Raw genomic sequence first — 144,179 nt, 5'->3', positions numbered from 1 at the left:
GCACATGTGCGACTGGATGTAAAATTCAATCGCACACTCTCAAATTTTGATCGAAAAATATTTTGGTCTGAAGCACTGTATTTCCATTTTTGCCGTGCTATCAACACATATAATCGCTTTTCAGCGTGTTTATCAACGCCGTTGACTTAACGTTACATTACTGTATATATAAATATATGACCTACCCCAATCCAGTCCCTAAACCTACCCATCACTGGGGTTAATAGCATTTATTAGTCTTCCCCTACCATACCATCCTAGGAAAAAGTTATCGCTCCCCAGATGTAGATCTACATTTTGCTTCGTTTCGCTCGGACATTTAATGGCGTGTACATACACGCGGAATCACTCGAACATTTAACGGCGTAGACATACACGCAAAAGATGACGGTTCGTTTCGGCGTGGACATACACGCGGATAGCTCAAAAAAATGCGTATAGATAACACGTCACTTGACTTGAAAGTGGCGTGTATGTTTACGCAAAGTCATGATGTCATGTTGCAGCACACATGAGCTCAAACAAAGTTCCCCTCACCCACAAAACTCATCATACCACATTGGTAGAATATAAAATAACCAAAATATTCAATAGTGAAATGCAATTTATGCAATATATCAAACCTTTAACCGGCGACAACAATTTAAGAGTAGCCCAATTCTGCTGGAAAATCAAGTAGGCTACTTGGCAACCACAGCTGCCTTTTTTTACTGTAAATTTAACAAAATATTGTTGACAGTGAAACAACACAAAGGTCAGTTTACTATGTATGGTGTTTTGCCCAGCAACCCTCTTCCAAAACCAACCTTGCAACAGGCAGAGATCGTAGTAGTGGGCATCTTGGTATAGAGATCAAAGTGTGCCTCATAAATATTAAAATATTTAATATTCAGCTGGAAATGTAAAATAAACGGATCCTCAGCCATGTGAGCTCAAAGTTAAAATGTGTCTGGTTTGAAAGTATGGGTGTTGCAGAGCCCGAGGGATCTTTCGCGTTTTGCATCTGCAAGTAAGTTTATTCAACACCGACTAGACTCGTTTCAATCTCTCGTCCTCCAAAAGCGCAATTCATTCTTACATGCTTTTCATCACCTACGTGCAGCCAGGGCTCTGAAGACCAGGACATTTTTTTCTAAGCCTTACAATACTTTCCTGAAGCTGTGAAACAAACAAACGTCTCAATTAAAACCTCCTGCACATTTCTGTGTTAGTCGTCCTGACACCACCTCAGCTGTGCTGACCCCTGGGACGGCATGTTCTCTCAGCGCTTCTTTGTTAAGTTATCAGCAGGAGAGATCACTCTGGGTGTTTGAGTACCGCGTGCATGGTTTAATCGCAGTCTTGAACCGAGAAAAACAAATTCACTGCAGGATCCTACCTAGTTATTCAAAGCGATTCACGTACGCTTTGCATAGCACAATTTGTTTACTGGTGAACATTATATTTTGGTGTGTACATCATGTCTTAGCATTGTGGGTTGTTGGAATGAAATATCTCCACATTTGGAATAAAATATATGGACTGAAGAGAATATGATGGATCAAATTTTGACACATATGAGAAAACTGGATAACAGATTATGTAATCCTCTCATGTCCAGCTGGACAGTCCAGACCATGTTGGAGAATAAAGCGCACGCCAATGTCTTTAGGCAAAGGGGCATGCTTCTCTCAGCTGTCTCATATGACGTCTGCGATCTTCAACAGAACTCATAGGCACATTGCCATCCTCTTACAAGTCCTACATGGACCTGATCCAACAGTAACGTAGCCTCTCTGGGGTTTTTGGTTGTTTAGGCAGTAAAAAGAAGTCAATGTCACTTCCCATGCAGCAACATCATTTGTCCACATGTACATTGCGAAATAAACTAGTGTGTCAGTGCGAAAATAAATTTCAGGCAAATAAAAAAAAAACATGGTAATGCTTTTCCATATTATTATTTTTTTACTCCTCAACACAAAATTATTGGGGTTATTGTTTGCAAACCTCAACATGTGCTCCTCTTTCCAAAACCAAACACATACAGCACAAAATGTGGTGTAAAATGCAAATAAAAGATATTTTGATTATATTTAGTAGGCTAAATATTACACTACAAAACAGTGGTTTTCTTCTCAAAGGTCATTAATAAGTCAATGAGAATTTAAGCAAATTAAAGTCACCTTTATTTTGCCAAGACATGTTCCTGGATCAAAATATTTCGCTGATCCTGCATTAAATTCCTGTCCGATTATACTAATCCTAAACCTAAATCAGAGGGAAATGATAGTGAATTTCACTGAATGTAGAAGCACCAAACCCTGGTTGTAAGCCTAAACTTGACATTAAAAATGTGTCCCTTAAATCTGATTGGTTGATTAAAACGTTGTTTCAGGATCAATAAAGATGTTGAATGTTAATCCAGGAACATTGTAAATAGCATGTATAATTATACCTGCGCATAATCTCAAAAACAACCCGTACTTATATTAACCATGGTTTTATTGTAGTAAAAGTGTTGTAACTGTGTTTTTGTGGGGGGTGCAGATGAATTACCATTTGTATAACCACAGTTTTACTATAAATACCATGGTTTAACTATGTTCAGTGTAGCAAAACCATGGTTAATTTGTGGTTACATGTTTATTTATTTATTTTTTGTAGTAAAACCAAGGTTAATTGTTTTTTTGTAAACTTACAGCGGGGAACAAAATCTTTAAAATGACTAAAAAGATGCGTAGCCTATGTTTGACTGAGCAGTGAATATCATTGGTTTGTTTTTCATCCGGGCATTCCACGTTTGAGTTTAACCTGTCTGATGTTGCTGTTAACTGTCACATATATGCCACTATTAGAGCGGTAAACTGTAATAAAGTGTCTAACATGCGTGTGACTGATTTAGCGAGCTCTCTCATCCCTGCTGACTAGATACAGCGGTAAATGCTACTTTAAAACAACTTTTAACTCAACACAGAGAGGTATTGGCTAACCTACTCACCAGAGGACCAGTTCTTGGCACTGAGAGACAGCTCTCTACGGAGGCATCGGGTTCTGCTGTATTTCCATTGACATTTCTCTTCGGATACTTTGGCAAAAGCTCCCAAATCGGTAGCTAGACTTCCAGGACTTCGTATAAAATAAAGGAAGTAAAAAAATGCGATCGATTAAGTCGCCAATATGTGGCGTAAACACAGTTGCATATGGAACATTCGTCTCTGGTGCGTCAAAGCTTGTTCTGGAAAGGGGAGGACGCTGATGATCTTACTACGAATCGAGTGGTGCTGAACTCTACTGTGTGTACACACGTCACGTGACCCTCCCCCACAGTCCTCTTCAAGAGGCCCGACTGCAAAGTTATGAAATCTACTACGGTAAACCTTAGTTGTTAATATTCATAACTCAAACGTCACTATTGGACTGGCCCTCGTAGCTCATTAATATGCATTAGGCAGGCGTTTCGCTATTGGAAGGTTTACCGAACAACGCCTGCGTAGGCTAATTAATATGTATGAACCTTGACTGCGGTATTGGAAAGTTACCAGGCAACGTTAGCGCGACCTTCTTAATATTCATGAGCGTAGCCTTAACCGTAGTAGCATTTGTAATTTCGCTTAGCTCACAGTCAATGGACGAGTGCAGTGGAGGGAGGGAGACATACAGCAACTTTCAACAGCACACTCACTCACTATCACGTTTAAAACCTGCCAGAGAAGCGGCTTTGAGTCTGCAGGTCAGAGGATTACCGATCCCGCAGCATTATTTAGAGTTAGACCATTTTACACCGGTAGTCTGGATGAGGAAACTATAACGTTATTTTTTATAGCGTCATTTTTTTATGGACTGCAAACTCAGGTCTTTTTTGTTTGATAAAAATGCCCGAAGAAAACAGAATATAGTAACAAACAAACTAGAATATGCTTTTAAATTTAGTTTAGTTAAGTTTAGGCAATAAAAGAAGGCAATGTCTCTTCCCATGCAGCAACGTCATTTGTGCAAAATAAACTAATGTGTCAAACACAACAACATGCTTTTCCATATTTTTTTTTCTTCTCCTCAACACTAAATTAATGGGATTCATATTTGAAAACCTCAACATGAGCTACTCTTTCCAAAACCAAACAAATACAACTCAAAACTTAGTGTAAAATGCAAATAAAAGACATTTTATATTATATTTAGCAAATTTTGAAATATGGTTTTAACTGTATTTAGTTTAGTTAAGTTTTATAATAACAGAATACTCTGAATAATGATTAGATGTGGATATTTCAATAACTGATTACTAAAGGTATACTCTGGTGCAAAATGTTTTGCAAACAAACAAAAATGTAGAGAAAATGAAAGCAAATTTATAAAATAGTGGTTTTATTCTACATATCCAGTGTGCGTCCGAAATTGCGTATAGACTACTGTCTGAGTATGCTACATTTGAATTTGAACTTCATATTCATTTTGCTTCATCACATTGCCAGCATCAGCTGCGTTGCTTCACTGCCATTCACAAATCCTCTCCTGTGGCCTCATGGGATAGTAAAGTGTTGCTTATCTCGCCTGAAGAAGTAGGTCATCCAGGTACTTTTCGCCTACTGTTTTTCCATACTATATAGTAGGAAAGTATTTGATTTTTTTAAAACCGCATATTTTCGGAGTATGAACGTCACGGTTGTTTAAAAAAGTATGGCTGCTTCCGAAATCACATACTTCCCAACAATATACCAGGCAAAAAACAGTATGTGACAAAAGTAGTATTTCCGAATTCCCACCACTCATAAAAGAGTAAGCAAAAAGTCCTATAATGACCTATTACTTCCGATGAGATTCTGAAGTGCGCATTCGGCGGACACTTTACTATCCCATGAGGCCATGGGAAAGGATATGAATGGTGTTGGTTGGTCACATGATAAATACAACAAAATGTATAAATGGAATCCGGTCATATTGCATTCGTCATGATTTCATTGTCATGTCACACTGCCGTTCACCAATCCTCTCCCATGGCCTCATGGGATAGTAAAGTGTCCATCGAATGCGCAATTCAGAATCTCACCGGCAGTAGTATAGGTCTTTATTGGTACTTTTTGCCTACTCTTTTGTGCTGTGAATTTGGATATACTACTATATAATACAGACGTATTTTTCACATTTTCAATTTTGATATTTTTAGGTCAAACTGTTCTTGTCTGTCAGTCATATAATGGAGGTCTATGGTCACCACCTCAAAGAGCATGCACAGAGAAGTCCAAATTAAACATGATTTAATGACTCGTAAATGTAAGTACACACATTGATGGCCTAAGACACGAAACAAGCGGTTTGTGTGAGAAAACGAACAGTATTTATATCGTTTTTACCTCTTGTAATCACAAGACCGAAGCGCCCGTGCCTTCAGATCACTTGGACGTGGCTGTGGTTACAAGATGTAAAAACGATATAAATGCTGTTCGTTTTCTCACACAAACCGCTCGTTTCGTGTCTTAGGCCATCAATGTGTACTTACATTTACGAGTCATTAAATCATGTTTAATTTGGACTTCTCTGTGCATGCTCTTTGAGGTGGTGACCATAGACCTCCATTATATGACTGATAGACGAGAACAGTTTGAGCTAAAAATATCAAAATTGGATGCCCTTGAGGTAAGATAAAACATACCAAAAATTAATTTCAAAGTGAACTATCCCTTTAAGTGCATTTTTTTATTGCTTTGGGTTGTATGGAGGAAACCTCTCGGACAGCCAATCCTTGGACTCCACAGAGCCTCTGGGAAGAGATTATCCTTCTGGCTGAGCGTTGGGGTTATGCGACCACTGTTAACTACGTCCGTGTCCACTAATGGCGACCACTTTATCCTTTTCTCGAAACCACATGGACTTCTGGGTCCTCCCCTTGTTGCTATCAGAGTAGTAGTATTTGCGGCATGAGGATTGCAGAGAAAGAATGAAGCATGGCTGTATAATCCTATTCATTTTTTAAAAAATGTGTAGAGACATGCCTACATTTTTGTTTGCAGTACTTACAGGCCTTACTTCAAACCCTTGTGCAGCAGACCTATTAGAGGTCTGTGTCCCTGTTTCCTCCGAACAATTGGCCTAATCTCTTTTAATATGACCTGAATTTGGTTCAATACATTTTGATGTGGGTTTTTATAATAGTGATTTGCAAATCACATGGGTCGTAATCCTGGCTGCCTTTGCTGAACTGTGCTGAATTCACACTTATCCAAAGTAATAGATGAAACCCGTAGTTTCATTCGAGCTGCCGGTGAGGTATTAAAGAATTAGTATTTTATGATTAATCCTCAGTGGGTGCGTACTGGCGGGACAGGGACTGCAGCACATGTGATGAGAATCAGTTGGCCATTATGCGGAGAGGAAGATGATAAACAGCACATGTCTTTAAAAATACAATGGGCGACTTTGAAATGAGCAGTGTTGGCGAAAGTTGGGCTAACACTGTAGAAATCACTTTTTAATCAGAAATATCTAAACATGCCTAAACTTCAGAACAAACATAAAATGTTATAACTTGTTTTAAAGACCCTTTGTGGTGAAAATCACGTTGTGTTATATGTACTTTAAGTTGTTTTTAATGTGCTTTAAGACAAATTCAGAAGTATTTTCTCCTTAAAAGTGCAGTGAAACAAAGAGTCTCAAAAATGCGGTTTGAAAACGCCCCTGTTTCTTACATCACAACCATGTAGCCAATCCTCTAAATGTGGGGGCGGGGCTTTTCTCCACCGACTTTCTATGATGTTTAAAGCATTTCTAAGGCCCCGTCCACACTACTGCGTTTGCGTTTAAAAACGGAGTGCTTTTGCTATGTTTGCACCTCCCGTCCAGACAAAAACGGAAAAATCGAAGACCTAAAACGGAGAAGTTTAGAAACGCTGCAGCTCCGTTTAGCGTTTTGAATCTCCCGAGGGCGTTTTAGTGAAGACGGGACAAAACGGAGGACTTTAGGAAACAGTGGCTCTATGATTGGGTGTCATCAGTCATGACATGTCCTTCCTTGATTCTTCAGCCACCCATCAGGTAGCTAACGTTACTTTCTTCTTTATCAAATTTGTGGAATAGTCAATCCGTTTCCAGTTTACACCGGCACGCGCTTGCTCAGTGTTGGTGAATGGTCACGTGATCCTCGTTTTCAGACGTTTTAAGTCATTTTAAATGGTGGAGATCAATTCTAATACGCAGATAAAACGCTGGTGTGGACGTTTTTTAAACGTTTTTATTCATTTTAATTCTCCGGTTTTTAAACGAATACGCAGTAGTGTGGACGAGGCCTAAGGATGCTGATTATTAGAAGCCAGTGACTGAGATGGCGAACGGAAAACATGTTTGTGTGAAATTAGCAACACATTATTAGCGGTTTGATAACATAGTCAAGCCAAAGGCTAATCATATTGCTGTCTGACGTTGCAGAGAGTGATTCATTAAACGTATTGCTATTCTGATATATTCTTTTGAATGAGTTTCTGGTTTAAACATAAATGGCTGATTTACTTTCCATTGTGTGGCATTCCCTGAAAACCATGAAAATTGACGTTAGAACAACATATTTCTTTTCGCAAGTATAAGCAGAAAAGAAATAGGCCTATGTTTTTCTAATGTTCATGAACTGAACCACACTTCTAATTATATTTTTATCATCAGGCATCAGTTCATTTCTGGGAAACTGACTCATATGTTTACTGGTATTCTGCATTTTGCTTTACCTTATAAGGACATGATGATTTTATCTGATCTGAGATGGTGGATGTGGATAGCTAAATGCATGGACTAAAGGCCTTATCAGTCAGTGACTCGTATATGAAAGAAGTCTCTTATGCTTATGAAGGCTGATCAGGAAGTTGGTAAAAATATGAATATTTTATAATGTAACATTTTGAAATATGACTGCGTTTTAAACAGTACAGTATTCTGTTGTAATATATTTTAAAATGTCATTTATTCCTGTGACGTCAAAGCTGAATTTTCAGTTACCTCAGTGTCACGTCACGTGATATGCTGATTTGATGCTCAATAAACATTAAAAGTATTAAAATTTGTTATTTATTTTTTGCCCATTTTTTTGTTCACTTGGTAAAAAAATCATCTGCAACACAATTTGATGTATCATTCATGTCTGTAAAACAAATAGTTGAGTTACACACAGAAGTTTAATACTTAGACGTTTGTATGAATGACCAATAATAAGCGAGAATAAAATAACTGTGTTACTGTAAGGGGTATGTTTTGCAAATAAGTGGAGTGGAAGCATATAGATACTGTATGTTAATCTTTTGATATTACTCTGGCCTGCAAATGTGCTGTCGATATATTGGATTATACTAAAGTTCAGTAACTTTACAGAATCTCCTGCTATGGACTGTATGTTTGAGAGAGTGATGTCAGTGTCAGATCACAGTCACATCTGATGTGGGATGGGGGTTAGTCGGTGCATGTGTGCTCTGCAGGATTCACGCAGGTAGGACTTTGTAAATGCAGAGACCTAAATCTTTTTTATACCACAGACACTAATGAGAGAAAAGGATATAGAGAATACTGGGACAAGACTAAATCACTTTTTATCCCCAAGCTCTCAAATCTCTCCCCTTCTTAGAAGTGGCAGGACAGTGCAGTGAAGTTTTGACCTGCCGTCACCTTCTTTTAAAGGAATTAGACTTCATCAAGACCAGATTCATTAATGAAAGTCCCTGTTATCACTGCAACAGACCTTCACTTGTTCATGTTAAAGTGATTGTGTGTGTGTGTCTGATTCTTAGAAGTGAGAAGCAATTTTATAGACAAAAAATAGAGTAAACAAAACATATACAGTATATTTTCAAGATATATTTATATGAAAAAGAGATACCAATCTTACATTGCTTGTCAAGTAAAATCCTGTTTTAAGGATGTATAGATATTTTTACTGAAAGCTCTCTATTTTACTTTTTTTTCTTCTTCTTCTTCTGCAATGTAGAAAACAAGTGTACATTAATCCAACTCATGCACAGGGAAATTTAGCCATTGTTCATTGGACACAACCTCTGTGCTAAATACATTTTGGCTAAAATAAATGGTGTAAAAATAAAGTGTTGTGAAAAAATTCCAACATTTCACATTAAACATCGCAACTGTCGTCTTTAACTAAATGTGTTTTTTTTTTTATTAAGTAGGGGAAATTATATATATATATATATATATATATATATATATATATATACACACACTGAAAAAAATAATATGCTTTATCTAATCAATAAAATTGTGGCAACATATTACAAGCAATATTATTAATTAAATTGTACAAATAAGAATTAATTAGAATATTAATTTGATTAACTATTACTCAATTCTAATTTGTTCAATTTAATAAATAATATTGCTTGTAATCTGTTACCACAATTTTATTGATTAGATAAATCATATTCATTTTTAAAGTATATATATATATATAAATATATATATAATATTTATTGTACTGTATTCTATTTTAATATATTTAAAAAATACATTTATCAAAGCTTGATCCAAAAGAAACATTGTGTAGAACAATGTGGAAAGCAGTTGTGCTGCTCGTTTAGGGTTATTTAAACAGAAAGTTCAAAATAAATACGTTTATTTGAAATATAAATCTTTTGTAACACTCTAAATTACCTTACAGTCTTTTTGATCAATTTAACTGTATTAAAGTAAAAATATAGCTGACCCCAAAATCTTTCAGTAGCGTTTATCACATATATATTTATTCACAGTAAATTTCATTGTGACGTTTCACAACATTCAAAGGGGACAAACTGAAGTGGATAGGGAACAGTGCATGGACACTGTGTAGGGTGCACTGCAATTTTCCTTGGTATTTCCTGAGGAGAGAGATCAAACGTGACTGTGCCTTTGATGCTCTCTGCTTGCCGTCCGGTTTGCACGAAGTTGCCATGGTCTTTGTACGCTATATTTGTGAGAAAGGGTGTGGATTAAAATCATCAAGCTCATCTTTTACAATGTCTTTTCTGGGATGGAAGTTAGCCCTGTTGCTCCACAAACACTTCGGTCCACACCCAGCAACAAGGCACAATCTGATCGCTCCTAACATGCCTTTAAGCTCTTAGGCTGTGTATTCCTCTGTAAACCCATTATGCTGTGGTACAGATTAGGTTCACGGACAGCTTGACTCTTCCTCACCCCGACACACGATGAACCGCCCTCCCCCTCTCTCCTGGATTTTATCAGGCTTTAGTCGGATCTACTGTACACTGTCAGTCCAAGATTTATGATTTGAGGAATCATTTATGTAGCACAAACTGCGTAGAATAGGGGTTTGTTCAGATCCCGAACACTAATTATAAGTGACAGTGAAAGTGACGCTTGCCTTAGCAAACACCTCTAATGAGAATCACACTATAAAGCACACATGTGGAGACATTGTGTGGTTATTTTAGGCTGGTGTCATGCTGAGGCCTGTCATCCTGTCAGATCATTCTGGGAACCATCAGCCTGAGGGACCCACATGAAGCAGGTCCTCTCTCCCCGTCTCGGGCTGCAGGTGTGTCCTGATCCTCTGTGTCGGCGTCTATTTCTGCCTGCGTCTGAGACAACTGATGGGGAATTGTTAATTCAAAAACTTTATTGTCTATCAACAAAAACCAGTGATAGAAATGTGTCTTGAGGAAAAAGGCTCACATCACGTAGTCTATATCAAACAAAGACACAATTGTTCTTAAGCAAACACCTTTAGAAAAAAAAAATTATACAAATAACTAAATATAATGATCAACATTAACATTAACCTTATTTAAAATGGATGTTGCAGTGGGAATTCCTGTAAGCCTTTTTAAAATGATTTATTAGCTGAATTTTCAGCATCATCACATCAGTCTTCAAGTGTCACATGCATGATCCTCCAGAAATATTTCATATATGCAGATTTGTTGTGATGTTTACATTTGATCAATATGATGTTAAAAACAGTTTAATGTTTTTGTAGAAACCATTAGGCCGTGTGTTCACCAAAGCGTTTTTCCACGCGCCTGGCATATGTTTTCAATTGTTTTCAATGGAAGGCGCAACAAGCTTCTTTTCACGCTGAAGCGCCGACCACCCAGCGTTTTTTACTGGTCGCCGAGAGTTGAAAAATTTTCAACTTTGGATAAAACCAAGTGGCAACATTATAATCAGAAAAATTAAGCCTACCCGGAAGTGCGAAAAACTGCAATACATCTAAAATCCGCTAGAGGGAGGTCCCAAAAGGGACCTGACAACTGTGAGGGGGGTGTTTTTTTTTTTACAGAAAGAATGTTGTGACAATTGGTCGATGTGGTATTAATCCCGCCCCTCCTCCATTGTGATTGGACGGGTGGGTAAAAAGTGACAGTTATGAGCGCTGCGTTTAACATTTTTCAACTCTTGTTAAAAAAAAAAAAAAACGCTCAGCGCCACGTTACGCTCATGCCGTTAAAAAAACACGGAAAACTTTTGAAAACATACGGCAGGCGCATGGAAAAAAGCTTCGGTGGACACACGGCCTAAATGTCGATCAATTTATTCAGTGCATTCCTGTTGAATAAACCTATTCATTTCTTTTTTTTTAATGAAAGTGATTTTTTGAGGTAATATTTTGTTGATCCTGTCCAACCTTCCTGCCTGAAAATTTAGTCCTATCCCTAACCCTAACCCTATCCATAACTCATAAAACATAGGGAAATTATGGTGAACAACACTGATGTATAAACACATAATCCTGGTTGTAAGCCAAACTTGACATTAACTTTAAACTTGTCCCTCAAATCTGATTGGTTGATTGGAATGTTGTGTCAGGATCAACAAAGATGTAAAATCACATTTACCATAAAACAGCTTTAAAAAAATCTGTCAAGTCACTGTTTTCAATTCAGCTACAGATTCTGGGCTATATTCAAATCGCATGGAGACACCGTGCAGTTATTCAAAACGTCTCCTTTTGAGTTCCATGGAAGGAAGGATATGTTTGGAACGATGTGTAAATGGTTGAGAACATTTTTTTGGCAGTGGAAATCCAATTTTAAGCCTGATTAGTAGTCTACATAAGGCTTTTTTCATGGTACAATTTACCCAACCATCAGGGTCTACCCCAGCCCGTTTAAGTTTCTTCAATATGAGCCAGCAAACCTTTGATTCCCTGTAAATGATGTAGTCACCGGTGGTGACTGCCGTTGGTACGTTATTTACCCTCAGATGAGGTGTGTGGCGAGCCAGAAGTCTCCTGATAAGCATCCGTGCCTCCCCGCGCCGAATGAATAATCTCCTCTCTTGGAGGGTGTATCCTCGATTCAGTCTTCTTGGCTCTGAGATCTAAACAAACTGGAAGGGACAGAACAGCCGCTGTTTGTCAGATGGTACTCAAGCACAAAGATAAAAGCTGTAATTGTCGGATTACTCGTGTGTAAAAAACAACCAGCCTAGCCAAAACGTGGATTTTGTAATTCATCAAGAGGCATTCATTCACACAGACACTCGAGTGAAAGCACGTATACAGCACTTTAACACACACACAAACACAAATGGCTCCATTCCACATGCGCGTCACACTACCGTGTCCCTCAGAGGCTTGCAATGCTCAGAGACATTCCTCACGTTAGTGAACCTGACCGACCCTGGCACGCGTATCCAGGGGTTGCGGTATCTTTTGACTCAGAAGAATTAAGCCACACACACATTTTGGCAGCTGTGTGTATCTCTGCTGTCTCTGCACAACCTCTCATAGGCCTGCCGTGTATTATGCGTAGAAGTGAAGAAGGCTGACCTGAAATCAACCCCGTAATACAGCCATTTCAATAACATCCCCTTCTGCCATCATTCTTTAACTGTGTTTTTTATGGGCCACATTATATTTTCCTATATTGCCCCATGAGGGTTTCTGGCGCACATTCCCTTCCATCATAAAATAGGTGGAGTTCCAGCGCCGTGGTCTAAGAATAACATCCTGTTTTTAAGTGCGAGGGATTCCTGTCACTCCTTTGTTGTGGCCACCATTCGGTCAGAGCGCTTCCTGTCTGATAAAAACACCAGACGGGAACACATTGTTCTCTGGTCCGCTCCCAGTCTGCTGATCTGCAAGCGGCCAGCGTGAACCTTTCCCTGCACCACCATCATCATCGTGGGTTTACGCACATAAATCATTCAAAGCTCTTTTTTTTAGCTGGTCAACGTTTGCAGTTTTTGTGAGAGCCACTAGAGCAGCGCATAGGCTTCCACTATAATCCGCTCTTACCCAATCCACTTAAATATATATTGGGTTTAAGGCTGTTTTATTGTATAAGTGAAAACCTCTTGGCATTGCTGATTCCTGCTGTTCACATACTATTATGTCACATGCTCATTTCTTGTTGCTTTAACATTATCACTTATTTTTGTTGAGAGAAGGAATTACTCTATAAATCACCATTTATTATTTACTGTATGGTAAAGGTGAAGTTTGTGTTTTTTGGATGTTTTTATTTTCTCCTATCACATGTGTAGTATAAAATTCACTGTTCATGGCTTCAATTTTATGCCTTGAATGCCTATTTTAAATTTTCCTTCAGGAAGGATTTACAGGGTCCTGATGTGCAGGTCTAATAGACTGAAAAAATCCTTTGTTCCTACTGCAATTAATGTGTTAAATAGAGATAAAATACTGTGAATTGCCAGGGTGCCTTACATGTACTAATTTCACTTACTCTCTATTTTGTTTAATGTAAGTGATATTGTATGTACTGATATTTTAGTTTCACTTGTTTCTATTCGTTTAGTATGTATGTTGTTTGTATGTAAGACAAATTTCCCAGCAATGGGACTAATAAAGTATAAAGTACAAAAGTATAAAGTATAAAGAGATGACTAATTATGCCTAAAACACTGTGCAAATATGAAACAAAATAAAATAAATGACTCCATTTCAGTTAAGCACTAAGAACTTACATGACCACACCCCACAAGAAGTTGAATTGAAATGTAAATCGAATTGTCGGAAAGAGATATTTACTAATTAATTCAAATGAATTCCACACACATTATGCATTCTAGGAAAAAAAGTCCTTCCGTAAATGCTACTTTATTAAAGGGTCACTCCACCCATTTGCATTAAGCTTTCCATTGTTAGAAACCCAGTTATACTATTGAATGTAGAAATCTGCTATTTACCTTTTTCACTTCCTCCTACAATGACGTACAACAACGTCATTTTACTTCATTGTTGGAGGAAGCGTAAGAGGGGGGATTTCTGTAAAGACTATGAGCACTAGTTCCCACCCTTTCAAACCCGCCCATAGGGGGTTGGACCTAATGCACTAACAGACCAATCACAGATCAGTGCCAGTGCGTCTGATTTCACTGGCAGAAACGTTTTGAAAATATGGACGAAGCTGAATGAGCAGACGGATGCATTATGAAGGATTGGGATTACACATAGTGTCAGCCATCTTTTTTCTGGAAGCTAAGCTAGCAGGCTCTTGTTCTGTGGAGAAAGCTGAGTAGTAACTTTAGGGGTTACCGTCCTCTTTTTCCTGGACATGTCCGGCCGTCGATGTCCGGGATTCAGCTTTTGATTTCTGCGGTCGACATTCATTGTTTACATGCACAGCTTTTGTTTCAATCTAACTGAATTCATTCCGATTGGTGAATCTGAATGTAGTGTTTACATGAACGCTAAACAATTGATTGGTTGATGTGCGTTTTAACATTGCTAATAAAATTCCCGCTCCTCCGTGAGAGATACGAGACCGGTGCATCTCACAGGTGTCACTCATCGGTAATTACGCCACCGGTCTCACGCCGTACTCCCACGGCCCTCAGTCGTCCTGCTCGCCACACTAAACATAATGAATGGTGACTGTAAAACGCAAAAGCCGAATCCCGGACATTTTGGGCAATCTCGAAACACATTTTCGGGCAGACTCATCACGGAGACTCACTAGTAGCCCAGACTTGTTGTTTAACTACTGCGCTCTGTTACCGGTAGGCGTGGCCTCCTAGGTCAGCGAAGCAAGTGCATTCTGGGAGTTGTTTTCTTTCATCCACATAAGCCAAAATAAATTTTCTTGCTTTTCTCAGTCTAGAAAGCTCCAAATTCAAAAATAATTCACATTTCTTCAACATAAATGACCCATTTTAAATACACATTCATCTTTCCGGAGGTGGAGTGTCCCATTAAATATGGTGAAATATAGAATAAATACAAATAGGTGGCACTGTATCTATTGATCCCATCCCTCCCTCTCTCCATCCATCCAATCCTCCCTTCCCTCCATCCCTCTCTCAACCCTCCATCCCTCTCTCCGTCCATCCCAAACAATCTCATCCCATAGCCATCCATACTCTCTCTCTCTCCCTCCCTCCCTCCCTCCCTGTCCATCCATCCATCCAAAACCATCCCATCCACTCCTTCCTTCCCTCCATTCCTCTCTCTATCTATTCATCCCTCATCCATCCCAAACCATTCCATCTCACCCCATCAGAACCATACATATCCATCCTTCCTTCCCTCACTCGCTTCATCCCATATTAATCCAACCATTCTATACCATCCATCCATCCCCCCTCTCTCTCCCCTCCCTCTCTCTCTCCATCCATCAATTCCATCCAATCCCAAACCATCCATTTGAATATGAAAAGGCATTCTAAATATGAGGCTTGATGGCGTACAGACCCTGCTAGCTATGCAAGCTCAAGCTTTAGGAAGTGGGAAAAAAAATAATTCATTTTGGCCCATCAAATGGAATTCCAAAAATACACTCGTCACCTTTAAGAGAAATCTCCTTCAAAACATTATATTAGAAACATTTCGTGTTCCCTCTGAGATAAAAGGTCTTCAAACTGAATTGGATATAACAGAAACACAGTTGCCAGGGAGACCATAACCACATGTCCTGATTAAAAGGTCAGTGTTTGGACTGTCAGTGTTCGACATATTAAAAGACCAGGGAGATCCAGTCGTGTTTCAACTGACAGAGCTAAAATCCTTCCCGCTGAACATTTGATTACCATACAATGACACAGCGAATGTCAGCCTTAAAACGGCTTAATGCAATAATCTAAAATCTGAGTTCACAGAACAAGAGTGCATACCTGCATCTAAAGATCACATTAGCTGCTCATTGTGCTTCCATATAAATGCATTCGTTTTGAAGGTGAGGGTGTTTCTTCAGCGTACTGTGTTTGCAGTTTGAATGCACTGTATGGTAAAAGCATCTACCTAGTGCATAAATGTCACATAAGTGCTTTGATATGCTGAATTCATGGTCATAATGCAGGTCTAAACCTCCAAGCATTGTTATAAAAGTACAGAGAAGAACAAGAATCTTTGGAGATTCTCCAAAGCAAATATAAAGCAGGAGTGGAAGAAAGTCTCTGTACGTGATGAAAATAGCTGCCATATGTTTTATGCGCATGTAAAAAGAAAAGGTGAGAGAGATCAACATCACCACATAGGTGAGAAGGAGAGATCAGTATCACAAAACCAAAGATGTGTGTTTGTCTGGCATATGCGTGTCTGGTATGTGTGTTCTGGATTCAGGTACTAAAGAATCGACTTCCTGGAATAGAATGGCGATTTTCTCTAAGTTCATGTGTCCTTGGATATTAAATGATTTGTTATTCATATCATGCTCCGCGGAGCTGCTGATTGCATGCAGCTGTCTCAAAGCAAGGTTTGCACGTTCGAATTTTAATCGTTCCCGAGCGCATAACTCCAAGAGTGCCAAAAATGAGACCATGGCCCACTCGTACACTAATAAAGCAGCATGCACTTGGGAAAGACTCTGGAGCAAGAGTAATCTCTTTAGTGTGCATGAGCTCCTGTGAGGTGTGTCGCCACTACAGTACAGGGATGGTTGGATTCATCACATGAAGCCATTGTTTAATTCCACTCACCAGGGTTGAACTGATCATCTCATCCCGCCTCCGCTCCTCCCCCCTTTCTCCCTGCAGCGAGACAGAGGCGGCCGTCAGACCCGCGTCTGGGCCCCTGACCCGTGCCTCTCGTAGCGTCAGCCAAAATTATTCTGCTGTTTGGTTCCACCAGATGTAGCAGCGCCACGGATGGGTTCCGTCTGGCCTGGGCGGCAAGTATGTAAGGGGATTAGCGGGTTGCCGTGACACGACAGTGGGATACTCTCCAGAAACAGCTGTGTGTCTCCATGTTTCATAACGTCCAGTTCTCTTCTTCTAACCCCACCCTAAACCAAGCCTTTTGAGGAAATCTGACTCTCCCTGAAGTACTCTTGGTGGTGCTCTCCCTGCAGAGAAATGGGGCTCTAATGAAACGCCTGGAAGCAGATGTTCTGGATTGCGCACCAGGCCATCCAAGACGATGGGGCATCTGTTTGTGGCATGTTTGTTAATTAATTCATGACGCAACCAACCCCAAAATCAAAGAGGTCTGAGTGGATGTGGAGAATTTAGAACGTCACTCACAATCCGAGCTCTGCGGTGATGTTACAAGTGTTCTTACAATTAGAGTGTCCAAATTAAAACTAATAACATATATCTGAGTATGATGGTTGCGGTTGTTAGCATGGCTGAACAAGCAACCCTTGTTCTGGCACCGTCAGAAGGTGAGATCTACATGCATCTTATATAATTGTTCATTATAGTGGAAATCCATCTGGTAAATCATAAACTTGATTGGCTGCTTCATTTCCCCTTTAAGGCAGCCAAGGTTGAGTAATTGTACAAGACATAGGTTTTGCATTTTATATAGTATAAGGTCTGTTCACACCAAGCTGGAAGTTCGGTGAGAAAATTTGGTGCGATGAACATTTTATTGGTCTGTTCATACCTATATGAACATTTGCATGCCGCCAAAGCGACATGATTTTTATGAAGAGGTGTCACGTAGTGTATCTTTTTTCCATCACACTGCGATTAATTCTGGCCAACAAATATGATTTGCGTCAGTCAGACGGCCAAATCCATCCATCCATCTTCTTCCGCAATCTGGGGCCGGGTCGTGGGGAAGCAGCCTAAGCAGAGATGCCCACACTTCCTCCAGCTCTTCTGGGGGGACACAGAGGTGTTCCCAGACCAGTCGGGAGACATAGTCTCTCCAGCGTGTCCTAGGTCTTCCCCGTGGTCTCCTCCCAGTGGGACGAGCCTAGAAAACTGTCGCGGGAAGGCGTCCAGGAGGCATCCATAACAGATACCCAAGCCACCTCAGCTGACCCGTCTCGATGTGAAGGAGCAGCGGCTCTACTCTGAGCTCCTCCCGAATAACCGAGCTTCTCACTCTATCTTTGACAGATCGCCCAGCCACCCTGCGGAGAAAGCTCATTTCGGCCGCCTGTATCCGGGATCTTGTTCTTTCGGTCATGACCCAAAGCTCATGACCATAGGTGAGAGTAGGAGTAGGAACGTAGATTTGACCGGTAAATCGAGAGCTTCGTCTTACGGCTCAGCTCCTTCTTCACCACAACAGACCGGTACATCGACCGCGTTACTGCAGAAGCTGCACTGATCTCGTCTGTCAAAGTTTTCCATCCTTCCCTCACTTGTGAACAGAACCCCAAGATACTTGAACTCCTCCACTTGAGGAAGGATCTCTCCACCAACCTGAAGTGAGCAAGCCACCCTTTTCCGACTGAGGACCATGGCCTCGGATTTGGAGGTGCTGATTTTCATCCTAGCCGCTTCACCCTGTCCAGACGTGGCCAAAATCGTACAGTTTGACCCGGCTTTAGTATGTTGCTCAAGAACAATTATTTTTGATAAGCGACTGAACAGCTGAACATTGCACAGCGCTTTGAGTACCAGGGCATCTATGGTATTTTTGCTTTTCTAAAAGCATCACCTATTGCCCGAGAGTGAATTCGCATTTTTATTCAACCCGTCTGCCATTTTTTACACATTGACCTAAACCAAGCAATAGCAGTCATTTCACCTTCACCTTAACAATATAGGACGGCTTTGAGCCGAAACACTTCTAGCCAAAATAACCTTGAATTTGGTTACATGTCGTTTTTGTTAAAAATGATTTACGAGATGTATGATATTCCATTATGTCGGGAAAGTCAACAGTGATTACAAGGTTTGGTTTAATTTATTTGATATGTTCTATGCTTAGCCTGTACGTCTACTCTTGAGCTATATGGTTAGACTTCTATTAAAGTTTCACTGACAGCTCAAATTTTGCCTTGTTTTAGTGTGTTTGGGCGGCTATTAGACAAATTGCTTGATGGGAACAGACAAATCAAATTTGAAAATCATACTGAATTTCCATACCCAATATTCATGTTGGTGTGAACAGCCCTTTATTTTGGTATGTCATTTCTGTTTCGTACTTGCAATTCCATTTTTTTAAAATTAGCATTAAAAAAGGAATACCAAAATCCATGTTGTTACCTTACCCAAAGTCACAATGGTATGCCTAATTGTAGACTTTTTTTTTTGTCTGCAAGTAACTTGCAATGTTATGTTTGAACCAAAGAATTATAATTCTACAGTGTACTATAGCCTATGTTCTGTCTTCTATAGTTTAAAGATTATGGAAGGTATTTTTTAATGTTAAATGGCCGCTCAGCTGTTATTGCATATAGCTAGGCCTATATTCTGGTGTGTTGTGCTCTGGTCTGGGTCTCATTAAAGATACTCAGTATTGTGCGGTAAGTCTGGCATGCGGCCCACTCCCTGTGGCTCGCTATCCACAGAAGAGTTTGCCAAAGGGTGTGTGCGCTTGTGTTTGTATCTATAATGTGCATAGAGCTGGAGAAAATAAAAGTTATAAGCTTCAAATTTCATAATCAAAGTTTAAAGTTTATAATCTGTTGTGGCTTTCAGAAATGTTTCCACTGTCTAGGCTCAGTTCAGTCAGCTGATAGGAGTGCAGGCGCGCTAAAGCCAAGCAGAGCAGTGATTTTGTAAATGCATGATCATGCCGGTAAACTCCTCACAAGACTGTCCTGTGATGGTAGGCTCACCTCAGGAAGCTGTATGTACTGAACATGTCTATTGTTTGTTTTATTGGTGGCTTGTGGGCATTGATATCACATGTCAAAATGTACTGTAAATGCGCCACCATGTCTGTGAACTGCCAATATAATCTTTAGATGAAGAGTATCTTTAGATAATCAGAAACAGAAGTTTCGAACAATGAAGGATGCTACTAAATGATGCTGCCTTTTAAAGATGCGGTCACGTAAGGAAGATTTAGGCAAAATTTCACAAGCAAAAAACGTCCATTGTCTATTGTCAGTAGTCTACTGATGTATGAAGCACAGCTCACACAGAACTAAACGGCTTTCTGTTGGTCAATGCGGCAAATTCGCATGATAAACTTGTTGTTCTCGTGTTACGCAACGCGTTTGAGCTTCTACAAGAACCAATGAGGTTCATTCTCGTGTTACGCATCACGTTTGAGCTTCTGCAAGAACCAATGAGGTTCATTCTCGTGTTACGCATCACGTTTGAGCTTCTGCAAGAACCAATGAGGTTCATTCTCGTGTTACGCAGCACATTTGAGCTTCTGCAAGAACCAATGAGGTTCATTCTCGTGTTACGCAGCACATTTGAGCTTCTGCAAGAACCAATGAGGTTCATTCTCGTGTTACGCATCACGTTTGAGCTTCTGCAAGAACCAATGAGGTTCATTCTCGTGTTACGCAGCACATTTGAGCTTCTGCAAGAACCAATGAGGTTCATTCTCGTGTTACGCAGCACGTTTGAGCTTCTGCAAGAACCAATGAGGTTCATTCTCGTGTTACGCAGCACATTTGAGCTTCAGTAGGAACCAATGAGGTTCATTCTCGTGTTACGCATCACGTTTGAACTTCTGCAAGAACCAATGAGGTTCGTAATAACGTGTCATGCCGGTTTGGTTTGAGCTTTTGTTTATGATCTCTGATCAATCTGATTTTATTTAACAGAGCTTGTGTTTATGCTTCATAAGGTGCTCAACTATTGCTTTTGACCCCATCAGTTTAAAAACTGTAGCTACTGTTGTTCAATTCTTGTTGTTGAAGTTTGCTAACTTCAAACTAATGGTCACAACATTTTTTTTTTGTCTCTGAATGGAATAGTCCATAATAAGATATATATATATTTTTTCTTGTACACATTTTGTTGTTAGGATGGTAATGTTTGAGACTGATAAATAGCTTTTTGGGAGACTGTCCAACAGAACTGTCACCACTATCTGTTGTCAAGTGTCTCAAACCAGGTATGACATAAACTAACCGCATCCTTCTTAAAGGCGTCATGAACTGGCTTTTTAAATTTTATTATATTGTTGTCTGAGGTCAACTTATGACATTCGCTTGGTTTTTGCATTCAAAAACATCCAAATGAATAAGTAATAGGCTATTTTCTACCCTAGTTTTGAGCCTAGCTGAAAAACACTCGGTTTTATGAAGACTTGGAAGTAAACGCCCACTGCTGTGAGTGGATAACAGTTTTGCATATTATATGAGTTTCAACTCACCCATCGGTGTACTTGGGGGATATTGTTTTGAAAACGTCCAATGTTGTAAAATGGCAACCAGAATGATTCGCCCATACATGTTCGACACAGAGTCCGTGTGTTGCACCATTCCTGTCAGATCCAATATAGACGGCACAGTACCGTTCTTTACTCTTAATCGGTCTGCAAATCCAGTCTTGTTCACAAAACAATCCTCAGTGAAATAAAGCAAACAGACGGACAATGTTTTACCTCATCAGCTGGAACGTCATTAAAAATAAAGTTTATCCATGCAGTCCTGTTGAAATCCAGAGGAAGCTTATGCAGCGAATGTCTTCTTCCACAATCAGGCGCTGCACAATATTCTGTATTGCTCGGTAGCTCGATCCAGTTTGTCATCACGAGGGGAGGCCTATGTTATTTAGCTCTGCGGGAATGCGCGAATCGGTGGGCGGGGCTAAACCGGCCGTGTTGATCTTCTTCTGCGAGGGTGTTGTTTTATCCTCTGTGACGTCATACAGTAGTTCCCCACTTTGAAAAACAAGTCGTTTGCCGAGGCTGTTGTCAATAAAAGCTTTTATTGGACTAACAAGGACGTTTTCAGTTCTGAAACTTACAGGATATTCTTATAATATGATGACCTCTTAGATGTCAAAAGCTCAAGGAAAATTTGATTTCTCAGCTCATCCCCCCTTTAAGAAGCCATTGCAGAATTGTTGTGTGGCGAAAAAGAAACTTTGCACATCATAGTTGGTAGCCTACCTTGAAAACAGTCTTGAAGGTCTTTTTCATCAAACAAAGACTCCTTGGAAAGGCATACGAGACACTGAAAAAGTCGATGCCTTTGGCTGCCTTTAAAAAAAGAAGAAAAAAAAAACTAGTGAAGTTAAGTGAATTCGATCCATGAGCTTTGACTAGAGGGCCATTTACTTGTGTGCTTGTGGTGATTTATCTTGGTAAATTGGAGGCTTGGTTGGTTGCTGTGAGAGAGGGGACTCTAACAGGAGTATCTCAACAGGTACTCCATATTGATTTTCTCAGCAGCCTCTGAAATCATGGTACTTTGAAATCTAAAAACATGAGCAACAAGAGGGCAAACATAATCAGGGCAGGGGGAAAAAAATAAACTCAAAGCGTAGTCCTCACAGCTTATTTTTACCTAATCATGGATTACAGGAATATATGGAGCATGATCTAATCTGCATTGTAAATGCTTTCAACTAGGGGAAGTAACAATCTGAAAAGTGTGGGACACACATTTTAAACCTTATCAGTCAAGAGCAGTGAGTGAATTAAGCATATACTGGAAGGTATATCAGGCTGCTGTCACTTCCAATGCAATATATTGTTACACACTCACTTTCTTTCTCAACTGTTTACTCTACTTAAGACATAACTGACTGTGTTTATGTTAATACTCACTTAAATGTGCATTTTGACATAAAATTGGCCATTTAAGCTGCTGAAGAGAACTAAATTTGGGATTACATGCAGCCAGGGAGGTGAATACTTCAATTATTGAATTAAATAACATTAAGCATGTCACACGCGTAACAGTCATGTGTCTAGTCTCTTATTCTTTTGGACTATTAAAATCATACAATTATCGCAAGCTATTGAAATATGTATATCGTGATAAACATTTTTTTAAACATTTTGATATATTGTTCTGCCCTACTACCGTGGTATTGCCTTGTTTTGATTTTTAAACATGCTACACTCTAAAAAATGCTGGGTTGTTTTAACCCAACTTTGGGTCAAATATGGACTAACCCAGCCGTTGGGTTAAATTTTTACATTACATTTTTAACCCAACATTTTGGGTTTGTCCATATTTGACCCAAAATTGGGTTAAAACAACCCAGCATTTTTTAGAGTGTAAATGGATAAAATATATTTTTTAATTGACTTGATTCGATATTCAATACCATTGCACATTTCACTATTGTTCCACCAGTTCCTATTTGTAAGGCATAAAAGCGCAAATCTGCATGTTTAAATGTTGATTCATTTAGCACATATGGAGGAGAGGAGTGGTGCACCAGTCATGTGCAACTGGCTTTGTCAGCTGTAATGGGAACATAAATTTACTGGTTATGGTCTCTGCTGTGCATTTGCTCATTCTCTGGAGTGTGTTCACACAGACAGATCAGTGGTATACGATGTCACGGGGTTCTTAGGGCTGAAGTGAACCAACACTGTGAAAACATTTGCATGCTCCTTTGTTCTTTTGCCTGAGAAGGTTCATTGCATAACCCCAAAAGACTTTAGGCTTTAGAGTGCTTGTGTTCTGGCTTTAGGTAGAAATGGATTTCGTTTCCAAGCCCTACCACTGTACATATCCAGTTTTAGCCGCCATTAGCTTTAAATGCATGTCTCTGTTAGGCCTGAACTCATCCACCGGTAATGGAAGAGCCACCCTGGCATGGTATAAAAGACATCGGTAACTTTGCTCTCACCCCTTTTCCCCGAACTCCCACCAGACTGAATCACTTTCCTTTGTGACACTGCCCCATTTGTGTTCACTCCTGCTGCTATCATACCTTTAGTCCGCATCCAGTATAAAGATATTATAGATTGTCATTGTTTTAGTTTGCCATTGATCTGAACCGCCATCTAAGTGCACTGGGTATCCGAGCCTCAAGCGTGTTTGTGTTGCACTGGGTGATCCGAGATGAAAGGCTCTTAAAAGCTGTTTGGAAGTGAAGCCCCCTCACTGCGGAGTGGCATTGGGCCTCCTGCGTGCAATCTTAGTGGAGCAGAAACTGAACCCCCTCCTTCCCGCCCCGGCTCCACAAGCTAAACCGGCCCTGAGCTGGCATGGGGCCCCTCGATCAGATAACACTAACACTGTTCTGCTCACTGGCCCAAACCGCATTGAAGGCAACCTTTGGCTCCAGCACGGCACACAGGCGTTTGAGCATCTGTGTGCTGTACACCGTCTCAGATTTTCAAGGCGTGACGTTTATCTTAGTAATATTCCACCCTCGGCATCTCTCAGATAAGACTGTATTACGTGTCTCTGACACACATTGTTTTTCCTGCCTTGGTTATGTTAACGCACACAAAAACGCTTCCTGGCCACACCACACGTCACTTAGATTGTTGAATTTATTTATTGTCCTCTTTACTGCCCTCAACTTTCCCTGCGTCTCACCAGATCTATAATGTATCAGTGTTTTGTTTTTTGTTTTTTTTATGTGGGACTTGCTTCTGTAATTAAAGGAGTAGTTCACTTAAAAAAAAAAAAAAAAAACTTTTGCTGATAATTTACTCACCCCCATGTCATCCAAGATGTTCATGTCATTCTTTCTTCTGTCGAAAAGAAATTAAGGTTTTTGATGAAAACATTCCAGCATTTTTCTTCATATAATGGACTTCAATGAGAACCAAACGGTTCAAGGTCCAAAAGACCGTTTCAGTGCTCAAAGGGCTTTAAACGATCCCAGATGAATAAGGGTCTCAAGCAAATCAAGTAAAACGATCGCTCATTTAAAAAATAAATAACAAAGTTTACGTTTTATAAGCTCAAATGGTCGCCTTGCTCTGTTCTGTGGTGCATGTTTGTGACTCTCCTGTTCGAACTTGTTCATCAAAGTGAACGAATCTTTTTCTGAGTCATTTGATTTATTCCATGAACAAAACGAACAAATTGACTCGGAAAAAGATTCGTTATTTTGATGAACGAGTTCAAACATGAGTCACGACCGTGCATCTCAGTACAGAGCAAGGCGAGTATTTGAGCTTATAAAACTTAAACTTTGTTATATATTTATTAAATGAGTGATTGTTTCGCTTGATAAGACCCTTATTAATCGACTGGAATCATTTAAAGCCCTTTGAACAGTTTGCAGTTTGCACTGAAACGGTCTTTTGGACCTTGAACCGTTTGGTTACCAGTAAAGTGCATTATATGGAGAAAAATCCTGGAATGTTTTCATCAAAAACCTACCTAATTTCTTTTCGACTGAGGAAAGAAAGACATGGAAAGACATTTTTTTTAAAGTGAACTACTCCTTTAACTTGCTTGGAGATTGTGGTGCACCAAAAAGAGTGCAGTGAAACAACCAACATTACCCATTATCATGGTACCCGAAAGCAGGGGAACTTTCAAATGCTTCAGTCTTCTCACATATCATGTTTGGCTATACAAAATGTGTTTACATAGTCTAGCTCAATGCCATTAGTGTGATGTGGGTCAATGCAAAACTCAGAGGAAGTAGACATGCTGGAAAAACTGTTAACAAGCTTTGATACAGCCTCGTCTGGACTTTTGCATGTTGATTTTTGTTTTTCTGCAGTATGGATATAAATAATACATTATTTTAAGTACTTACACATGAATCTGAGATTAAAAAGTGGGGACAGTGAGACTTTGAAAATACTGTGGCCATAAATATTTTGTGGTGCCACGATCAGGGTTTTCAGTGGTTCTGTATAGACCAGGTACACATCAGAACACAAGACACTCTCTGTTTGGCAGCCGTCGCTTTGAGGAATCCAGGCAGAACTGGAGGAAAAAAGCCTCATCATAAATTCAGTGGCTGTCTTCTGGCATCCGCTCTGTTGCTTGCTCAAGGCTGCTCTGACTTTGTTGGATTGACCTGTACTTTATACTTTTTATATAACTAAACTTTGTGGTCAGATGGCATTCTTCAGTAGATATTAAAAAGTAAGAAAGATTATTTGTCTTTTTGTTAGAGTTTAAAGATTAAAGTGTGATATTTAAGAAAGTATTCTGGACCTTAGATTCATGTGTTGTTAAAAATTGCTAATTGCTTTCACCGCAAAAAGATTAGGATCAGGAAACAGAAAACAGTCTCTTATGCTCGCCAAGTCTGCATTTATTTGATCAAAAATACAGTAAAAACAGTAATATTGTGAAATAATATTGCCATTTAAAATAAGTTTTCTAATGTAAAATATTTTATGAAATGTAATTCATTCCTGTAATGCAAGTGATTTAATGTGATTTAATGCTCAAGAAACATTTATTAACAACGTTGAAAACATTTGAGCCAATATTTTTGCCGATTTTTTTCTGTCAATTTTAATAAATTTAATCTTAAAGGGATACTCCACTTTTTTTGGAAATAAGCTAATTTTACCACTCCCCCAGACTTAAACAATTGGGTTTTACCATTTTCAAATCCATTCAGCCAATTTTTTGATATTTAGAAGAATATCATTATATAGACAGTTTCTATATAGTATATACTAGTATATACTATGGAAGTCAATGAGACCTGAAACTGTCTGGTTACTGATATTCTTCTAAATATCAGAAAATCGGCTGAATGGATTTGAACACAGTAAAACTCAACTGTTTAACTCTGGGGGAGTGGTAAAATGAGCCTATTTCCAAAAAAAGTGGAGTATCCCTTTAAGTATGGAAAATGATCAGCAAAAAAAAAAAAAAAAAAAAAAAAAAACATTTGTGACAATTTTTATAATCATCTGGACTGAAGTAAAATATATCCAAAGGAATTTTTTGAAATATTTCATGTAGTTTGGATTTTATGAGATGTACTGTATCTCCCAGGATATGTTACCCTATAAGGGGAAGAAAAAAAAAATTGTGGCAGAGGCTATGGACACTAACTCCGCCCACTGATGAACCATTTGTGATTCTTCCATTGGATGAGAAGTGAAGCCGTCAGTGTCCTGATATGGCGCTGACATCTTGGGACCAGACCTGCAGTAGTGAGCAGGAAATAAAGCCGCGAAATCAACACCCCGCCCTCACTCTTGCAGGCCTATGTCTGCTCCGTACCTCCGTTCTGCTGCAATTTTGATGTCTGTTGATTTCAGTACGACAAGAGGCTTCTTAAAGGGGTGATGAACTAAGAAATCAAATTTTGACAGCTTTTGATATCTAAGAGGTATAAGAATATTATAAGTATATCCTGTAAGTTTCAGAACTGAAAACGTCCTTGTTAGTCCAATAAAAGCTTTTATTGACACCAGGCTCAGCAAACGACTCATTTTTCAAAGTGGGGAACTATGACGTCAAAGAGGATAAAACACCACCCCCGCAGAAGAAGATCAACGCCTACTTCAACACGGCCGGTTTAGCCCCGCCCACCGATTCGCGCATTTTATGCATAGCTGAATAACATGGATGCCTACCTCGTGAGTCATGATGACAATCCGGATCAAGCTACCGAGCAATACAAAATATTGTGCAGTGCCTCCCAGCTAACAGGGAACGTTCATCTTTCACTAACGTTATGTAAAATTTATGTAAATGTTAGTAAAAAACCTTCCTGAAATAATGTTTTGGAACGTTCTCGTAACGTTGAGAGAAACAAAAGAACAAAGTTTTGAGAACGTGCTTTGAATGTTACTTGTTTTTGACTGATGTTCTCATAATGCTGAGTGAAAACTTTCTTATAACAATTTTATTATAACAATGTTGAATATTGGACTTTTCCGACGTTTAAAAAAACGTTCAGAATTAACGTTTTAATAACATTTTCTAAATGAGTCGATGGAATGTTCTTTTAACGTTCACAATAACCAAGAAAAAAACGTTCTTGATACATTAAAAAAACTGGACGTTTCCAATGTTTAAAAAACGTTCCGAAATAGCATTTTAATAACATTTTCTAAATGAGTGAATGGAATGTTCCTTTAACGTTTACAATAACCAAGAAAAAACGTTCGTGATACATCAAAAAAACTGGACATTTCCAATGTTTAAACTGTCCCTTTAAGGATCCTCTATTGGGGCTGTGCTTGAACATCATGTGATTCGGAACTTGAATCAAATTTCTATAATATCTTCAAAGAGGCACTTTTCAAATATAGTAGTTTAATTTTCAACCTGTTGTACAAAGAGGGGTCATACCAACACTATCTCACGACCAATTCGTACTAATTCGACGCATGATTAAAAAGTGGCTAATTCGTACTAATTCGTACGACCTCACTCGTACTAATTCGTACGATTTGTCTAAACCCACGTGATGGTTAAGTTTAGGGGCGGGGTCAGGGGTAGGTCATTCGTACGAATTCATACGAATTGGCCAATTCGTAAAATATGTACGATTTAGCAAAATCGTATTAATTCGTACGAGTGAGGTCGTATAAATTGTTACGAATTAGCCACTTTTTAATCATTCGTCGAATTCGTACGACTTGGTCGTGAGATCGGGTTGGTCATACCTAAGATCTTGCCTTTATCTAACTTAATCCTGTAGAAGTTTGACAGTTTGGTCGGACGTTTGTTTTGTGATCAGGTTGTCTTCCTGCTGTGTGTCTGAATGTGCTGAATCCCTTGCCTGGGCCTCTTCTAGACTGAAGTCCTGCTAATCTCTTTTGTTATTGTGGTGGGTGTGTTCAAAGAGAGCTGTCAATATCAGTAGATCTTGGATTTACCCCAAACCCTCACACACACCTACACACACATTTACTTAGCTACTTACAGACATACTAGACTTCCATTGTTCAAATATAAAGCACAAAATAATTAGTACAGCTGGTTTACTTTAGAGTTTTACATATTTCTATTTCAAATAAATGCTTTCTATTCATAAACTATTTATTAAATAGTGTTGCTGTATTTTTGATTAAATAAATGCAGCCTTGGTGAGCAAAGTAGACTTGTAATGTTTTGTTCCCACTTTTGAACGTGTATTTTGTATGTAAGATAATGTGGAGTTTTCATAGTTGTGAATAGATACAAATATTATTGGAGTACGCTTTCCACTTCAAAATTATGCGTTTAATTCGATGTGTTACTTGTCGTTTCTTTGCAATGAATTGTGAAATTTACAAGTAATTTTGAGTAAAAATTGTGCCCACAAAAATTTCCAGATGTTCCTGTCAGATTTGGATCACTTCTGGGGACTATTCTACACACACACACACACACACACACATGCATCATACTCCCTACAGCTGGATTATCCACTCGGCTTGTCCCTCAGGAACAAACAAACTAGCAGATGGCGTAACCCTCAGTCCATTAAAAGAGTTGTGTTAGCAATACGCTGTCCGCTCTCTGTATTAGTCCAAAACCATGATGATGATCATGAGTTTGCAGAATTGGCTGCAGTCCATGTGCATGGCATGTTTTATAAAAGGAGGGTTGAAGCTCTGAATTATTGAGAGCTTTTTGAAATTGGACTAATGCCCAATCAGACCTTTTCTTCCTCTGTATTGGTATTAGCCACAATATTCCATGACTGATAGCAACAATAGTTCCTGAGGTACTGAAGTTCATTAGTGCTGCTAGTCAAACATAATAAAAAATGAAATAAGACAGTAATTTTCTATGTAATACCATATTGAAATATATTCTAAATCTAAAATATATTATCAAAGCAATTAGATAGCAGTGTTAGTTTGGGCAAACATGGACCATGTAACATGGGTGAATGTAACATGGTGGGTAAAAACCTTTGATAGTATTATGGAAGAGTTTATTTGAGAGATGTATGTTTTGGTATAGTTTTACTGCTTTTGAAAGTGAAATGTTCTGAGTTGTCAAGCTGAAAGATGGTAATGAGAACTGTGAAGAATTTTGTAAAAGTATTGAGAAATGAGTTCTGGCAAAAAAAATAAAAATAAATGAATAAATAAAAGTGTATTGGCTAGCTACAGTGTATTTATATTATATTTTATACACTTTATATGCAAGTGTTGGTAACACTTAAGAATACGGTTCCTTCGTTAATGAATAACTACACAAGAACTAATAAGTAACACAATATTAACAATCTAGTAACTATTATTAACTAACAAGAAACTCTGATTAACGAACTAGTAAGTAATAGCGCACAGACGGAAGTGGTAGTTCACTATTAAGTACACTCTAAAAAATGCTGGGTTGTTTTAACCCAATTTTGGGTCAAATATGGACAAACCCAAAATGTTGGGTTAAAAATGTAATGTAAAAATTTAACCCAATGGCTGGGTTAGTCCATATTTGACCCAAAGTTGGGTTAAAACAACCCAGCATTTTTTAGAGTGTAATCAATAACTACTATTTTTTTAATACTTCCCAGAGAAATACTGAAAAAGTTTATTAACAATCTAGGAACTACTATTAACTAAAATAAACTCTTATTAACGAATTAGTAAGTAATAGCTCACAGATGATAGTGTTACTAGATACTTCTGTGGGAATTACTAATTATTTGGATCCGTATTATAAAGTGAAGATCATTGGAACTAACTAGTAATTACTCAAGTGTTACTACATGATCTAGCCATGATTTTTGCAAACGTTTGAGATTTTTGGTGAACTTTAATATACTTTTAGAAAATGTCTTTGGTAACACTTGAGTAATTACTACACTCTAAAAAATGCTGGGTTGTTTTAACCCAACTTTGGGTCAAATATGGACTAACCCAGCCGTTGGGTTAAATTTTTACATTACATTTTTAACCCAACATTTCGGGTTTGTCCATATTTGACCCAACATTGGGTTAAAACGACCCAGCATTTTTTAGAGTGTAGTTAGTTCCAATGATCTTCACTTTATAATACGAATCCAAATAATTAGTAATTCCCACAGAAGTATCTAGTAACACTTTAGTCTGTGAGCTATTACTTACTAATTTGTTAATAAGAGTTTATTTTAGTTAATAGTAGTTACTAGATTGTTAATAAACTTTTTCAGTAGTTCTCTGGGAAGTATTAAAAAAAATAGTAGTTATTGATTACTTAATAGTGAACTAGCACTTTCGTCGGTGCGCTATTACTTACTAGTTCGTTAATCAGAGTTTCTTGTTAGTTAATAATAATTACTAGATTGTTAATATTGTGTTACTCATTAGTTCTTGTGTAGTTATTCATTAACGAAGGAACCGTATTCTAAAGTGTTACCCAAGTGTTTACTCCCTTGCGTAGCCCCTCAGTGATTTAAAGTTTTTTTTTGTTTTTTGCATCACCATGCGTTTTGAGACTTGCCATCAGTCTGGCTGTGTGTGATACTCTATCACTGTACAGTGAGGCAGCAGAGCGCACTCATCCCTGGAGCCAAACTGTCCCCTTTCAACCCTGCAGCGTCAGCCTGTTTCAGAGCTGGAACAATGGCACGGCCTGAACCTCTTCTCACACCGCATCAGATAAGAACAAGCTCAGAAAACAGACACAGAGAAAGTTGAGCATTCCTCTCGGCCCCACACAAGGAGCTCTTTGTGTGCCCTGCCATATTTGTGGCCTACATGGGACAGCATTGCAGCGATGCCAGAGTGCAGGATGCATGCTGTTTATTAGATTGCAGAAGGCAGTGATCTCCTGCACCTAATTGGATCCTCTCAGGAAGGGGATTTGATTAAAGGCCACATATTCGGTCATTAATAGGAGTTTTCCCCTTGGGCAGGGAGGACCACCCACCAGGGACGCACTTGAACGGTGTTCTGGCAAGCATCGGCATAGCTGCCTTTCCCACAATCCCTACATATAGGCCGCAGGCGAAATTTAAAGACGTTCATAAAAGAGGTTGAGTGGTTGAAGAAGTATTCGCATTATCTTGGTCAACTTATTAAGACAGCTAGAGTGAAGCAGAACTGTTTTCCCAGGTGAATCTTGGGAGAGTTTATGCCAGAGAAAAACTGGCTCACACTGACCAAAATAAAGGCACTACACTACATGGCTTTTGCCCAGTCTGGATGAGCTGATGCTACAGTAGTTGCACTGAAATATATGCATTGTATGGCACTGAAAACTGCATAGTGTTTGATGGGCACAGACTTTGATTATTTTTTTTTTTTAGCTTCAGATTTTGATTCCATCTAGTTAAAGGATCTTAAACATGTTTAATACTTTTCGAGCCAATTTTAGAACACATTATGTTTTCATTTGTCATCTCCATGAGTTTGTTGCGTTTGGAACAACTTTAAAGGGATAGTTGACTTTGAAATTAATTTTTGATATGTTTTAGCTTACCTCAAGGGCATCCAAGATGTACTTCTCTTTGTTTCCACAGTATTTTCAATTTTGATAATTTTAGGTCAAACCGTTCTTTTCTGTCAGTCATATAATGGAGGTCTATGGTCACCACCTCAAAGAGCATGCACAGAGAAGTCCAAATTAAACATGATTTAATGACTCATAAATGCAAGTACACATTGATGGTCTAAGACACGAAACGAGCGGTTTGTGTGAGAAAATTAACAGTATTTATATCGTTTTTACCTCTTGTAACCACAGCTACGTCCAACTGATCTGAAGGTGCAGGCGCTTCGGTCTGCGCAAGCGCTGGAAGTAAACTCTCGCTCGTGTACGTCACTCATTGTTTACACAGAGATTTCAGAAGTGTTACCCTTCACTGTGAAGATCTAAACAAATTTAGATATACAGGAAATTGCAATGGAAGACGATTTCGATATATCAATAGACAACGTTGATTTTTTTTTCCACATCCGTGCGAGAGATCACTTCCGGCGTAGCCTCAGATCACTTGGACGTGGCTGTGGTTACAAGAGGTAAAAACGATATAAATACTGTTCGTTTTCTCACACAAACCGCTCGTTTCGTGTCTTAGGCCATCAATGTGTACTTACATTTATGAGTCATTAAATCATGTTTAATTTGGACTTCTCTGTGCATGCTCTTTGAGGTGGTGACCATAGACCTGCATTATATGACTGACAGACAAGAACGGTTTGCCTAAAAATATCAAAATTGAAAATACTGTGGAAACAAAGACACCTACATCTTGGATGCCCTTGAGGTAAGCTAAAACATACCAAAAATGAATTTAAAAGTGAACTATCCCTTTAAAGTCTTATAGTGTGTGATCCTCAGTTGTTTAGTGTACGACACCCAGTTTTTCTCTATAACCATTTGCAAAGTTGTCAAGTGAATTTGATTTTTAAAAGTTGTGCAATGTCAAGCCCCTTCAAAACTTCATTTTCAACATTCCGCCCCATGACTCACGCAGAGTTAAAGAAGCATGGAGACTCACAAACAAATGTCCATGTGACGTAATCTTCGTCATCAGGAGGGTCTGTGGATGGCCTAATTATAGAGTGATGCAAGTATGATGTCAGAACCTGGGATTCCTTACAAATGTTCCAATGAGGTTTTATAATGGAGTTTTTCAATGTGTGTTGACGTTTTGTTCTACAATGCAAATTAAACTGTTTTTGAGTGTAACTAGAAGAGACAGATTGGGGTGCGAGTGTGTGCAATAAATGTCATAAAGTTCAACATAAGCCTACATGAATTTGTGAGCATCAGTTGAATGTGTCAAAATAAACTTGAAGCACACGTGATTGTTGTCTTTGGTGAATCCGGCCAATAGTGAAACAGCTGTGTCGTCAGCCGATTTGGGGCAACTGCAGCAGAGATGAATTGGGAAATACAAAAGTCGGTGGCTCTACCATTGGAAAAATGCATATGGCTAACTTGTATCTAGTGGATCCTTGATAACCAATCACATTACAGCCTAAATTGTGCAACAGTCAATCACTTTTAACCTGAATCATACCTGTGCGCAATCTTCCGTGACTTTGTTAACTCTCAGGGTTCATATTTGAATCCCAAATTTGTATTTTTTTAATCTCTCTGAGAAACAATGCTTTCTTCATAAGCCTTCAGAGTAGAGTAAACACCCTTTTTTTAATTAACTTTGAACAAAAGGAAAGCTGTGAGGGATGAAAGAACCATTGCTTCCAGTTATTCAGATTCAGTCGTTCCACCAATGAAACATTGACTGTACAATTTGTTTCCCCCTCTGGTAATTCCTTGAAAATGTTTTGTGGGCTGCATGATTGACATCCAAGTACACAATAACTTAAGTATCGATTCGACATTTGCAGCATTTCTGTTTGTATCTAAATATGCTGTGCTTTGACTATGAAACTGCTGTTGAGTGTCGCATGCAACGTGGAACATAAAGTTCTGACACATTTTTCCTTACAATGAATGGCGGAAGACAAACCTTCAAAGACATTTTGAAGTCTCAGCAAATTATTTTTCTCCATTGTGCTGAAAACATTCTTTTTTTCTTTTTTTTTTTCATTCGTTTGTTTTTTGTCTCTCTCTGCATTGTGAACGTAATCCGAATGTGGACATCATTATTGTTTATGGCTAGCGGGGGGAAAATTAAATCATTTTGTTGAAAGATCCCTCGCCAAGTGATGCATAAGGTTTTGGCAGCGCTTACTGCTGGAACGAAGCCAGAGTTCACACAATAACTGCATGATTACATGTAATGAATACAGTCTTATAGCAGCTCCGAGTCATGTATGACCCCTGTTTATTGAATATTATCCGCTTCTCGTGCAAGACCAGTCTGCGTATTGTTTGAGGCAAAGTCGTTTTAGTACAAACCTCCAGTTTTCCGAGAAAGTGTTGTCATATTTATGCTGTAAAAAAAATATTGTTGGTTTAACTTAAAAAATTAAGTAATTTTAAGTTGATAAAACTGGAAAAAGTGAGTTAATACAATGAAGGAGATTGATTTAATCATTAGAAACTCAAAATACTAAGTTGTCTGAACTACATAAATCGTTTAAGTTGATTTGACAAAAGAAAAAATGTTGTGATAACAAATCTTGAAAATATATGAAGAGTTCAGATGCAAAAGCCTCTAAATGCCATTTGAAATTTTCTTCTTTAATGATGATTTTTATCAAACTTGTATATTTAAGTTCAGTAATTTCACTTAAATAACAATTAATAGGTAATTATCATTGCCATTTAAGTGAAATTACTGAACTTAAATATACAAGTTTGATAAAAATCATCATTAAAGAAGAAAATTTCAAATGGCATTTAGAGGCTTTTGCATCTGAACTCTTCATATATATATATATATATTTTACAGTGTGTGCACTATCCTGAGCTATAGCGGTATCATTATGATCATAATCTTCCTTAATGGCTCTCTCCTAAAATGGCTGCATGTTTAGGACAATTAAAAAGAAGCAGACTGGGTTGTGCAGTCAGCCAAAGCCGAATTTTTGCTTTTGCTTTCTCTTTGTGCTGTTGGCAGACATCAGCCACTGGTGAGTTTTACTTTGCCGAAGCAGAACTGATTAATGAGCAATACAGTGTGTCAGTGAAGTCATCTGCTTATGTGCATTTGTGTGCGAATGAGACAGTTTGTGGTTGTAATCGGCTGTAAAGTATGTTAGAGATGTCATAGCACCTCTGCTTCAGGGAAAGCAAATAAACCATGGAGGCAGACCTTGGCACTTTTTTCCTTCCCTGGAAAGCTTTTAGCCTGCGGCCTGCTTTTTCATGGAGTGATTCCAGAGAATCTAATGTGTTTTTCCGTAGCGTTTCCCATTAGGTGAATCAGCCCTGCTGGGACTTCCTCATCTAAAAGTCCCCCATTGAGAAATGAAAACAGTTAATGACACACATTATTTTCCATATATTTTTAGATTTAAATATTTGATATAAAGTTGTTGTGTGTCATATTCAAATTTACAGTGGGTACTATAGACCACTTTGTCACCATGTCAGCTCACAATCAATACTGAAAAAAATAATCAAAATTATAATAATAATAATTAAACCCAATTAAATAAAACAAATCAAATAAAACCATATATACTGTAATGAAAACATCTTTCATAATTTTTCCACTAGTGTTGGAGTCATTGATGCAAAATGGGGGACACATTAATATATGCAAGATAAAATAAAATTATAAAATTGAAGAAATAAAATTCAATTAAACAATAAAGTAAGATACAAAATAAAAATATATACACTGTTAGACTTTGCCGTAATTTTACAGTTACTTAGCGCAAAAAAGCCAGGTAAAATACTGTTTATATTATTTACGGTTAACTACTGTAATATGCACTGCGTTTTTAAATATTCTTTTAATGTACTAAATTTACAGTAACTTACTGTATATGGGTATTTGCAGAATTTTACTGTTTATGAAAATGCATCTCTGCAGTATATATGAATGGGCATATTTCTAAAAAATAAAATTGGAAAAATGTGAATTTTTCAATTTGTACTGATATCAGACTTTTGCAAACATCATTTGCTCCTCCAGCTGCATCGAATAGTGTGTCTGGATCATTAGTTGCTGTTTACAAAGTGTGCAGTAATGAAAGAGAGGAATGGAACCAGGAGGACCAGAGCAGGAAAAACAGGAGAGGGGGGGTGGGGGGGGGGGTGGGGGTGGGGGGAAGAAACAAAAGAGGCCATTTGGCGGTTGTATCCAGACGTTGATGTGCCTCCTGACAGCTATAGAAGAGCAACGGGACAGTGCAGGCTGGTGTTATCAATTAACAGGCATCTGGATCTACTTGCTCTCCCGGCTGGGCTTCGTCTTCTGCAGGCGGTGCTCACCAAACAAACATCTCCCTTTTGATTAGAACCAAACCCGCACACATACACGCTAATTTCATGCGTGCATGTCAGGATCCCAGGTTTAACAAAGGTTGCATCAGGAGTAGCCTCAGATGGAGTTGATAAGATTCCTCTTAAAGTGGTTTGCATTGAGACTTTCTCCCATTAGTGAAATGTCTCAGCCTCAGAAGTCACGCCCAGGAACCGCCCACACTCCATTCGCTGAACGTCTGATGCATTTTGGCACGCAAAACTGGAAACAATTTCACAAAGGCAAAAGTCTGAATCTGCCTGGCCGACTTCTACAGGTTTTCCAGGAATCATAGCGTGCGGCGATCTTCAACGGTCCGCCAGGAAACAGAAACAGTCAGTGAGGTCCCTAGCCTAGAAACTTAAAGATGTCAAATGTTTGGTTTGTCCCATTTAAAATTTGAATTTTAAAGAGATGTGTTTGCATGTTTACCAATGGGATATGGGGAAAATGCTATTTTCCTACACTGTAAAAAAATAACTGTGATTTTAACGGTAAAATAGTGTAAACATGCTACAGTGCAAAACTGTTAATGGGCTCTGCACGGCGTTATTTCCGGTGAAGGATTAAGGATGCTCGATAACTTCCGCCGATCATAGAGTCCAATGCAATACCGAGAATTTATATTGAATTTTATACTCCATGGTTATACTAAAGAAACGTTAGTCACAAAAACAGATAAAACAGACACCCCTCGTTGTGTTTATGCTTCTTTTTAAAATTATATTAAATAAACATAACTATATATAAAATTACATCTAAACGTATGTACGTTTCGTTTCAAAGACGGGAGGACAGTAAATATTGAAGACTCTGCCATAATCCCGTTTTCTCTGGTTTTCCTCCGCTTTAATCTACACAACCGGAAATGGACGAGCATCCTTGCGTCAAATGCGGAACTTATGCGTGCATATAGCCCATTGGTAAACAGAAAGTTTCCGTACTATACATGGTAAATAACTGTGATATAATTTTACAGTAAAATACCGTTAAATTTACAGTTTTTGAAAGTGAAAAAGAACAAATCATTGTATAATTTACAGTGAAAAACCGAAAATTGACATTCACACAATTCCCTGTGTGACACTTCACATTGTATGCATTTTTTGTTGAAATAACCATGGTTCCTCATAGTTTCATTGGGTTTTTTTTTCTAATCAGTTTGACAGTGTGATGATTATTGGTTGTCAGTGTATTACAATGGTCTAAAACAGATATCAATACATCAATAAGTTGATAAATCCACATTTTATCAGAAAATAAATTACGGTTTATTACTATAAATTTTAAGTTAAGTCGGTAAAACCATTAACGTTTCTACCGTATTTTTAACGGTAAAGTTCTGGCAACCACAGCTGCCGTTTTTTTACCGTAAAATTTACGGTTTATTTTTTACAGTGTAGCTTGGACAACCTTTTTGATTTCCAAGTGATCCCATTATATTAGTTGTGTGTCCTTTACTGAAAAGGAAATATCTGCGGCATTTTCCAGTCCGACATATACACGCCTCTAAACATGGCGTTGAACAAAACCAAAACTACCATTGGTCACTTTCAGCCCGTTCTCATCCCTTTAGGCACCCTTTAGCGTCAGTTAGATGACGCTTTCCTAGTGGTCTAACCCTAACCCTATCCCAGATCTAAATCGGATGTTGAAGCATGGTCAAAACTGTCAGTTAGATGACGCCTTGGGATGAGAATGCGTTGTCACTTTACATGTCAGACAAACTGGTTCAGGTGTGTTTGATTTAGGGTTGTAGCTCAACTCTGCAGGATAGTGGATACTGATAGCACCAAGGGTTGTAGGTTGTAGATTTTAACCTCAGCTCCGTGGTTGCCGGACACTAGAAGGACATGAGAACATTGTTAGCATAACTTTGAATGTGTCTGAACATGATGGATGGAGTGTCAATGTAGAAGAAATGTATTTGAATAATCCTGCGCAGTGAAATGTACCTGATCTGTGTTTGCTATTAATGGTAGATTGCTCAAAGTTCTTGTGTTAATTTCACAGAGAGCTGCCTTTTTGACAAGGCTCCTGCTTTTGATAGATGGCGGTGTGTAAACAGGTCTATTAAAGAAAACTGTTTGCTAAAGCTCCTGTTTGTCAGCAAGGGCAAATTACAGGAGCGAAACAAGATCCCTTTAAGCGTGCAATGAAAGAAAATGACAGAGCTTTGAGAGCTGAATGAGTCATAATTTTCTCTCCAGTTGTAGAGCATTTCCATAGCAAAGCAGTGCCAGAAAGGGGGGCAAGCTTTGTGTAGGCAAGGGGGCTCATTTCTGAATCTGTCACCAGGGGCCTCATTTATAAACGTTTCGTACGCACAAAAGAAGGCGTACGCCGCTCTCTACGCAATAGTTGGTATTTATAAAAAACGAACTTGACGGTAAAATGTGCGGTCCTTCACGCAAGCTCTGACCCAGGCGTACGCACAAAAACGGGTGAAATGAGAAATGGCGACACTGTCGGCAGTTGGAAAAAACACGTGAAAGTGTGTGAAACTGTAGACGGTTGTGTAAAATAAATTGCAATACTGCCTCTCATAAATAACACGAATACTTCACAAAGCAAGTCTTAACACCTTACAATTAACAGCCTGATCGATCTGTAACAGAAATGCAAATTAACACATATTTCCAAAAAGAAAGTGAAATATTTTCTGCTATAATATTGGTATGCAATTCATCCTCATAAATAAGATGGTAAACAGAACGAAATAATGTACAAAAATAATATTCTCGCCAATATGTCCATCTAACGGAGCAGATATAGCAATTAGATCAGTCAGTCAGATAGATAGATATATAGATAGATCGATAAATATTATTTGTCCACTGGGAAAAGTTGTTTTCATAGTAAAAATGTCTTGGTATATGCATTTAGTTTGTTTTATTTTTGATACAATAACGTATGACGTGTCTCAACCATTCAGAAAGTTGCAAGAAATTACATTTGCGTTGAACTATTTCCCATTTGCAAGTAAATTATAACCGACATCCGTAGCTTGTCAGATGCAGAATTAAATGGATGTAAATAAAATGCCCCTTCACAATGCGTATAATGACGCACAATGGCTGATCTTGAGCTCTTAGAAGATGTGGCGATTAAATGGAAGGATTCGGAGTGAACGCATCATCTTCACACAACGCATTCTCACCCCAAGGCGTCACCTTTGACCATGCTTCAATATTTGACGTTTTAGGCGCCCTTTAGCGTCACTTACATGACGCGATCCTACGGCGTCATCTAACTGACGCTAAAGGAAAGCGTCAGTTAGAGGACGCGGTTAGGTTTAGGTGTGGGATGGGGGTAGGGTACACGCGATCCTAGGGCGTCATCTAACTGACGCTAAAGGGCGCCTAAAGCGTCAGATATTGAAGCATGTCCAAATGCTTCCCAAGGCGTCAGTTAAGTCGGGGCTGCTTCACAACAAAAGGTGTGGAAAAATATATTATTTATTCAAGAATTATGCAGTTTATTATGCAGTTTATTTCAGTTAGGACAGTCTTGATTTCGCCCAACTCCTTGGCTAACACAGTCTCATCCCAAAAAGTCATATAACTGACGTTTTGGGACGTATTTTGACCATACGTCAATATCAGCCTTTTTAGGGCCCCCTTAAACGTCGGTAGATGGCGATCCCGGGCCGTCATACAACTGACGCTTTACCTTTAACGTCAGTTAGGTGACGGGTTAGGTTTAGGGTTAGGTTTAGGTATGGGGTAGAGTTAGGATCCCATAACCTCATCTACCGACGTTTAAGGGGGCCCTAAAAAGGCGAATATTGACGTATGGTCAAAAGACGTCCCAAAACGTCAGTTATATGACGTCTTGGGGTGAGACCGGGTTGCCTTGGCCACCTCTTGAATTAATGACTAGACGCTTTTTTTGCCTCGACTTTGATGTCCGACCATTTCTTTTTTATTTCGGCCACAGTCCGAGGTTGTGAGGACACAGTATTTACGGCGTCTGCAACCTTTTGCCACTCAAGTGCCATTTTGGCATTAGTAATGCCCACACTGTGCCCTCCAAACAACATTTTTCTCCTCTTTTCCACCTTGCCAACTATAACTTCTACTTCACATTGAGTGAAGTTGCATTTTTTTTTTTTATTTCCTCTCTGTGTTTAACATGATTTCGCAACTCATGAATATTAACTTTTGGGCGTTTCACGGACTATTTATGGGCAACTATGGGCGTGGCATGAAGCCGCAAAAGCTGCGCTACATTTAGAACTGAATGTGATTTATTAAGGGAAAAATGCATAGGATGTGCGTGCGCACGGTTTTATAAACCCGAATATTTGTGTGCGTACGCACGTCCTATGTTTCATCCGTACGCCACTTCTGACGCAAATCCTACGCAAAGTTTTATAAATGAGGCCCCAGGGCTTGACATTTACACCCTTTAAATGCGGGTGGATTTCAGTGGTGGCGTGTAAGCGCAGTCACTCCTACTAGCCACTTTGGCGGCTTGAATTTTATATAATAGGTCCATACATTTTACAATTGTAGTCTTTTAAAAAGTCATCTGAAATAATAAACTAAGTTCAATCTAGTGTGAATCTATTGATTTCTCATACACGATGATACTGAAATGTCTGAAAGCAGGATACACAATACCAGCTGCAAGTTCTCACTCTCTAATCTCTCCGACAGCGAGTTGACACACAAACCCACGTCCCTTTACACACGCGTTTCATTTTCTCTGGACGAATATTGTTGGTGTTGAAGGGCTTGAATTTCGGTGAGGGATTGTGTGTATTGAGCAACTTTTTATTATTTCTCGCAGATTTTGTCCTCGCACCCAAAGAGACAAATCTGTATAAAACAGTATAATGGTCATAATTACATTTAATCACAGTATAATGGTGCATCAGGTCTTAAAGTGACAGCAGCCTAATATACCGGCTGCCAAATTATGAGATAAAATTAAAACTATCTTTATAGTTTTTAAGATGGTGTTGAAAGCAAAAGCTTGTATTATCATTTCATCTGCATCCATTGCAAATGGTGTTGTTTTTACTTCCTTTTTGCCTTATGCTTTTCCGGGTCAGTACGTCGACCTTGGGTTGTTTCGCCAAGTGTATAAACGCAGATATCGGATATGGGTGTTTTTTTAAAAGAAAATGTAAGCTGGTCGTCAAAAAGAATCAGATATAGTCAACAAATCAGAACTGGACTTCAAGACCTGCAGTGTAAACGAGGTCTTGAATAAGAGTGCTTACCCATCATTTTCTGAGTGATGGGAGGAGCTTTAGAAGTAGATTGGGGAAGAGAAAATGACAATGAGTGCTGTTTCCTCTAAAACTCACTGTCATGATGGTTGAGCACATTCTGGGTGGCTCCTAAGAGGTTAGTCAAAGGATCCCAGCCTCAAGCCTCCGTGATATTCAGGATATGATGTCATATTGCTCATGCTCCGCCCACAACCACTGACGGACTGTCCCGTGTTAGCATATTTCCGCCCTCAGCCATTTGTATACTGTCCACCAAGGCAAGACTTCAAGTCTCTTGTGTCGACACGCCCCATGGAAGAGAGGGGAAGGGTCGGCAGTTGCTCATTATCATTTAAAGAGACATGCACCGAAACGGGGAGCTGTTTTTGAGGAGGTAAAAGGGTGTTGTTTTACACAACATTGAGGAATTTTAACCAAAGTATGGTAAATATCAATGACATCAGATGACTACTTTAAGAAGCTGCACTGTTTGAGGTGTCAGTTTTAATGTGGGATTAACTACATGCCAAAGTTTAATATTTAGGATTAGGGGTTTTAGAAAGTCCAATTCCAAGAGCAATGCTTGATTTAACAAACACCACTACAAAATAATTTCATCCATTGCATGCCATACCTAAGAAGGAACAATAAAGACATTAGAGTTAAAGAGAAAAATGTTCTCAGTCAAGTTCACAGGGGAGGAGGGACAGCTGTGACAGCGTCACATGTTGTTGAAACATTGTTTCTGTGCATTTTGAAAAAAACAAAATGGGATTTTGACTTTTTTTTAACATTTTAACAGCTGCTCATCACCCATCAAAACACTCCACTTGCTCACCTCCTGTAGTGGAGCGTATAGGCCAGGCTGTTTGCAGCCGATGGCAGTGGGTGGTTTGGGGGGCCATTGTGTTTTTGAGTGGTGACTGGTGAGGCTAACATGGACTCTTTCTGTGCGGTTCTGACACACAGGGCCTGAGAAAGTTTCTGACGTCCTGACCAGCCCTACAAGAACACTGTACCCACAAGCACTCATGTCATGACCAGCAACCCTTGAGGAATTTGTGTTTCTCACACTCTAATGTCAAGTGGGAAGTCTCCCTACAAGCATTCCCACAGTTCCTCAGCAACTGGCTGACCAGGAGCTATAGAGGTCAGAGGGAAAGAAGAAAGATGGCTTCTTTTTTAGCCTGCGGCTCACACCAGGGGACGTTTTATGGCACTTTTAATGAAGTCGTTGGACAGTAATTTCACCTTAAATTATTCAGACCTGTTATTTTGTGTGTCCTTGAAGAATATCCCAATAAACACAGCTTTAGCACTTTGATTTACAGGAGACATTCTGCCTAGACTGGTCTATACTCTGGTCAACTCATTGTACTGTGTCTTTTCAATGAATGTGAAATCACTTTGAATGTGTGTGTTAGCTCTGGCCACCCATCCAGGGCGTTTGCTTGGCCTGAAACCCTAAAAAGCAAAAGTGGTTTGGGGAATGGATAGATAAGGTGTGATATCACTCACATACAGCTACCTCTTTTCCAGGAAATAAATGTTTATTTTATTATTATTATTTTGCATGATAACTATACATTCATTAGTTTATTAGTTTAATAAATAATCTTAATAAAAGAACTACGTATATTACATAATTAAAATTAAATAAAATATTCAACAAATGAATTAATGAGGGTTGTCAAACAATTCAAAATTTCAATCTAATTAATTACACAATGTGGCGATAATTAATCTACTTAATCGCAAATTAATAGCACATCAAATTTGTCTGATAAATTACCCCCAAATAAAATTTAAAGTCATTATAAGAAAAGCATCAAATAGACATTACAAAAATCAGCTTTAGAAACTTTTTTTAGGATGAACTATACAGTTTTTTAATAACATGGAAATATTAACTTTTTATTTATAGAACTGTTGTATAAAATCAATATCACATTTGGACTCTTGCTCTTCGGGACACAAATAGCACTTTGTTAATTGTGTGATATTGGACAAACCCAAACGTTGGGATAAAAATGTAATTAAAAAATGTAAACCAATGGCTGGGTTTGTCCATATTTGACCCAAAGTTGGGTTAAAACATATATATATATATATATATATATATATAGTTATTTTTAGAGTATTTATTTTGGCTACTTTTTAACAACATATCAAACACTGAAGTTGATATCATGATTAACAAAAAGAGGTGCATATTTCCATTTCCATGTGTACAAAGCATACACAAAAAAGATTCAAAAAGAGAAAATTGTAGGTTTTAATTTTTTTTTTACCTGTCAGTGTATTGAAATATTGGCTTATTTCTTAAAATGTGTAAAGTTCTGTTTTTGCAATTATCATTATGGAACTTTGGCATCAGACCTCATAAATATATAAGCCTCTATGTAACCCTGAGGGCTCCTCAGAACCTGAACAAGTTCATTAGAACCGTATTGTGTTGTGTATTTTAGTTCACAACAGGTCGGATAAGAAGTTCAAAGCCATTATGCAGAATATCGCCACCAACTGAGTCATGTTATGATGAACCACATGTCCTTGGTGTTCACTTGTTCCACTGCCCCCAGGCTTCACTTAACAATAGGTATTCAGTTGTTGTACTTTCAGTAGCACAAGGCCAAGTCTGATAATCAGTGTGAAGGATTGAACAGAAGTTCATCCACTGTGCTCTTGAGCAAGACAATAAGCTTCAGTGAGAACCTCTCTCTGTAATGAGTAAACCAAGTCTGTAATGGTGTAAAGCCATCAGCTCAATGGCAAATTTGAACTCATTTATTCATTTAGCCCTGGAACTAATTCTTTTGGTTTATTTGTCTGAATTATTCTATGATAAAGGTCTATCATGCTTACTATCAAGCTTTGAAGAAGCTTTAAAGGCTTTGAAATGCTAATGGTCTAAGTGTCTTTTCCAACAGCTTGATATAAATTGAATGTGCCAAGTTGTGCATTAGCCGAACAGTGAGAAGTTCCAGTGACCTCCAAATGAACCAAGACTACATCCATGGCAACCAGGGTCATTCTTTTTCTTTCTCTGCCGGTGGTCATGGCTACCATGTTCTTTGTTACTTCACTGATCATGAAAGACATCAAAGGGGAGGAGCTGTGGACACTTTGGCTCGACGACTGACCACTTGACCGGCAAATGCCCGGCTTTTGAAAGTCATGATAGGAAATGAAGTATAGATTACTGCAGTGTGGTGTCACTGGATCTTGAAGGAGGGGAGGGGGGGGGGGGGCACTGCTGTATTAAGCCTCTGATGGTATTAGTGCATCACAGGAGAGGAACAGACGTAAGCAAACACAAGTGCGGTGGTCCTTCACATTCAATTAAACCTTGTGCTGAGTAAGCCTGTGCTTCTCTTTGCTTACGCTTGTCCTTACTTTAGATCGAAAACCTATAGAAGAGCAACTAATGAGAGGTGTTTAAATTAGGATAGACAAGTTCAAGTCCTGAAGTCTCTGTTACATCCCATTCTTTATGATGTGTGACTATATGACTCAAGCTATGCTACGTTAACTAATTGTTGTCTAAGGAATTTCGTAACTTAGTTTAATGAGAAATTTAAGCCAGAATGTTATGCCAGAAAATAGCTAATCAACATCTTTGGGTGTAAATGGTCAAAAGAAACATTCAAGGATTAGTCAACATACAAAGTAAATCGCTCTGTGACGCACAAATGTTGTAGTTTTGAAGAAATGTACTGGTTGATCTTTATCATGTAGTGAATGAGGACTTTCAAGCATCCAAATAGAATCATAAAAGTCTATATGATTCATAGATAGATGTCGCCTTGGGGTTCTAAGCATGCGTCAAAACTGCTGCCATCTTGGAGCAGGGGTCTTGTCATGGGAAGTAGCAAGGTAACGTTGCTGTCTCCGCCTGTACTCCGAATTCATAGATTTCTGGACTTTTATTCTGCGTATGGATGTTTACACAAACGAAATCGTAACTAGGAAGAATTTAAAAAAAAAAAGTTTTATTTAGTGCTGTCAAACGATTAAAATATTTAATTGCGATTAATCACATAAATGTCATAGTTAACTCACGATTTTTATCTATTCTAAATGTCTCTTGATTTCTTTTTGTCCCGTTATTTTTTCTCATTTTAATGCTCTTATCAACACGGAAAAGTGGATCGGCTTGCTTTGTGCAATTGTTTTTATTGAAAACAACATTGGCATACTGTGTTCAAATACAAACTAATATTCTCACTTGGAGCAAATAATCTCTCACACAATGTAACACTGTCCATCAATAAAAGGGTGAAAGAAATACTGACAAGGTCTTGATATTGACGAGGGGGCGGAGAATTCACATCATCTGTGAGTGTGTGTGCTTGGCCATCATCAAGTGGTATTTCAGACTGGACGTGCTGCTATGATGATAGATCAGTTCACAACGACAAAACACAGATCACTTTGGAACCATTTGGCAACTTTTTAAAAGTAAACTTTCCATCCAGAATCTTATTGTCATCAATTTCGGTGTCTCGCGCTCGTCATCCACTCAAAACGTAACGTTAACCAACTATTTGGCCGGCTCGCAAGCCCAAACGTGTGTGTGTGGCGTGCCTGTTGTTTTGTTTACGGTCTAGCTAGATCCGCTTGCGCTTTGGTCGACGAAGCAACAAAACGTCCAAAAGCATGAGAAAAAACACTACAAAGTTTGCTAGGCCAAAAAGGCTGTTAATCACGCAATTAAAAATTTTATGCTGTTAAAATAGGTTTGCGTTAACGCCGTTAATAACACGACAGCCCTAGTTTTATTATTTTCTCTGGACTCAATGACATGTCTGACCATTGGAACAAACCAAAACAAAAAAAAACTAGAAAATCGCATTCATGACAATTTATGGGGATTTTATTTCCGTTAGACATTTGCCTACATTGACGCTTACGCATTAAAGAGGAGGGGCTCCCCTTTGCCATGATGGCGGCTCTATTGACGCATTCGTTCCAATAAACTGCCGTAGCCAAGGCTCTACATTGTTTGAACGCACAACATTGTTTGGCCGACGCAGCGTTTACCCACCGAAAGTCCAACTACTCCCATTTAACAAACAAACAACGACACGCAAACAAAACACAAGACACGAACAGTGTGTGTGTGTGTGTGAAATGATCATGTATGCAACTGGACTTAAGGGAGATGTGGCATGGAGAAATGACCGTGAACCATCGGACCGCCGTGTGCACCCGCGGTGCCGATGACCAAAACAACAGGTCAGGATGGGGAAAAAAGAGTGAATGGAGTATGTATGAGAGTGTATTTGTGTGTGCGTGGCAGTGCTGCTCCCTCAGCGGTGACGACCCGACAGCTTTGTCACAACTTTGCATCATTTCTGAAAATCTTTCTGAAAACTAAAAAAAAAACTTTATTATTAAAGTTTATGAAAGTTATTGAGCTGAATTCATAGAGGTTTAGACCAACATGGGGGTAAGTAAATGATGACTGATTTTATTTTTTATTTTTGGGTGACAGGAACAGGGTGTGTGAGGTTTTCTTGCTGGAACAGTGATGTGCGTGTGAGGAGACTGCAGAAAAAGGAGGCAGAACGTCTCAGAATACAGAGCTGTAGGCATAAACAGAGGGTTGATGTGGCCCAGCCTCACCACAATAATGGGTACTCTGCAGTTCCCCCTTCGCTCCACCCAGAAGAACAAACATCCACCGCATTAGAGTGCTCCCAAAATGAACATCTCGGGATTCAGAAAATGCTCCCAAAGTGGGTTGACGTCACTCCCAGACCATCCCCTACTTTTGTTGTGAAGGCCTTTCTGAATTTCATTGAGTGGAGCCCAAATTTGGCTGAGGGCAGGGAAAACAAATGAGTCCGCCAATCTGATGTAATTCGATTCTACCAAAGGAAGATAGCCAACCTTAGCTAATTAATTGCACAAGCTAAAGGCCCCCGAGACTATGAAACGTGTGGACTGTTTGGCTCCTCTCTACGACACTGGCTTTACGCCATTCTGTTTCAGAAAACAATATCAACAGCAGAAACACAAGGACGAGGGAAAGAAATCAGATTAGGAGATTCATGCGATTCCCTGCCAGCATATCTCTGGACAGAACAGTTCCAGAAATACTCAAAAAAGCAAGTCTCCAAGCACCAACAGTCTTCATACAGTATGTGTAAACTCCTAGGGGGGCCACATATTGAAATGCCAAGCTCGATGCATACAATGTAATGCTTGTATTCAGGATTGACTTGTTCCCACTTCCCAACCCTGATACTCTGTGTCAGCTGCTCTTTGTAATTTTCATCATGAGTTCTGTTGAATACTGTTTGACTAGATGCACAGTGTTTAATGGGTCTTTGTTACATACTGTATATTAGTACTGGAGTCTTCCCTTTCCATAAAAGGTCCCAACATATTGTTTCAGTCAGAGGCATTTCTAGTGTTTAATTTGTAGGCTACATGGGTAGAGACCCTTTATTTTTGATTTGGATTTAAATTGGATTTAAATTGTGTCTGCCTGCAGTAAAGAATCGTTTACAAGCTGCGGTCCAATAAAGGCCTGATTTGTCAACGGCAAATAATGAAAGACATATGCCAGTTTTGTTTGCTATAACGGATTGTATTCACCTCATTTTGTGCTATTTTTTTCTCGTTAAGTATCGGCTAAAGTATCCCGTTATTTTTTCGCCGTGAGAAACCACTGCAAATGATTCAGTGTGTGAGTAAACTGAACAAATGAATCAAACTGAATCTCGAACAAACGATCCGGGATATTCAGTTGTAAATCTGACATCGCTAGGTTTGACTTGATTACTAAAAAAATATTATCAGGGAAATTTCTGTACAGTTTTCTCAATTGATAGACAATGATTTATCAGTAATAATTTAGTAAGTCACAGCAGTATTTCGTTGGGGCCCTTATTCATCATCTGGTGTCGTTTAAAGCCCTTTGAAGCTGCACTGAAACTCTCATTTGGACCTTGAACCGTTTGGTTTCCAATGAAGTCCATTATATGGAGAAAATCCTGGAATGTTTTTATCAAAAACCATAATTTCTTTTCGACTGAAGAAAGAAATACGTGGACATCTTGGATGACATGGGGGTGAGTAAATTATCAGCAAAAGTGTTTTAAAAAGTGAACTACTCCTTTAAATCCTAAATTCTCAAAATAGCAAATTAACATTTGTACGATTACAGAAAATCACACTCAAAACAAGAAGGTCCCTGGTTCGAGTCCCAGCTAAGTTTTGCGCGGGTTTCCAACAAAATCCAAAGACATGCAGGACATATTTGCCATCTATCCAGGATGTTTACCTCTCTATGACCTAAGATGCTGTAGCATCCTTGCGATCCTACATTGGACAAGTGGTGTGGAAAATGTATTGTTTTGACAACCTGGTCAACTGGAAAAACAGACATAGATGACGACTTTTCGCCATGTTGGTGCTTAACGATTTGGTCTCCTAATAGGGCCATAGTTAGAATAGCAACCTATACCTTCGTTTTTCTTGTTGCACACTCACTGTATTTTCTTTCACTTCACCAGAGATGACTCTGCGCTTTCAGAAGTCCTCCGAGGCGAGAGGGACAGGGACGGTGGAACGGGGTTGAGCGAAGCCTCCACAGCCAGTCCAGCTGCATTCCTCAAGGGCGAGTTGTCCAATATCATTCTGCTCCCTTTGACAGGAGCTCTGGCAGCCACAAAGGAGTCTCTGTGTCGGTCTATCCTCACCCCAGCTCTCCCAACCTTCCTTTCTGAACTGCTTAATTACCCTGACGCCACTTCCAATCTGCAGCCCACCTGTGGCCTTCTGCCAAAGGTCCTTTCAACAGGTGCCTCTTTCCAACTTTTATCTGTGGGATTCTAATTACGTGCTCTCGTACAAAGCAAGACTTTTCTATTGTTAGCGTGATTTTAATGGGGTAGTCCGATTTCTTCGATGCCGTCTTTAAATTCGGTGAGCGATACAAAACTTTTTTGTTTTAAGAGCGGATCAGATTTCTGTGCCTTTGAAGGCATTTGCTTTGACTTGCTGGAAAATCTGGAAGTTCCCCGTGAGAGGAGTTCGGCTTCTAGTCAACATGTTTTAACATGAGAGACGTAAAGCGAACCCTGCTGTTAATGACGGCCCTGCATGCATAAATCTCGAATGGAAACACATCCCCTCTGATATCATTACTAATCCTGAGGTGAAGGAAGCAGAGGAGCGTGCAGGTGTAACTATGTGGTGGGGCCGCAGGGAGTTGGCCTGCTATTGATGAAACTCTTTACTGCTACATTTCTGTGGGAGGATTAGGGCTGTGTGAGAATAGATAAGCGATGTGAGATCAGAGCGCTGTTAAACATACCTGACAGAGCCAGATCCAAACTTAGACCCACCCCTGAACACATACCTTTGCCAGCATTCCTCACTCTCCTTCTTAGGCCCCTTCACTAAAAAAACAATCCAGAAAAACAAATACACTAAACACCTGTCAATCTTTTATTTATGTAAGTGAAGTGATCATGTGCTACAACTAGCATCACAAAACGTAATTACAAAAACAAAGCTGTTTTTAAACAGGCTTCTCAAACTCACACTATTGGTTGAGCCAGGGTTGCTGTGTAGTTTAACAAAGCAATGGATGATTTCGAAATACCATACAGTACTAGCATGATCCTACTCCTCATATTTCTGCCATATGCTGGAAGTACGTATATTTTCAATATTTGGCAGATATGTCAGGAGTGGTATGCTAGTATGCTGTTTTGAATTTAGCTAAATATGAGTGAATTTAGCTGAGTATGGGTGAAAAGCAGTATGTCAGAATTCACAGATGACCTACTACAGTACTTCCAGTGTGCTTTTGAAGTCAGCGTCTACACTGGACACTTTACTATCCCATGAGGCCACAGGAAAGGAGTTGTGTATGGCCAACCCGATCACACTAAATGCGTCTTTATAGCAAGCATGTGTATTGTCGTGTAATTTATACGCTAAAGTAAGTTTTTACGTGCATACACTCTAAAAAATTGCTGGGTTGTTTTTAACCCAACTTTGGGTCAGATATGGACAAACCCAGCCATTGGGTTAAATTTTTTAATTACATTTTTAACACAACGTTTGGGTTTGTCCATATTTGACCCAAAGTTGGGTTAAAACAACCCAGCATTTTTAGAGTGTTTGATGCGCATTGGTTGGTTAGGGTAGGTTTAGGTGTGGGAAGCATGTGTATTATACGTTTGGGTATAATTAGTGGTGTGGGGTGCGTGTGTATTACACGCAAATGAACTGCGTATCATATGCATGTAAAAACTCATTTTCGCATATAAATTACACGACAATATACGATGCATGTTAAAGAGACGCATTTACGTGAGAACAGGCTGGTATGGCAGGGAAACAATGTATTTCTATTTTAGCCAGTGTTTTGATAGCATGGTTTACACATTTCTGTGAAATTAATCTATATTTATTTTATAGTTGTCTCCTCTCTCACATTGTAAAAAAGATTGGAAAACACATCAAATTTCCATTTGGAAGTGAGCATCCCTCTGCTCTGCTCACTCTGAAGAACAGAGCCCTTGAAGTGGGGACTTTGGAGGGAGAAGGTCACTTGTGTGTCATAATGAAGCCATTTGGCTTAATAATGAACTGCTGCATTTGAAATTGCATATTGTCTGAGTACATACTAAATCTGAATTTGAATTTACTTTGCGACCGTTAAAAACACGAAAGAAAGACAAAATTTTACATATAAAATGCATATAAAGGCAATGTCTCCCTTCAAACCTGTTGCAGTCTTCAATCCAGTCACACTGTTCTCAACACTGTCACATTAATATTTTTGGGAAAAAATAGATGATTAAAAATTATGGAATTTATTGCTGATTAACACCTGACATGTTATGGGCTAACGCAATAAAATGGGATTTTGAGTTAAACATTACAGTAAAAATAAACAACAGTAAATTTAACATTTAAAAAGGGAGAGAGAGACCTTAACTTCAATTCCATGAAAATGTGAAAATAATCATAAATGTTACAAGTGTAGTTGTTTGAGGCATAGAGCGGTAAGCTAGATGTTTGTTTTATACCAAGTTTTGTATAAAATCTATTTTTAATTCAATAAAAATTACTTTTTGTCCATTTGTTTAGAATGAAAGGTGTTTAAATATGAAAAAGAAACAACAACAAAAAAAAAACTGAAAATAATAAAATGTCTTTAATGCCTGAGGTGGGAAAATATGATTTGATGGAGGTTTGATATGTAATGATGCGGTATATGAAAATTAACTATATGTATTTAAAAAAAAAATAAATACAAGTTGAAATTTTACCAAAGGATAGTATGAACCCAGGTAGTATGAACCCAGACAGTAACATAGTGTCTGCCCAGATCCGGCCCACATCTGGTACACAAGGAATGCACACAGCCCTGTTGTTTGCATACTGTATAGTAGGGAAGTATTACATTTCGGAGGCAGCGAACGTAATTTCCTCATTGTCTTCACCAGGAATTTATCCATAACAACACAATTTATTATGATTGCTGTTAATATTATTGACCTATGGCTAAGCCACGCCCTCAAACGCGATGAGCCAATCATAGCGCGCAGCTAACTCACACATTCTCTGCTTCCACGTCCATTGAAATGCATTACAGTTATTCAGTTTTGATTCGTTTTTTCTTGTCATTTTAAGTTTAAAATGGTCAAACAGTGTGCATGGGGTATATGTAACCCCGACACTAGGTTTCCGAGAGGCTGGGCGACAGTGTGTATTTTTTTTTTTTACCCTTTTCCAAGCCACATCTCAACTGAGATAAGTGACTGCTCTGGATTAAGTTATGCGATTAAGTTGAGGTAGACCACAACACCAACTAAACGTGGATAAATTAAACTAGGATGTCTACATCTGATCTAAGTTAAGTCAACAATGTATTTGAATGTTATCTTTAAAATCTCTAGCGTAACGTTAGGCTAACGTTTGCCTAACATTAGAAAACATTAACGTTAGCTTCTAGCTGCGTTGTACATCATGTCACTTAGCTTCATTAACGTATCTGTAAATAACCGTTATCAATGTTGTGCTGAATGATTCATGTAAATACTGTAGCACCAAACGGTGATGGCAACGATACACGGTTTATCACGTTTACACTGTACATTTTTGCCTGGAACTGAAGCTTTTCATTAACCTTCTCAACAATAAAATGATTAATATAACCCTCTTAGGCATAGTTAATACCCTTTAGATGACTCATCGAGATGATATATAATCTTTCTGTCTCCAAAAATCACCAATTGCTTCCTGTGAAATGTCTCCTACTGTGACAGCTGCCATAGCGCCTGTCCCCGAATGTTGACTGTTTGTCCGAGTGAGTGGAGGGGGTGTGGCTTAGCCATAGGTGAATTGTTGCAAATACACATTCATTTTCTAATTAAGTTTTTTTTATACATTTACTTGAAATGACTATCGCATGTACCCCTTTCTAATGGACTTGTAGTAGGACCCCTTGCCAATGGATTCTGTTGATCAACACATCAATGGCGTCCCCTTCCTGAAGGGCCCTTCAAGGGCACACAACTTCGGTTATGCACTACGCACTACATAATGCAATTTTAATGGAGTTTGCTTGATGCACACAGTGCTTTGAGGATGCTATCACATTTTTATGCTAACGCATTCCAAAACTAATCTGTAAGTGTTATTATTTCAAAACGGTTTTAATTTTTTTTTTGCGTAACAGTTTCACAACATTTATTCCGTTGGCATTCAAAACGAGTAAATGCATTTTCATTAATGTTTGCAAACTGAGGGATGAAGTTATGTTCTGTGCTAATCATTAGCATCTGCAGCATTAACTTTAAGCAATGAAATTAAACTTTCCAAATGAGTCGAAACGAAACAAAAAAGTGCTGATTCCCAAAATGTGGGAGTTTAGAGAATGTAGGCCTGCTTGTGTTTGCGTGCATAATGTTCAGCAGGGCGTGGGCGTTCCTATCAGCACATTCCATCTTATCAAACACGCTCTCGTTCTCTGCTTCTCATCAGTCATTCTATGTAATATTTATATAGGAATGACACTGGGTCTGCACTTCTCTCCTCATCTACCCTCTGTTCTTCATTAGCTTGCCTCTGCGGTACGGGACGGTTCCCCAGCAAGCTTGTACTCTGTAGAAGGCGTCCCAACCATCATGTGGCCCTCACACATGCACTAAGAAGCTCCCCCACAGAGCGATCCGCATCCAGGACAGTCTCTTCCCCGCCCCTGAGCGAGTGCTGAGGGGGGTTACCAAAGGCCTGTTGCGTCTGTCTCCTTTAAAAACACTACATACAGGAAGTTTGGGCTGGATGAGGACCATGTGTAAGGAGATGTCCATCATGAATAACATGTGTGACAAGTGGAATGGAAATGCTATTAGCCCTCCCCCCATCACCAGACACGAATAGGCCTGTTATGTGTTAATAATGTGATGTAATGGTCATGAGGATATAGCAGTTCCTGTACGTGATATCAGGGGATCTCGTCTATATCCTCCCAGAACATCTGAATGAACGTGCGAGTGAAACAAGCGCTTTAAGGGAATGAGTGAGTCAACGAGCAAACAAGAACAGAAATCATGTGCTCTTTTTCAAATCTTAGTTGACTGCCCACAGAGGCAGCATTTAAAGGCACACTATGCAGGAATTATGTTTTTGTCAAACAGCGACCCCTAGAGTCCCTGAGGAGTACTTGTATTTAACGTTGTCGTAAATACCACTCATGCAGAGAGTCTCTGCACTCACGTGATACCCCTTTGAAATTGTTATATTAAAGAGTTAGTTCACTCAAAAATGAAAATTCTGTCAGTATTTACTCACCCTCATGTTGTTCCAACCCCGTAAGACCTTCGTTCATCTTCGGAACACAAATTAAGATGTTTAAGATATTAAGATCGCTCCTGCATACTAGTCCATAGGCTTCTTGAGGGAATGACTTGCTGTCCTCGAAAAGTCGTTAAAGACATCGTTAAAATAGTCCAAGTGACTACAGGGGCTCAATCTTAACTTTATCAAACGACGAGAACACTTTTATGAGCAAAAAAACAACAAAAATAACAACTTTATTTCAACTATTCGTTTATTTCTCCCTCCGCGCGAGTCAGGTTACTAGTTTAATAGCGTAAGCTTCTGTTATTGTACGTCACACACATCACACACATGACCAGCGTTGGCCAATAGTGAGCCTACGTGTGACGTAGCTTTACGCAATCACACTACGTTAACTGACTACAGGCCCATGGAAAAGGAAGTGAATAGTTGAAATAAAGTCGTTATTTTTGTTTGTTTTTGCGCACAAAAAGTGTTCTCGTCGTTTGATAAAGTTAAAATTGAGCCACTGTAGTCACTTGGATTATTTTAACGATGTCTTTAATGACTTTTCGATGCCAGCAAGAGTCATTCCCTCAAGAAGCCTATGGACTAGTATGCAGGAGCGATCTTAATATTTTAAATATCTTAATTTGTGTTCCGAAGATGAACGAAGGTCTTACGGGGTTGGAACAACATGAGGGTGAGTAAATACTGACAGAATTTTCATTTTTGGGTGAACTAACCTTTTAAGGTACAAATCTTGCATAGTGTGCCTTTAAATAAGAGATCTAGGGGGTGTTTATTGGTAGGCCTACTATGATATTAGACTACATAGCCTATAATAAAAGATAATGAATTTCAAACCTGAACCAAACATTTTTTTTTCAAAGATCAACAGTCTGTCATTAGTCTTTAGTCTGCAACTGTTGTGGTTCCAAAACACCAGCCATGTCAACGAAACGAATTAATTAAAATTTTCTTATTTAAATTTGCGCCTATATCTTTGTAGAACTTTAAAAAAAGAAACAGAAAAGATGCTGCAGCCAATGAGCCGCTGGCGGGGGCCGACTCAACCTCCACGGACAGTTTTTAATATTTTATCAGACAATAACTACTCAAGATTTTGCTTTAGTATAATTTAAATTAATAAGGACCAGATTCAGGATTTCGGGACTGTCCCGAATTTTTCGGGATGTCTGTTCAAGTGAAGCCTGACCGAGTGGGACTCTTGGTTCCTCACATGGTCAGATTTTCTTTTCCTTTTCATAGTCTCTTGTCGTGATGTCATGTCGTGATTCTTGCGAGATTTGTCGGGGGTGCTCCTCTCAAACTTGCACTGCTGGTTTTTACAGCGGCGTCCACCCCAAGCTTTACTACCAGGTTGATTCGCCCTGTGAGTTTGTTTACCACCAAAATGACTTTGCAGCTGTTATATTAAGGTACAATTCTTGCATAGTGTGCCTTTAAATGAAGCACTGCATATATTCTCTGTGGAGTAGGCAATCCCAGAATACACCACCAACAGTTCCCTTGTGGAAAAGAAGTGCACTTGATTTTATTGTCACACTATAGTGTTGTTCAGTCAGGGTTTTGATGCTATTTGTGAGCCAAGTCTTCCACGCAGAGCTGTTCCCAATGTAGAGTGTTCAAAATCACTCGCCTAGGTTCCCATTATGGATGCTGCCTTATGAGACATCTGACAATGTAAGCCTGTTTTCTGCAGAACTGCTTTATAGATTAAATAACTCATTTATTAATTGATTATCCAAAAAAATAGAACTGAAGCAACACTGAACTGACTTCAGCTGAACAATGACTTTTATTTCCAGAGCTGCTGTACAGCCAATCATTGAATCATTTTCATATTATCACAGTAATGCTGCTTTGAAACAATCTGTATTGTATAAAGCACTAGTGTATGTAACTAAGGCGATTTGATTTGACTTGCAGTGAAAGGGCTCATTTAGAACAGTGACGGTCTGTAAATGTCATGCTAGGTCCAGTCAGGCCCACACACAGGTGCGACAGTCCAGAGCCTGACCACCAGCAGGACCCACTTAGAGCTTAACAGCCCATGGCTGGCTTTATGACACGCTGCCAGGACACAAACATGTGGAGAAGGAGACTACAAAAGTGGACCTTTCAGGTCAGTTTCCAGCACACGCTGATCTCAGAGCACAACTCAGTAGAGCAATGCTAGTGTGGATAATTCTACCATGATATATGCATACTATACAATTTAAGCTGTCGATATATATATATATATATATATATATATATGAAGAGTTCAGATGCAAAAGCCTCTAAGTGCCAATTGAAAATTTCTTCTAAAATGATTATTTTCATCAAGCTTGTATATTTAAGTTAATTCACTTAAGTAATTTCACTTAAATGGCAATGAAGATTACCTATTAATTTTCATTTAAGTGAAATTACTGAACTTAAATATACAAGCTTGATAAAAATGGTCATTTTAGAAGAAAATTTCAAATGGCATTTAGAGGCTTTTGCATCTGAACTCTTCATATATATATATATATATAATCGCAGTACAGTTATACTGTGTAAAATAAGACATATAACATCAATATTACTATAATAAACAATAATAAAATATTTCATACTTGTATACCTTTTTAGGGTGAAACATGACCGAGACATGTTTGTTGTGAGATTCACTCGCCTCAAACAGACGAAATGCATAAGCATTGTCTCGCTAAAGATGTTCTATGACCAGAATGCACATGCAAAGCTTTTACAATAGACCTTTAAGTCAATGCAGTATTACAATAAAACACCACGGCATCTTATTTTAGCAGTCTAATGATAGTCTACATTGTAAACAATATGAAGCAATGTTGCCATGCTAGTTTTGAACTAGGACTGCTAACTCAGATGTATAATAACTATGTATAATAACTGGAGTTAATAATTAGGTGTCATCTCTGTGCTCATAATTGATGCTGTAAAGCAACACAGATTAGCTTCCCACCTTTTCCAGTGGGCGTTATGCCATTTTATGATACTGTTATCTCTCCCTTAAAGAGCCCTTCAGTTTATAATTAACAACTCAAGGTTTTTTTTTTTTTTTTTTTTTTTAATGACTTACGTCTACTGTAAAATGACCCACCTCACCTCTTAATACGCCATCTTGTGTCTGGTCAAAGAACTAAAACTAGTGATACTGAAATCTGTGGGGACACCTGGTGGTGACTCCCTCCCTCAGTGATTTACTGTAATATTTTCACTTAGGTACCATGACAGACAGACAGACAGACATACAGACAGACAGACAGACAGACAGACAGACAGACAGACAGACAGACAGACAGACAGACAGACAGATAGATAGATATATATATATATATAGATAGATAGATAGATAGATAGATAGATAGATAGATAGACAGACAGACAGACAGACAGACAGTCAGACAGACAGACAGACAGACAGACATACAGATAGATAGATAGATAGATAGATAGACAGACAGACAGACAGACAGTCAGACAGACAGACAGACAGACAGACAGACAGATAGATAGATAGATAGATAGATAGAGTCTTTCTCTCTCAGCTTTCGATAGATAGATATCACACATGTTCGAATTTGTTACAGTTTATTTAAATTTTATGTTATTTTTAGGTAATTTTTATTTTAATTAATTGGTATTTAGGTAATTTTAGTTATGTTATAATATTGCCATCTATTGTTTTGATTTTTATTATTATTATATGTATTCCAATTGGCAATCTTGTATGATTTACAGTCATGCCAATAAAGCCGTTTTTAAATTTGAAATAGACACAGACAGACAGATAGACTTAAAGCAAACTATGCTTCACAACTAAATCCACCAAGATATTTAGTTTATGACTTGTGCAAGACGGGTATACAACTCTGCTACTGTTATGCATTTTAATGTAATGAGTAATCATTGTATTATATAGCAGAAGAGATCCTATTGTTATTTGTTGAGTACCTGGAATAACTCGTGAGGATCAGTTGCAGTGTCATTGAAAGCATGCAGTGATAATGAGGCTGAAGTCGGCTCTGCTGTTGAGATGAGATGTCACAACACCATCTGCGCAAACCGGGTCTCTCCGATTCAACTCGTTTTAATCATAAACACGTCTCTTTCTAATCGTTATCTCTTTATTGAACTCAGAGTGCACGCAGCCACACACGTGCATGCACACACACACCATATACACCATTACTGGAGTCACAAAGGAGACAGAGAGTTGCTGACAGTATCACATTCTCGAGCATCACACGTTTCAAGTGGAGCAGTAATATCAGTGTTGCCGGGTGCCGCGGTTATGTTTCAGCAGGCTTTGGCCTTCATTTGTTTGCGAGTGGCTCATTGCTGGTGGATTTCACTCACCAGGAGGTGAATAGCGCATGAGATGTGTGAAGGTCAGAAGTGGAGAGATGCTGCTGAGGAAAAGTTATAATAGCTGAACGGGAAGTTTCCTGCTGAGAGCTATTCATAATGTACAGATGGGGGGAGAAATGTGAAAGAAGAGTTCATAAAGCCAATAAACTCTCGCTTCTGTCACAAAAATAGCAAGACATTCAAAACGTGGTGGGCGAAAAGCCTTTGCGATGTGAAAAAGTCCTCGTTTTTTTTTTTTCTTTTGACCTAATCGTTTACTGGCAAAACAAGTAATTTGGCAGAGAAAATACAAGAGAACCATCTGAACACTAAACCCGTAAATTGAAGAACCACTTGGCATAAACGAATACATTCTTTAGGAAAGACGACATCTTACAGAAATGTTACGATAAAATCTCAACACAATCCAGTGTGATTCAAGGACAAATACTGAACATTCACCGTTTAAAGATAAAGGACTTTTCTTGAAAGTATTTTCCTTGATAAGAGCAAACAGAGAACACTTAATAAGGTAAACATCATCGTATCGGCTCTGCTGTATGAGTACATGGGAAAAAGTCGTCAAAATTCTGTTGCCTTTCTTGCTACACGTACAGGCCACATGCACACTGCAAAGTTTTGGGAGTGACAACTGCATTTAAATGTGGCACTGAATGTCTTCCATGTGTACGGAATACAGGAGTCACTTTTGGCATGATGATAACCATAGCAACAGTTTGGCTGTAAAAAAAACAGAGATGCCAACCTTTTCCATCTCAAATTGCTTGGGGAAATATTAAAGGGCAAATGAAAAAAGACATTGACATCCTCAGTATAAGGATGAACATGAGGGGCTGTATAAAACCATCGTGTGCGTTTTAGAATCACTTTAGGGGCTAATTGACTGTTTAACAGATTTTGGACATTATTAATTACATAAATGGTGATTAAAAGTTTGGAGTCAGTATGATTTTTTCCCCCCCAGAAGGGTGCAATATATTGATTATTAAATGTATAATGTCACAAAAGATTTCCATTTAAAATCTCTGCTGTACTTGTTATATTTCTATTCATTCAATTATTTGGGGAAAAAAAAAATCATGGTTTCTACAAAAAAATATGGAGGCACATTTTCAGCAATGTTTTCAGCATTGATAATCAGAAATGTGTTTTTTTTTTTTTATCAGCAAATCATCATATTAGAATAATTTCTGAAGGATCGTGACGCTGAAGAAAATTCAGCTTCACCATCACAATACCATTTTAAAATATATTGAAATAGAAAGCAGTCATTACGTTAACACTTTATAACAACTACATGCTAATAATCAGTTAATGATTGAGTAAAAATTAACTAGCTTGAGTAAACAGTAAATTTATCATTTTTTAAAGCATTAACAGACATTAATAAGCAGTTTATAAATACAGCTATAAATGCTTTCTTCTTGATTTAAAAGCACATCTATAATTTGTTTAATAATTGTATTTTCAGTGTTGTCAGTGTCAGTGGTTCATAAGATTACTTAGAGCGTGTAAGTAAATGATTAATAAACTATTTAAATGTAAATTCATACATCTTATTATTCAGACATATAGTGATGGTTACTTAGTGTGTTAATAAATGGTTTATTAACATATATTTATGCTGTAACTCTGGGTTAATTCGGGTAGTTATAAAGCATTTAGTTATGTTTGTGAGGACTATTCATGTCTTGTAAAGCATTTGTAAAGGAGATTTAAACGCTGTTAAATACTTCTATGTTCTGTATCACTGTGTTGTGTTTGTTACATTTTACTGTTTAGAAGATTAACGAGTCTTTAAATCTCCTTTATAAATGCTTTACAAGGCATGAACAGTCCTCACTTTTGATGAGCTCACAAACATAGCTAACTGACCACTGCTAAATTCTTTATAACTACCTGTATTTGCTACATTTACAACATTTACGATTTTGTTTGTCTGTTACGATTACGCGATTTTGACTCCTAAAATCTTGTTGTGTCGTGGACAAGACACATGTCAGACTACACGTTACTTCCTGACCAGTCATCGCATGACGATGTCATCGAGAAGGCGAAACTAGCAGCGAGTGACTTACGGAAACGAACGTAAAACAAACGAAGCGGTGAGTGTTGTATTGGCTGTAAAAAGTAAAAAACAAACAAACAGAGAAAACCCAACAATGGACACGTTCCTGGATTGCCCGAAGAGGACAGTATGGGCTGTCAATCCTCCAAAGAGAACTTGAGGTAAAATATTGTTATTTTTACTTTTAGTTTTAACGTTAGCACCATCGTCTCTCTTTCGTTTCGCCATTTTTGAAAGTTGTGTACAGAAAAGCTTCTGTGCTCCTATTGGTTAACCTCATACATGTGACTGAACCGTCGTGGACGACCGTTAAAAAAATTAAACATGCTAGTCTTTTTGTCTTGATGTCGTGAAGCATCGCAGAAGTGACGTAGGTTGTCGCCCACTACGACACACTATACGAGATGATACGATCGAATCTATCTGCGTCATTTACGAATCCCCACGACACCCTTCGTCAAACGGATCGTGCCAAAATCGGGCTAAAATCGTGTAATTTGAACCAGGCATTACACTTTTTAAGTGTTCTTATGAATGACTGACAACTCTTAAATAATGTAAATATTTCGAAATGATTAATTGATCATTAACAAAGAATTAAAATACAATTATTAAACGCATTATAGATGTGCTTTTAAATCAAGAAGAAAGCATTTATAGCTGTATTTATAAACTGCTTATTAATGTCTATTAATGCTTTATAAATGATGAATTAACTGTTTACTCATGCTTAACACCGTTTTGGGAAATTCACAATATTACTGTTTTTAGTTTATGTTGTATTCAAATAAAAAAAAAATATTGGTGAGCATAAGCAGACTGATCTCATGAAGTAGCGTGTGTATGACACGCCAATTCGTATTTCCATTTTTGGCGCGCTATCAAGACGCATAATCGCCTTTCAGCGTGTTTATGAACGCCGTTGACTTAACGTTATATAAATTACCTCAACCCCGTCCCTAAACCTAACCGTCACTGGGGTTAATGGCATTTATGACTTTTCCCTTACCATCCTAGGTAAAAAAAAGTTATGACTTACCTCAACCCCATCCCTAAACTTAACCGTCACTGGGGTTAATGGCATTTATGACTAGAGATTTGACTGCGTGTTCAGACACGCGGAATGACGTGGACGTTAATGGCGTAGACATATACGCATACACGCGGATAGCACAAAATGCGTGGAGATGACACGCCACCTGACTCGAAAGGGGCGTATATGTTTACGCAAAAGTCATGATGTCATGTTGGCATAAGAGACGTCTTTAAAAAACATTAAAAACAATTGTACCCGCTCCAAACATTTGAATTTTAGTAAGCATAAATCGGACATAATTTAGCTTTACTTGTAAAAAGCGTAAAAAATAGTGGTAAGAAGTGTCAAAGTTACCTTGTGTGTGCACCATTTTTCCACCCTGTAAATGTCAACTTTTCCTTTAGAGAAATTAATTTGAGAAATATTCTCCGAAAGCAATGTTTAAGACAAGGTTGGTTATAAAAAAAAAAGGATTTTGAGATATTTTGGCCTGAAACAAAAAATACTGCTTTAGAAAAGGATTATTTGTCTGCAGTGTGGACGTGGCCTTGCAAAACTGCTACATGTAAATAAATTCAGTTTCTTTTGTAGCATTTTTGAAAATCCTCAAGCAAACATCTAATTATTTCAAAGTTCAAGATTTTCAGAGTTCAAGTCACAATCTATAGCTCAGAAAAGCGTTTGAATCCAATACTACTGAGAAATGTTTCTTTCAAAATAGACCTTTCTACTACTAAATTCATACAATTCTATGAACAGCAAGCTCCATCAGAGGGCTTCAACATCAAAACACAGCACACATTGAGTGCTGAACAGTGATAAAATACTGATCTTTAAACATGATCATCATTTACCTCACCTGTTTTTCTTCTTCTGGACAACAGTGAAAAATACATTTAAAAGAGTTTGCATTTGAAGAGTAAACATAGTACAACAGGTAAAAAAGACCACCATCAGAAATACGTGCACTACAGGGGACACATTACTCTTCCTCCATTGACTTCTCAATCTCTTTGAGCTTTCGCACAAACTCTTGAGCCTCTTTGTCTCCCGTTCTCGCCTCCAGCATCTTCATGATGGGCTTCTCTGTATCAAAAGAAGAAATGAATCCATCAGTCGGGCGCGATACCGTGGGTGCTCCGGGGCTCGAGCCAGACTGCCAGTAATATTCATTTAAAATTAAACATTGCAGTTGGTGCTATTTGAAGCGTCTGACCCGTCTGTCACACTGTGATTTGATATCTCGCTGTCAGTCGCCTGCTCCATATCCTGTATCCACCAATCACAGCGTTTCTCGGGTGAAAACGCCTCTTTAGTGTGATTCTGCAGATTCCCGCTTCATTACCCACTATACAGTGACGTGCGTGTGTACGTGCGCGTTTGATAATTAGAATCAGATTTCAGAGTGAGAATGAAATGGACAGATTTGTGTGACATTGATTCATAATTTCCCACGAAGCTGATCGCGGTTAGTTAAACTTTTCATCTCCAATCCTGTCTATAGCCTTTTTGTGAAAAGTGGCGCTGTCCTGAGTTGAAAGATAGCCTTACGGCTTTATTATCAAGTAAATAGTGTGTGTTCGTGTCGGCTGCTGTCCATTTCCCAAGGTTCTGAAATGCAAGCATTTTTTGACTACTTTTTTTTTTTTTTTTTTTAAAGGGCGTGCGCCCATGAGCACCCACGGAGGAAAACATAAATCGGCGCCTATGTTGAGGTGGCAGACCCTCTCGAAAGGGAATGACACATGTAATTGGAAATCTTTTCAAGAGGACAGGCTGCAACAGATACTAAACACCAAGCGATGCTGACAAAACAATGAAATCCAACCAGTACACTACTTCTTTTTCTCTCTGAAATCTTGACATAAAATGTCAAATTTACTGTAAAACTCAGTAAATTGGGCTCAAACCTGTTTCTACATAGTAGAAACTGTTCTACGATTGTTTTTACAAGATATGTATGCGAACTTGGGATTTTCTTCAAAGGCTGACTTTCAAAGTTCAAGAATTCAAGAATAAGTGTAGAAATGATCTGTTATTGAGAATTGTGAACATAATTGACCTTTCGCCGGCCCCTCCCACAAAATGGCCATTGTCCAATCACACATCATAGCAACCGTTACTGTGTGAGCTGTTCCGTCAAACAGTAAGCGGTGCGCCCACGGCGTTAGTAAATCGGACAGATGATACCCCGAGAGATTGTCTGGAGAAGTTGTGTTTTTTCCCTTTCCAAAGCCCAAAACACAACGCGAGCGGTGCCTAAGATGTATTAAACAGTGTGGACGCCCCAATTCCAGTTAAATGTGTCGAACATGGTTAACTCGTCTCGCGTGCAGCGTGCGTGCGACTGAGATTAGTCAAAGAAGCACGGAGAAAGCAGATCAAGAGGATCCACAAAGGACTTACTGTACATTTTCTAAAGGGTTGTTGTTAACATACCATGATATTCTCTGGGAAAATGAGCAGCAGTCAGCTAAGTTAGCAGTGCAACACCGTAGACTACAGTTTAGAGGACGTTCGCAACGGGGAAAGCATGAAGCTTACATGACAACATCAGTTCATATATCAATATCGTAACGAATAGAAATGACCTTAAATAACGTATGGTTCTCTGCCTCTTTCCGTCTCTTATGCATAACGTTAGTTACTTTTTAAACTAGTTTTACTTTTTTTTTCAGCATGAGCATGACACGCAATCGGTTGCTGTGGTAATGAACAACCTGCTTGTTAAAGCGAACGTGCTACTCCTGTATCGGAGGCAAAATGAATAAATATGCAGCGCAAGTTATATATTTCGAACTCCAAACAATTAGCCACTGAACCAGTTTATAAAATCTTCAAGGCTGTGCTGGTTGCATTTGAGGTAACTTAGCATGGTCATGGGGTTTTTCTGATTTTTCTTGAGACTGGTAAGCATTAGCATCAAAGTCGTGTCTCATTCATTTCTTAATTTTATATTTGGAATAAATCCCTCCACCGCATACCGTAACCCCTTTTGCTTCGATCTTGCTTGATATCGCGGAGGTATTGCTCCAAAAAAGGTCACTGACACGCACGGGAATACCTGTCGCGCTGCCCGTGTTTGACCATTTGTTTGACGGAGGTAGCAGCAGTAACTAAGGGGGGCGGGGCTCGGCGAAAGGCTAATTGTGACTGTATAGTTTAGTTTGTGTGCTTTTCGTGTATTGATAAAGTTGGTTAGCACTTTGTTTTCCAATCCTGTTCCTCATGTGGGTACGATGTACTTATACAGTGATTACAAAAACTGGGTAATAACTATACTGTAGGTACTTAACCTGAACCTACTCCTAAACCTTACCTTAACCCCTGTAGTTACCTTATATTACCCAGTAATGTCTAAGGTAAGTACTCTATAAGTAAACATGCAAAATAAAGTGCAACCGTTTGCTGGTTTATAGCTAAAAGGTTTGCGAGACAAACAGCACGACAAGAAAGGTAAAATCCAAAGAAAAGTGTCAATTATGCAGCAATTGCAGTTCATAGCAGTAGCAGAAACGCTTTCCGTGTCAGTCAGGATTTAAATTTTATTCAGACCAAAATCACTTGACTGCTGTGATCACGACGTAATTGCGAACTCATGGGAAGGAACTTGAAGGTATACCATTAAAGAGGAGCGCTGGATCTCTATCTTTATTGAGATTTATATTGAATTTTATACTCCATGGTTATACTAAAGAAACGTTAGTCACAAAAACAGACAAAACAGACACCCCTCGTTGTGTTTATGCTTCTTTTTAAAATTATATTAAATAAACATAACTATATATAAAATTACATCTAAACGTATGTACGTTTCGTTTCAAAGACTGGAGGACAGTAAATTTTGAAGACTCTGCCATAATCCCGTTTTCCTCGGTTTTCCTCCGCTTTAAATCTCCCCAACCGGAAATGGACGAGCATCCTTGCGTCAAATGCAAAATTTATGCGTGCATATAGCCCATTAGGTGAAAGGAAAAAGACTGACATCTCTCTCCTTTCATACAGATTGCATCAACTGAGAATAGTTGCTTTTTAATATAAATTACTTCACTTTAAAGAAGAGAATTTCATCTTCATAAAGAGAAATCTTTCATGTCTCTGTGACAAGTATTTACTGAGTTACAGTTTATTTTTCGGACACAAAACAACAAGGTTTTGATGTTAATAAGAGCGTACACAAAAAAGAGGTTTATCATCATGTATTGATTTTAGGGCTGGGCGATATGGCCAAAAAATCATATCTCGATATTTTTTGGTCAAATGGCGATATACGATATATATCTCGGTACTTTCTACGTTTTCTATTTAGATAAAGAAAATCTTTATATTTAAAAAAAAAAAAAATATATATATATATATATATATATATATTCACATTCGGCCCAATGATATCCTACAAACAATGTTGATATTGAAGGATATGGAAACAAATATAATATAGGCTATGCAATATATTATGTGCAAAAAGCTTTTGTTTTTATATTGACTAAAGGCTAAACTAAAAATGAAAATAAAAACAAAAGCACAAACTATTATATTAGCCTGCATTTGATTACCCCATTATAATTACTTTCACTTTCATTAAAAATATATACTTGTAGGTTTAAAATTCCACATATGGCACATTTATTTTCTCCAACAACAAATATTTTAGCAATATGTTTATTTTAGTCAGAATTATTGCGTACTACGTAGTACTATTCACGCGCATGCGCGCGCCGGCGCTCGTTCAAGGAAGCATGAATTTTAGCGGAGATTCACTTGCAGAAACTCGTCCTCTTCTGACATGGACATATTTGTTGTGAAATGGACATATTTGCTTTACTTTCTAACATTTACAGATGGAGAATATACCTGTGAAATATAAGTTGAGCACTGAGGAAAGCACCACATCTCAAACGCATTAAACAGCGCAAGTATATCTGTCAGTCAGCAACAGTGTCTGTCAGAGCATTTGACAGGGCGGCAAGCTGCCTTAAACTTGTTAACTATATCAAAGTGATTTTGACGCAATTAATATAAGCTTGTGTCATGTTTAGGACAAATTGTACTACGTAGCCTAGCTACTTTCACTGCAGCAGCTCACACTGCAACCTCCGCTATTTTTCAGATGTGCTCATATCAAACTACTGTATCGATATAAACGGTATTGCCTCATTCCATATCGTTTCAAAAAATATAACGATACATCGTACAAACTCGATATATCGCCCAGCCCTAATTGATTTTATATGACCATCAATGACGGAGTATTTTACGTCTATGTTGCAGCTATGTGAAAAAAAAAAAAAGATTAAAATGCGGGGACGCGTTTTTGGTCCCCAGGGGGTTAATAAGGTCTGAGAGATTATCATACCGCTTGGTTTTTGGCGGGACAAGTGCAGGATGACAGGTTGAAGGGTCTTTCCAGCAGGTGTGGCACTCGGCCTGCCTGGCCAACAGAAGTCACTCAATGGGGCCACAGCCTCGCCAGCGAAATCATTAGTGGACAACCAATCATAGTCCATCACAGTGAAGGTCAGACAGGCACACCTGTGCCTGTACTGCTCAGGGCTGACATGGCTGTGATGGAGCAAATGGAATCAAAATGCAGTTTGAGGACTCAAATTTAATAGCAAGCGTTCAGGTGAGCAGTTGTTGTGGTACTCACAAGTAAAAAAGCTCGTCAAAAACAGGGTGCAGGGTTTTGAGCTTCACTTGGGTACGCTGACTCCGAGCCATGGGGAACAGATGGTGAGGACACAGCTCCACGATGACAAACGGGTCGCTGAGGCCTAGGGAAGCAGGAATTAGGAGACGAATCCAATAAACAACAGAAAATTTAAGCAAGTAACTAGATTTGGAAGGAAATACCAGTGCCTGCATGGAAGCTAAGGAATAGTGGCAAAGCTTTAGGAAAACCTTCAGTACTTTATAGGCAACACCATCTCTGTGATGTATAACTGGCTACAAATGGTAAAAATACGTAAGATGATGTAAAGAAGGGTCACTGTGATTTTGCCAAGCAAGACATGTACAACATTTCTGTCTGAAAAAAAATATTCTTAACCCTATCCCTACCCATAATTTATCCCTAAAATCAGAGGGAAATGATAGGTGAATAACATTGATGTCACCACACCGGTAACACTTTACTTGAAGGAGTGTGCATAAGACTGACATGACACCTTCATAATCATGACATGTTTGTGACAACTGTCATTAAGTGTCAATGTAAATATGACATTGTTTGAGATGTCTTTGTTATGACATAAACCAATACATCATAAACTGTCAGTGTCTTAGTAATGACAACTTAACATTACTAAGACAACACAACCTGTCGTAATCATGTCATAAACAGATTAATGATCACACTTAAGAAACCACCTAACCACCTTTATTGGTTAACATTACAACAAACCTTCCAGGTGGTTGGTTTTGACATTGGCTGTCATGAGGCCATTATAACTGTGTCATGAATATTTTTTCTTGACCTCATGACAGCCAATGTCAAAACGAACCACATGGCAATTTAAAGTAACGTAACCCATAAAGCTAATTGGTTTCTTAAGTTTGATAATTAATCTGCTATATCATGTTTATGACATATACATGACAAATATTGTGCAAATATCCCCTCCGGACATCGCTATTGGCCGCTACTATATATGAGGTCAGGTATTCCCTACATTGTGGGAACAAAAATATGTAGAAATGTTTGGTCTCCATAAGGAAAACAGCTTAAAAATCATATTAGATACTGTTGTTTTTTTAACATGTAAAAATGCAGGTTTTACGTGATTGGTAGTTTAGGCCTCTTAGTTCAACCCCCTAAAAAACCGAACCTCAAATAGTTTTGTACAGTATAAAAACTATTATATCTATGGAAGGCCCCCCCCAAAAAAAAATGGAAACCCAATTTGTGTGTGTTTGGGTGCTCGAAAATTGGTGTAATTGGTGTTTACCATTGGCATCCAGGGCAATGAGATCAGCAGCATGCAGTATCTCAACAGTGAGTCTTTGCTCAGGGGCATCATAGTAACACTTCACGCTGATACGTCCAAAGCGACTGTGCTTTAAGATTCTCTGTAAAGCAAATGGGAATTTGTTCAAGATTTCTGTCTACATCACAGCAGTAATAAATATAAAATTGGTTTCTAGTTTAGAACTAATTACACATTAGCCAAGGTTGAGACTCTACAACTGATTTTAGTGACACAAGCTAGTGATATATAATTTTTTGTTTACAACCTAGCATTGTCAGTGAATTGATGCTACTTTCTGAGATTCGTCCACCACTCTATGACCAATATTTGAAGCAACCCCTTGTGTAAAGTGATCATGGATAAGCTATTCCAGGCATGGAATATTTGAATGCATTTTATCTAGGCCTACTATTGATGAAGTAAAGCTTGCTAGAAAATGCTGCTCACATAAAAATAACTTTGTAATGTTGCTGTCTTTTCAGATCAGACATTTTTGAGGTTTGGTTTTAGAACTAGTTATGTAGACATCTGCCCCCGTAGGCATTAGACAGCAAGTCAGCTTAGCGGGATTTGAGACACAGTCAGAGACTGTGAAATCTTACAGAGTGCAAAGAATGCTTAGTCAAAGAGGAAATGACTGATGTAAACTTTTAATCATCAGAGGAAGGAATAGTATTCGTGATGTCTTAGCTCCTAATCAACACCTCCTCTCTCAGCAGGGCTGGAGCTAAAAGCTGCGGTAGCCCAGCAAGACTCCTACCCACCTGCTGGGAGATTTTCTCCAGGAAATACTGTTCGATCAGCTCAAAGGAGGAGCATTTGTTCAGACGCAGCTCGTCGTCCAGGCCCTAATGGGAAGGAAGAGGGAAGGAAGATGAAGCCATGCTTAATTAATTTGGCCAGCCACATTGGTTGAAGGTGAGAATACCTTATAATCTCCACTCTTAAGGTCTTCCAAGAGCAGCCCTTCTCCATCAGCTTGGAAGAACCGCACCAGCGTCTGCACGAAAAAGAACCTGTTACTGAACGTTCACACCGCAGCCGACTTGAGCTTTCAAAGCGGCCGGAAGTCATTCATTTTCAATGGAAGCTGGCTTTCCTCAGCTGCAAGGAACGTCAAATCCATCGGCGTCGCGTTTTGGGCGTTTGAGCGTCAATCAGAAAGTTGAAAGAAGCTCAACTTTATGGTAATGAGCTGTGACGCGTTTCAGCGGCAAGCAGCGGCAAAGCAACCAATCGGAATATAGACGTCCTTCACGCTGGCTGATTCCAGAGAAACATGTGAACTTTTGTTCCTACCAAAACTTTAGTTCCGAGAAAATGGACGAGAAGTTAATGTGGAGAAGCTAATGTAGTGCAGGAACTCAACCAAGGGACCTGCAGACCTCTCTCAAAACAGATTTTATAAATTAATTTCCTCCAGTCAGAAGATATCAAATATGTCTGATAATTTGAGCATTTAAAAAGCATAACATTTGAAAAGTCGGCAAGTCTATGGTGCCTAGTGTTTTAAAATAAACTTTCAAAAGTCATGTTGTGTAATCCTGTATTACAAGTTTTGTGAACATATTAACATCTCAAAGTACCTGATTCAGCCTTTTTTATGAGCTGCTTTTATGCAAATATATAATGAATAGAATTTATAATCATTTTTGGAAGTGTTGCTTCGACACAGTGGGCAATTACATTGGAGTTACAGAGTTTAGATTTGTTTTGTGTTATCCAACATATGACTATGACGGTAATAGTGGTTTGAGATCACATATTTTTTTAGCCATTGAATAGCCAGTTTAGCTGGCCTTGAACCCCCTTTTCTTTGGTGGGAACATGTGGAATGTATACAGGTTGAGCACCAGAAACCTATCTGGGGAAATGGGCATTAGGAATAAGACAATAGCTCTAGATGTGATACCAAACCAGGGGTGCGTTTCCCGAAAGCATCGTTAGCCAACTATGCTCGTAAGTTGGTCGCAATTCCCATTGAACTCTATTGGTAATGACGGAACTTGCGACCATAGTTTGCTAAACGATGCTTTCGGGAAACGCACCTCTGGATGGTTCACTCATATTATGAATGGGAGAAACTGCAAAGCACTTTAGGGCAGAATACGTCCTGTCTTCAACTAGTATTTGCACCACTCCAGCTGCCGTTAGAAACTCCAGTTCCAGTGTCCAGATGTGCACTCGGCACATGTGCATTGACTGGACCAACCTGAAATGCTTTTAAACCATTTTTAAACACACGAAATATCATTTTTTAAACAGGCTGTGTCATATTTTATTTGAAATATGTTATTGAAATGTGAGTTTGGCAAGCAGTTTTTCCCCATGAACTGACTTTCCTTGAAATGGACTTGATATTCATGTTGACTCATCCGTACTGACCTCTACAGTGTACTGGAAACGTGAGAAGAATTCCACCTGGACACCCCTGTTTTCCGCCACCGTGTCCAGGATCATCCGCAGGAGCAGCTCCCATAGACTCTGCAGAACCCTAGGGTACAGAAGGATCACGCTCATGGACACAGTGACCTCCTTCACACACAGTCAATTGCCACTAGTGCCCAATTTACTTGGAAAACATGCTTCCAATGGTAAATCTATGTGCCATTACTGTTACATTACTGTTATCGCTTCAGTACCATCGCTGTTCTCACTAAATGACGAAAGTAATTACCTTGTTAGATTCTCTTTAACCAATGACTCATTGAGGATGACTAGAGTGTCATCTAGGTACTTCATCAAAGGAGCCACAGCCTGGAGCAGATTATCAGAGAGGACATATGATGAAAAACACATTAGACCATAGCCAAATTATGCTAACATTAAATCATTAAATGTTCTTGCCTCGTCATTGTTAATAGAGTCTGGAGATAAGCTGATGTGTTGAATGCATCTCCTGAGTTCAGAAAGCATCTGTGAAGGATAAAGATTGGTAACTAACACGAACTAACCATTTTGTAACTGTTTTTGTTCATCTTTGTTAACGTTAGTAAATACAAATATAGCTGTTCATTGTTTATTCATGATATTTCACAGTGCATTAACTAATAATGACAAGATTTTAATAAAGTATTAGTGAGTGTTGAAATTATCGTTAACAAAGATTAAAGGACAACGCCGGCGCAAAATGAACCTTTGGTCTAATTACACATTGCTACCTAGTCAACCGTTATCTGAGATTTGTTTTCATGATTGCCGAATATAAATAGTTTTATCTCTAAAAACAGTTTAGCCTATAACGCTAGTACAATGCTAGTATATAGGGCATAGAGTAATGACAAATAAAAATCGCTTGTTATTACCACTAACAAGGCTCAAAATAGCCCCACAGTAACACGACAGCATAATAAGGGTCCCTACATTCAAACTGAAGCATTGAGAACTTTGTCAGTGTCCATACAGTTTAATAAGAAGATATTTTATACACACAGTCAACTTCGCGAATACAGGAAGAAGCCATCTTTGAAATATAGTCTCTACCAGTCGATCTACGAACGCCGATCCATGTGCGCTGAACTGTGCAGAATCTCATATGGTCCGTTGTTTCCAGAAGAAACACAAACACGAATCGTTTTCTTCTCTTCAATATGTACACGTAGCCTACTGTTCGCGCTCACCTTATCACCTTATTCACATCTCACCAGTCCACATGGATCGGCGTTCGTAGATCGACTGATGGAGACTATTTTTCAAAGATGGCTTCTTCCTGTATTCGCGAAGTTGACTGTGTGTATAAAATATCTTCTTATTAAACTGTATGGACACTGACAAAGTTCTCAATGCTTCGGTTTGAATGTAGGGACCCTTATTATGCTGTCGTGTTTGTGTGGGGCTATTTTGAGCCTTGTTAGTGGTAATAACAAGCGATTTTTATTTGTCATTACTCTATGCCCTATACTAGCATTGTACTAGCGTTATAGGCTAAACTGTTTTTAGAGATAAAACTATTTACATTCGGCAATCATGAAAACAAATCTCAGATAACGGTTGACTAGGTAGCAATGTGTAATTAGACCAAAGGTTCATTTTGCGCCGGAGTTGTCCTTTAACAAATGCGGAAGAAATCGTTCATTCTAGGTAACACTTTACTTGAAGGGGTGTGCATAAGACTAACATGACACCTTAAACATAATTTTAAGTGTCATGGTTAGTAAATCTGGTCCTAAGTCTTTTAGCTCGTTGTGTAACGCACCCCAGATTGGCCGTTTGCAGAAATCTAATTTTTCAGAAAACAATATCCATGCGCAGTATGCATCGGCGTTAACATAGCTTGCTTTTATGTCACCAAATTCATAACACTGAAGCTGTTGATATAATCAAGTCTCTTAGTAGTAGACCTGTGCTCTTGGATGTATGCCATTACCCTATCAGTAAGATGTGTGATTAGACGCTTGGCCTCCCTCTGCAGGTCGATATCAGCATTGTAGAGCTGCCCATTCAGGGACTTGTTGACCTGCTCCTTCCCTTCCAAGCCGCACGACTCCCCCATGGCCTGTTCTACCCCCCGCCAGTCCAGCTCCCGTGGCAGACCTCCCAGGTACACACGCACAAGCTCCGTGCTATTCAGAGCCACACAAACCTGCGCCAAAGCAGCAGCCAGGAAGAGGAGGAAGGGAGATTGGAAATGAGGAAAGGAGAGGTAAAAAGTGGATAGAACAAAAAGGAAGAAAGCAAGGAGGTCTAAATGGGGTGGAGGGAGAGAGAGAGCATATAGTGCGGAATGAAAAGGGGGCGCTAACGCGGTCTGACACACTATGACACAGGCGCAGCGCTGAGACGTCAGTGTTGTCAGGGAGAAGCACTCAACACTGACATTTACTTCGCTCGTAATTAAAGCCAACCCTCCATCGCCCAGAAGCGGTACCTGCACGATGAAACTCTTGTTGTGGTCCTGTCCCAGCTGGCCCCTCTCAATCTTGCGCTTGATCAGCTCGGCGTAACACACCGCCTCGCTGCAGAAATTCTGCCAAACATCAAGAAAGAATTGCGTTATGTGAGTGAAACCATCAATTCTCCTTTCCATTACGGACAAGCTTTTTTATTTTCAGAGTTTTTGACCGCCGCTCTCCAGCTGTGCAAGCTTAAGTGGAGCTTAGAGATCAGTGGTGCTCACGTCCGTCAGCCGTGTGATGAAAATGAAGGCCCCCGCTGAATCGGGCCACGCCAGCTGGGCCCAGAACTCCCGCACCTGGCTGAAGCATGTTGTAACGTCCACCGCCGAGGAGCTGTGTTTCGTCTGACTCTGAATCAGCTCCAGCTGTACCATTAAAATACACACGTCACGTTATGCAGCCAACAAACACTCACTAACACACTTTCAATGAGGGTATGTTAACTTGATTTTTCACTAACGCTTTATTTCACAGTGTCCTTTTCACACATTGCCTGTACTTACCACAGTAGTAGTAAATCACTGAACCAAACCCTAACCCTAGAATACATAAATACACTGTAACAAGGACAACTCTAAATCAAGTGTAACCAATTGTTCTGACTTAAAGAGGCTAAAATCAAAGTGAAATCAAAGTCAATATGAACCGATGGTAACACTTTACTTGAAGGGGTGTGCATAAGACTAACATGACACCTTCATGATCATGACATGACACATGTTATGAATATGAAGGAGGTTTTATACGTGTCATTCGCTCAGTTATGACATTTTCATGCAAATATGACATTGTTTGAGATGTCTGAGATTACTAAGACAACACAACCTGTCATAAACATGATATAGCAGATTAATTATCAAACTTAGCTTTATTGGTTAACATTACACTAAACTGACAGGTGGTTGGTTTTGACATTGGCTGTCATGAAGCCATTATCACTTTTTAATGATAAATTCAATTAGGATCACTCTAGTTGTTGAGGTCACGAAAAATATTCATGACACAGTTATTATGGCCTCATGACAGCCAATGGCAAAGCCAACCACATGACAGTTTAACTTCATTTAATGTCAAGTTTTCATGACAAAGACACTGACAGGTTATGATGTATTGGTTTATGTCAAGGTGTCATAATGAAGACATCTCAAACAATGTCATATTTGCATTAAAATGTCATAACTGAGCGAAAGACAGTTGTCATAAACATGCATAAACCCTACTTCATATTCAAGACATATGTCATGTCATGGTTATGAAGGTGTACAATGTACAATGTAAAAAATATTTCTTTATTACTATTATTGGAGTACGTTTTACGAGGAAAAAGTATTTCAGTCTTCTTCACAATGAAAATTTTAATTCAATATATTACTTGCCATTTCTTTGTAAATATTTGAAAAATGTACAAGCAATTTCTGAGAGGAAATAGGTTTCAAGTAAATTCTGCACCAAACTATTTAAAGACCTGCTGTCTTTAAAGTAGAAATGGGTTTTACAATGACTCACTGACATGGATGGAAACCATTGCACATGTCTTGGCTTGTCATGATGTCACTCAACGCCTCATCCTCCATAACCTATGGAACTCTAGACAATTCGCTTCAGATATAGCTTTACAATGACTCAGCCTATAACAGTTTCCACATTATTGTGCGCCCCATGGGCCCAGGCCATTGAATCTATTCTTTCTGACATTGCCATTGACAAACTTATTGGTTGGCCATGCATCGTATTGGTAGGTATAATACATGCTATAACACTGAAATGCTTTATCCTTGCTCACCTGATCCATTTCCACAGCTTTGCGGATCCTGTCAGTGGATCTTTCATGTACAATCTGCAGCCATTTGTGAATGGAGGTCTTAAACCAATTGTGAAATCCAGTCAGAGCAAACATCTTAGTGTCTCTGAAAAGAAATGTGAATCACCAGTTATTTGGCCATACTCATAATCACTCAAGAGTGGATAATCTATTAATCCTCATGTACATTCACTCACTCTCTCAATGTGAGTCACTCTTTACATAATAGCCTACTGTAGGTGATAAATTAGCACTCATGCAGATGAATGAAGGGCAACACAATGACTAACTTGAGAGGCAGGTACTCCCTGAAGCGTTTGAGGGACTTCAGAGACATGAAGAGCTCAAAAAGGGTCTCTCCCATGGTTTGGGTGAACCGAAAACTCTCTTGCTCCAGGTTCCCACACACTCGCTCCATTGCCACATTGACGTCATCTGCCACCTAGAGACACCGCACAACATTAAAGCCTCTCTCTATCACCTAGCTCCTGTTTATCGAGGCAAGACTTATTTTTAACGCAGATCTATAAGTGTTCCCAGGGGCGTTCAAACTTACAAGCTTCTCTAACTGCCGGTAGGAGATGCTGAAGAAGTCAACCTTCACAGAGCTGAAAGACCAGACAAAACACATGTAGTTTCTGGATTTTTTGTTTTGTTTTGTTTTTAATGCTCAATTTCATTGTTGTTTGTCCCAATCAAACTCATTAAAGCTGAATTGTGCTTTTTTTTCACTGTAAAATTAATTTCTTCTATCTCAGCTTAATTTGCAGAGACAGAAATAAACCTATTTGTAGGTTGAATTTCCGAAGTGTAAACAATATGGCGGTGTGGTGCAATCAAAATATTGCCTGACCAGCCCAACACAGAAAAAACACTGACTCAACCAATGGCGTGAGTTTGGGACGGGACTATCTGTTGTAGATGGGATGTGTGTGCATGTGTGCGTGCGTTATTCTGGAAACATGTTTGAAAACAGTCATTATTTTTGCAATTCTGAAATTACACACTTCACCTTTATACAAAGTTCTACAAAAGTTACCTGTAATAAAGCTTGTTGTAGACATTTTGTCCTCTCTGCACATCATCACATACTGCATCCACCACCACAACCAGACGCCTCAGCTGCTCCTCTAAAGTCTGTAGAGATGTGCAGAAAACAAATACATCGGCTCACAGAAATCGACCAATGCTATCTTGCTCAGTTATGGCCAATAAAGAAACTACAGGAGCTCTATCCACAGCCGTATGTTTGTTCAGATATAATACACTACTATATAAACTATCCCTGTAGCATTCCTTCTGTGGCTACACTTGATTTCCAGAGAATGCGTGAAATTATAAAATGTACAATAACGTAAAAGGCTTTGGAAGAAAACCTCTGCCAAATGCGTGTATGCTATGTAGAGGACCATTGAAAATAGGTAACTATTTATGTTTTGTTGTAGCTAAATGAATGGAAGTATGTTTGATTATATATTTTTGGACATATATTCCAAATTGCAATTGTTAAAAAAAATGAATACTTACTCCTTCGTCTGGTTTAATGTTTGATATTATTCCTTCATACCACTCAACTGTGCCTTTCTAAATTCAGGAACAAGCAAAGAAAGCAAAAATTACAAATAGTAAAAATCAATACAATGTACAATAAAATAAAATATAATTTTTAAAATAACTGTATGCAGTGGCGCCAAAAATATTTGGACACTTACTGTCGAAATTTCGTAATGTCACTGCATTAGATATAAAATATCCGCTTGGGCTTTTCTCAGAACGATCTTCCATTTTTTATGCCACTTTTGCAGTGATCTTTAACATGTGGTCTTAGGATGAGTAGTAGATGTGTGAAGTCAGTTCCTCTCTAGTTTACAAAAGTGTCCTAGATCTACCACAGGTGGACTTCATCACATTTACATCTCACAAAGTGTCACAAAACAATTGTCTTCATTTTGAACTATGTATTAACTTATTTAATTGAAACCAAACAAACTTATTTTTTTCATTGCTAAATGTAGTTTGAAAAGTGTACTTGAAAATAAAGTGTCATTTGGTTTAATGTTTTGTAATATATTGCAGAGACATACTGTACATTACTGTTTGTTTTTACAAATGTCTCTTCTGCTCGCCAAGGCTGTGTTTATTTAAAACAAAAGTACAGCAAAAGAGTAATATTATATATAGAGTGAGATATTTATACAATTTAAAATACCTGTTTTCAATGGAAGCTTTTTTCCTCCACTGAATAAAAAATAAAATAAATAATTGTGACTTTTTATCTCACAATTCTGACTTTTTTCTCACAATCGCGAGTTTCTATCTCGCAATTCTGACTTTCTTTCTCAGAATTGCGAGATATAAAGTCAAAATTGAGTGATATAAAGTCGCAAATACATGTTATAAAATCAGAATTGCGTGATATAAAGTCAGAATTGTGAGATATAAAGTCAGAATTGCGTGATATAAAGTCGCAATTACATGTTATAAAATCAGAATTGCGTGATATAAAGTTAGAATTGTGAGATATAAAGTCAGAATTGCGAGATATAAAGTCAGAATTGCGTGATATAAAGTCAGAATTGTGTGATAAAAAAAGAATTGCGTGATATAAAGTCAGAATTGCGAGATATAAAGTCAGAATTGCATGATATAAAGTCAGAATTGCGAGATATAAAGTCAGAATTGCGAGATATAAAGTCAGAATTGCGTGATATAAAGTCAGAATTGTGTGATAAAAAAAGAATTGCGTGATATAAAGTCAGAATTGCGAGATATAAAGTCAGAATTGCGAGATATAAAGTCAGAATTGCGTGATAAAAAAGAATTGCGTGACAAAGTCAGAATTGTGAGATATAAAGTCAGAATTGCGTGATATAAAGTCAGAATTGTGAGATATAAAGTCAGAATTGCGAGATATAAAGTCAGAATTGCGTGATATAAAGTCAGAATTGTGTGATAAAAAAAGAATTGCGAGATATAAAGTCAGAATTGCGTGATATAAAGTCAGAATTGTGTGACATAAAGTCAGAATTGTGAGATATAAAGTCAGAATTGCGTGATATAAAGTCAGAATTGTGATAAAAAAAGAATTGCGAGATATAAAGTCAGAATTGTGAGATATAAAGTCAGAATTGTGTGATAAAAAAAGAATTGCGTGATATAAAGTCAGAATTGCGAGATATAAAGTCAGAATTGCGAGATATAAAGTCAGAATTGTGAGATATAAAGTCAGAATTGTGTGATAAAAAAAGAATTGCGAGATATAAAGTCAGAATTGCGTGATATAAAGTCAGAATTGTGTGACATAAAGTCAGAATTGTGAGATATAAAGTCAGAATTGCGTGATATAAAGTCAGAATTGTGATAAAAAAAGAATTGCGAGATATAAAGTCAGAATTGTGAGATATAAAGTCAGAATTGTGTGATAAAAAAAGAATTGCGTGATATAAAGTCAGAATTGCGAGATATAAAGTCAGAATTGCGAGATATAAAGTCAGAATTGCGTGATAAAAAAGAATTGCGTGACAAAGTCAGAATTGTGAGATATAAAGTCAGAATTGCGTGATATAAAGTCAGAATTGTGAGATATAAAGTCAGAATTGCGAGATATAAAGTCAGAATTGTGTGATAAAAAAAGAATTGCGAGATATAAAGTCAGAATTGCGTGATATAAAGTCAGAATTGTGTGACATAAAGTCAGAATTGTGAGATATAAAGTCAGAATTGCGTGATATAAAGTCAGAATTGCGAGATATAAAGTCAGAATTGTGAGATAAAAAAGAATTGCGTGATATAAAGTCAGAATTGTGTGATAAAGTCAGAATTGTGAGATATAAAGTCAGAATTGCGAGATATAAAGTCAGAATTGCGTGATATAAAGTCAGAATTGCGAGATATAAAGTCAGAATTGCGTGATAAAAAAGAATTGCGTGACAAAGTCAGAATTGTGAGACATAAAGTCAGAATTGCGTGATAAAAAAAGAATTGTGTGATATAAAGTCAGAATTGTGAGATATAAAGTCAGAATTGTGAGATATAAAGTCAGAATTGTGTGATAAAAAAAGAATTGTGTGATATAAAGTCAGAATTGCGAGATATAAAGTCAGAATTGTGAGATATAAAGTCAGAATTGCGAGATATAAAGTCAGAATTGTGAGATATAAAGTCAGAATTGTGAGATATAAAGTCAGAATTGCGTGATAAAAAAGAATTGCGTGACAAAGTCAGAATTGTGAGATATAAAGTCAGAATTGCGTGATATAAAGTCAGAATTGCGAGATATAAAGTCAGAATTGTGAGATAAAAAAGAATTGCGTGATATAAAGTCAGAATTGTGTGATAAAGTCAGAATTGTGAGATATAAAGTCAGAATTGCGAGATATAAAGTCAGAATTGCGTGATATAAAGTCAGAATTGCGAGATATAAAGTCAGAATTGCGTGATATAAAGTCAGAATTGCGTGATAAAAAAGAATTGCGTGACAAAGTCAGAATTGTGAGACATAAAGTCAGAATTGCGTGATAAAAAAAGAATTGTGTGATATAAAGTCAGAATTGCGAGATATAAAGTCGCAATTGCGTGATATAAAGTCAGAATTGTGAGATATAAAGTCAGAATTGTGAGATATAAAGTCAGAATTGCGAGATATAAAGTCAGAATTGTGAGATATAAAGTCAGAATTGTGTGATAAAAAAAGAATTGTGTGATATAAAGTCAGAATTGCGAGATATAAAGTCAGAATTGTGAGATATAAAGTCAGAATTGCGAGATATAAAGTCAGAATTGTGAGATATAAAGTCAGAATTGTGTGATAAAAAAAGAATTGTGTGATATAAAGTCAGAATTGTGAGATATAAAGTCAGAATTGTGAGATATAAAGTCAGAATTGTGTGATAAAAAAAGAATTGCGAGATATAAAGTCAGAATTGCGAGATATAAAGTCGCAATTGCGTGATATAAAGTCAGAATTGTGAGATATAAAGTCAGAATTGTTTGATAAAAAAAGAATTGTGTGATATAAAGTCAGAATTGCGAGATGTAAAGTCGCAATTACCTTTTATATTTTTCATTCTATGGCGGAAACAAGCTTCCATAGTTTTCTACTTGAATGTATTTTTAAAAAATTATTTATACCCGTGATGACAAAGCTGAATTTTCAGCATCATTACTCCAATCAGTGTTACATGATCCTTCAGAAATCATTTTAATATGATCTGATTTGCTGCTCAAGAAACATTTCTTATTATTATCAACACTTAAAACAGTTGTACTGCTTAATGTTTTAGTGGAAAAGTAATTTGAAATAGCACAGATTTTTTTTTTAATTAAATGCATCCTTGCAGTGTACATTTTTTGGCAAGTGTGTCCAAATACCCTTCAGGACCACTGTATGTCTCACTGTTGATCTGGAACACCATACTTACCTTTATAACTGTTGCTATTTCCAAGTGCAGTTCATTGCGGTTTGAACACACTGCTCTGAAGGCTGCCATTGACTGCATGTGACCAATGCTCCTAAAGCACACATACACAAGGATCAATATCCAAAGAAACAGTTTCAACGGCGCTATCTGGAAACTGCATGCATTGTTCATACAGTATGTCTGTGTGTTGGTGTCTCTCTGAGCTTAGAGTACTGTACTACATTGTAGTAGCAAAAAGCTCACAGGAAATCCATTTTCGTGAGTCCCGCTATACAGATCTACACAGAGTCTGAAAGGGCAGATCACCATGAGCTTGCACACACGGCTGCTGCAATTGATGGTGGAAATATCTGAATATAAATAGATTTATTTTGGTCCTTCGGCCAGAAAATCGACCGTATGAATGCCGGTCTGTGAGCTCATGAGTCTTTGTAGCCTGTGTGCGTGTGTGTGTAAGTTTACCTCAGCATAAGTTCACAGCGTATGATGGCAGCCGAATTGTTGCAGGGGAATACTTGACGCATACTCTTCATTTGAGACAGGCAGTAATCACAGTAAAGTCTGAAGCTCTCTGCCAAAAGACTCTCCTGCACTCAGAAACACACAATTACAGAAATGAGTCAGATGAAATTAATTAGTTCCAAGCTAAAGCCTTAGGGGGGGATTCACAACATATTAATGACACCTGCTCATAGCAGCGTTTATTTGCACAGGCTGACTACGTTGTTTCAGCATCCGATTCGCTAAAGGAACGACACATTAAATTAGCGCACAGTCTGTGGGGAATGTGGCACTTTTTGCGAGTGGTATTAGCAAAATGTTAAATGAGTATAATAAGCCTAGTAGCCATTGACAATGCACCTTGACATGAAAAGGAAATAAACCCAATATATTTTATAAATGTACTGTATGTGGTCTTAAAGTGACAAATTCATAAGCTTACATTTTTCAATCAAAGTCTTTCAGTGAAGTGGCAGACTTTACTCTGGTGATGTCCGGAGGACTTCTCCAATCATTTAGTCCATTATTACAACCGACTAGCTCACATTCAGACTTGCCTCCATCCAATCGACAACCGATGGATAGTCTAGCCTTATTTATTTTTCATTTGTCAAATCAGTTTCACTCAAATATACGTCACAATAGCTAATTATGTTACATTCTGACTTTATATAAATATGCACTGCATAATTGGCCTCATTAAAAGTGGATTACGGGTGGTTATTGCAGACGCGGGTGTTTGTCCTGAAATACTTAGAGCAAAAGTGGTGCAACTGTTTACAATACTATAACCTTCTTAGGTGTTTTTTTACACATAAGTCACATTTTTGAACTGCGCTGATTTTCCATTGTTTTTCTATGTAAATATGCACTTAATGGACGTTGATGACCACTGAGACCAAGAACTACAACAAATTACTTGTTTGGATGCCAACACGTTATTTTCCGGGATTTGTGAAGTCATTGGGCTCTATCTTGCAACCGGCGCAAATGACTTTGACGCATTTATCACTCCAATTTTGCACCCGCGCAAAGCTGGCTTTTTCCCTCCACAGACGCTCGCCAGTAAACTAGGGAATGAATTTGCGCTTTCTGGGCGGGCCGGCACAAAAAGGAGGCGTGTTTCAGCGCAAACAATCCCTGCTATTTTGCAGTTACAGAAAACAATTGCGCCACTGACCAGAAAAAAAAACAAAAAAACTAGTCTAAAGTCAGTCAGTGGCGCGGTGCGCATACATTCAGATGCTACTTTAAGCGCTCATAATACATAATACTTGGCCATAATACAGAGAACAATGTGCATACACTGTAGATGATTCTCTCATCTGCACAGATGCATTTTACTTTTTGCAAATGATACATTATTATATGGAAAAATATTAAAACACGAGGGAAATCATTGTTGTGATCATGACGATGGGAAAAATAGGCATAAAGATTACACATTTACCAAAATTATTATAAGCATGTTTAACTGAAGCTAATTTGGATGGGTTTGTCCCATCCCCAATGTCACTTCTCTTTCTTTTACGGCCCTGACGAAGCACTTGTGAAGCGCACCTGGTAAATGCGCTGTTAAATCGCACCATGGAACAAGTGCACCTCGTTCATCACGCTCCTAAAGGGAATGTGATATGATGCTCTAATTGGTTTGTTTCTCGTCACCCCCAAACCACACCTATGAATAATGAAGCTACTTCAGACCAACCCCTTTTAAACTTGCATCAGGCTCAAGAGTCATTTATCCCGCCGGTAAAATAGCAACAGTGCCAAAGACCCGCCCACAAAGTTACTTGCGGTTCGCACTTGATACTTGCGTTTCAGATCGTTAAATATGGCTCAATATATTATTCATCTAAATAAACTAAAAGTCTAAAATCTATAAATCCAATAAATCCTGATATCGTGCAAATTTGCTTCTTAAGTAAGTGTAATTTTTGGTAACACTTTATAATAACTGCACACTATTAATCATTAGTTGAGCATGAGTAAACAGTTAATTCATCATTTATAAAACATTAATAGACATTAATATGCAGTTTATAAATACAGCTATACATGTTTTTTCTTGATTTATAAGCATATCTATAATGCGTTTAATGATTGTATTTTCATACTTTGTTAATGATCAATTAATAAGTTCTAAACGAAGTATAGCATTATTTACAAACCAGTTGTTTAAGAGTTGTCAGTCATTCATAAGATCACTTAGAAAGTGTAAGTAAATGTAGTAAATACAGGTAGTTATAAAGCATTTAGTAGTGGTTAGTTAACTATTTTTGTGAGCTAATCTAAAGTGAGGACTATTCATGCTTTGTAAAGCATTTATAAAGGTGATTTAAAGACTCGTCAATCTTCTAAACAGTAAAATGTAACAAACACAACGCAGTGATACAGAACATAGAAATATTTAACAGCCTTTAAAAATGCTTTACAAGGCATGACTAGTCCTCACTAGATGAGCTCACGAACATAGTCAACTGACCATTACTAAATGCTTTATAACTACCCAAATTAACCCTTAATTACAGCATTAATACATGTTAATAAAGCATTTATTAACACATTAAGTTACCATCACTATATGTCTGAATAATAATATGTATGAATGTACATTTAAATAGTTTATTAATCATTTTCTTACTCGCTCTAAGTAATCGTATGAACCACTGAAAACTCTTAAATAACTGATTAATAAAAAATTCAATTCTTCATTTAGAAGTGATAAATTGATCATTAATAAAGGATGAAAATACAATTATTAAACAAATTATATATATGCTTTTAAATCAAGAAGAAAGCATTTATAGCTGTATTTATGAACTGCTTATTAATGTCTATTAATGCTTTATGAATGATGAATTAATGGTTTACTCATGCTTAACTAATGATTATTAGCGTGTAGTTATTATAAAGTGTTACCTAATTTTTTTCTACAAAAGATTGCATTTCACTGGAAAAAATCCCGATTAGGAAAATGCTTTAAGAGTAATTATCCCGCCGGTAAAATAGCAACAGCGCCAAAGACCCGCCCACAAAGTTACTTGCGCTTCGCACTTCATACTTGCGTTTCAGATCGTTAAATATGGCTCAATATATTATTCATCTAAATAAACTAAAAGTCTAAAATCTATAAATCCAATAAATCCTGATATCGTGCGAATTTGCTTCTTAAGTAAGTGTAAATGTTTTCTACAAAAGTTTGCATTTCACTGGAAAAAATCCCGATTAGGAAAATGCTTTAAGAGTAATTATCCTACCGGTAAAATAGCAACAGCGCCAAAAACCCGCCCACAAAGTTACTTGCGCTTCGCACTTAAAACTTGCGTTTCAGATCGTTAAATATGGCTCAATATATTATTCATCTAAATAAACTAAAAGTCTAAAATCTATAAATCCAATAAATCCTGATATCATGCAAATTTGCTTCTTAAGTAAGTGTAAATTTTTTTTACAAAAGTTTGCATTTCACTGGAAAAAAATCCCGATTAGGAAAATGCTTTAATTGCACAGCAGCAGCAGAGTGAATTCGCCCCTGAAGTGTAAAACTCAAAAGAGTGCAGACACTGTGTTAAAGCACATGGATGTTTCCCAGACGTTCAGGGTCAGCGAGCTGTTGTAAAGACCCACCAGCTCCCCTTGCACAGCGGTATCCTCCCACTCTGCCTCCATGGTTTTCAGCAGCCTGAGAAGCAGAGCGTAGCTCATCCTCTGAGAGCGGTGATGGCTGCTGTAACACTGCCAACGGCTGCAAACACATGCAAAAACATCCGTTTTACACACTAGTGTCAGTCTCACTGTTGGCAGGATGGGCCTTGGTGTTATAATAAGCATTTGCTGTTTTCATGCTGTAGTGCTCATCCTGTCAATAAACACGCCGACTGCGTGGCGAGATATACAGGTTTGATGTTTAATACGCACATGACGGCCTGTTGCAGAGGGGACAGGTCAGCCTGCACTGCATGATGGGACAGCACGGTCCATGCAGCCGCGCACACTTGTCCATTCCAGTTATAAGGCTCTTTCTGCAATTAAAATGGATTATTCATGACAAGCTATAAGCTTGAGGGAGATGAATGCCAGGCAATGTTATACAAAAAAGTGAACCTGAATTTGATTGTGTTCATAGTCCAGAATCTGGCTCAACATCTTCTTGTGAATGGTTACATTGGAGGCCATTTTACTCAGTGCTGTGTCTCTCTATTGAGCAGAAAAAAAGAGTGAGGAATACATATTATAAAGATGATTATTCATGAAATTCTGTTATTTACTCGATATACTGTCATTCTAAACCAACATGCATTAGAATGTGCAGCACCTTTCAAAAGTTTGGGGTCGGTAAAGGCCCATTCACACCAAAAACAATAAGTATAAAGAGAAATGTAATTATATAGCATCCACAGCAGCTGACGGTAGCGCTCGGTTTATTTTAAACGCAAGCTGCAGTTTTGTCGTCTGCTGCTTTAAATGCTCTTATAAGCTGTCAATGTTCTTTTATTGTTCATCAGCAGGAAAGAAAAAATCTGAAAGTGATTCCAATGATATAATGTCTCTGTGCCGTTATTGTTATAGTTGTGGTGTGGATTGCTATTCTTTTATATTTAGAAGGAGTTTTAGATCTGTCTCTTTATCGTTATAGTTAATAAAATACAGTAAAAAAAATACAGTAATGTTGTAAAATATAATTGCAATTTAAAATAACTTTTGTATTTGAATATATTATAAAAACGAATTTTCAGCATGTCACGTGATCCTTCAGAAATCATTCTAATATGCTGATTTGGTGCTCAAGAAACATGTATTATGATTATAAATGTTGTACAGTTATGCTGATTCATATTTTTTGGTGGAAACCGTGATACATTTCTTTCAGGATTCTTTGATGAATAGAAACAGCATTTATTTGGAATAGAAATCTTCTTAATTTATTGACACTTTTGATCAAATTAATTCATCCTTGCAAAAATAAATTAATGAATTTCTTTTTAATTCCCAAACTTCAGAACAGTAGCTGCTCTTCTTTAAAGGGGTGATGAACTGAGAAATCAAATTTACCTTTCGACATCTAAGAGGTCATCATATTATAAGAATATCCTGTAAGTTTCAGAACTGAAAACGTCCTTGTTAGTCCAATAAAAGCTTTTATTGACACCAGGCTCAGTAAACGACTTGTTTTTCAAAGTGGGGAACTATGAACTCAAAGAGGATAAAACACCACCCCCGCAGAAGAAGATCAACGCCTACTTCAACACGGCCGATTTAGCCCCGCCTATTCCCCCATGTGCATTGAAGAGTGAGTTGAAACTCATTATAACATGCAAAACTGTTATCCACTCACAGCAGTGGGCGTTTACTTCCAAGTTTTCAGTGCGAGACGCCCATAAAAACCAAGTGTTTTTGAGCTAGGCTCAAAACTAGGGTAGAAAATAGCCTATTACTTATTCATTTTGATGTTTTGAACGCAAAAACCAAGCGAGCGTCATAAGATGACCTCAGACAACAATATAATACAATTTAAAAAGCCAGTTCATGACGCCTTTAAATACAATTAAATGGGAAACTGGGCTTTCGAGTTCCAAAATTACAATTGAAGCTCAACAGCATGGATCCTCATCGAATAGATGGAAAAGCGAAGCCAGCACATTCTTCAACATTCAATGTTTGTGTTCCACAGATGCATAGAATTCATGTAGTACTTGAAATACCAACGCGTTCTCATCCTAGTACTTGAAATACGAACTATCCCTTTAAGTAAGTCGCTGAGTGCTGCTAGATCCAAGGTGAGTACCTGAGTGGTGAAGAGGCGAAGAATCAGGTGACATTCTCCCTGAACTTTAGAGGCGCTGGATCTGGGCTCCAACTTAAACCATTTATCATAACCAACGACCGGGATCTCCTGGTATGAGACAAAAAGTGGCACAAAAATAGATACAGTGACAAACTCAATAAGTTGCCTGGCTGTTATAACAACTTAAATGTGCAGAATTAGAGCTCACATTCAACGGGATGTTGATGCAACCAAGGAAATCATCCGCATTCTCCTCACTTCCTGATGCAGCGGCCCCATTAGACCTCACGGATTTGGCAATTTGCTTGAAATATCTAAAATCATGATGCAACAGTTTGAGTCATACGTTCGGCATGCATTTTAACAAGCATTTGCCAAGAATGAGTCAGATGCATCTCAGGCTCATTAGCTTTTAGACAACAGACGGCCGTTGTGTGATCTACCTGCCCATTCCTCTGAATCCACTGATTTCATTCAGCTTTTTACAGGCTTCTGCAACTGAAACATCATCATCGTGATCCCTAGGGTGGAAAATAACAACTTTTAGATGAGATAAACAGACTGCTCTTGCTCTGAGGAACATCTGTTGATACATCTTACCATATGTCCAGATGGAGGAGGTCATTGTGAACATCATCAATGTCACTGTGGAAAACAATCACATTTAAAAACGATGTCCCTGTTATATTATAACTGATGATTACAGATTTTCTATTTTCAATTCTAACAGTGAGATGCTCACAAAACAAAGTGTTCATTCCACACTGGGTTGAGAGTCTCTGGTTTGACTTCGGTCACTTGGATATCTCTTCCCGCCAACACCTCCTTAACACTGGAGCGCTTCTCTAGCTTTTCCCGCCTCTTGCGAAAACTGAACCTTCTCTCTTTCTTCTCCTCGGTGTCTTTGGGTGATTGTCCCAGGAGGATTCCCAGCATGCAGTAGGGGTCACTGTAGCCTACCCAGTTGTGAAGCAAAAAAATATATTGGCTAATTATTTCCATAAACGTCAGGATATATGGTTTCAAAGCAGTTTTTTTGATAACACTTTATTTTACGACCCGCAAACAACTGCGCAAGTAAGCCGAAATTACGGTGCACGCTTCTGTAATTATAGTGTACTTACATGTAGGTATAAGGGAACAATATGTTAAGTTTCAGGTAATAAAGGGGTAACAAGCAGATATTCAAGCAAATTATTTATAATGTAATTATTTTAAAACTAACAGCTACCATTCTGTTAATATATTCCAGGCAAAAATTGTACATTTGTTGTATTTAAATATGTATTTTTTTTGTATATTACACTTTTTGTGTACAATAAATGTACAATTTTTGCCTGGAATATATTAACACAATGGTACCTGTTAGTTTTAAAATAATTACATTATAAATAATTGTGCTTTTATATCTGCTTGTTACCCCTTTAGTACCCAAAAACTTAACATATTGTTCCTTCATACCTAGACAGAGGTACGCTATAATTACAGAAATGTACGCAGTTGTTTGCGGGTCGTAAAATAAAGTGTTACGGTTTTTTTTAACACAGTCTCATCCCAAATCGTCATATAACTGACGTTTTGGGACGTATTTTGACCATACGTCAATATCCGCCTTTTTAGGGCCCCCTTAAACGTCGGTAGATGGCGATCCCGGGCCGTCATACAACTGACGCTTTACCTTTAACGTCAGTTAGGTGACGGGTTAGGTTTAGGGTTAAGTTTAGGTATGGGGTAGAGTTAGGATCCCATAACCTCATCTACCGACGTTTAAGGGGGCCCTAAAATGGCGAATATTGACGTATGGTCAAAAGACGTCCCAAAACGTCAGTTATATGACGATTTGGGATGAGACCGGGTTGTTTTTTTCCACTCGACTTGACTGATTCATTTATGTTGTGTGAACGTTGGCTCATCAAAAGGAGAACAAAAAAACTTTGCAGACAAAATAAAGTTTAAAACGAACACAGTCTCTATGATGCTTTAAGTAATATAAATGAAAATGTCCTTTGAAGACTTTCTAAGGGATGCAGGTGTGAATGTTTTGTCTTGCTATTCTTGTTTGTTTCTGGAACCTCCGAAACAAAAACCAATACCAAAGACTACATCAAAAGCTCATGATTTTAGAAGTAAAGCAAACAAATAATACACGAAAGGCTAAAGTATCTTACCATTGGCATCTTTCGCCATGAGATTTTTGCCTTTCATTACCGAGACCCTGAGAGAAAAGCTGGCTTTCTACAAAAGAACGTTTCACACATGGATTAGAAAGCACTACTGCAGTAATGAAAACAAAACCTGTTTCATTTGCTGTTCGACATGGCGACGGCATCTTGAGTGAGTGCACAGTAAAATAAACGCAAGCATGCAGTGCTTTAGTGCCAAGGCTTGTCGAGAGCAAAGAAGTCAACAGAGGTTTTCTTTTTCAGATGTTAGAAGTGAGTTATGAATGGTATAATGCACATTCAAATAGCACAACATTTTTCTGTCCTTTTCAAATACCTTCTAAGGGGTTCTAAGTTTATTTTATTGATTTTACATTTGTTTAGTGAGAGAGGCTCTCTATCGATATTTTACACTTGTTGAAGATTTCTTTAGTTTGTACTCATACAAAAGGAAAAATATAATCTGCCTATAATGAAATAATAGGTCGAAACTCGATGTAAAGCTGGAAACAGTACATGCTGATAGAGTCATGTGCATAGTATCAGACAAAACCCTCACCTTCGATTCTCTGACTCTCTGGAGGATGATGTCATGCTCCTCTTGACCCATTTCAAAGACCTGTGCGAGAAAGTGATCAGGGGAAAGATTAGTTTCTGGAATCATTCATGATTAAGAAATGCAATGACAGACATCTTCACAAGTCTTACAGTAAGTCTTCCACAAAAATATTAAGCAGCACAACTGTTTTCAAATATGAATAATAAGAAGAAATGTCTCTTAAGCAGCAAACCAGATCAAAAGGATCATGTGACACTGAAGATTGGAGTAATGATGCTGAAATTTCAGCTTTGCAATCACAGGAATTTTATAATATATATCAAAATAGAGAAAATTAGTTTTAAACGGTTATAGTATTTCACTGTATTCAATGTATTTCTAATCAAATAAATGCAACCCCTGAAGTTGTAAGTGTATGTAAATATAATATATGTTGTACTGTGTATAAACACACATTTTATTTTAAGGGAATTTCGTCATAAACAAATATATCTATAGGCTTATTAGACTTTCTAAAAAGTATATGACAAAAAAAAAAATAATATAATTTATAAAAATGTTAGTTCCAATCCTTGGTTCTGATTGGTCTGATCATCATTGAGCGCTATGTTGTTTTATTTGAGCTTTCATGCATATTACACATTGGAACATTGTTGCTGTTCACGGTCAGGGACTATTTTTTTTCAAGCAAAAGGAAGGCTTTTAGTGATTTTACTTCATGAAAGTTGCACTAATACGTATTTTTTCACTTTAATATTTTTATTGTGTGGTAACTGTTTTATAAAAGCAAAAAGGTACTTGAGGCCAGTGCTGTATCGTGAATACGTAACGACTGAAAGGGTTGCCCTTCAACTTATTCATGATACAGCACAGCCTCTCGTACCTTATTGCTAACATATATATATATATATATATATATATATATATATATATATATATTAAATCAACAACTCTGAGACAAGAATGAACCGTTATACAAGTTAGTTTGTTCATGGCTGCTCAATTAGAAATGTGTGTATAAAAGACTCACTTAAAGACAACTTGTATTAATGTCTTTCTTCTGCTGAACACAAAAGATGTTTGATGTACCCCATTGACTTCCATAGTATGTTTTTCCTAAATGAAAGCCAATGGGGCACATATCAACTTTCTGGTTACAGACATTCTTCAAAATATCTTCCTTTGCGTTATAAAGAGACCACGGGGTGGGAGGGATTGGTAGATAGGTTGTTGTTTGTTCTGTTTCTTTTTGGCATGTATATTGTCAAAATGTAAAATCTAATAATATATATATATATATATATATATATATACAGTATATATATATATATTAGGGCTGTGCAAAAGTTAATTGCGATTAATCGCATCCAAAATAAAAGTCTGTGTTTACATATATATTTGTGTGTGCTGTATATAATTATTTTGTATATATGAATACACACACATGCATGTATATGTTTAAGAAAATGTGTTATTCCTATATAAAATATTTATATTTATATAATATAGATTATGTATTTATATATATATACAGAATTTAAGAGCAAATAATTCTTAAATATATGCATGCATGCATAGGTATTGATATATACAAAATAATTATATACAGCACACACAAATATATTATGTAAAACAGACTTTTATTTTGGATGCGATTAATCGCAATTAACTTTTGCACAGCCCTAATATATATATATATATATATATATATATATATATATCTTCCTTTGCGTTCACTAGAAGAAAGGATTTCATACAGGTTTGGAGAGTGAGTAAATGATGACAGAATTTTCATTTTTAAGTAAACTATTCCTTCAAAGGGTTAGTTCACCCCGAAATGAAAATTTTGTCAGTATTTACTCACCCTCATGTTGTTCCAACCCCGTAAGGCCTTCATTCATCTTCGGAACACGAAATAAGATATTTTTGATGAAATCTGAGAGCTGAATCGCTCCTCCATACTAGTCCATAGCCTTCTTCAGGAATTGAAACTTGCCGGCCTCGAAAAGTTATTAAAGACATCGTTAAAATAGTCCAAGTGACTACAGTGGCTCAATTTTAACTTTATCAAGTGACGAGAACACTTTTTGTGCGCAAAAACAAACTATTTTTTTATAAATATAAATATATTATAAATAACGACTGTATTTCAACTATCCATTTCCTTCTCTTTGGGCCTCTAGTCAGTTAAACGTCACATGTAGGCTCACAATTGGCCGACGTTGGTCATGTGTGTGGTGTGTGACCTACAACAACAGTTCATACGCTGTTAAACTCGAGGCCCAGAGAGAAGGAAATGAATAGGTTTTTTTGTTTTGTTTTGTTTTTTTGCACACAAAAAGTGGTCTCGTCGTTTAATAAACTTAAGATTGAGCCACTGTAGTCACTTGGACTATTTTAACGATGTCTTTATTAACTTTTCGAGGCCGGCAAGTTCCAATCCCTGAAGAAGCCTATGGACTAGTATGGAGGAGCGATCCAGCTCTCAGATTTCATCAAAAAAATATCTTAATTCTTGTTCCGACGATGAACGAAGGTCTTACAGGGTTGGAACAACATGAGGGTGAGTAAATACTGACAGAATTTACATTTTTGGGTGAACTATCCCTTTAAGAGTGTATGATATACTCTGATATTTAGAGAAAACGTTTTCCTTGTAGACATACGAGTCGCGTTGTTCACTGATACTTCATTTGGGCTCCAAATTAGAGACCTAAGTATTTCATATTATAAGTCTTAAACACAACTTGATCCAGAAGCTCTGATTAGAGTTTATATCTCTGCACTCAAATGAGTGCTGACGGCCATTATTCTTGGGAAAGGGGGTTTTGCCTTTTATAGAAGTGATGGTAATCAAAGCTCAGGCTATGTCAGGTTTTTATTTTATTTTTTTTGGAAGAAAAAACATTATAGATCAGACACTTCAAACGGAAGACCTGCTGCACCTCAGTGTTAGAGGTCTCAGAATGTAATCAGGCTCCTCTGGAGTGACAGGGGTTTCATAGGTGTAATATAAGCACCGAACATCAATCCCCATTGGGCACGGGCTTTGATGTTTAATCATGTCTGAGACAAGAGCATCTGCTCCAACTAATAAAACTAAGTCAAAGTAAACAAAACCCCCACATACAACCCTCTGTCCCCCCACAATCCCTTCAAGGAACGCAAGCAAAGCAAAGCAAAAGATAAAACAAATATTTCTGTCAATTTCATGTCCATTTAGAAATCAATCAGAGCACAATATTTATTTAGGTCTTGGTGGTTTTGGAGCACGAAAGGCACAACACATATTGCGATATTTGTGTTGATATTGGAAGGATGTGGGAGTGTTTAAATCTTTATTAAGCAAATAACAGAGTCGCACCTTCTGCAGGTAATTAAAAATGTCCCCTTCGCTGGTAACATATTCAGGCGACGGCACCCCAACTCGATTGACCACGGTGTAGATCGCCTCCTCGTACAACAAATCCAGCTAAAACAGAATGATTGATTTTACGACTGGAGAAAAACAGCAATGTGCCACAAGAAGGAATAATTCAATCTGAATCATTCTTGCGTTTTGAATAGGATGACCAAGAGACTCACCTCATCCCTGGTGGCTCTTTCTGGAACAAAAGCCTGGTCTTTGCACTCTGGGGGTGGAGGAGCGCAGCTGCTCTCCTCCTGTAAATGCATGAGAACCAATAGAAACAAAGATGACAGGTGAGGTGATCAATGAAGGGTGAGGAGATCATTAATTGTGCGTAACAATGAGCTCAAAGCAATTCGGTAACCATGTAGATTCAAGGGCTGCGAGCAATGAGCTGGCAAAAGGAGAGTTCATGAGCTCTTCAGAATTATCGTCTGTGAGAAATGGACCATTTGATCCAAAATATGAGCTTTTATCTGGGTTACGTTAATAGATTAAGGGGATCTCGACAATAACACAGCAGTAAACTCTCACTTTTGTCAATGAACATCGTTTACTTTTTAGTTGGTGAATGTATAACACAATCAGTTCTCCAAGGGGAGTGATTTAACTCAAATGTTTTAATCAATGACTAAAACAGGTTTTAATCACAACACAGGCTTATGAAGTGATTTATGAAGCGCTCAGATCAAATAATTATACCATGGCTTACTACTATTGTAATATCTTGTGGTATACCAGACGAACATTGGTCCATGAATTAAAGTCCTCGTTCAGAATAAAATGGCTATTAAATAATAACACCATGTTTGTTAGTATTCATAATGAATTAAAGATCCATCCCAGACAGCAACATAATGTAGTGTCGTACATCTGGTTCATGTGGATTACCAGATGTGGGCCGGATCTGGGCCGACACTATGTTGCAGTCTGGGATTTTGAATTTCAATTCAGTTCCTGCAATTTGAATCAAAATGGCAGACATGATGCAGAATTGCTATTTAAATTTAAGGCTGAATTAACTGAAATTCCAAGAAATTTGTATAATTTCTAATATAGTCTTGATTCTTTAAAACTTAAAAGGAGTAAAAACGCTTTAGAGAGTTAACAGTAGATTGCACTTAATTTACATTTCACAAATATATGGCCCAGGATGGAAAAACTGAAAAAATTAAATTGAGGAAAACGATGGAGAAATCTAAAACTATTGATTTAAATTAGTTAAAAAGGCATATAGAAACAACATGGTATAGAGTATTCAATTTGGTTAAATTTTTTTCTATTGCAATTCTCTTTTCTACCAGGAATTCCGCCGTTAAACCTAATTGGTAACACTTTACTTGAAGGGGTGTGCATAAGACTGACATGACACCTTCATGTCTTGAATATGAAGTAGGGTTCATGCATGTTTATGACAACTGTCATTAAGTGTCTTTCGCTCAATTATGACATTTTGAATGCAAATATAACATTGTTTAGATTGTTTTGTTATGACATCTAGACATAGCATCATAAGCTGTCACTGTCGTTGTCATGACAACTTGACATAAAATGAAGTTAAACTGTCATGTGGTTGGATTTGACATTGGCTGTCATGAGGCCATTATAACTGTGTCATGGATATTTTTTGTGACCTCAACTACAGTGGTACTAATTGAATTTATCATTAAAAAGTTATAATGGTTATAAAGTTATAATGTCAAAACCAACCACCTGCTAATTTAATGTAATGTTAACCAATAAAGCTGGGTGGTTTCTTAAGATTGATAATTAATCTGCTATGTCATGTTTGTGACAGGTTGTGTTGTCTTAGTAATGTCAAGTTGTCATGATAAAGACACTGACAGGTTATGATGTATTCAAGGCGTCATAACAAAAATGTCATAACTGAGCGAAGGACACTTAATGACAGTTGTCATAAACATGGATAAAACCTCCTTCATATTCATAACATATGTCATGTCATGATTATGAAGGTGTCATGATAGTCTTATGCACACCCCTTCAAGTAAAGTGTTACCGGTCTGTCTTTTAAGTTTAATGTTTTAATTAAAAATCAATTCCCTTATGGAGAAAATTAATTGGCTTTTTTCAAATTGGTAATTGGTCCATTTCCAGTAATTCCACTTCCTATGGGTGTGGCCAATTCAAAGTCACTTGATCATAAAATCCCAGGAAAACAGACAAACGGTTTTCTAGCAATAACTCTAGCAGTGACTGCTGTCCGAGTTCATGAATCCACAGTAAGGAAAACATTGGACAAGAGAAGTGCGTGTGGGAAGTTATTAAGGAGGGATTCACTGCTCGCCGAAAAGAACAGTGCTGCACATTTCAGCTTTGTTAAAGACCACCATAAAGGTCCAGACACATTTGGCCAGAGTGACAAGATAAAACTCGATCTTTACAGCATAAATGGGAAAGTTATTTTCATCCACAGCAAAATGGTGAATTCTGACATCAGACCCTCAGCAGACGTGCCATATGGTGGTGGGAGTATCATGATTTACAGCCTAAGAACTGGATAGCTTGCGGTCTTTGTGGGCATAATGAATCTTAATTGTACTCGGCATCTCCCCAGCAGAAACGCTAGTGAATTTGACTGTCTGCTGTCTGTTTCATCTCAATAGGCATTGTATTTTACTCCGCACTGCCTTTAGTCTCTTTGCATTTATTGTTTATTGTCTGTGAATTAGGTTAGCTGACATTTACTACATGACATTTCCTCGTATCATTGCCACTGTTGCTGTAAGGTTCTGGTGGAATTACATTTTATAGGGTTTTTTTTTTTTTTTTACAGCTGGACTAATGAGATTAATGACACTAAACCTGACTTGTGAGTGTCATGACATCCATGCATGAGGTGACGGTTAACAGAGTGTAGGTCGTGCATTGCAATGCTAATGATCCTAAACACACAAGGAAATCGATAACGGAAAGGAGCAGCCAGATAAATATTCTGTTTTCCAATGGTCAAGTCAAAGTCCTGACCTTTAGCCGAATGAAATGTTGTGGCATGACCTGAAGTAGGCATCTCAAGCGCGATAAAAAATCTCAATGACTTGTGAATGTGATTCACTACTCGCATCCGAGGACTACAGGAGTATATATAAATTAGGGCTGTGCAAAAGTTAATTGCGATTAATCGCATCCAAAATAAAAGTCTGTGTTTACATAATATATTTGTGTGTGCTGTATATAATTATTTTGCATATATAAATACCTAGGCATGCATGTATATATTTAAGAATTATTTGTGCTTAAATTCTGTATATATTTATAAATACATAATCTATATTCCATAAATATAAATATTTGATATATGAATAACACATTTTCTTAAATATATACATGCATGTGTGTGTATTTATATATATAAAATAATTATATACAGCACACACAAATATATTATGTAAACACAGACTTTTATTTTGGATACGATTAATCGCAATTAATTTTTGCACAGCCCTAATATAAATCAATCTTTTTTTATCATTTCCCCCACAAAGATGGGGCATGCCAGACCTACATCAAGATGTTAGGTCTGGGAACTCATCATTGACAGGGCTCAATCCGACGGGCGGGATAAACGGTTTTCTTTCAAATTCTATCTGCACGCAATTGGATAGTGCTACAACCAATCAGGGGTGCGTTTCCCGTACAACTATGTAGTTCATTGCTTCACTACCATAGTACGATTCATGGTTAGAGAAATCAACTAGCTAGTCCCGTCTGTTTCCCGAAACCGTTTGTCGCAAAGTATCGTTCAACCACGTTGGTTTCGCACGGAGTAATGACTACTTTTAATGAAACTGTTTGAGGTCCAATTAACGCTATAATGTGTATATATAAATTACAGACATGTCATCTGAAGACTATTTCTAATTGTTCTAAGTTGTTTTGCTTTATTACCAAACTCAATATTTGGCTCGTTCATACATAGTAGAGCACGTTCGCATATGCGCACTCGGTAGTTCAAATCTTTTGAAAAGCTAAAAGACGTAAATTACATTTGTATGTATTCTAAATAAACGGCACCGGTTGTACTGAATGTCAGCTTGCTTATTTTGCTCAAGATAAGGATTTATTACGTCCAAATGTGCTGCAATATAGAAACTATGCCTCTAACCACAGGTCGAGAGCTGTCGTTCAAATCTCACAACTTTGCGATGCTGTTTGCGAATGTTCATTGGAACGATTGTTTCGGGAAACACCGACTCGTTGAACTATGCTGATAATGACGGAACTTGCGACCATAGTTGGCTAACGATGCTTTCGGGAAACGCATCCTAGAGCAACGAAGAAGGTGACGACTGTGTTTTTACACCAGCGGAGCAAGTTGATATATTAAATTTTTTTCGTATCCAGTCGGCAAAACTCCGAACATATCTTTTTTTTTTTTTTTTTTTTTTTTTTACGACTCAAGTGCCGTTCTTTGTCCTGGTTTCAAAGAAAAGCTTAAGTTCAAATCATCCAGAGTCGCGATCAAAGCCGAATCGAAAGACAGCTGTTCGCCAACACCAGCCATTCTTTGTTTTCAAGTAGCAGTGAACCGTCGCAACTCTGTCGCCATTATGTTAAGCCCGCCCGCCGACTCTATACACGATGTGATTGGCCTGACCAGAGTTTGGTTTTTCCTGCTAAAACGTCTATGGAAAGTTGCTCGACCACACTGGCTGCGAATTAATTTTTGCTGCCGCTAGGGTGCGTATAGATTTCTAGGCTAGGTGAATGTTGAATCACTGTGTAGTGATGTAAAAAAGCATATTTTCATACATTAATTGCGTGATTAGAATGTCAGGAATGCATGTTTGAATAGTGAGTAAACAGTTGCCATTGAAAGTGGTAATGATATTTGTATCACCGAGAACAACTTGAAGGCAAAGTCTCAGCCAGAATTGATTGCTGTCCTTTTCAACATATTCTGCTAGAACAGTGGGAGAGTAATGCTCTTCGGTAAACATCTAATTGAAGCACATCAACTCTAATGTTGTCTGTAGCTATATGAGGGGAATAGTGAGGGAGTGCAATGTTCAGTGAGGGTGAGCAATGTTCAGGAGAGAGAACTACTTTAATATGACCTGATTCTTCAGATTGAACAGACAGGGGAATGAGGTGATACACCCAAGAGAAACCAGGGATGTCATATTTTGAAGAATGTGGTTACCTCCGTTTGGCCGGCAGACAGCAGACTATCCTGTTTCTGGAGGATTTTATTCATACGGTCAAAGAAATCTCCGTTTCCCCTGGCAACCCTGGAAATAGAGACGGATCAGCTCAGTTGCGAAACATTTCACCTTTGTTTACATTTAATTACAGTGTGGCTTCAAAAAAAGAGTTTCCTTTCCAGCCGAGGATGGGACGTTTTTTTTCCTGGTTCTGCTTCACTGTAATCAGTATCATATATATGCTGAAATGTCACCTGGACCTCTGGAGTGCTGCTCGTTCACACTAATAAGATCAGATGAGCAACACTGAGAAATCTTTGACAGGCATCGAGCAAATGCTTGTTTTGGATTTGACATGCAATTACTTGAACATAGATAAATGGAGAAGTGGTAAAAAAACTGTCAAATTGTCAAATTTAGGCTGAAACTAAGAGCGATGCTGGCATAAGACAGGATGAGGAGAAATTAGTATGAAGCTTTCACTTTCAGACAATGATCATGGTTTCAGGAGAAGTTAAACTTCTCTGTCGCGAACACTAATGTGAACAATAATACTTATTAGAAGTTGCTATATCCTGAATACCACAAATAATGACTTGGTGAAACTCGAAAAATTTGAATATTGTGCATTTATTTCAGTAATTCAACTTGAAATGTGAAACTAATATATTATATAGACTCAAAGTGAGATATTTCAAGCCTTTGACAGCTTATGAAAACCCCAAATTCAAAATTAGAATATTGTGAAAAGGTTTTCATAGCTGTAAACCATAATCATCAAAATAATCATCAAAATTTTTACAAATAAAGGCTTGAAATATCTCACTTTGCAAATGAGTCTATATAATATATGTTTATTTTTTTTTAAGTTTAAGTTGAATAACTTAAATTAATGAACTTTTGCACAATATTCAAATTTTTCGAGTTTTACCTGTAATAACAACAATGAATAATAATTCAACCACATAATAATATAGTTATAAAAATAAGCACATGGAATAAGTAACGGTAAAGTGGTGTGATTCGTGTCATTTCAAGCGATTTCAAGTTCTGGTATCTCAATTTATTGGGCATCCCAGAAATTCAAAATTATCATTTTCATGCAACGTTTCATGGAGATCGGACCATGGCGCTATAACCGTCAAAAAGGTTTCATTGTTATTAGGTGTTCAAGCAAAAAACTATGGTAAATCATGCTAGATTCATGGTAAATCATACTGGAACATGGTAAATAATGGTAATGGTAATAATGGTTCATGGTAATAATGAAAATCACACTGAAATGTGGTATATCATGGTAAATCATGCTAAAACATGGTCTATTCCATCTATGTTCTCAGTGGTTAAATGCTTGCTACATAAAACTTAATGTCTTGAGATGCTTTTGTGCCTTAAAGGCCTGAACTGTTTGAACACCGCTAAATGCTGCTTGCAGCTTTAATTTTAACTTAATTTTACATACAGGTTGTAATAAAAAGGGGAATAAATAATTGTATGAAATCCACAGGGAATCTTTGCAATATACAATTACATAGAAAAATAGGCATTTCAACTTCCTGTTTAAGCTCCGCCCACATCCTGTTCTGTCTGAATGCAGAGAAAGATTATTTTACCATTGCAATAGATCAACGCACTCATAGCTAGTTACATCAATGAATTTATATGACATTCTCATGTTTTCATTCAATATGTTTAGGGGTGGACCTTCATGTTAACTTTTAAAACTAGACTAAAGATGCATTTATTTAGCCAGGCATTCATATATATATATATATATATATATATATTTTTTTTTTTTATCTTACAGTTACTGTAAATTTGGCCTCTAGTTCATAAACGCCAGAGGAGAACTGGTCCCCGACTGAGCCTGGGTTCTCCCAAGGTTTTTTTTCCCCCATTGGGTCATTTCATCGGGTCACTTGATGGAGTTTTTCGGTTCCTTGCCACTATTGCCTTTGGCTTGCTCAGTTGGGGATATTCAAATTAAATGACCCATCATACCATTGATCTGCTCTACCAAACTTTTCCAGTAATAAACAAACACTGTTAAGTTGTTTTGATTGATACTGTGAAGCAGCTTTGATTCAATCTGTATTGTGTAAGTTTTTGTACAAATTCATACGAAATTGCTACGAATTGTTTCCTCATGAGATCAGGTTGCAAAAGACACTTGCAAAAATAATGTATTTTCTGCCCACCCCTAATTGCTTTACCTTTGTTGGTTTGTCCTCACCAGGCAACTTAACCTAGATCAAATAGCTTCTTCAGATACATTTCTCTGATGAACATTGCTTTGATGCTCCACATGTCAACTAGTACTAAACCATACTCATCCTTTAGCGTCACATAGAACGCTATATGACAAAACGGCGCTATACTATGCACATGGCACCCTTTATCGTTAATATTCACGCGAACCCAAGGCGTCATAAATCCTTTAGCGTAATATGAGACTACCCTACCCCACACCTAAACCTAACCATCACATCGCGTGTTATATTAACGATAACGGGTGCCATGTGCGTAGTATAGCGCCGTTTTGTCATATAGCGTTCTATATGACGCTAAAGGATGTGAATGCGTTGCACCACTCCAGTGAATAATGGAAATGAATGCCGGTCTTTTCAGCGAGGCAGGTAATCCGTTACTGTACACATCTTAAAGAAGGGGATCAGAAACCAGATGTGTCTCAGCCAAGCAAAACAAACAAACATGCTGGGAAACACTGACAGCGGATTTCAGAACTTGTTGTGGACCTTGTTGATCGAGTTTATCAACAGAACGCCTGCGCTCACTGGGGATTGAGGTGACAGGCCTCCCCATCCCTCTGACAAGCCAGAAAATCAACAGCTTGAAACACGTCCCTGGGAAATGGCCTCCATGGAGATAAGAAGATGATGGACATTTTCCGCCCTCATTAGAGTCGCTGCCACATGCACTGCTTAAACATCATCAATGCAACAAGTATACAATCATGTCTTGCCGCTTCTGATCAAGACTCTTACACCCTGTCCAACTTCATTTATATTATCAGGAGGCGATACGGAGGGGGGGTGCAACCCCCACGAAGCGGAGTGAACTCTTGGACCCCTGCCACTTGCTAATTTTCCAGCCCTGGTCGTCATGGTGATGATAGCCGTTCAATGCGGAATTGGTTGGCAGAGCGCGGTACCTAGGGAATATCGTCCATCTCTCCTGCTTTGCCCTGCCTGACTTCAGGAGTGTAGAGGAATGAGCGGGGAACACATTAGTATGGCCATGCAGCTGTCAGACAGAACAGACCCCCTCGGTGAGCTCCAGCCCTCCCGTCTCTCATTATTTATCCAGTCCACAGCACTCCAGACCATTTCTTTATCAACAGCATCACAGCAGGTGAGCATTAGATACCTGCACCCCTAGATATGGGGTCCTGGGATTCCCTCAGGAGATGAATTAGGGATGACAGATTGAGTCTGCATACATCCATATAAATGCGCACTAAATGAGGCCGCACATTAAATCATTGTCTGATATATCTAGGGCTGTCTAGACCGTTTTGTTCTTACTCGTGAGAAATGAAAAAAAAAAATCGCAAATGAGATTTAGAGATTAGAGTTTTAATCTCTCAGTTGTTCCTCATAGGCGGCAGTGAGTTAAAAGAAAAAGTGCAAAGGTGCTGCACGAGAGCAATTTTAGTCATTTTGTTAACTTCCATAATTTTGTTAATTACAAGAATGCACCCTTTCACATCAACATGTCGGCAAACCACAAGGTGTCAAGGTTTGGCTGGTTAGCATGGACCCGATTGGCCAGTCACATTATATTTTTTGTTTTAATCACACCCATTCATAAGCATGCAAATGCCCGAAACCACAAATGCAAGCTCATGTGAATTTTGCTGCAATCAAGTTTATTTACCAGTGCTCATTCTTTAGGAGGCTCTCAAAAATGTGAAATAAGCTTATATTTTTCCCTGTTCTTATGCTGACATCACAACAACAAGTGCGTTTCGAATCCAGCTGGATGTAACCAATCTCTGAGATTTGCCGCTTGCAAATTTAGCGCTTTGAACCCTGGCTAACATGCTACGGGTGTCCCACTGATGGTGCCGCGAGCTCATGCAGCACTGCCAAAAGCAATCCGTGCAGGAAAGTACTGTTAGAAAAGCGATTTCAATCGGCATACAGTAACTAGGGGTGGTGATGGCGCAGTGGAAAAGACACATGACTTTGGTGTGAGAGACCCAGGTTCGAATCCTCTGTGAGACACCAATGTTTCCCTGAGCAAGACACTCAAGACACCCAACCCCGACCTCTGACATACAGTATATAGCAATTGTAAGTCACTTTGGATAAAAGTGTCAGCTAAATGAATAAATGTAACTAGTAACCATCATACAGTACCTCCCCCAATGTATTTTGGAAAAAAAAAAAAAAAAACATTTCTTGTTTTCAGAGCACATTTAAAGGAGTAGTTCACTTTTGAAAAAACTTTTGCTGATAATTTACTCACCCCCATGTCATCCAAGATGTCCATGTCTTTCTTTCCTCAGTCGAAAAGAAATTTAGGTTTTTGATGAAAACATTTCCAGGATTTTTCTCCTTATAATGGACTTCAACAGGAACCGGATGGTTCAAGGTCCAAAAGACAGTTAATAACTGTTTCAGATGCAGCTTCAAATGTCTTTAAACGATATCAGACGATGAATAAGGGTCTTATCATGCGAAACTATCGGTTATTTCGAAACTTATAACTTTTCTAAGGACAAATGCTAGCCTTGCTCTATTCTGTGAGGTGCGTTTGCAACGTCACGTATTACGTAATTACGTTCAAAAGGTCACAGGCGACGTAGCCGAAAGTACAGTCAGTTTACAAGTTGAACGCATAGGTTGAACGTGCAAACTAACTCAAACGCCATTTACGAAAAAAGGAATTAAAAGAAAAAACAACGATGTCGGACGATTTTGATTCTGTACTTCCGGCTACGTCGCCCGTGACCTTTTGAACGTAATTACGTATTACGTGACGTTACAAACGCGCCTCAGAGAATATAGCAAGGCTAGCATTTGTCCTTAGAAAAGTTAAATTTTTGGAATAAGTTTTGAAATAACCGATCGTTTCGCATGATACGACCCTTATTCATCGTCTGATGTCGTTTAAAGACATTTGAAGCTGCATCTGAAACTGTTATTAACACTATCTTTTGGACCTTGAACCATCCGGTTCCCATTGAAGTCCATTATATGGAGAAAAATCCTGGAATGTTTTCATCAAAAACCTAAATTTCTTTTCGACTGAGGAAAGAAAGACATGGACATCTTGGATGACATGGGGGTGAGTAAATTATCAGCAAAAGTTTTTTCAAAAGTGAACTAATCCTTTAAGTTTCTCAGATTTCTCTCCTGGGAAAAGACCTTAGTCATCTCCTCTAGAGCTTCAGAAGAGATCTCCAAAATGTAAAAACTGTGCCAAGATATCAAAGTTTTCCATCAAAAGCCAGAGATTCTGATATAAACTCTTAAAGACCCCCTGTGGTGAAAATAAAGTTTTTAATGTGTTTTTATGTCAATGTGGTGTTTTTAATATTTGCAAATTCATAAGCCAACGTCATTGCTGAGTATTTTCTCCTTAAAACAGTGAACCAAAGACAAAAACGCAGTTTGAAATAGTTGGTGTTTTTTTACATCACAAACTACCTTGTAACCAATCAGGCCAATGTGCCGACGAGCTTTAGTATATCATCATTACTATGCCGCGAAGCAGGGGAGTCTCAAGAGAAGCCAGGTTATACTGGTATATTTTTCTATAGATGTGAAAAATTGCGTGCATTTAGCAATATAGCAGATGAATTATGTATATGATGTATATTACGATTATATGATAAACTTTCTCCACTGATGTTCACTGAGTATGAAGGATACTGATTTTTAGAAGGCAGCTGTCTGACTCTGACGAATGGGAACATGGTTTGTGTACATTAGCAACACATTATTAGCTAGTTTGGCTCAAGCAAAAGGCAAATCATATTAATTACCATAATGTGTCTGACGTTGTACAGAGCGATACATAAAACGAATTACCACATTCTGATATATCGACTTGAATTCATTTCACAGCTATATGTAACATAGGCCAACTAGTTAGTAAGAGCTGTGTGGGTAAACCTTACTCCCCTGGCCTCAAGAGGTGCAATTGTGACTGATGGTAGAACCAGAGAGGTTACATTGGTGCCGTGACCCGGATGGGGGGTGAGTGTACTGGTGGCAAGCTAGTAAGAGCTGAGTGGGAAAACCTCACTTTCCTGACCGTTGGTTAGATGACGTTATTGGATCCTAACCCTACCCCAGACCTAAACCTACCCCGTCACCTAACTGACGTTAAAGGTAAAGCGTCAGTTGTATGACGTCTCAGGATCGTCATGTAACTGACGTTAAAGGGTACCCTAAAACGGCGGATGTTGACGTATGGTCAAAAGACGTCCCAAGACGTCAGTTATACGACGTCTTGGGATGAGACTGTGTTAGTCATCCGGGAGCAGTTAATCAATATGCGGGAGACTGTAAATAAAGGGGTATTATTTTTTGACAAAGTGTGTGTGGTTTCGTTTTCTTAAGTATTGTTTCAAGAACTGTTTAGGCACCGGAACCATTTTAAAAATACAGAGTAAGTACTGGTATCGGATAAAACCCAACCGATACCCAACCCTAGTCAACAACCTCATTTGTTACTATTTGTATTTTTCCTGAGGAATTTTAAGAGAAACATCTGAGAACCGTTTTGGTCAATAACCAATAAACTTGCAGCTTAAAAGTCATGAATACTTTTGTGTCTGTGCCTAGTTTTACAACTCCAATCAAAGCTTTTAAACCTTCCTGTTGTTATTACTTGAAAAGTGATTGCTTGAAAAGTGATTGCATGGGAGGCATGGATTATTACAACTTCTGTGATTTATACGAATGCAAGTGACACACACACACACACACAAATAGGCACACAGCTTATTTGGCTGTCCACATTCATGTTGCTAGGAAACAGAGTTTTCCATGAAGCTTTTTATTATTTTAGCGATATTGTTTATTTTCATTATTCAGACTTCAATGGTTGTATCGGTTGAGCATAAAAAAGAGTAAAATATTTACTGACATATCACATATGAATGTAGAAGCTTCCCGTTGACTCACATATGAGACAAAAAAATAAATAATACAGCTCGGCACTTATGAATCAGATGAATGCCCAGCTAAATGAAATGTTAAGTATGCAATAATCATTCTTTGGTTAGGGAGACATTTAGAGACAAATCATTTTGCAGAGTTCATGCAGAAAAATAAAAGTAATGCTCACCCACACAACAGGAAAAAAAATTCTGGATGGAGCTCATTACCTCTGATTCCATCCGGGCCCTTCAGGTCATACTGCATGTGATTGCACTAATTTCTAATGCTGCCACCAATCAGCCGTATTCCTCGTATTTTTCACAGTGTACTGAGGACGCATCATAATACAAGATCTTTTTCTTAACCAGGTCATTTAGATGTCTGTCACAACTATATGAAAGTTACACACTGAGGATCCTGCTGATGTGTTTCTCACAACCAAGTGATTTCTGTATAAGTAAACAACAAACATTCTCATTCTTATGGATGATTGAGAATGAAGAATATTTAATCTATAATTTAACATTGTTGTTTATTTTTTGTAGTTTGTCACGTTCCAGACTGTCATTTCTCAATTTATTTGAGCAAACACAAAGGACATAGTGTACTTAGAAGCATATGTAACACAGAAAAATATGTATCAAAAGGTTGTCAAGGAGAAACCCCCCACCTCTTCTTCCTTTTAAAGTGATGACAAATTGCCTCTGTGTTTTAGTGTGAGCGGGAGTCAGCTTGACAATGCAAAATAAAATTCGCTGTAATAATCAGCTCACATTAGTGTGCATGATTAGATCCTACCAAGACAAAAAAGCTATTACAAACTGTCTGATATAACCAATATAACCACATTTTATTCAACCCCATTTGTATTAAGCAGCCATTTTGTTTTTCTGGTTTTGCTAATACCAGCATTATCTAAAAATTAAGCCGAACTATTTATTTATTTATTTATTTATTTATTTATTTATTTTATAATTTCTATGATGGTGATGACATACCATCTCTTTTACTGATTTGATTTTATAATCTGTGTGGATTAATTTACTAATATCCATAGGATATTGGTTGTTATTAGTACTTATATAACACATATTAATGCCTTATTCTGCATGACCATATTCTAAATCTCTTAATCATACCCAATACCCAAACTTAACAACTACCTTACTAACTATTAATTGGGAGTTTATTAAGGCAAAAATCATAGTTACTGGTTAGTTAATATTGAGAACCATTATCTAAAGTGTGGCCATAATGACAAAAGGTAACAAAACATCTCTGAAGCCTTATAAAAGAGGTGTCACTTTTCAAGTAAGTAATGATATAGCAATATAAAAGATCTCTCAAGAATCTGTGCCTGACATTCAGATCTCATTCCTCGTAATCGCTTTTCAAACGTTTCCACGGACCTGTAGATCTTAAACCGGCTGTAATCAGGGTCACCAGTGATGTGAATAAGGAAGGGACGCTCTGCACAGCTTTGGATCATTTGCATAATATTAATGAGTGAGTATCTGGGTTACAGGTATTACTTCTTTTTGTCCCTAATGAAGGAGACAAACAGCTTCCTGAAAGCCTAATGATGGCAGTCATACAGCCAGAGGCAAATCACTACACACTACGCAGTCTCATTGGATGCTTAATGAATAGGTAACAATGGATGGACTGTGTTTATTGATTACTGCTAGTTACATCTGGCCAGCAATGACAGAAATCACCCGTGCATATGGTATAAATAACATAAGCGAAGAAGAAGGGTACATCAAATGAAGCGCAAAACAATAATTTGGTTCAGTCCTGCACGTAACAGGTGTTTTTTCCCCTCCTAGACAGAAGTCATTAAAAATAAAGCAGCTCATATTTTAGGAGCAGCTGTGATAAATAGACATGTTTGGTTGCTATAGAAACCTCGAGGTTCATATGCCCATCATTACGTTCGGCTTTGAAATCAGTCGAAAAGGAAATAAAAACAAGACAGGCCGAGAGGACGGATGAAAAACAATCGACTTTGTTAACATAGAGCAGTGAACCCATTCACCACATACATGTCTTTGGACATCACTTTGATCATATAGTGGTGAGTGGTCATGTGACCCAAGAAGTCACATGCATGCTCAAAGTGACGTCTTTATGGGTGTTTAGAGCAGTAAACATGTCCAGATAGGGGAGAAAACCACCTTCTATTCTTGTAGCAATGGTGGGGAAGTGCTGGAATACATTTTAGTCGTTTCTCATTTATAGCTTCTGGTTTCTTTGCCTTTTCCTAAAGATCAAACTGACTTTATCGTTCTTTTTTAACCACAGAGACCAAACCACTTTTATCTTTGCTGCCTGGAAATTGGCCTGAATGGAAAAGAAAAGGCCTTGTGATACCGCTTTGAGACAGAAAGGTAATTGTTGCATGATCCGCACAAAGACCTTCTTGTACTGAATCGTTAACACCGATAAAATTGAAATGTGATAGAGCAAGGTGTCGAGATTGAGTCATTCTAAAAGCCTGAATATATAAACGTAGTAGGCATTCAAGAGCTAACTGAGTCACTGGCCTCTTCATGGACATGGATCCCACCATCTGTTAAGATCTGGGGAAGTTAAAAGATCAATACAAAACTCGAAACATTCAGAACGTTGAAGCGATAGCCTCCATTTGTTTGCTGTATCACTCTGAAAAAATAATGTTGTTAAAGCAACCAATGACCATGAAATTGAACTTTACGGGTGCGATTTCTTTCCCATATTTTTGGAGACCGGTTGGGATAGGACATATTGAAGTGCTCTTCCTTTTCAACTTGCCTTTAATTCACAATCCACACTTGACGGGCAAATCATGGATGAAAACCACAACGACATTTTCAAAATGAATAAACTACAGCCACTTCCTCAGTAATTAATTGGTGGTTGGGAAAGGAAATTAATCAACAAACCATGATCTGCTGCTGCTTCTAGTTAAAGGCAGATAGTAAATGTGATTATAATATGTGCACACTACTGTTCAAAAGTCTGGGGTAAGTTCATTATTCTTTATGAAGATGTATATATCGCTGGAACCATGTATTGTAAAAAGCTCTAAAAATTGGGTCGAACTTTGGGTCAAATATGGACAAACTCAGCCATTGGGTTACATTTTTAAATTACAATTTTAACCCAGCGTTTGGGTTTGTCCATATTTGACCCAAAAATGGGTTAAAACAACCCAGCATTATTTAGAGTGTCATACTGTCACAGCCCTTCGTCTGCACCATCCTGTCTGCGTCTCCAGCACTACACTTCCCATGATCCTCTTGTCTGCACACCTGAACTCACTCCCTCATCAGCCTCCCGTTCAGCGTCCTGTTCATCTGTTTCACCTGTCTTCACTTCATTATGTTTGATTCTTCAGTGTATTTAGTTCCCTCTGTTTTAGTCTGTCTTTGTCGGTCGATGTTGAATGTTACCCTGCGTGTACGTGAAACTTGTCTTCAGTCCTGTATTTGGAATAAATATTATTGTTATTTGTATCCTGACTCCTCGTCCTCTTCAGCCTGCACCCACGCCCGTGACAGATCGACCGACCAACATCAAAGAAGTTTCAGCATGGGTATTCTCCTCACCCCAGCTCAAACGCTGTTCAACGTGTTCCAAGATGGACACCCTATTGAGGAGTACGTCGCCAGTTTCCTGGAACTCTCTGCTGGGGTAAGCTGGTCAGATGATGTCTTAAAAACTGTCTTTTGGCTGGGTTTGGATAATCATCTGTACCAGCAAGCCCCAGCAGCTGCGTTTCCAGGAACCCTCTCCTGGTACCTGGACCATGTGTTGTGGTTGAGTGGGTCAGCCTTCACCGTTGGTGAGGCTGAAGATAACAGCACCACTCAACCACACACACACACCATCTTCACCCCACCAGCCCTCAACGCCTTCCTGGTTCCGTCCAGCCCCGTCCAGCCAGAGCCCGAGACCGTCCAGCCAGAGCCCGAGACCGTCCAGCCAGAGCCCGAGACCGTCCAGCCAGAGCCCGAGACCGTCCAGCCAGAGCCCGAGACCGTCCAGCCAGAGCCCGAGACCGTCCAGCCAGAGCCCGAGACCATCCAGCCAGAGCCCGAGACCGTCCAGCCAGAGCGCGAGACCGTCCAGCCAGAGCCCGAGACCATGGTCCCTCCCAGCCTCCCTCTCCCACCTCCTCCTAACCATCACTTTTGGACTGTTCATCCACCACTGCTGGTCATCCCCTCTGCTCACTCAAGCCCCTTCAGTAAGGCCGAGTTCAGTTCTACACTTCTGTCCTCAGAGCCCACACCTTCATCTCACCCTGTCAGCCCTCCGCCTTCACCTAGACCCACCACTCCCTCATCGCCTCCGCAGTCCGTCTGCCCGGAAGCTCCGCTGGGCTCGAGCGCCACGCCAGGTCGGCCCTCGTTGCTCGGCGCCCAGTACCAGCCACGGACTTCCGGGATTCGGGCTGCACCCTCACCCTGCACCCCTTCGGCATCCCTGGACTCCTCCCTTCCTCTGGTCTCCCCGTCGGCCTCCCTCGCCTCATCGTCACTCCGGTCACCCGTCCCCGCGTCGCCTCTTCGGTCCCATGGCTCTACTAAGTGGCTTCAGCGTGCCAGGACTTCGCTGGCGCCATGGTTCTTAGGCCTTTCAGTTCCGCCGTGGCCGCCTGAAGGGTCGTGGCCGCCTGAAGGGTCCTCGCCGCCGTGGCCGCCTGAAGGGTCTTCGCCGCCGTGGCCGTCTGAAGGGTCTTCGCCTCCGTGGCCGCCTAAAGGGTCCTCACCGCCATGGCCGCCCGAAGGGACCTCACCACCATGGACGCCCTGGCCACGCCCTCATCCTGCTCCGCCCTGGCCTCGCCCGCATCCTGCTCCGCCCTGGCCACGCCCTCAGCCTGCTCCGCCCTGGCCACGCCCTCAGCCTGCTCCGCCCTGGCCACGCCCTCATCCTGCTCCGCCCTGGCCTCGCCCGCATCCTGCTCCGCCCTGGTCTCGCCCTCAGCCTGCTCCGCCCTGGCCACGCCCTCAGCCTGCTCCGCCCTGGCCACGCCCTCAGCCTGCTCCGCCCTGGCCACGCCCCGCCCAGCCCCCAGTTCGTCCCCCCTCCTTCCTCTGTTATGCGGCGTGAGGTCACGCCTCCCGGGAGGGGGGAGTTCTGTCACAGCCCTTCGTCTGCACCATCCTGTCTGCGTCTCCAGCACTACACTTCCCATGATCCTCTTGTCTGCACACCTGAACTCACTCCCTCATCAGCCTCCCGTTCAGCGTCCTGTTCATCTGTTTCACCTGTCTTCACCTCATTATGTTTGATTCTTCAGTGTATTTAGTTCCCTCTGTTTTAGTCTGTCTTTGTCGGTCGATGTTGAATGTTACCCTGCGTGTACGTGAAACTTGTCTTCAGTCCTGTATTTGGAATAAATATTATTGTTATTTGTATCCTGACTCCTCGTCCTCTTCAGCCTGCACCCACGCCCGTGACACATACATACAAAAAACAGATTGACTTGATTTCATGGTTATTTCTCTTCTTTAGAATATTCAAAGTCGGCATAAATTCAAATTTGACATATCTTCTTTTTATATGTAATATTGTAGTGCTTATTATAAATGATGTATCTGTGCACTTAATTATTTTTTTTTAAATTCATGTACCCTTATAATCTTAAATCAAATACATTACAGTTCCCTCCCCCATCAAAACGACCTCTCTTCTATTTCGGTCACGTGGAATGGCGAAAGGGTGTGGCCAGATCCGATGAGGGTGCGTCAATCGGTGAACTGCCTCTCAGAGAATCGCATTCAAATCTGCCTCCATTTTGTTTGCAACGCCCAACCTCCAACAATCCAATCAATTCCCGAAGGACGAAATCAAGCCCTGCCCTAAATTTTTTTCTAATTTCAGAAGCCATTTCACTCGGATATACGTCATAACAAGGAAAAATTACAATCTCAACTTCGACTTTAAAGCAGTGTTTTTCAATCATTGGCTGTATTCCACTTCACTTTTAAACATTCTAAAGTAAATTATAATAAAAATGTTTGTTAAGCAGTGTCAGGTTTTAAAAGCCTTTGAGTTTTTTAACGGCTTTTAAGAATGTGCTCTCATGGTACAGACTAACCTGTGTACGACGGTGCCAGAGCGGCGTGCGAGTGTCGGGGGACTCCCTCCAGCGCTGGTGCTGGCCGGTGGCTCCCTCCTGGTCCTCAGGGACTGGCTCCTCTGCACCTGCCTGAGCACACTGCTCTTCAGATCCAGCAGTGTCGACATGCTTGTTCACTGTCTGCAAAAAAATACCACACACTGCATCAGCTACGCCGTAGGAGAGGAGGAAAGGTGATAGAATGAGGGGACGTGTGGGGCCATTATCAGAGAGCACTTCTCATAAAGGCGGGAGCGGGCGAAAAACAATTAACCCAGCGCCCACCTCTCAGGCCGACCATTGGCTATGCTCGCAACAGGCACGATGAGTAATTACAGGCATCATCCCCCCTTCTCGTAATCCAGTTATAAACACGCTTTGCATAGGGCACATGCGGCTGCTGTCCAGTGTTAATTGACGTACGTGTCAGGCGCATTTGTCTTCAGCCACAGAAAGCGGTCATCTGTGTGAGAAGCGAAGCCTGCAATTACTCTCAATGTCAAGATGGAGGCAAATTTTTCACCCGTCAGCTCAGATGTGGTGCAGATGTAGATTGTGAGAGTTCGGCAGAGGCTCCTAATATGGTTACGACTGGAACCACAGGCTTAAACTCTTGGAGGCCCTTAACCTGAGGAGTCTTGAGAGGTGAGAACAGCTACTTCTGTAGTATGATTCACAAGTGAGCCACATTCAGTCACATCTTTGGGAGAAGCAACGGCTCTATTCAGAGATAGAATCAATGGGGGCGGGGGTTAGCGTAAGAGACTGACAAAATGAGTGAAGGAGAATAATTTGATTGAGATGTCACATGCAGATGTGCAAATAGTTCTTTCATCTCATGACAGTTTGCCTTTGTCAAATCTCTAAACGTTACAAGGAGGAGTTCTGATGCCCACTGTTGTATCAGTTGTTTTCTATGCAATGACTCTATGTTTACTTGGAGATCTAGCGTGTCCCTCGTGCATTCATAATACTACATTTTGGAATAGGTATATTTTTCTGAAGATTTCGCTTTTTTAAATCACCGTAGACTAGTTTGGACCAGTTTATATTGCACCCTACATGCTGGTTGTTGCATGCCTTGTACTTGTGAAGAAGATGCAACAAACTGGTAATTTATGCTGGTTACAAGTTTATCTAGTTCGGGCCATTTGTAGGGTTGTTTTGATTTGAACGCAGCTAGGATTTTCAATCCTGCTTCTGGTGGACCACCTTTCTGCAGATTAGCTGGTTCAGATGTGTTTAATTGGGGCTGGAGCTAAACTTTGTAGGATAGTGGCGCTACAGTAGCAAGATCGGACACCCGTGTCTTAAGGCGGTCATACACTGTGCGATGTCTGTGCGATTTCAGCAAGGTACCTACTCACACTGAACGAGTAAATCGCATGCGATGCAAAGCCAAAGTTCAGGATTTATGTGCTCACACTGTACGGTCCGATCGTCGAGCTGCGACTTCACTGCTCACACTATACGTGTAATATCTGCGATAACCCCCTGGATTGCGCCTATTTACGTGTATGTATCCAGAGATATTGTCAAAACAAGCATCTGCTATCAGTATCAAGATGATTTAGTATTTTCAATTTATGCATTTAATTATTATTATTATTATATTATAATTATTAGGGGAGGCCTATAGGCTAATTTTACTATTAAACTGATCCGCTATTATAATTAATTTGCCACGCAATATTTTCACAGCACATAAACGTGCTGTGAGGATAATAAAATATTAATCTTACTCCTCATTAAAAATTGTCTGAAACATTTAGGTCGATTACAATGAATTATATACATGTAAAATAACTATTAACAGTCTAATATGTCCGAACATTGCCATTATTAATCATCAATGAAAATTAAAAACAGGTTTATTTCAAAAACATTGTTTGACAAAATAATAAAAGAGGTGTTACATATCAGGTGGCTTGAAGACGGTGGGTAATATTATCCATTTTGCAACACGAACTGGAGGTAAGCAACAATAATTTGTAGCTCGTTTTTATTTTAATTTTATTTTTGCTGCAGATGAAATGGTTAAACTTCTGTTTTCGCGCAGGTGCAGTGAGGGAAAAAACACTGAGTTTAGGGCAATCGGTTCGTAGCTTTGCTTCAACTGTGCGATATAGTCACGAGGAGCGACCAAAATTTCTGACATGCCAGAAATTCATCCGACCATCCGATTGTCGATCGTGAGAGGTTAATCGCCTCTCGTTTCTCCCTGTACACTGCACGAACACTGCACGACAAACGACGCACGACAAAGCTGAAAATCGGTCCGACACGAAAATGAGTCGCACGAGTCAGAATTCGGCTCAAAATCGGACGAAAATCGCACAGTGTATGCCCGCCTTTAGCTAGTTTCTGAACTTAGCTGGGCGCTAAAGGATGCTGAAAACTGCAGTCACTGGCGTCAGTCGCTAGCACGCCTCTTGAGGCCACGGGAGTGAGGTTTACACATACAGCTCTAACTAGCCTATACGTCCGGTAAGGCTCCGATGTATTTCAAGTGAAATCTAAGAACGAACTGATGTGATGTCATTTCGGACAAAAAATAATAAGAAAAGTTATTTCGGGAGTTCGAAACAGCTTAAATAGCCAAAGTGAAATCTTCTAAACACCTTCATTCTACCATTGGTCCATGGGGATACGTAATTGGTAGGTGAAGGTCAGACGATGAACACACTGGAGAGCTGCTTTACAGTTGAAAATTAAGTAGTACTTCCAATGAAACAAGACACTGACACTGATTTCATGTTTAATATAAGCTGCTTGATTTGAAACTATCTATTGTATAAAGTGATAAATAAATAAGCGTGGCATTACTTTACTGCAGTGCCGTAGAGCTTGTGCAAACATCCACATTTCTATGATTTCTTATGCTGTATTAAATGACTTTTTCTGTTTTCTCATGTTTGTCGTGTGTTAATTTTGTTATTGAGATGTTCGATAACAGTATATTGCTGGTCACCCCACTAAACCTCACTCCCATCAAGGTTATGGCACCAAATGTATCCGGTCTAGACCCACTTCAAGCATGATTCGAACCGAGGTCTCCAGCGTGGGAACAAGGACGCTAAAGACGGCACCCGCTAACATCAATTGCAGGCCTCTTGAGGCCAGAGGTATGAGGTGTACATTGCTCAGCGAGCCCGTTCTCATCCCAAGGCGTCATATACTGACGCTTTTGACAATGCGTACACATCTAACGCACATGGCACCCTTTAGCGTCAATATGAGATGCAGATATATATGGGCGAGAAGGCGCCTCCTAGTGGTCTAACCATAACCCTACCCCAGACCTAAACCTACCCATAACTGAAGCGTGTTATAGACCTTATGCACTAGAGAAACGTGGGCGCCGTCATCTTTAGAATATTGTCATTGAACTTCCGGTTTTGCAGTCGCTCTGTATATTTCTATGGCAGCGCTGTCGAGGAGTAATTAGCTGGTGAAGTGGATTTACTTATTGTAGAGTTAACAAAAGTTATCATGAGCATTGTAATGTTTATCATAAGCATTGTAAAGCAGATGTCTTAACAAATGTCGACCGGGGATTTTTTTACGAGCAGTTCATTCATACCTATGCAAGATCGCTGTGAAAATACAGACCGGAAGTCAAAAGACAACGAGCGCAGAGCTGAAAAGGGGCGGGGCTACATAAGGTCTATATTGACGCTAAATGGTACCATTGCATATGCATTGTCAAAAGCGTCACTATATGACGCCCTAGGATGAGAATGCATTGGCACAGCTCAAACTGGACTGCATCTGTTACATGAACACAACAAACCCATGCATAAAACATGCAGCTCGCTGCTAGAAGACGGCTGACAAATGAAAACAATGTCTTATAAAACCAGCTTAAATTATTGAACATGATTGCAAGCCTCTGACAGGATGGAATTAGAGTATACAACTAAACAAAATGGACTGTTTCCACACACAACATGATTTTCTGTGAAATATGCAACGCATTCTCATCCTTTAGCGTCATATAGGTGACGCTATATGACAAAACGGCGCTATACTACGCACATGGCACCCGTTATCGTTAATATAACGCGCTGTGATGGGTAGGTTTAGGCGTGGGGAAGGGTAAGGTAGTCTTATATTCACGCTAAAGGATTTATGACACCTTGGGTTCGCGTGTTATATTAATGATAAAGGGTGCGATGTGTGTAGTATTTCGCCGTTTTGTGACATAGCGTCACCATGACGCTAAAGGATGAGAATGGGCTGAAATATGTTAAATTAACACAGTCTCATTCCAAAAAGTCATATAACTGACGTTTTGGGACATATTTTGACCATACGTCAACATTCGCCTTTTTAGGGCCCCCTTAAACGTCGGTAGATGGCGATCCCGGGCCGTCATACAACTGACGCTTTACCTTTAACGTCAGTTAGGTGACGGGTTAGGTTTAGGGTTAGGTTTAGGTATGGGGTAGAGTTAGGATCCCATAACCTCATCTACCGACGTTTAAGGGGGCCCTAAAAAGGCGAATATTGACGTATGGTCAAAAGACGTCCCAAAACGTCGGTTATATGACGTCTTGGGATGAGACTGGGTTGGTTAAATAGGCTCTGACTTTTGCCAACTAGCATCAACTCGTGGTATAGTGTATTCCAGCCTTTGGTCTGGGTTATGATCATGTCTGGTTACTCTCAGCTTGATTAATCCTGCAAGACACGAGGAGAGGATGCGTTTGCTTTTCACCTTCCTTTAATCTGACCAGACGTGCATTAAAACCCTCCTGTTATCCTCAAATCTGATAACACTTTTTACCCTCTGGGGTCAATTTGACCCCAGTAATTTAAACCTCCACAATATGTTTATTTTTTTTTACAAAGGTTTGTCTCAGTTAATGTATGTCTTTGTTGATTACTTAAGTAACGTTTTAAGTTGACATCCACCCACCACCCCCCTCCCCACCCCACCTAACCCCACCTAACCCCTTATACATCCAGAATACCCATTGCACGACTATGGACAAATTTACAAATCAACATAAAATCTTACTGATTTGACCTAAAATTGGAAAAGTATAAATACATCTGGGGTTTTATTTGTTTTATAATGTTTCTAAGTATAGATTTATGCAATCTATGACATTTGGAAAGAAAAACTATTTATTTTATCAAGGATAGTAACACGAATTATGTTTGGGGTCAATCTCACAAAAATTATGTTTTCTCCTCCCCCATGGCATGGGAAACATCAAATTTCTCACAAAAATGATGTTTTCCCCTCCCCAATACACAGGAAAGAATTATTAGTTATCTTGAGAATTATGTCACATGTCATGTGAACTACTAGTAGTTCTCGCAATATTACAGATATGGTTATGTTTGGTTAGAGGCCTAAAACAGAGGGACGTTTTTTGAAAATGACATTGAATATGTAAAATTACAATGAACATTATAAATTCAAATTATAACATGTTATAATGACCTCAATATAACAACCAAAACAAATGTGTGTGAAATTTTAATATTTCTTCTGTTTTATTATACAACTAAAAGAGCCTGGGGTCAAATTGACCCCAAGGAACACCGATGCTACAAAATTTGTACAGGACTTTGAAAAAAATATTAGCAGGTTAATTTTATGTTTACAGAGTTGTCCCCATTAAATTAGGAAAAGTCATTCAATTTGAAGCAAAAAAATAAAAAATAAATTATGTTTTTACAGACGTTAAACATTGAATGGGGTCAAATTGACCCCAAGGATAAGAGGAGGGAAATATCAAAAGATGAGCCAAATCAAAGCAGTCTTTCTGAATCCCTCCACAAAGCTGACTCCATCAGTCGCTGTGCTGGAATCGAGCATAATGCACATTGAAGGGCAACGCAGTGCATTCACCTGAATTCTCAGCTCTTACTGGTGGCAATTAGCACCAGGCCACCGAGCAGCTGCTTCCCAGGTGAACACATTTCAATTACGCACTCCGCCACCTGAATTGAATGTCACTCCGTCGCAGTCATCGGCTTCAATGAAAGGCGAGAACTGACATGCTACCAAACTCAAGACAACAGCTGCCAAGGGAGCGTTGCCATAGCCGAGAGCAGGAACATCGGCTCCTTCTCACCAGGTCATCCCCGCTGAGCCGCTGTCCCTCGCAAAGGCTCTTGGGCCACGTGAATGACACCACTGCTCAATAGAGACGGTAAGCCTGGCAGTCAAAGGCTTCTCGGCTGGGGACGGAGGGGTCTCTATGGTAACGGTTCAGCAAGAGGAACCGCCAATGCAGGTACACAGGATTCAACAAAAGCTGCACAAATCATCCTCTTCTTTTGCTTATATCACCTTTTGTCGGGGCATTTAAGCTAGCAACAGTGACCAAATCATCTTCTATTTCTAAACTCGCAAGTGAAAGTTAAGAGCGCCACCAGCAGATGAGCAATATTGCTGATATGCTTCTCTCCCCAGCGATTTCAATTTCTCCAATTGCTGCCAAATTGATTTATTGATTTCATAATCTTCTTTTACATAGATTCCCACTCTCGTTCATATACAAAGGCTGAACGGCTGCTTTTGCATATGGATTTCCATTCTCATTCATAGAGATGAGTTAACCTTCTGATCTTTGTCAAGCAAAATGAGGCAGGGCTGCTGTATAATGCTTTCATTCAGTCTGACACACAAGCCTATTCCTCAACCTTCATTTATTTGTGGCAAATTCTTTCTGAAAAGATATGCCATCCGAGGAAGACCTTTCAGACTACAATGAGGTTTTCCGGGTCAGTATGTGTCTGTTTTATGTGAGATGTGAGCCATATGTCACCAAATAGACCTTGTTATATGATTCTGGCTTCATCAGATCATCAGCAAATCAGGTTCTGTATTGCATTACTTTCGAGGCATTTCAACATAAATCATATGTGCTGGGAAACTCTGCATGCTCTTTGACACTATTTCCTATTTATTCTATTGCTCTCTGCCCACTAATCCAACAGGAACACGGTTTTCATAATAATTTATGATGGCAGGCCCTGTGATTGTCATCGACGCAATCACTGCTCTCTTCTCAAACAATGAATGAATAAGCACTGGATAAGCACTTAGAGTCGGCCCATAACCGTGTCTCCAGTATTTCATAAATTGAAGAAATGTCAAGTGTCCTTCTCATTATGAAGCTCTGAATGGTGGGGTAAAAGGTTACCTGTAAGGGTGTAATTTTTTTTTTCACTTCAATAATTAAATGATATACACGTATATTTAATAATATAACCCGCCTATAGCGGATAAACTAATCAAATCAAACCAGACCAACAATTCTTTCCCAAAACGTGTCATCTGTATTGGTTGTGTGGGTGTTGTCATATTTTCAACCCGCTTTTTATTGTAATGTTGAATCGTTCTCCGTGTTACAAAGAAATTAAGGGTTATTTGTAAGCAAAAGTCTGGAGGCATTCGCACTACGATTGGACATGATTGGTTTGTGCGCCTTTTTTGCACATTTGCGAATCGGTCTGAATAAACGAAATGATGGCGTTAATGGAAAGACTAATTAAAAAGTAAGTAAACAACTCGGCCACTTAGATATCATCACTTCAAAATTAAACTTGAAATGCCCTGAAAACATGATGACTGTGGGCGGTTTTAATTGAGCAATGTAATAAAACAGTTTGGGAAAATTAAAGGTACTGTGACAGACAGTGTTTATCGAGCTTCATGACTGATGAAAGTAAGTTATAAGTTGACTATTAAAAAGAACAGCTGAACATCACTTCACAAATAAAATGTATTGTTTAAATTATTACTGCCTTTAGTTATTAACTTGATGAGATTCATACTTGTTTTTAATAAATAGCACATTGATTACACAGGCCTAGTTAATGTGAATACATGTTAATACATAATAGACTTGTATTTTTGTTTTTTTTTGATGTAGTTTATTTGACCAGGAAAAACAATTGTAAAAACATTAAGTGTAATTGGGACATGAATTTACATTTGATTTATAAAAAGATAACCGTGAGTGCTGGTCATTGAAAAATAATATTATAATACTTTCCACAGAATGTCTTTTAGCATAAGCTTATTCGCATAATAAGACTTAAGCAATTTAGAAATCTACCTCTGTCTAATGTATAAGTCAAAAGGAAACCATTTCTGGTTTGATGTGAATGAATTGGTACTTACTAGTCACTACTATTGCTGGGCTGTGGGGGTCCTAAGACAAAAAAAGGTTACAGGGGAGGAACCAGGGCACATATCATTACAATCTAAAAGTCGATAAGACCAATAATCCTCCAGGGTGTGATAAAGGTGTGTGGGGCCATCAGGGGATCTATGCCAGCTTATTCCCCCCTAGGCCATTTTCACAGAGCCAATCTGCAGTGTTGATCAACGTTAACGTCAAGCATAGTATCACAGAGACGTTTCACAAGTGGGATCGATCCGACTCGAAGACCCATTGGTCCCTCTGAAATGAACCTAAATAAGAATAGCTATAGTTCTCTCTGTCCAAGATGCATTCGAGATGTTAACAGGCATTTACACTCACCATGTGATGGAACAAATCAGATAGACGTCCAGTGACAGTCGTTTACTGATGCTGAACAATGACACTTAGTGAAATATTCGCCCTGTTCCAAAACTTCATATCAACTTCAGCATCCTATAATCATCATGGCACCTCAAATGATTTAAAAAACTCTCCACGTAAGCCACGCACTCACTACAAGGCAGAAAATGTCTCCCTGCGTGCACTAAAAGACTCCTGTCATGGTGGTGTGCACACACTATACAAGTGATCGCTGACTAGGTGCGTAAATTACGAGATTGTTCTTTTTCCTGATCCTTGAATACATTTGCTTGCATACAAACGAGATGGCTGATTCTTGGCAATGTGTTAACTACAACATGCCGTCATCTCAGTAGATGAACTTCAGCGGATGGCCTGCACTACGATATGTGACTTCTTGCTGCAAACCAGTTTTTAGCAATAGGCAGCAACACAAATAGTGCTCTTTATAGGGGACTTGATGCACAGTTTGACATCGTTGCTGAGGTAACACTGCTGAAATTTTGAGTAATTATTATTATTATTATTATTATACATTTCATTTTTACTCATTTGTAATGGAACCATTTGTCCAATTGACTTAAAAATGGCATGCAGTGTCTATGTCCAAGTTGCCCACCTTTCCTATTAGGATAATTACATGTCTGGTCGTCATTGGTGGATTAAATACAAAGTTCTGTCATAAAACTCTAGATGGCGCAGCTTAATAGATCCTTAACTCCATCTGTTTGCAATCATATCATTCTCTAGTGCACAGGTGATTGGTTCCTGCTGAATCGGTAGCCAATGAACTCACTGCTCCACCTTCAAATAGTGGGTCAGCATTCGCTGTAGCAAACAGCATGCTTTCAAAAACCCTCCACCTTCCCCAGCTCCACCTGTATAGATCTGCTAGTTCACGCATTTAACATTTTTTTTGTTTTGTTTGTTTTTTAGCCAAAGGATCCACACAATATTGCTCTGAAATTTGGCCAAACTGAGGCATCTTAGGAAGCAGCTTAATTTATGATGATTTTGAAAAAAAAAAAGCTATTTAACTTTTGGACACTTTGTTATACAAAACTTAAAGGTCCCCTGACATGAAATTTTCATTTTCTGAGGTTTACATTAATATTAGTTCCCCTAGCCTGTATTTGGTCCCCTCGTGTCTAGAATTTTCAATCGGTGTAAACCGAGCTTTGGCTATTTTTCTCTTCTCTGCAGCTCAGACGCACTGATCTTGAATCTCCTCGTTATTACGTCATAACGAGGAAAGGTTACCTCCCCTTTCTCTGCTTTGCCCGCACAGAGAATTTGGCTCGCCCATGAGAAAACGACATAGGAACAGGAAGAACGAACACGCAGGCGCGATTTGAGTATTTCCTCGAGAGATATGGCTTGCAAACGAGCGAAGCATGGCAGTTGATCAGTGTACAAATGAACACAAACATTTTTTTAATTCCTTCATTCGAGCTTCTGAAGAAATAATGAGTTAATTGTGTTTTCACTGGAAATGAGCCAACACAACTTCCAAAAGTTTTGTATGGTCCAAACATTTCACCGACGACTGTTTCCTCATCTCGATGAACGCCTGAAAATAAATCGATCGAGCGACCAAGCAATAATTTCTGATGTGTAGACTAATTGTTCAAGTTCAGACAAGTAAGTTTTTTCTCTCAAAATCGTTCAATACTGTTTATGCATTAGTAAGTCAAGCCAGTGATTAAAATATCAACTTTACATAATTTCTTATTTAAATTCTGAACAAATTATAAAAAAAAGCGATCAGATCAAGCGATCAAGTTTATCTGGACAACTCGTTATGAAATCAATGACGCACACTGCACAACAAAGCTCTTACTGTATGTACATCATCGTGTTTGCATTGGTGAAAGCATTAGAGAGAGTGCCGAAACTGCGTTACAATGATGATCTTCATTCTCGTGATCGACAGACTGTCCTCTGCATGCTCAATGCTCATCACAACAAAATTTTATGTAATGGGAATAGATCTAAATACTTTAAAAACTTCTCACGATTTGGTAATCTCGATAGCTGTAATAGTAAAAACGTATAATAGCTGTCGTAAAAATATTCGAGAAAGTTTTGCATGTAATACATAGCTATTTCATATGCAAGCATGTCAGCCAATCACAGCAGTGGGCGGTTCCACTGAATCCCACAGCAGACACGCCCCTTCAAACAGAGCGTTCAAATCAGAGGTTAAAATCAGGCTTGGAAAAATGCCTACTAAATTTTGACCCAGGAAACATTATAAAATAATAAAATAACCTCATGTCAGGGGACCTTTAATTATGAACATTACACCATGATTCTACTTTTTGTTTACTGCTCTTTGCACTGAAAATAACAGAAGTAAGATGGTAAGATTTTCTAGACCAAAAAAAATAAAAAAAATAAATAAAAATCCCTCTGAAAGAGTGTTTGCCTGTTAAAGAGACAGTCCACCCAAAAATTTCAATTTCCGTCATCATTATCTCTCACCCTCATGTCATTCCAAACCCGTGTGACTCTTTCTTCAGTTGGACAAAAAACAAATCAAAAAATCTTGACCATGGCTGTTAAGATTCATGACAAAAAATTATATATTTATATTTTATACATAAACTATATTCCCAGGCTTCTGCAACCATATGATAGTTTTGTGGTTCTCTGACTTTTCAGTGAATAATGCCTTACATTTCAGTTTATTCATCACACAATGCTTTACATGGCTGATGCATTGAATGATGAGACATTGTGTAAGGAAAGAATGATGCATTGTATGGTGCATTTTGGGATCTTATAAGGAATTATATCGCCTTATTTCATCAAAATGAAGTAAAGATTCTGCAACATAGATTTGGAATGAGATGAGAGTGAGTAAATGATGACAAATTTCTTTATGGGGTGAACTATTACAACTTATAAAATTAATACAGAAATTTTCCAGTTGTCAGGTTGCATAGTCCACATCATAATATCATTGGAAATTTACCTTGTGATGCTTATTTGATGTGACAGAATAAAACAATAATATTACGGATTCATTTGAACTTTTATGGTCATGGTTTTAAGAGAGCCACTGTTAGAATAAGAGTGGAATACATTTAAGTACTCAAATCAGCAGCAAATTTCAAGCTGCCTTTTTAAATTAGGCAGAAATCTGTCGCTCAACTAAAGTGGAGCAGCTGATTATTGGGTAAAATAAAGGGTAAACGACGATGAGCCGTCATGATTTTGGAGACTGATGAAAAATGGATGGACATTTGCAAGCCAACAGCCCTAATAAAACACAATTTAACTTCAAAATCAAAGGCCCTCTTAAACTCCAAAACAGCATCTGACAGCGGCACATTAAAATACAGTCGATGACTCGCTGCAAGAAAAGTAAAACAATTCCTCTTGTCTTTCTCTGGCTATACTGAGATGTTCACGGCAGCTCACAGAAAGACAGATGAGAGAATGGAGAGCTGTCTTTCACCTGTGGCAAAAGCTCTGCTCGCACGTCTGCTCAAGCCCCCATTAAGACCAGCACAGATTTAAACTGTCAATCAGAGACCAAAGGGGAAGTCTGCAGAGCTTTCACATTAAATTACACTGGGACAAGCTCATGTGCGAGCGAATGCTTCTCTATGGAATAAGAAAGACGTAATTTCCATCTTGAAACTTCAATCTTGTATATGATATTTCTGAATTCTCAGCAATTTTTTAAGAGATGAATACAAGAGATAAACATTTATTAAAATCACAGAAAATGTACATTTTATCATTTAAAAAATTCTTTTCCACTCAAATTCATTTCACTAAGATCATCATAAACCACTGTTACGACTAAACTCCACCTCTAACTATCTTAGTCCATTTTGACATTTAATTCCAAAGTTTTTTTTATTTATTTTTTTATTTATTGCATTGAACTGAAGTCGTTGTGCCATGTTTAAATAAATATATAGACTTGATTTATAATTGGCCTTTTTGGATTTTCAACCTTGTCTTCTGTCTATATGTGTTGTTGTCTTGGAAACTAACTCCCTTGTGCACCATTGCACCGTCAACACATTAGGGGGGTGGGGGGTAAAATAAAATGTTCGCATTTGGATGAAAACACTTACAGGCATTCTAAGTTATCCAACACACGTTTTTCAACTATTCCTGCTTTATTTCTACTTTTGGTTGCTAAAACCCACACACTTTTACATATCTGATTTGGAAAAAAATATATATATTTATTTTTGAGTGTGTGGAGCTGTTTTATAATTCATTATTATTCACAATATGGACGATTGAATGTAATATGGAACAAAACGTAATTAGCCTATGTACATTACACCACGATTCTACTTTTTTACAAGCTTTCATTGTCAGAAAAAAAGCTAAAAGAGCTGCGCCCTCTGAAAGCTACTTTGCCACCTATAACATCTGTTGAGACATAGCTACAGGTGTTCAACAACTATAAGACATAAACACAGATCTGAAAGAATATAAAAAAGCTAGAAACATTAAATCAAATGTTTAGAAATTTTAAACTTAATGTAACTAAAACGCAGTTCAAACACACAACAACCCATTATGCAGACTAAAATACAAATATATTGCGATTTATTTCAACAGAAATCCTGCAACAACATGGGGTAGGTATAAAGCCAGACTAAACAATATCCTACACTGACTTAATACTCAAAGAAAATAGATTAAGCTAGTAATAGTTCCCGCTCATGCTTATTAGACTATAATTCCCCCGTGTTAAATTAATGAACATAATTCAGGCACGTATAAATCCATATAAATGCGATTATCTCACCTGTGGATTTCTCATTCACTGTTGTGCGATGCGCGCGCGACTGTTTCCGTGCGTCTCAGACTTTTCTTCTCCCATCGAAATCTACGCAACTGGTTGGTGGTATATCTCTTTAAGACGGGAGATGTCAACTAAGCAATAAACGTTAATTTGTCCTCATCTGATGACAGGAAAACGTTTTAATTTCTCCGAGACGTTTCCGTCTGCTCTCGTGCGCACCGGTATAATCCATATATGGTAAAGGGAAGTGCCAGACTAGTTTGCATGCCTCGAGCTGTTGCTGAGGGGCTGTCAGCCGCTTTGCCAAGAAAGACCGTGTTTTATACTGTTACAGAAGAACGAGAGCATATTTCCCTGGTATGGGTAGAGCATGTGCTATAACATTAAATGCATATCTGAGACTTACATGCAAACCCCCCCCCCCCCCCCCCCCCCCCAAAAAAAAAAAACGTCAGGTAAAACCTATACAGAAAGTGTGAATACAGCAAGTCAGCTGCTTTATGTAGAGAATAATAGATTCTCCATAATAGTTACATGAGTATTGCCTGCCAAGCAGATGAATATCACAATTTGGACAGCCTACAATTTTACAAATCAGCCTCATAATTGACTCTCCCTTAACTGTGGGTTTTGCATGCTGTGCCATTGCATAACTTGGGCAAATTTCACAAAATCTCCATAAAAAAAAACTCCAGGCTATTGTTTTCAGAGCTCACAGAAAAAAGGCCACAGCCAAGGCTTGGCATTTATGTAGGTCTTCTCTATTTTGTTCCCAATTAGACAAACCAGTAGGAGGAGGTGCTACCCTGCAGACAGTAGATCTGAGACATTTATTAGTATGAGTAAAACAGAAGCGTGGACCCGAGCTTCCAAACAGTGCGGTGACTCATACTGTCACAGACCAAACGTGTGAGAGCCTTGTGATCATGGACATGTGTGTGAGAATATGATGAAACATGATGTTTTTAGTCCTTGGAGCCAGGGAAGAAAGCAAAGGACATTGAGGATGAAAATTGCCTCCACTCTAAGATGCTTTGTTTTACTTATTCTTTAGTGTCGTCTCCAGACAGATTTATTTATATGTGCACATGTGACGTGTGTATAGATTGGGTGTTCTCTCAAATTAGCCCACTTTCTGATTAATATATAGGCTGAATTTATTGAGCTGTGCTTATTGATTACTGGTCTTTCAACATGGGAAACTAGATTAGAAATAGATTAGTGTCAAAATACCTATTGGAGTAGCCAACATCATGCTCAACAGACAATTCTGGCAAGTCAATTCAGGAAATTAAAGCGTAATCTTTGCCAAATGCCAGTTGGTAATTATAAACGCATCCCTCGGGTCTTTCGAGATCCAGGAAGTCATTCACTACCCTCCTCCTCGTTACATTTTTTTTTTAAGATAGACAACAACCTTCAGAGTATTCCTCAATCAATTAATTATAAACAATACAACATGAAAGAAAGTATAATGGGATGCCTGTTTTCCCATTCATTTATATTTCTTCTGCACAACAATAATTGAATCTTTGGTGACTGAAAAGGTGCAATTCACCTTTATTCCATAAGGTGGCAATGTTTGATACACAATTTGGGCTGGATCCCACATGCCTTGTGGACCTCCTTCGAGTTCACATTTGGTGACGTCAAGAAGTGCAGACCTAAGGGGCGCAGGCCTCGAGTCCATGCGAGAGTGTATTTTTGGACAGGCTTGATGACATCATGCCACCGAAAGTCAAACAGCCACGAAACTCCTCCCCTAATTTATCTGACTGGGAGTTCACAACTTCGCAATGATACCTGGGTAGGGAACTCGTGTGGAGGGTGCGAAAGTGACGATTGGGACAAGGACTCGTACCAGCGCAGTCTCATCCCAAGACGTCATATAACTGACATCTTGGGACGTGTTTTGACCATACGTCAACATCCGCCTTTTTAGGGTACCCTTAAACGTCGGTTAGATGACGTTATCGGATTCTAACCCTACCCCAGACCTAAACCTAAACCTACCCATCACCTAACCGACGTTAAAGGTAAAGCGTCAGTTGTGTGATCGTCATGTAACCGACGTTTAAGGGTACCGTAAAAAGGCGGATGTTGACGTATGGTCAGGTAAACTACAACATATATGAGACATGAAATAAATACAGTAGACTGTTCCAGGATAACAAAAAGTAGGTGCTTTAGAATGTAACTTTTATTGTATGTAGATCTACTGTCGAACATGACTCATCACACTACTATCATGTTGTTTTTAATACACATTTCGTAACACGTTCAGTAAAGTAATGTTACTTCCTACGATCTTACTGTTGCACTGAAAATGTTCAGTCTAGTTCACTAACCGTTTTCGTTTTCATATTATACATTCACTATTTTGACATTGCTGATTGTGAAAGATACACAAATAGTTAGTGAAATGCCTTAGATAACACCACAAATGTAATGTTATCATGGTACGAGCATGGAGCATCAGTTCAACGATAAACGTAGCCTATTATTGTAACTTTGCAGTGGGAGTTTACATGAGTTTCCAGCATGTTGTGCGATTCTTTCTCCGGTGTGTTGAAAATCTCAGTGAGGCCGTGTTCGAGCACACGCATTAGCACGAGCGCTCTTGTGAAAATCGGTTGCAATCTGAAATATCACCGATAGAGGCCGCTAAAAAATACATATAGCACCTTTAACATATAGATCCAATGGAGAGGAAATAGAGACATTAGTCTAATTTTCTGTAATTCTTTTTTTCCTTCAGGAAAAGACCTTCACACAGGTCTCCTTTAAAAACAAAATCCCAAACCCTGCTCTGAATGTCTGCAATCAGATGTCAAATCCCAATATGAATTCAAATTCTTGCAATCCAAATGATCTGAGCTATGCTAACAAAATTCATTTTTACAGCTCTTTTCTCATATGTCAACAATTGTTTATTTTATTTCTCATCATGAATTGTAGCAGAAACATTTGACACACAATTTATATTCATTTTAGCCTCTAAAAAAATGTTATTCTATGGCATTACTCTTTTGAAACCTTTATTTTTAAGAGTGCAGAGCAAAGGAAAAAAAATGGTTTCCCAAAGAAGCTTTCAGTGAATAGTTCTTAAAATAATTTTTTTTTCTTGTATGGAGAACATTAAGTACCTTTTTCCCCATTATAAATAACTTTTTTTTTTTTTTTTTGTGGAATGGAGAGGTCTTTTGTGGAACCCTACCATTAAAGATCCTTTATATTTAGAAGTGTAGCTGAGAAAATAGAACGAATACAAGAGAGAAACTGTTGAATGGATCTCAAACCTTGAGAGTACATGCTCAAGAAAAGTATCCAACAAGGATTAGCTGACTGTGGAAATCCTCTGAAGATGTTTCTAAACTCCAATTTGTGTTGTTCATTGCAACATAAGACCCTGTCTCAGAACGTTTCACTATTTGTCATCCACGTATGCAGCCTCAGAATTCATGACCAAGAAGCCACACAAAGTGTCACTTCCCTGCTCCCACCACCATTGGTACCCCTCACCCATCTACACCACCCACGTCTCCACTGCCTTTCCTCGCTACTATAAATAGTCTAGGACACATTAATTACGTAGCTGCTGGGGTGAGGTGCCTCTCAGTACACTGAAAATCTTTAGCAGAGCCAATAAAACAAAGCACCAGCCGGGCATCTTTTCTCGGCAAAGGATTTCCAAATGGCTGGAAGAAGCTCTAAACGGCTTTACCTGCTCTCAAGAAGGTGGGGATGTATCCAACCGTTATTTACTTACATTGATTTTCCAGCTGTGCTGTAATCGTAGTAGGCTACCTGGCTTGAATGGTGGAATGGATTGGGATTGTCGCCATCAAAAAATCTTTGGTGACGCCGTTTTGAAATTGCAACAATTTAATCATAATGAAAGTACAGTCAAGAAGATACTGTTTTGTAGAACTAATCTAGAGGCTACAGACCAAAAGTAGCTAAGTTACTGTTACGTCTCCTGATGGCATAGAGGTATGATGAAAATGTACATAATACAATTTAAACACCCTCCTGTAATTTTGGCCTCTGGGGAGCACTGTGAATGACAAGAATAACTGAAAGCAGGTGGTTCACTTTATTTACATTATGAAACACATAAATTACATAAATGAAAACAAACACGAACTTATTTACAGCTATATACACAACTTAAGCAAAAATAAAATAAAAATAATATTTGAAATCCCCACCTTCTTAAACTAGCTGAAAACAAAAAATAGTAAATAAAGAATTCTTCAGCGTTTAACACGCCATAACTAAAGATTCTAACTAAAATAAAACTTAGCCTAGACAGTGATCCATATGCTCCTATTGTGTCTAACTGAGGTAGTTCTACGTGTTTGCAATATGTAGGGGAGAGCGGGGCACAACTTGACACTTTTTGACTTTGTCAATTTGTGTAAATCTACTACTAGGGTTTAGAGTATTTTTTTCCCACATTAATTTCCCACATGGCTAGTACAATTATGTGTTTTTTTATTTTGTTTGGTTTTCCACTGTGTTTCTGCTTTCAGGTCCTTTTTTTTTGTATCACCACAGGCGAGGTTCTGAGGCGAGCTGAGCCGATACTAAAATATGACGTGAAAACAACGCAGACTGCTGATTGGTCAGAGAGAGTCGTCACCATTCACTGCGTCATCATTGCACGTGCCAGATGGAGTATCCAGAATAACCCCACCATGTTTAAATAGTTTGGCCAGAGGAGGTGCAGACTTTCCTTTGTTTGGTTACCGAAGAGAGGATCCAGCGAGAGCTTGAGGTGGCAACGCGGAACGAAAGGTGTCGCTATGATATTTGTGCCGGTACTGTCTGCAATGGAAAACGGAAGGAAAATCGAGTACTGGTAATGGAAAATGCCATTAGAGCTATGTTACACACTACATGAAAGGTAATTTTCAAAAATCCATAATAGGGGCCCTTAAATGTACTCTAATGGCTCTTTCAGACTGCACGATTTTCAAAGTAGTCAGGTCGCTGCTCTTTTCACACTGCATGACTATCTTGGCCAGCATTCAGTCACTGCTGTGTTCACACTGGACGATGGATCGGCGACAGAAGGTTTCACACTGCATGACTTTAGAAAAATCGCCGACAGACTCTGTCTAGCACGCTGCACGCAAACTACATTTCACAACAAACACGCGTGAGATATGAAAAGGAAACAACGCGCGACACCACACGTGCAAGACCGGAGTTCTCACGTGAGACTTTTTTTTTTCGACCCGGTTGTGGTACAGCTGGTGAAACAGACACGAGTGCTCCTGCCAAATTTCTACTAATTTTTCTTCCATTTATTGTGTCCAAATAGACCGAGAAGAAGCTTTTTTTGTTGAAACAATGCCATATCATGTTGATATGTGATCTATAACTCCTCCCCGAACTCCCTGCTGCTCTGTATCTTGCTCTCTCACTGGCTGCCGGTGATCGCCGATGTAGTTTTCAGTCAAAACACTTTTCACACAGCAGGATTTTGAATCGCCGACAGGTCCAGATATTTAGCATGCCAAATATCTCACGGGCGTCGGCGACTCGTCGGTGATTCTCTCAGTTCGCGTCTTTGTTCATTCACACTGCGTGATTGTCACTCGCGTGAACGAGCGCCGATTTGCCTGTGATTTCGGGCATTTGTCTGCGATTTCTCAAAACCTGTCGGCGAGCCAAAATCGTGGCTAAAATCATGCAGTCTGAACTCGGCATAAGGGTTAAAAAATAGTAATTACACTATAGTATGGTACACTAAAATTCCACTTTTGACATTGTATACTAACTATGAGTAACTTTGCAACTACATAAACTTACATTTATTGGGTTAGAGTTTGGATTAGAATACATTGACATGTACAAAGTTACTTAGTCAGTGTGTCTGTTGTGGAGCATCAAAATAAAGATCAAGCAGATATTAAGCAGACAGTCTACTAATACTCAATGAGAGTTAGCTGACATGTAGAGCCGGACAGTAACGGAGTATACATTTACTTGAGTTCAGTACTAAAGTACAATTTTGAGGGATCTGTACTTTACTCGAGTTTCATTTTTGGGGAGTACTCATGACTTTACTCAAGTACATTTGAGAGGGAAATGCTGTACTTTTTACTCCACTACATTTCTATTCATAAGTGTTAGTACAAGTTACTACTTCAAAAAAAAAAAAAAAAAAAAAAGGAAATTCGAAAAATCTCGGAAACCCTCAATTTGTTGTTTCCATCTCAAACGGGATTGACATGCTATCAGCAATCACCTTCAGCTTTCCGCCAAAGTCAACTTCATGGTCAGATTTAGATAAGAAACGAAACTATGGATGAAGACGCAGCAGATCCATCCCGGGAATGTGCCGACCCGTGGCCCCACCTTGCCAGATTATTTCAATTTTCTGAATTATTCTTAAATGTTAAATAAAGCAGCATGACTTGATATTACCTTACTTAAATGAATTCCTTTTACATTCTCCAAGATATCAACATTAACATTGTTCATAACTTTCTGTTTCTGTCCATAAATGTAAGCACTGTGGCAGTAGTAATGCAATATTTAGAAAATGTACTCTTGTACTCTTGATTTAGTAATTTATAGATGCATTTGCACTTAAATATATTTACCACGACAAATAAAACATGCTAAAAGTCATTAAAGCTTCAATTAAGAGTTTGAGCCTCTCTCATTGAGCCATAGCTAACCCATGTAATGAGCTCCACTGGATTACAGAATGAAGGTTTCTTTCTTTGTCAGTGCATGCTAAGTGGCCGGGTCAGAATGAATTAGATTTGAACAGGATTCTATACTGTGTTTTGTTCTTGCAAACGCTGAGTGCTTGTAACATGGAGAATTAGGGCCTGCACTTTATAAACAGGCAGTCGACGCAATTGATGGGTCCTTTGAAGCTCTAGAGGTTTTCGCTTCACTTGTGATGCTGCGTACTGTTTTGTATTAAAATGCATCACAGTTTGAAAGGATCAAATGGGAATATTTCTTTCAAGCTTCCCTTATCGCTTGCACTTCAAGCTTTTATGGGTCGAATTGTCGTCGCACAGACGTTTCCTCTTTTGTGTAATCGTAAGCGTTCATAGGTGGTTCTTCAATGCCGTCCCAAGTGATCATAATAGAGCCTGTTCGAAGGTTATTTAATCTAAAAGCAAAAAAAACAGCATCAGATAGAAAGTTGAGTTCTTGCAGAACCCTGTTTTCACCTCGAAGTAAAAAAAATGAGCTAAATTAGAAATAAAGAGATCACATTTCAAGATATAAAGTCACAGCTGGGATAAAGTAGCAATTGCTCAATATTAAGTCACAGCTGAGGGAAATAATAATTGCAATTACCCTTAACTCCGCAGGTTTCAGTACTTTTTTTAAGGTGTGTCAGAAAGAGCTATGTCAAACAGTTTCACAAACTTGGAATTTAAAAATATATTAGTTAATAATGACTCCCATATGTACTGCAGGGGTCTAATCAGTGGCAATAGCAATTTAGTTTAGAGAGTTACCAAAAATAAATGCTCACATAATGTTCCATTTATTGTTTTGGTTGTACGAAGCATTTTTTCATTAAAAATACAGCACAGTCAAACTTTGTTTTGTGCTAATTAAATCAGCTTGTTATTAGTACCTGGATGCATCTGAAATCACATTTCATGAGTCATTCGTGCAGAAATCTAGTTAATTCGAAAGGCTTCAACGTCACATCTTAAGTTGATGAGTAACAAAGTTCGGCTCTATAAACAGCCAGGCACAAATACAGGAAAGTTATTTATTGATATTAAAATGACTAATGCATCAATTTATGCAGAGAGCTTCAATTCCCACCCAATAAATTACAGCTTCTTGACATTATATAATGTGTGGCCCGGCTGGCTCAGACTATTTGAAATAGACCTACCGCACACATAAAACAAATACAGCTTTACTTTGAAGATGGGTATGGGAGTAGGCATTCAACTCTATCAACCCGGTCTCATCCCAAGACGTCATATAACTGACGTTTTGGGACGTCTTTTGACCATACGTCAATATTCGCCTTTTTAGGGCCCCCTTAAACGTCGGTAGATGAGGTTATGGGATCCTAACTCTACCCCAGACCTAAACTTAACCCTAAACCTAACCCGTCACCTAACTGACGTTAAAGGTAAAGCGTCAGTTGTATGACGGCCCGGGATCGCCATCTACCGACGTTTAAGGGGGCCCTAAAAAGGCGGATATTGACGTATGGTCAAAAAACGTCCCAAGACGTCAGTTATATGACTTTTTGGGATGAGACTGTGTTAACTCTATCATTGATTAATATAAAAATGTCATATCAGATTTGAATGATCACGTTTTGGAAAGGGAAATGCAGGGATTCATTAAAAGTAGTCTGACTTCTCTTCCTGGTCTCGGACTGTGACATCTGAAAGGGACGTTTCCTACGAGTGCCTCCACAAAAACAATAGGATGAGAAAATAATCCAGATTAGAAAGATGAAACGACATTAAAAAGTGTATAAATAACTTGTTTTTCCAAAGTAACACTGTTAAACAGCAACACCAGCCGGTAAAGTTACGGTAAGAGTCTGCATCTCTCTTGCCTCCCTTGGGTCCATTGTGTTTTAACAGACCCCCCAATGCAGTGGGTTTAAAGGGGGGTAATTGAGAATGAATGAGAAGAGGCAATGCCTCTATCCCACTATGATTGGATATGATAGATTATGATCGGATATGATTGGTTTGTGCAGTAGATCCTGTATCTTGTTTACTTGCACATTCCATGCGTCAGTCACATCAAAATCAAACTTGAAATGGCCTAAACATGATATAATGAGCAATCAGCTTGGTGAAGTTAAAGGTTCATCTTGACGCCTGTGACAGTGTTTATCGAGCTTCATGACTGATGAAAATAAGTGGACTATTAAAAAGAACAGCTGAACATCAATACACAATTTAAATAATTTGTTTAAATTGTTACTGCACTGTGACAACACTGTGACAACACTGCTTAAAACACTAACGTTGATGAGATTTATACTTAAAAAATAAATGAAACAATACTAAATATGTTTTGATGTACTGCAAAGTTATGTTTATTTAACCAGAAAAATGTGACAAGATTAAGTTTAACTAGGTCAGGACATGAATTTTAATGATTTATACAACAACAAAAAAATAAGATTTTGCCTCCTTATTTCAGAAGACCACTGAATGAATCAGTGATTCCTAAATGGTTATTATATGCAGTTATACTAGACGCAGAGAAAATAAGTCATTTAAAAAATGAAATGGATGTCAGGAGTAAAAGGTCTCTAAATAGCAATCAGTATTTATGAAACGTGACTGAGAAAAATAATCGATGCCACCTTTCCAGAGACTTGGAAAGGCATGAATTGCTTCAATGTCGAGGATGTGTGTAGAGCAGTGTTAATGATTTCATTTGCATTGCAGAACTGCCATTTGCATTTTGTTAATCTTATTTACTCAAAGATGACAATCAAAACGGTTACTGTAAGAAATCCCTCAAGACACACAAATGACTCGAAAAGCTTCCGAGGACAGTCTTGTATTCGACATTATTAGCGAAAGGCAGATTGATGCACATGGTTACAAAATCCCATTGTGTCATGAAATGCATAAAGAATTTTACTATCCAATTAAATCTCAAGAAAACATGAGCTGTTTTCCCATGAAATCAAGATAGCACAATGCTAGTGGTTGCTAAGGTGTTCTGAGAGGTTGTTAAGCCATTTTTTTTGTGGTTGCTATGGTGCGCTTATTGGTTGACGGCTAGTTACTAGCCCATTTTTAATCTTACATAAAGCGCTACAGATGGCTTTTCCAAACTCATAACTTCAATCATGCAGAAAGGTTGCCATAGGATGCTTTGAAAACAATCTGCAAGTTAATACCATTAATACCATTTATGAGTCTTCCCCTACCATCCTAGGAAAAAAAATATCGATCCCCAGATGGTAGCAAAATCTGCATTTTCCTTTGTTTCGCTTGGACATTTAACAGCGTGTACAGACACACGGAATCACTCGGACATTTAACGGCGTAGACATACACGCATACTCGCTCAATATGCATATAGATAACACGCCATTTGACTTGAAAGTGGCGTGTATGTTTACGCAAAAGTCATGATGCCACGTTGCTCTAAAAGGACAAAGGAAATTAACATTTGTGCACCATTCGAGACACCAGTCTCACCTCAGAATCATCCTAATGTACATCTCTTTCCCTCTTCCCCCACTCCTTCTCCATCATGCTGAGATCACCAAAATTCACCCAAGAATTGATATGGTTTAATGTGAATAATTATCATACAGTATTACACATGTTTGGTATCATTTGAAATGTCTCAGTGTGACTGGTGCAAATGTCTCATTCCCAAAAGAGGTAAAACAAAAGGTAATGCATTTTTAAGAGTTTAGAGAAAACTTGCACACAAAGGAGAGTGGGTCTTCCTGTAAACTTTGCAGCAGAGAAGGAGGAAGCAGAATCCAAATGTAAGCACAAATTTTAATTATACAAACAGGTAATCCAAGGCAAACAACAGAACAAGGACATCAGGACAGGAACAACAGGAACAAGGACAGTAAAACAGGGACAGGAACAAGGACAGGAACAGGGACAGGAACAAGGACAGGAACAAGGACAGGAACAGGGACAGGAACAAGGACAAGAACAAGGACAAGAACAGGGACAGGAACAAGGACAGGAACAAGGACAGTAACAAGGACCTCAGGACAGAAAGGACAGGAACAAGGACAAGAACAAGGACAGGAACAGGGACAGGAACAAGGACAGTAACAAGGACCTCAGGACAGGAACAAGGACAGGAACAAGGACAAGAACAAGAACAGGAACAGGAACAGGGACAGGAACAAGGACAGGAACAAGGACCTCAGGACAGAAAGGACAGGAACAAGGACAGGAACAGGGACAGGAACAAGGACAGGAACAAGGACAAGAACAAGAACAGGAACAGGAACAGGGACAGGAACAAGGACAGGAACAAGGACCTCAGGACAGAAAGGACAGGAACAAGGACAGGAACAGGGACAGGAACAAGGACAGGAACAAGGACCTCAGGACAGAAAGGACAGGAACAAGGACAGGAACAGGGACAGGAACAAGGACAGGAACAAGGACCTCAGGCCAGGAACAAGGACAGAACAAGGACAGGAACAAGGACAGGAACAGGGACAGAACAAGGACAGGAACAGGGACAGGAACAAGGCCAGTAACAAGGACCTCAGGACAGAAAGGACAGGAACAAGGACAGGAACCGGGACAGGAACAAGGACAGGAACAAGGACAGGAACAAGGACCTCAGGACAGAAAGGACAGGAACAAGGACTTCAGGATAGAAATGACAGGAACAAGGACCTCAGGCCAGGAACAAGGACAGGAACAAGGACAGGAACAGGGACAGGAACAAGGACAGGAACAAGGACAGGAACAAGGACCTCAGGACAGAAAGGACAGGAACAAGGACAGGAACAAGGACCTCAGGCCAGGAACAAGGACAGAACAAGGACAGGAACAAGGACAGGAACAGGGACAGAACAAGGACAGGAACAGGGACAGGAACAAGGCCAGTAACAAGGACCTCAGGACAGAAAGGACAGGAACAAGGACAGGAACAAGGACAGGAACAAGGACAGGAACAAGGACCTCAGGACAGAAAGGACAGGAACCGGGACAGGAACAAGGACAGGAACAAGGACAGGAACAAGGACAGGAACAAGGACCTCAGGACAGAAAGGACAGGAACAAGGACTTCAGGATAGAAATGACAGGAACAAGGACCTCAGGCCAGGAACAAGGACAGGAACAGGGACAGGAACAAGGACAGGAACAAGGACCTCAGGACAGAAAGGACAGGAACAAGGACAGAAAGGACGGAAATGACAGGAACAAGACAGGAACAAGGACCTCAGGCCAGGAACAGAACAAGTACAGGAACAGGGACAGAACAAGGGCAGGAACAAGTACAGGAACAGGGACAGAACAAGGGCAGGAACAAGGACAGGAAACCACTACAAGCAACAGCATACATTACAACATCAAGAACTCATCAAGACTGAACTAGACACAGGGCTTAAATACACAGGCAAACAAGTTAACAAGGGGGCGTGGCTAATAAGAAACACCTGGGAACAATTGACAAGACACATGGCAAACAGGGAATCACATGACAGACAAAAACAAGGAACAAGACACAAAAACCAAAATGTAACATAGCCCCTCCCCTATGGGCGGCTCCCGACACCCATCAAAACAAAACCACAAAAGTTTAGGAGAGTGGTGAAGTGGTGGCGGTCTTGGGGGAGGGACGGAGGGCCAGGCCCACTCTGGGAACCAGGATATAGGCAAGGCGGGCCTGGGTATGAAGCGTGGGTGACCAGGGCGGAGCAGGATCTGCAGGCAGCGGCCAGGGCGGCGAAGACCCCTCGGGCAGCCACGGCAGTGAAAACCCCTCAGGCCGCCATGGCGAGTATTTATTGACAAGACACATGGCAAACAGGGAATCACATGACAGACAAGAACAAGGAACAAGACACAAAACCCAAACCGTGACACTTCCAGTCAAATGGCCTCCTGCTCTCAAATGGTGTAACCTCTGAATGCAAATTCCCATTGTTAGCAGATGTTTCCATTTGAGAGGCTTCTGTCTATATAATGAAATGCAATGAGAAGCTCAGGGCGATTCTGTAACTCAGATTAGCCCATAATGTTGAAGGATCTCAAACACTTCAGTATTATTTTATTTTTCTAAAGGTTGTGTTTAACCTTTTACTATTTATCTCTGAGCATTTGATGTTATTGTATTGATAATGAAATTGGCATGATACATTTACCTGACATAATAAATTGTAAACATTTGATTTTATTCTAACGACTCAGACATTATTTCCAGTAAAGAGTTAAACAGAATAGTCAAACATTTGCTCACATTCAATGATGCACAGATATCATTAAAACCTTTTTTAGTTATGGAGTCAGATGAAATGAGGAGTTAATAGATGAAAAAAATGTATTTTGTTGAATCAAACTACTTTACCACGCAGACACCTTCACCCGCTGACCGAATGACGCCATTGGATCGATTGAGTCGGGCTTACAAAATAAGAGTAATTACCAAGACGTTACACTTTAGAAATCTCCTACTGCAATTAACAGAATAAGTGGGTCTTTCTGCATCTCCACTGACAGGATTTCCCACTAATAGTTTCTAGCCTGTTTCCTTACATAAATATTAATATTCATAACTGTGCTGACCCCCACAAGACCCTGGAGTCCAGCCGGCGTTTCCTCAGAACAGCATTGACAAGCTCACAGAACCTAATTCTGCAATTCTCGCGGGAAAGAGCGCAGTGAGAACACCTTACCAAGTTAATGTCAGAGTGATTAAACATTACCTTTGTTAGGAAGAATACATAATTAGCACAGAAATTCTCCTGCTGTAACATCTCATTTCAGTGAGAGGAGGCTTATCAAATTTAGGGCCCACTGTTGCTTCACCTTTAACATTCAACGTGGGGCATTTTCCCATGGGGATAATAGCTATCTGGCTGTTAGCTCTCTCTTGACAACCCAACAAATCCCATGACATGTGCTATATAGACAGTAACCTTGGAGCGAATCTGCTAAATCTGATGTATAAATTAGCACCATCCCATTTAAGTGGTTTCAGGTACTACCAATTCAGAACATACAAGTCCCACCTAAACACTATTGCTGCCTCTCATTTCAGCTGATTCACCAAAACCTATAGACCTTAATCAGAGCTAGGCCATATTTGTTTGCATTTTTAACTGGAATAAAAGCGAGGCTGTAAGGGATAGACATCTCTTCAATGGTTGTACTGTTAATTAATGTGTTTTTTGTAGTTCTGTTGACAAAACAACACTGCAAAAAAATATATTTCCAAGATATTTCAGTAGACACACACATACACAAAACTCTAACATTAGCTATGGAAAATTATGAATGATCTAGGAGCTTTATACAGCTTTTTAAAGCGGATATCATTGAAAGACGACAAGTCTATCCCTCAATGCCTCCCTTTCACTTGTCACTCAATAAGGTCTATTCTGTAAAACAGGTTGCTTCCGGTTTAGGTCTTTTTTTTGTTAAATGTAAAAGTCTACTCAAGATATCTTCAACGGAGCAAGCAAACCGATGCACATTACATATACAGTATATGCAGATATGTAAAAGTTTATTTTCTCACTATAATTTATATTTAAACTGAATACAACGCCAAAAATTAAAAGAACTAGTTGTGTTAGCTGATACTTAACCCTAAAAAAGGGCAAGATCATAAAGATACATCAGAGGATTTATTTATTGCTATTTTCCAAATGATCAGGACCAGAATTGAGGGGTAACTCATTACAAGCAACTTGAGTAATGTAATCAGATTACTTTTTCCAAGTAACTAAAGTAACACACTTTTAAAATTTACATCAAAATATCCGAGTTACCTTTTCAAATATGTAACACAAGTTACTTTGTTTTCCCATTTATTGACTGACAGCTCTCTTGTATCCATGTTGAGACAAATCAAAATGCAGAGTCATGCAAACATGATTGTAGTTCTAGACTAATTGATTTCCTCACTTGCACAAAAAAAAATTATATTCCTTAAAAATGAATACAATCAGTGAAATACAGAATCCGAATACCACGCAAATCTCCAGTCACTAAATTAATACAACCTTCATTTGTAGCCTATGCCTATATGCCTTTAATCTCACTTTGACCAATGACCTTCAATGTTTCAGTTAACTATAAGCAAAAATAACCATAGATTTTTTTTTTTTTTTGGTTTGTTTTGTTTTTATCAGTAAGGTGTAAAACTTTTCTCCTGCATCTTATTCTTCCGTTATCCAGAATGGCAGCCCAGAACAGTTTGCTTGAGCGACGCCCTCTTCTGTACACACATGAATTTGTATTTCCTTCAGCCTGAGGATTATATATATATATATATATATATAACCAAAATGATATCAAGTAGTGTTGTTTATTTAAAGAGTAACACAGAGTAGTTTACAACGTAATGCCAAAAGAACACAATTATTTTTTTAAAGCTACTTTTACTGCTTAGACACCAAAACTCTGATCTATCTATTTTAATCATCAAAGAACCAGTCACTGTGAACAGAGAAAACAAATGTTGCTCTTGATAAAAATAAATAAATAAAAAAAAAGCAGAAAGTAAAATTGTCAAATTTCAAGTCTTGGCAAGTCTAACATAGAGTCACAAGACTGACAGAAATTGGAATCTTTTCTCACTAGACCCACTGCAGTATTTTTTTTGCCTAAGGCAAGACCAGCTTGAATTTGAAAATGAAAAGATGTGTGTAGAAATCAGGCTTTAAACTTAACAATAAATACACTTAACAATGAATAAAATATTTTTTTATGTCCCCTAGGGGGGCAATTAGTTTTATGGCAAGACATACAGACAGACAGCCATAAAAATTAAAAATAAAATGATACAAGAAAAAAAAATAATTATAACTTTTTCCTCCGATTGGATATCTGTTGTGTTCATCTGTGAATTATATTGTGACAACTATTTTGAAGTGCTGTTTAATGACATAATACCTATGTGAGAACCTGTTTTCACTCCTGTTTTCACTCCTCCATCTGCATTCCACACGTCAACACAATCACGTGACTGCAAACCACCTATTGATCGTTGGAGGTTGGGTGTTGCTAAGTAAATGGAGGCAGATTTGAATGCTAGTTTACAGTCAGTTGTGGAGGATTTCTCTCCACCGGACTCACCACCGTTAGCCTACCACTACAGGAATGATTGCTTGCTTTAAGTTAATTTCATTATACAAATCGCTGCAGGTTTCTGAATTTTGGTTGTAGTTCCCATAGAGATCATATAGTGACTAGATACCCTATTGGCCGCTGGAAACCGAGAAATCCGGCCGCCATCTTGAACCGGTCGTATTCCTAGTTCGTTGCGTGGCAGCAGATAAAATGCCAGAGTGTTGTGGAGCATTTTCCTGTTCTAATCGCCGGACCATCGAAAATAAGGATTTTCACAAGTAAGTTTTAACATTACCGTACTATTGGTTGTATTTTGTGAATAGAATATTACCAGATAATCAAGAAGGAGCAAGGATATTTGCTATTACTGTACTGACATAGTTGTGAAATGCTAACTGCATCAGTCAGTGTTCACCCGGCTGGACGTAGAGCGTTTTTAAACGAAAACACAAATCCCTTCACTCGATTGGGATGTTCTCTTGTGTTCTGGGCAGCAAGTGCAGTAACTGTAAAATCGGGCATATTTTGTAGCATTAAACACATTTTTATACCAACTTCATCAGGCTCCGGAAATTCTTCACAAAGAACACAAAGAATGGCCTTCTCAGCTGCTATAGTTGCAACCATAGACTGTAAAAAAAGATGGACGACGCCCCTTCGCTCTTTTCCATCAGAGAGAAATGAAGCCACTAATGACCCGATATAGTGCTGACATCTTGGAACTTGAGTCTGCGCATTAGCGTTTTCGGGACCAGACATGCGCACTCGTGAGCAGGAAGTAAAGCTGCAATATCAAGGCCCCGCCCTCATTCTCGCTGAATCAATCGCAAGCACACACCCCGCACTTTTCTTAAGTGGCCTCTGCTCTGTCTGTTCCGTTCCTCTGATGTCTGCTGATTCAGTACCTCGTTAAAATAAGGTTACTACTAACCACATAATCAACATTATTTAAAAAAGTCTGTTGGTGCTTCAGTGTCTACTTCGCACAGAGAACCTATCAATCACAGCTGTCAATCAGCACCGTTTTTATAGCATCACATAATCAAACTTATTTTAAAAACAAACACTTGAAATTACATCCAAGTGATAGAAACTAAAATAAATGACAGAAACTATCTTTGGAGAAAGGATATGTGAAGTGTAATTTAATTGTTTAGTTTGGTCTCACGTCCTGTTGAATAACATGGGGAGGCAGGGTTTATGACCTATACTAGGACCGGTCACTGGGGGGCGACCGAGACGTTTTGGCTTCACTTTTGAGGACTTGTGCGGCATGCTTGGTTGCAACTCTTGCGTCATCAGAACAGTGCGTTCAACGCATAACCGTTTCTATTTTTTAAAAAAAATGTTGTGCAACGTTTTGTCGGGGCTGAAGGTAGGTGAGTTTGATCTGGGTTGGAGCTACCGAGCTAGTGATGAAAAAATGAGGCTTCCTGAACCACTGAGACCTCACAGCCCATTGCTTCACCCAAAGGTTTATTACTTGAAGCTTCATTCAGCATTGCTCACTAGTGACACTACTGTACAAAGAAGTAACAGACAAATGAATTAATTCTGAACCAATGACCTGAGCAGACTTAGGCTATAATGTCTGTATACTCTTTCTCTGTCTGAATTTACTGAGCAGAGAAAACTGTCACACACACAGTTAATTAATCATTCGTAAATTGTTGTGACAGTACGACACTGTGTTGAGTGCAGTGCTTGGAGGGAGTTTAATAAAGCAAACACAGAATAGTCTGGGATAGATTGTTTCTGGGGGGGGGGGGGGGGTTGTGCAGTGAACTGTTACTAGTGAGTGCAGTGTTGTGCTAATGGGACTGTGGATATAGAGGAGCAAACTGCAACACTGCAGTTTGGGGTGGGAGAAGGAAGGATTACAGTAGATTTTTATTGAGAAACAAAAAATGTTTCAAGTGTTGGGGTTTAGATGATTCCTCTTTTTGGACAAAATCTTCAGCCTTGGAAAAAAAGTACCAGTTGGTATAAATGAGGATATTGCTTCTGTTGACCCCAGACAGGGGAGGATCTCCTCTTTCTTGCTGGCTCCACTACCAGGAAAAAGGAGTTGCAAAAGGCAAACAAATCCAAAATAAAGAGCAGTGCAGTCCAGATCCAAAAATCCTAATAAAGTTATATTTAATTAATATAACAAGACTATAATATAGCTACTTCACTTATTAATAACAATATACTATATATTCTAACCTGATATAATGTAATAATCAGAGGTGGGGGACTCGAGTCACATGACTTGACTCGAGTCTGACTCGAGTCACAATTTTCAGGACTTGTGACTTGCTTGATTAAAGTACAAAAATGACTTGACTTGACTTTGACTTGAGAACAAGTTACTTGAGACTTGACTTGACTTGAAGTGGAAGACTCGACAATGACTTGAACATATAATAAACAAACAGCAATACAGTTAATTAAAATATATATATATTGTGACATCAGCATCACTATATCGGCATCTGTGCCTTTAACGCTGCTCAATTCAAACCGCGCCAAACGGAAGTTCCGGGACTGGGAGTCTCACGCATATTGATAGCGTGTCCCTGATGCCTGCAAATGAGTTAAAATCTCCCGGAATCTAGAGCGAGATACTGCGCGTATAACATACATAGTGTGCGGCGTGTGCACGGCAGAGATATGGGAAGCCAAACAAACCAAAAGTGGGACTAGACAGCGGGGCTTTACAGAGCTCGTGCCGTGCAGACATGTCATCTGCACGGTTCAATGATCCGAGCCGCGCAGCCGATTCGTCAGCGCAGCGCGGACGTGTTTCCTAGCGACACTCAATAGTCAGCGCTGCACTGACCAATTTAAAGCAACGCAAACCATATGCTACATACTACATGCAAATAAATGTACAATAAAGAAACCCCTCCTTCCTTACAAAGAATTGTTCTCTACTGAAGTTTAGGAGTTAATTATGGAGAATTCCATAATT

At 38.8% G+C, this 144,179-nt stretch overlaps 2 protein-coding genes across 3 annotated transcripts in view; both read right to left on the bottom strand.

Annotated features, from left to right (window-relative positions):
- Positions 1 to 3,366, bottom strand: part of gpr146 (G protein-coupled receptor 146) — an 11,471-nt gene extending 8,105 nt beyond the window's left edge. The window contains exon 1 of the mRNA XM_039686679.2: positions 2,978 to 3,366. The gene's annotated coding sequence lies outside the window, so the exon portion shown is untranslated. The remainder of the gene's footprint in view (positions 1 to 2,977) is intronic.
- Positions 3,367 to 58,848: 55,482 nt separating this feature from the next.
- On the bottom strand, positions 58,849 to 125,740 carry baiap3 (BAI1 associated protein 3). Of its 2 annotated transcripts, XM_039687858.2 has the most exons (34): positions 125,448 to 125,740; positions 112,110 to 112,271; positions 98,882 to 98,969; positions 93,894 to 93,971; positions 93,673 to 93,780; positions 90,309 to 90,368; positions 89,756 to 89,822; positions 88,330 to 88,543; positions 88,188 to 88,232; positions 88,031 to 88,108; positions 87,796 to 87,901; positions 87,588 to 87,695; positions 85,907 to 85,999; positions 85,721 to 85,824; positions 85,430 to 85,547; positions 81,761 to 81,885; positions 81,299 to 81,389; positions 77,406 to 77,462; positions 76,918 to 77,015; positions 76,435 to 76,486; positions 76,169 to 76,320; positions 75,861 to 75,984; positions 74,299 to 74,442; positions 74,050 to 74,148; positions 73,549 to 73,764; positions 72,030 to 72,098; positions 71,860 to 71,939; positions 71,568 to 71,676; positions 70,111 to 70,182; positions 69,947 to 70,030; positions 69,162 to 69,282; positions 67,865 to 67,988; positions 67,571 to 67,776; positions 58,849 to 63,300 (listed from the first exon to the last, which is right to left on the bottom strand). In XM_039687858.2, the coding sequence occupies exons 2-34, from the start codon at positions 112,256 to 112,258 to the stop codon at positions 63,197 to 63,199; spliced, it is 3,543 nt and encodes a 1,180-aa protein (XP_039543792.2). In that variant the 5' UTR covers positions 112,259 to 112,271; positions 125,448 to 125,740; the 3' UTR covers positions 58,849 to 63,196. The 2 variants fall into 2 exon arrangements, with proteins under 2 accessions (XP_039543792.2, XP_088984880.1); XM_089128754.1 differs by lacking the exon at positions 73,549 to 73,764.
- Between the last annotated feature and the right edge of the window lie 18,439 nt (positions 125,741 to 144,179).

Source organism: Pimephales promelas, chromosome 3 (genome assembly GCF_988280905.1).
Source record: "Pimephales promelas chromosome 3, fPimPro1.hap1.1, whole genome shotgun sequence".
NCBI classification, from domain to species: domain Eukaryota; kingdom Metazoa; phylum Chordata; class Actinopteri; order Cypriniformes; family Leuciscidae; genus Pimephales; species Pimephales promelas.
The sequence above is the reverse complement of the archived record's forward strand: the minus strand, read 5'-3'. Positions and strand labels throughout refer to the sequence as shown.

Bases quoted from the DNA above. Each gene is read 5' to 3' on its own strand.
- baiap3 (XM_039687858.2), bottom strand. From the start codon at position 112,258: ATGTCGACACTGCTGGATCTGAAGAGCAGTGTGCTCAGGCAGGTGCAG. The intron at 81,886-85,429 runs GTGGGTCTTTAC...TTCTGAGTGCAG, and splicing joins CCGCTGTGCAAGGGGAGCTG to GAGAGTCTTTTGGCAGAGAG. The intron at 70,183-71,567 runs GTCAGTACGGAT...TTTTTCGTGCAG, and splicing joins GTTTCCAGTACACTGTAGAG to ACGCTGGTGCGGTTCTTCCA.